General features: G+C 32.4%; 17 protein-coding genes and 1 pseudogene across 19 annotated transcripts; 8 read left to right on the top strand and 10 right to left on the bottom strand.

The window, feature by feature from the left end:
- Positions 1 to 203: 203 nt before the first annotated feature.
- Positions 204 to 3,083, bottom strand: LOC114383014 (cytochrome b-c1 complex subunit Rieske-4, mitochondrial-like). The gene is made up of 2 exons (XM_028342590.1): positions 2,786 to 3,083; positions 204 to 1,155 (listed from the first exon to the last, which is right to left on the bottom strand). The coding sequence occupies exons 1-2, from the start codon at positions 2,937 to 2,939 to the stop codon at positions 512 to 514; spliced, it is 798 nt and encodes a 265-aa protein (XP_028198391.1). The 5' UTR covers positions 2,940 to 3,083; the 3' UTR covers positions 204 to 511.
- Positions 3,084 to 20,367: 17,284 nt separating this feature from the next.
- LOC114383004 (ethylene-responsive transcription factor ERF113-like) lies at positions 20,368 to 22,520 on the bottom strand. The gene is made up of 2 exons (XM_028342578.1): positions 22,007 to 22,520; positions 20,368 to 21,111 (listed from the first exon to the last, which is right to left on the bottom strand). Exons 1-2 carry the CDS (start codon positions 22,107 to 22,109, stop codon positions 20,528 to 20,530), a joined length of 687 nt encoding a protein of 228 aa, XP_028198379.1. The 5' UTR covers positions 22,110 to 22,520; the 3' UTR covers positions 20,368 to 20,527.
- Positions 22,521 to 29,018: 6,498 nt separating this feature from the next.
- LOC114382989 (aspartokinase 2, chloroplastic-like) lies at positions 29,019 to 35,724 on the bottom strand. Of its 2 annotated transcripts, none has more exons than XM_028342559.1 (14): positions 35,590 to 35,724; positions 34,898 to 35,408; positions 34,705 to 34,787; positions 34,531 to 34,571; positions 33,249 to 33,403; positions 32,937 to 33,086; positions 32,719 to 32,814; positions 32,519 to 32,635; positions 30,976 to 31,095; positions 30,790 to 30,882; positions 30,589 to 30,711; positions 30,255 to 30,371; positions 29,862 to 29,924; positions 29,019 to 29,473 (listed from the first exon to the last, which is right to left on the bottom strand). In XM_028342559.1, the coding sequence occupies exons 2-14, from the start codon at positions 35,291 to 35,293 to the stop codon at positions 29,333 to 29,335; spliced, it is 1,695 nt and encodes a 564-aa protein (XP_028198360.1). In that variant the 5' UTR covers positions 35,294 to 35,408; positions 35,590 to 35,724; the 3' UTR covers positions 29,019 to 29,332. The 2 variants fall into 2 exon arrangements, with proteins under 2 accessions (XP_028198360.1, XP_028198368.1); XM_028342567.1 differs by having other exon boundaries at positions 30,595 to 30,711.
- Positions 35,725 to 44,891: 9,167 nt separating this feature from the next.
- LOC114382983 lies at positions 44,892 to 48,985 on the top strand. The gene is made up of 2 exons (XM_028342547.1): positions 44,892 to 45,747; positions 47,977 to 48,985. Exons 1-2 carry the CDS (start codon positions 45,193 to 45,195, stop codon positions 48,685 to 48,687), a joined length of 1,266 nt encoding a protein of 421 aa, XP_028198348.1. The 5' UTR covers positions 44,892 to 45,192; the 3' UTR covers positions 48,688 to 48,985.
- Positions 48,986 to 53,179: 4,194 nt separating this feature from the next.
- Positions 53,180 to 56,242, top strand: LOC114369827 (annotated as a pseudogene).
- A 1,880-nt stretch (positions 56,243 to 58,122) lies between these two features.
- Positions 58,123 to 69,509, top strand: LOC114382975 (DNA polymerase lambda). The gene is made up of 14 exons (XM_028342534.1): positions 58,123 to 58,336; positions 58,439 to 58,576; positions 59,781 to 60,128; positions 60,426 to 60,504; positions 60,603 to 60,733; positions 61,301 to 61,363; positions 61,863 to 62,042; positions 62,141 to 62,194; positions 62,685 to 62,773; positions 66,341 to 66,431; positions 67,615 to 67,695; positions 68,262 to 68,329; positions 69,040 to 69,124; positions 69,198 to 69,509. Exons 1-14 carry the CDS (start codon positions 58,238 to 58,240, stop codon positions 69,294 to 69,296), a joined length of 1,605 nt encoding a protein of 534 aa, XP_028198335.1. The 5' UTR covers positions 58,123 to 58,237; the 3' UTR covers positions 69,297 to 69,509.
- Positions 69,510 to 70,818: 1,309 nt separating this feature from the next.
- On the bottom strand, positions 70,819 to 75,268 carry LOC114382966 (V-type proton ATPase subunit C-like). The gene is made up of 11 exons (XM_028342522.1): positions 75,023 to 75,268; positions 74,859 to 74,927; positions 74,581 to 74,708; positions 74,381 to 74,480; positions 73,815 to 73,882; positions 73,585 to 73,726; positions 73,254 to 73,370; positions 72,931 to 73,056; positions 72,480 to 72,563; positions 72,310 to 72,389; positions 70,819 to 71,224 (listed from the first exon to the last, which is right to left on the bottom strand). The coding sequence occupies exons 1-11, from the start codon at positions 75,134 to 75,136 to the stop codon at positions 71,125 to 71,127; spliced, it is 1,128 nt and encodes a 375-aa protein (XP_028198323.1). The 5' UTR covers positions 75,137 to 75,268; the 3' UTR covers positions 70,819 to 71,124.
- Positions 75,269 to 76,700: 1,432 nt separating this feature from the next.
- Positions 76,701 to 82,479, bottom strand: LOC114382958 (long chain base biosynthesis protein 2a). The gene is made up of 12 exons (XM_028342510.1): positions 82,098 to 82,479; positions 81,954 to 82,019; positions 81,654 to 81,742; positions 81,203 to 81,348; positions 80,975 to 81,099; positions 80,801 to 80,894; positions 80,222 to 80,385; positions 79,494 to 79,655; positions 78,339 to 78,465; positions 78,044 to 78,210; positions 77,837 to 77,944; positions 76,701 to 77,336 (listed from the first exon to the last, which is right to left on the bottom strand). The coding sequence occupies exons 1-12, from the start codon at positions 82,221 to 82,223 to the stop codon at positions 77,241 to 77,243; spliced, it is 1,470 nt and encodes a 489-aa protein (XP_028198311.1). The 5' UTR covers positions 82,224 to 82,479; the 3' UTR covers positions 76,701 to 77,240.
- Positions 82,480 to 86,254: 3,775 nt separating this feature from the next.
- LOC114382949 (protein AUXIN SIGNALING F-BOX 2-like) lies at positions 86,255 to 88,743 on the top strand. Its single transcript, XM_028342498.1, has 3 exons — positions 86,255 to 86,706; positions 87,216 to 87,711; positions 87,796 to 88,743. The coding sequence occupies exons 1-3, from the start codon at positions 86,255 to 86,257 to the stop codon at positions 88,567 to 88,569; spliced, it is 1,722 nt and encodes a 573-aa protein (XP_028198299.1). The 3' UTR covers positions 88,570 to 88,743.
- Positions 88,744 to 90,903: 2,160 nt separating this feature from the next.
- Positions 90,904 to 93,167, bottom strand: LOC114382938 (cysteine-rich and transmembrane domain-containing protein WIH2-like). The gene is made up of 3 exons (XM_028342487.1): positions 93,011 to 93,167; positions 92,646 to 92,907; positions 90,904 to 91,256 (listed from the first exon to the last, which is right to left on the bottom strand). Exons 1-3 carry the CDS (start codon positions 93,054 to 93,056, stop codon positions 91,208 to 91,210), a joined length of 357 nt encoding a protein of 118 aa, XP_028198288.1. The 5' UTR covers positions 93,057 to 93,167; the 3' UTR covers positions 90,904 to 91,207.
- Positions 93,168 to 94,904: 1,737 nt separating this feature from the next.
- Positions 94,905 to 97,398, bottom strand: LOC114382924 (exocyst complex component EXO70B1). The gene has a single exon (XM_028342480.1). The coding sequence runs from the start codon at positions 97,297 to 97,299 to the stop codon at positions 95,170 to 95,172; it is 2,130 nt and encodes a 709-aa protein (XP_028198281.1). The 5' UTR covers positions 97,300 to 97,398; the 3' UTR covers positions 94,905 to 95,169.
- A 1,444-nt stretch (positions 97,399 to 98,842) lies between these two features.
- On the top strand, positions 98,843 to 103,239 carry LOC114382898. 2 transcript variants are annotated; one of them, XM_028342479.1, is made up of 7 exons: positions 98,843 to 99,281; positions 100,219 to 100,381; positions 100,601 to 100,801; positions 100,874 to 101,119; positions 101,458 to 101,539; positions 101,924 to 102,146; positions 102,817 to 103,239. In XM_028342479.1, the coding sequence occupies exons 1-7, from the start codon at positions 98,951 to 98,953 to the stop codon at positions 103,149 to 103,151; spliced, it is 1,581 nt and encodes a 526-aa protein (XP_028198280.1). In that variant the 5' UTR covers positions 98,843 to 98,950; the 3' UTR covers positions 103,152 to 103,239. The 2 variants fall into 2 exon arrangements, with proteins under 2 accessions (XP_028198280.1, XP_028198279.1); XM_028342478.1 differs by having other exon boundaries at positions 98,845 to 99,281; positions 101,458 to 101,614.
- A 1,081-nt stretch (positions 103,240 to 104,320) lies between these two features.
- LOC114382882 (signal recognition particle 19 kDa protein-like) lies at positions 104,321 to 107,331 on the top strand. Its single transcript, XM_028342477.1, has 3 exons — positions 104,321 to 104,603; positions 104,690 to 104,789; positions 106,860 to 107,331. The coding sequence occupies exons 1-3, from the start codon at positions 104,424 to 104,426 to the stop codon at positions 106,991 to 106,993; spliced, it is 414 nt and encodes a 137-aa protein (XP_028198278.1). The 5' UTR covers positions 104,321 to 104,423; the 3' UTR covers positions 106,994 to 107,331.
- A 1,479-nt stretch (positions 107,332 to 108,810) lies between these two features.
- Positions 108,811 to 115,161, top strand: LOC114382866 (probable protein S-acyltransferase 7). Its single transcript, XM_028342476.1, has 6 exons — positions 108,811 to 109,171; positions 110,090 to 110,272; positions 112,104 to 112,400; positions 113,319 to 113,552; positions 113,657 to 113,785; positions 114,414 to 115,161. The coding sequence occupies exons 1-6, from the start codon at positions 109,085 to 109,087 to the stop codon at positions 114,765 to 114,767; spliced, it is 1,284 nt and encodes a 427-aa protein (XP_028198277.1). The 5' UTR covers positions 108,811 to 109,084; the 3' UTR covers positions 114,768 to 115,161.
- A 1,723-nt stretch (positions 115,162 to 116,884) lies between these two features.
- LOC114382850 (chlorophyll a-b binding protein 6, chloroplastic-like) lies at positions 116,885 to 119,012 on the bottom strand. The gene is made up of 4 exons (XM_028342475.1): positions 118,741 to 119,012; positions 118,196 to 118,298; positions 117,452 to 117,740; positions 116,885 to 117,278 (listed from the first exon to the last, which is right to left on the bottom strand). The coding sequence occupies exons 1-4, from the start codon at positions 118,935 to 118,937 to the stop codon at positions 117,127 to 117,129; spliced, it is 741 nt and encodes a 246-aa protein (XP_028198276.1). The 5' UTR covers positions 118,938 to 119,012; the 3' UTR covers positions 116,885 to 117,126.
- Positions 119,013 to 120,943: 1,931 nt separating this feature from the next.
- LOC114382834 (F-box protein At4g22280-like) lies at positions 120,944 to 123,183 on the bottom strand. Its single transcript, XM_028342474.1, has 3 exons — positions 122,730 to 123,183; positions 121,478 to 122,410; positions 120,944 to 121,337 (listed from the first exon to the last, which is right to left on the bottom strand). The coding sequence occupies exons 1-3, from the start codon at positions 123,165 to 123,167 to the stop codon at positions 121,167 to 121,169; spliced, it is 1,542 nt and encodes a 513-aa protein (XP_028198275.1). The 5' UTR covers positions 123,168 to 123,183; the 3' UTR covers positions 120,944 to 121,166.
- Positions 123,184 to 123,552: 369 nt separating this feature from the next.
- Positions 123,553 to 129,413, top strand: LOC114382826 (rhomboid-like protein 19). Its single transcript, XM_028342468.1, has 8 exons — positions 123,553 to 123,730; positions 123,823 to 123,947; positions 126,752 to 126,812; positions 126,927 to 127,093; positions 127,465 to 127,570; positions 127,665 to 127,867; positions 127,969 to 128,106; positions 128,953 to 129,413. Exons 1-8 carry the CDS (start codon positions 123,707 to 123,709, stop codon positions 129,047 to 129,049), a joined length of 921 nt encoding a protein of 306 aa, XP_028198269.1. The 5' UTR covers positions 123,553 to 123,706; the 3' UTR covers positions 129,050 to 129,413.
- A 3,541-nt stretch (positions 129,414 to 132,954) lies between these two features.
- Positions 132,955 to 134,469, bottom strand: LOC114382818 (ribonuclease S-2-like). Its single transcript, XM_028342455.1, has 3 exons — positions 134,158 to 134,469; positions 133,594 to 133,789; positions 132,955 to 133,348 (listed from the first exon to the last, which is right to left on the bottom strand). The coding sequence occupies exons 1-3, from the start codon at positions 134,407 to 134,409 to the stop codon at positions 133,101 to 133,103; spliced, it is 696 nt and encodes a 231-aa protein (XP_028198256.1). The 5' UTR covers positions 134,410 to 134,469; the 3' UTR covers positions 132,955 to 133,100.
- Positions 134,470 to 139,876: the final 5,407 nt, after the last annotated feature.

The following is a 139,876-nucleotide window of genomic DNA, read 5'->3' as shown; positions in this document are numbered from 1 at the left end:
AAAAAGGAAATCAAAATTTTCATTCCACCAAATTCCCTGCAGCTGGATTTTTCACACATCCACTTAGTCATTGAAATGAAATTATGTGAAGATAGGACTAACTTATATCTCAATTTCAAAGTACACGCATTCAAAATCCGAGTCACGGATGTGTAAAAAATTCAACTACACTGATTCTGGCTCCCTTTGAAGAAGAATTCAAAGAATCCGTAAATGGCAACTCCAAGATACCAACTTGATAAGCAAAATTTGAAAATGTTTATACATGATGCACACTTCAATATTCTTGAAGCCGTCGCCAATATGCTGAGTAAACGTCAGGCGATTATTGGTATAAGCTCGACAAATGGTAACAGTTACAATTTCGAAGCTACATAAACCACCTGCTAAACATACCCAACAAGAACTTGCAGGCAAAAGACGTCCAAAAAGTGCATTGTAACATTATCCAAATAAATTTAAATGAAAAATTGTAAACTCATCCCGCTTGTATGCAGAACCATTTTTATTTTCAACCAATCATCAACTTGTTTTCTTCCAAGAAGGTGTACGTAGGAACCTCCAGATTGTATGGTGCTGGCCCCTTCCTAATTCTGCCAGAAATATCATAATGTGATCCATGGCATGGACAAAACCATCCCCCAAAGTCACCAGCATTTGGCAATGGAATGCAACCCAAATGTGTGCAAACCCCAATAACAATGAGCCATTCTGGGTCCTTGACTCTATCTGCATCCGGCTGGGGATCGCGAAGAGATCCAACATCAACACTATTTGCAAGCTTGATATCGTCCTCGGTTCGGCGCCTGATGAACACAGGCTTTCCACGCCATTTAACGGTCACCGTGGTGCCGGGCTCAATACTGGAGAGATCGACCTCAAGTGAAGCCAGAGCAAGAACATCCTTACTGGCAGACATGCTAAGTACAAACTTGAGGACAAGGAGACGAACCAGAGAGGCATAAGCAAACCTACCACCTGTAAGTACGAAGTAGGCAAATGCCCTCTTGCTTGGGTCACCTGGGGGAAATCTTTCATGGTTGTGATCATCATAGACAATCTTAGAAGTAGGGTTCTTAACAGCAGTAACAGTTGGCAGAATCTGGGGAATAATGCTGTTTTCTATTGGGTGGATCAGGGATTCAGTAGCAAAACCTAGACAAAATCAAGTTACATCAATTACTAGAGTTCCTTTGGTTGAAAAAATAATAATAAATTAATTACTAGAGAAAAAAGCATGCTTCAACCCAATTGAAGAAGCCATTTTCCAAAAGATAAGTGCTAGCAATACATTCTCTAACACACTTTGAACACATTCTCTAATATTAGTTAAAATTTATTGAAAGCTACAAAATTGTGAATTAAATAAATAAGTATTGGAACCAAGGTTTCAAAAATCAGTTTGCAACTGCAATTTTAGCCGCGACATCAAGGTTTTTGGTGTGTCTACGACTGCAATCATGATTGCATTGGCCACATCTGTTTGCAATTTTCTAAAATATCAAGGAATGTGACAAAACCGTGACTGTGATTGCAATTTAAACACATTTGCATGAGTTCCACTATATACAATTGGGTGATTTCCAATAAATTTCAAGAAAATAATAGAAAAGACAAAACTTAGGTGTAGTTCTTTACATGCTTTTGGTGAAGTTTTCCAATAAAAATTGGGGATTCATCTTACTATTTCAACACCAAATTTAAATGTTAACCTTTATTGGGGAAAACAAACTTCAATTTTGACACCTAAAGAAGTGCATCTAAATGGTCATAAGAAAAAAGAGTGTATTAAGGATTTAATATCACTTGCATTTCTCTTTTCCAAAGACTAATAGGCACAATTCAAAAGCTACAAAACTAAACAACAAGAAACTATTATCTCATACATTTTTGTTGTATTCTATAGACAAGTTGAATATCCGTACCAAAAACATGTAAGGAACTGCACCTAGGTATTATCTTAATAAAAGTGACTATAAAAAGCTCACTAAAGATTGTACAGTTAGCATTAATCTTTTACAAAGATTAGCCACAGGCACAATTAAAAACTACAAATGTAAAACCCTGAGAGTAAAATAACATGCAAATGCTATTTTATTATTTGTTGTTAGCATACTATAGATAACATAATTATTCATTCAACAAATGAAGTGTTTCTCCGTTGCTACTGACTAGTGACGAGAGGCAGCTTAAGATAGAAGCAGAAAAAGATATCATACATTAAGCTTTCCCAAATACTACTCATATTAAGCCCATTTAATACGTTTAGCCTTCCTCCAAATAAAATCATTAAATAATAAAAAAGAAACTTGATTCACTCACAGCTTATTAAAATCACAGCACCCATTGACATAATCAAGTAGTTCATTCATCATTCTGACTCGAAGTTGAACGAAACTGTTCCTTGCCATATATTTTTTTATTACATCTGCAAACTCTACATAATCAAAGCTTTTTGCTGCTCTTTTCTTTCATTTTTTTTTATTACACACAGAAACTAGAAACTGTATACACAACACGACACATAGCAGGAGTTATAAGGTTGGCTTGGTAATTTAAAGGAAGAGGTCATGGGTTCGAATCCTCCTAATAAGAAAAACTAACAAACTAACAACTAATTTAACTCCAGAGAAAGAAAAAAGAAAAAACAACAGAAGACAAGACATAGCATGAAAGCTCATGCCCCCCCCACCCCAGTCCACAACCGATCTACAATTTCTTATTTAAGCAGTCAAGCTACCAATAATTGGATTTAAAAGGAGAGGCAAATTGGTAAAAGTGTAACCTCGGAAGGGAAGAAGGGGATGGGAGGAAGGAACAGATCTGTGGTCATCGACGACGACGTCGTTTCGAGAGAGAAAAGCGGAAGCGGCGTGATTGGGCCGCAACGGAGAAGAAGAGGAGAGAGAAGAGAGCCTCCTAGCTGCAACCCTCAACATCTTTTTTCAGAGAAAAGGAAACTGAGAAGGAATTGAAAATGGGAGACCCTATCAAGAGGCGCTTGGAATTCGGAGATCTTAGGCCTCAGCGTGGCTCTTCTTCCGATTAAAAGGGAAATGGACAAGGAAAAGTTACTACCATAACCAGCTACTCACTCATCAACGTGGGCTTCTTATTTGCTTCTCTAATTTTGACACATGGGCCACCAAAATGGGTACTATATGATTCCTTTTTGGGCCTAAACCTGGGTGAAAAGTGACAAGGGAACATCAATTATATTTAATTAAATAAGACAATTATACGTATTTAACGGGTGTAGCTCACTTGATAACATTTGCTGAGTTTGTGAAAGAGAATTTGAGCTCAATGTATGCATAAAAGAAAATGTGAAACCAATCTAGAGATAGTGACCAATGCACATCCACGTGTATCAAAAGCTACACATGGTCCCTAAAACTCAATAGAAAAGGCATTATCAACTCATTCTCAATAATATTGCTTTGCATTAGTGCAAGAGGGGACAGGGCATGTAACCTCATGAGGTGCACAAGGAATCCCTTGGATGTGGATGAATTAGTGTAAGAGCCACTTATGAAGCAGTTGGACCTCTCTTTGATCATTGTAGGATGTCTAGATGACCTACTCTAGCTTTAGTGAAGTGCATCAAAGATCATCCTCGTGGGCCCAAGCATACCCGTTCCCCTTAGAGATTTCCATCTACAAGCACAAGGTTCTTGTCTCAATGTATGACGACATCGACTTGTGATCGATAATAGGAATGTGTTCGAAACTATGAAACTAACATCACTAAGGTGGTCATATAGAAAGCATAAGGCACCACACCTTATCCATATCGATTGCATCTCCCAAGATCCTGGAATAGTAGTTAGGTATAAGACAGGCTTACACTAAGAGCTTTTCTTAGCAAATATCGTATGGTCAAAAAAATGGAGATAAGCTCGAGCTACGAGCACTGCCTCACCTTTATCCACACTTCGGTGGTACAATTCTCACAACAAACTCAGATGAACATTTGTGCCCTCATCTTTAGCCAAAAATGCTTCCTTGGGATCGACTCTAAGAAACAACAACAACAACAACAGGGTCAATAAGAAGTTACTTATCATAATGTGGTTACTCGCTCCTTCATAGTTGTTGAAGTTTTCTACCTGCAAGTAGAATTGTTGGCGACACTTATTCAATGGCATGTGATAGACCCACGTCGTCCCCCTTAGTGGTAACTCATCCACATGATCTACCTATTGAGTGTGTGCTCTACTATTTAACAAAATAAAAAGTAAACAAAAAATTATTCAAAAAAAAAGTACATAGCAAAAACAAGTTTTTGTCGTGCACCTACAATCAGAAACATAAAAGGAAACAAGTTTTCATTGTGTACTCAAATGAAAAAAAAGGATATGATCTCACTTTGTCGATGTTGAAAGAGAGAAAGAGGAAGCTTAGTGGACCTTACAAAACTTGGGGATCTTCACGAAAAAGGAGAGGTTGGAAGGGAGAGGTTGGGAGGGAGAGGGTTGGGGGAAGAAATATGGGGTGGGTGAGTTTAAGAGGAGGGGAATAGGTAATGGGAAGGAAAAAAGGTGGGGGAAAGAGGTAATTTCCGAGTGTGGGGGTGTCAATAGCAATATTAAGAGTGCTAATAACAACCCTCTTTGTTAAAAGAAAAATAGACTAAGCATGTGTACCCTTTAGAAATATATCCCCTTAGAGCTAATTTAGCTCATACTTTTTTCCAAGATGATGCTTTTAGTCTCTTTAATAATATTCATTCAAAAAAAAGTACCCTTTAGAAATATATCCCTTTTTAAAATCTGTGCGGTACACGTACACCCGGTTACTTCCAAATTCAAATATAGTATTTTTTATTTAATTATTTCAATGCTTTTTTTAATAAATTTAATATTTTAACATGTGCATTATACAAAATAGATATTTTACTTTTTATATAATTAAAATTAATGATTGAAATTTATTTTTTAACTACGAAAATTATATTTTAGATTTATAATAAATGATTTAAATTATGATATATAAGGTTATTTTTAAATTGAAACGAATACACGATTAAGAAAATAACAAATATGGATGAAGACAAGAAAAATGCTAGTATACAAACACTTTAACACATTTCTTTAGACATATTTTTTTTATTAATTAAATTATAAGTAACGTTCATTAAATAAGAAGTAAGAGTAACAAAATTGTGATTTCTAATTCTTACAAGTCTCAACTAATAACTGAGAATGTGCTAAAGTGTGTTGCTAGTAGTTTGAAATGCTTGAAAGAGATTTTAGAATGTCTACTTGTGAGAGCGAAGAGAGTGATCAATGTGAGATTCTTAATTACTATTCAAGTTGATGGTTCTAATTTACATTAAGAAGAATTGATTCATCAAAATAATTGTTTTTAATTTATTCTAATAAATTTTGTAACCAAAGTCACGCCTTAGTGTCGCAGTCATCAACTTTGAGTTAGAAAGAATCATGTTCATTTGGACACACAAGCAATCATGACTCTATCCTTGTCTTTTTGGTACCAATGCTTGAGCTTCAAGGGTTCTGAAGGGGTTTTAGCTATCATACATACATCCCCATTTTCTGTATTTGCCATTTGGGTGTCCAATTATTGAGTTTCCTGGTTTGGTTGTTTTGTTTATGAGAAGGGTAGGCAACTGGTTCATGTGGGAGGGAATGTAAGTGAATCTTTGATTTTGTCCTTCAATGTGTCTTCAGTGAATGAACTAATGAAGCTCAGGCTTTCTCAGATCCTGCCTCATTAGATAGAGTCTGGAGATTTGGCAAAAAATGTTATGCATTTGTAATGCAAATTTGAAAATGTCATACATGACACAATATTCAATATTCGTCATCACCAATATGCTTAGTAAAATCCAGGCGATTACTGATCTAAGTCTTGCCGAAGGGTAACAGTTACAATTTCGAAGCTACATAAATCACTTGCTAAACATACCCAACAAGAACTTGAAGGCAGAATCTCAGGAATAATGTTGTTTTCTATTGGGTGGATCAGGGATTCAGTAGCAAAACCTAGACAAAATCAAGTTACATCAATTACTAGAGTTCCTTTAGTCGAACAAAAAGTAACAAATCAATTGCTAGAGAAAAATCATGCTTTAACCTAACTAAAAAACCCATTTCCCTAAGAAAATTACATTATCTATTGTATCAATTAAACTTTGTTGGCAACTACTCATTAAATAGAGGGACCTACACCATTGTGTGATTTCCAATAAATTTTAACTAATAATAAAGCAGACAAAACTTAAGGAGTAGAGATCCTCTTCATTTCTCATAGGAAATGAACATATCCATTTCTATGGTTTGAAGTATTATCAAGCCTAATTGTTTGAAGTAGCATATTTACTTTATACACACAACCCATGAAAATTGAGATGTCCATTTTTATGAGAAATGGAGAGGATCTCCACCCAAGTCCAAAACTTAGTGTGGTTCTTCAAGTGCTTTTGGTGTTGTTTTCTGATCAAAATTGGAGCTTCACCTTAGTATTAAATGCTGACTTAAAATTTTGACATTTATTGTGAGTTAGTGAGGTGAAATTCCAATATTAATTGGGAAATAAACTGTAATTTTGATTGGAGAACAGTGCCAATAACACCTAAGGAACTACATCTACATATTGTCTTAGTGTATCAGAGAGTGCATTGCTAGCATTTCTTTTTACAAAGACTAGGCATAGCCAACAACAGTTTTTTAATTAGCACACTATAGATAACAATATGTGTTGGATTGGAGTTATCCTAATTCAACAAATGAATTGTTTCACCATTGTTACTGATAGTAGCATTAAAAACCACACATTCAGCCGTCTCAAACACTACTCATATTGAGCCCCATCAAATAGAAAAAGGAAGAACAAGAACAACTTGATTCACAGCGTATTCAAGTCACAGAAAAAAGAACGTTATTCATCATTTTGATTCGAAGTTGAACGACGTCGTTCCTGGCCATGTTTTTTTTTTCTTTTTACATAATCACAGCTTTTTGCACCTCGTCTCTTTCATTATTTTTTATTTGTTTGACACAACACACAGAAACTGCATACACAACACAAGACATAGCCTGAAACCATATTTCATTAACTAGAAACTTCAACCCTAGACTAGTCCATAACCAATCTACAATTTCAGCAATCAAGCTACCAATAATGCGATTTCACAGGAAGGGCAAAATGGTTAAAGTGTAACCTCTGAAGGGAACAAGGGGGTGGGAGGAAGGAGCGGATCTGCGGTCCTCAACGACGGCGTTTCGAGAGACATAAGCCGAAGCCGCGTGGTTGTGCCACCACGGAGAGGAGAAGGAGAGAGAAGAGAGCCTTCTAGCTGCAACCCTCAACATCTTCTTCTTTCTTCCTCTTTTTCATTGCAGAGAGAAAAACGAAATGAGGTAAACAAACAGCGAATTATAAATGATGCGTCTTCTGGAGAGATAGAGAAGTGTTGTCTCTAATTTTCACAGGTTTGTTGCTGCATTGGCCACCAAAATGGGTATCATTGGTTTTTGGGCTTAAACCTGGGCATTATTGATTTCATATTCATTGTAGGCAGTTACTACTTCCACTCTCGCATCCTACTTGTACTCCTTTTCTCCCAAAACTACTCTCTTGAATACACTCCCCACATTTCCTACATGGCCACATTGGATGTTCATTGCGTCTCAACAACAGTGTTCCGTTAGCAGCAACACATGTTGGATCAGGCTGTAATCTAAAAGGGAGGGATTGAATAGATTCTTTCAAATTCTTTACAAGTTCGTTTTTACCATAGATTAAAAACACTCTTTTAAATCAATCAAAGTTTCTTTAAAAGATAATTACAAATCAGAAACTTCGGTGATTATAAATATTTAAAAAAATAGAATTTATTATGATGGCCCTTGAGATCAATTTCACTACCAAGATAAATTCAAGACTCAAGGTTAGAAAAAAAGAAAATCAAACAAGAGTTTATGCTGATTCAGTCCAATCCGTACCTACATGTAGTTGTTTTAAGTTCTCTTGGAACTTTCACTATATAAAGAAAACAAGTACAAACATTATGCACAGACACTTCTCTAATAGAAATCAAATTTTTCTCTTGAACCCTACAAGAAAAGATGTGGAATTGAAACTTTATCAATTCTCTAACATTCTTGGTAACTTTAACCAAGAAACACAATCTAAAAGAATGAAAAATAAAGGATTGAATACACCTAAAATGTGTAGATCTTTAATCTTCAATTTTCTTCACAAGATGATCAATTCATGATGGTAGAATGAATTATTCTCTCATCAACTTCAATCTTCAAATTAAAGGCAGAGTTATTCTTTTAGAAGTTTCTCTTGAAATGTTTTTCTTTTAGACTAAACATATCAAGGATCTTTTATAAAGAAAACACATAAGGATATTTATAAATTTTGACTACTAAAACATATTTAATCGATTATAAAACCAGACAATTGATTAATTAATAAAAATCTCCTTTGATATGCATTTCGAGACATTAGTTAATCGATTATCAAATAGAGTAATCGATTAATTCGTTTTAATCTTAGTATTTTAGTTTCTTCTGTGTTGTCAAAGAGCTTCTCTTTGTTTCCAACTGCTAGATAATTGATTATCAAATGGGATAATTGATTATTCGACAAATCCTTTCTTCTTCTGAAACTGGCTTAGGCGTTTGATTATCAGGTTAGGCAATCGGTTAATTTGATGCTTTTAGTCAAATTTCAAGTAGAAGTAAATTCTTAAATAAACTTAGAGAACTAGAATACTTCATATTTGATCAATCATTAAGCATGAAACAAACTTAGACTATATCACATGCATGCCTAGTTTAAAACATCCTATATAAATTCTTCATCTAGTAAACATGTTAGGCACTGCATAATTATCAAACCAAAACTAAAAACTAAAAGGACTTCCAGCCTTGATCTAACAACACACACCAACACAAACACTAACATAAACTCTCTACAGCCAATTTAAAACACGTTATTAATCTTATCAGTATCATCATATGAATCTTCTGCGTTGATCTGATTCGCACTACATTTGTCAACACACTGATACAATCTATCAGGAAAACTTCAAATCTTATGGTTCGTACAACAAAAATTCAAAAGGGTTTCCATCAATGAAAAGCCCCAATTTTGACCACGAGCATCTCCCAATCATCCTCGACTCAAAAAGCTCACCTCCACAACATGATGGTGAACAACTATGTTGTTAAGATAGACAGTGACGACATCCCCCCTTATGACATCTAGATTTGATGTGGAGTTTGTAACATCCCAATTTTTCGTAAATAAATTTAAAAAGCTTTTTAGTAAAATAAATAAATAAATATAGAGCAAATAATAGGCTGAGTACCCTAGGTATAAATAGTTATGTTAAGTCAGCTGCCTCCTTTTGGCCTCATTTTCGTTTTTCCCCTTCTCCTCTCAAAACCCTTTCTTTTTCCCGCAGCCCACCAAACCAGTCTCAGAAAAACGACGATCTCGAACCCGTTCACCGTTGGATCGTCGTAAAATTTGAGTATCATGTTCGCAACACAATTCCGAGCATTCTCACCGTTGGGAATTTCGATATCATGTCTGAACTGAGAGAAACACCCTTCGCATTGTAGCTTTTTTCTTTCCCACAGAAACCCAGAGCTGTCTTGGTAAAACTACGATCCCGGTTTCGTTAACCGTTGGATTATTGTGAAATTTGGATATGTTGTTGAAATTCAATTCCGCACGCTTCCACCGTTGGGATTTGCGAGATAATATTCGTGGAGGGAGAAAAAGAAATCGCATGAAGACAGTATAAGTGGAGGTTTCAATCTCTTCTCCGTCTCTCTGACGTTTGGGAATTCTATCGGAGCAGTCGGAGGAATAACTGAAAGAATTTCAGGGAACCGCTAGAGATGTTGCTATCCCTGGCTGAAGACACGTGAGTCCGCTCAGAGGTAAGGGATGAGTTATTCACAGTTGGGGATTAGTGAGAACATGTGTAGGGATCCTTAGAGGATTAAATTGGGGTTTTATTTTGAGATGTTTATTAAATTGCAATTTTTCCTTTATGATTATAAATAAAATATTGATGTCCTAATGAAAATTGCTTGATAAATTGTGCTCTTGATATTTGTATATTTCGACCTATGATTTTGATATAATTGTGTAATATTAGTTAAGGGGTTTTAGTCCTAATGTTGTGATAGTGTTTTATATAAATTGTTATATTGAGGATATGAAATGATGATTCAAATTGTGAGTATGTGATGAATTGTAGAAGAATATGTTGCTTTGAGATTATAATATTGTTATTAAGATTGAGTATAAGTGTAAAGTTGAACATGTGTTAATTTGTGAGATACGTGTAAACATGTGATAGTGGATTATCACACTATGAGAAGTGAAATTGTGAATGAGTTCTAGTTGTGGATAAGTGTGTAGTTAACACTTGATGTGAAATTACTTGTGTTGTAAGCTATGAATTGTACAATAACCCGACCAGTGTTATCTTGAGAAAAGCGTTGATGCGCAGTGTTAAAGAGAAAATGTAGGTTTCCTATTTAGGAGCCAGTGTTAAATCATAGTGCGATTGTGTTGAACGTGTTTAAAACACGAGTGTAAGGTCGTGGGTATTGTATAATTCATGAGCAGTGTCTGCATGCAAAAATTATTTTAGGGGTTGGACCTGAATCAGGAGGGAGAGGCCCTGACGGACTCTTCGGAGTGTAGGCCTTGGGGGTCACCGGGTTTGAGTGCTCCTTTAAGCCTATGCTGATCTTATATGGTTGGAGCATTCTCGCAAAACATCGTGACCCTGACTGGTCTCCCTATGATCTTACTTAGTGAGAGTGACCAGACAAACCCATTGTGTGGTGTGTCTTGTTATGTACTCCTAAGCGCCCCAGGGTGGTTTTTCACTGACATGGTACCACATTGCATATAGGATTGAGTCTTAGCATAACTATTGCATATGCTTGCTAATTGATGTGTTATTATATCTTGATCGAAGTGTGGGATTCTTGTGTAATGTGATTGATAATTGAAAAGTGAATTTTGAATGATGAAGTGGTGAAGTTACGTGAGCTATGTTTAAGCAAGTGGTATCTCATTTATATAATATGTATATTTAATTGTCTTGTTTCTCTATTAGCTAGGAATGTGATAACTCACTCCCTGTGTGTTGTTGTGTTTGGATCCTGTGATGATCTTGAACTTGTGTTCGGGGGAGCAGATGAATAGGTGGATGACTATGAAGAACCTCGTGCTAGAGGACACGGAAACACCACGCTCTGATAGGATGTGACATTAGGATATAGGTTCTATATTAATTGTATGAGACTTATATGATTTTCTTTGAGTCGAGATGACTTTATTATTTATTTGGACAAGTTTGAATATGATGTAGAAGAAAGTGAATGTGAGCCTTTTATCCATTTGAAAAGCTTGTATTTAAAAATGTTTTAAAAATACTTTTAATTAATATTTGAATTTTTATTCCTTTATTAATATATATGTGAGGGGTAGAGGGTGTCACAGAGTTCCAACTATTAATTTTGGCCTAATGACAGTGCATTAATTAGGGGGAGTGCGTTACACCTGATCGAAGGATCCATCGTTACACTTGATCTGAAGGTTCTTGCACAAGTAGAGGGGGAGTGCATTGTTTTTGGTAGTAAGGAAGGGGGGCAAAGGGGAAGTGTGTTTAAGAGGGTAGTTTAGGGAAAAAGAAGCACAGGGGAGTGTACAAGTAAAAAATGGGCATGAAAATAGCAATGTCTTAGTCCTGTATGGCGTAGTATCGTTTAAGGGCGAAAACCGACCGTAGATGATGAATAACTCGCACATAAACCATGCGATTTAGGTGGATGCTTTTTGTATTAATTATTGTAATTGTATCACCACAATTTTTTGAAATATTATTTTAAATTTATATTTAATTAAATAATATGACTATATTTTTTTTTCCTTTCAAAATTTTCATTGTGGAATGTATTAAGTACTTTTTTCGGAATTAAATTTCTGCAAGAGTGTTAATACATTTCAGTAATGAGTATCAAAAAATATATAGAGTTTTTAGCTTTTTTTAAGAAAAGAAGTTTATTACAATGTATTAAAGAATATTTTAGAATTAAAAATTTTAAATTATCTGTAAAGAGCTATCGATGTTAGAAAAAGGTACTTTTAAAATCTATACTATCTAAAAATAATTTTTATAATTAAATTGTGAAATAAAGTTGTGAAGTCATTTGTAATAATTAATTTTGTATTTAAAATATTTAATTGTTGAAAATGATATGAAAAAAATAGCTACAAACTTAATTATTAACTTGAATCATAAGCTTCAAACTTCTACTTATAATCAAAAGGTTATTTTTTATTAGGAAATTAGTCTAAGGTTATCTTCAAAATTTCCAAATTAAGAACCAATGAGGATTGAGTATGGTGAAAGGGATTAATTTCTGAAAATGTTGCGGACCAATGTTCAAATCCTTGCTATAAAAACATTCACATGTCCAATAGAATCTCAAATATATTGCTTCAGAACGAGGATGTCTGAAAAAAAAAACTTAAGAAAAAACAATAATCACAATGACTTTCTTGATTAAATAATTTTTTCCCCAGCACACGTAGTGGATATTGGTCTTTACATGATAAATTGGAACAATTATGAACTTATCGAATTGTGCTTAAGCCCAATGAAATCTACAAACAAGATTGGTGCATTCGAGTTATTCTTTCAATTTGGGGAAGCTGTGTCCTTTAGTTTCAAGCTTTGTACTAAATATTACTATTTTAAAAATTGGACCGATTATTCGATTATACTAGATTGATAAATTATTGCTTGAACTAGTGTGTTTGTAGTAACATGTTTAAAGTCATGTATATACAATATTTATGTCATAGTGTGAGTCCCAATTCATTTTAGGTTATATTTGTATTATAAATTTGATTTATATATTTTATATATACATGAGATATTTTAGTTATTATGTTATTTGTTGTATGATATAATAATATTCTTAGAATAAACAGAATTATTTGATTGATAATGTGAGATTTATTGAATAATAAAATGTGATTCTTAAAATATTTGTATTCATGTATTATTGTTATTTATGACAACAATAATATATTGAGATTATTGTGTGAGTAACATAATGATGACATCTAATAGATCATGGATATCATATGTTAATTTTTCATTAAAAGTAATAATTATATTAGACTGATCAATTATGAGAAAACTTTAAAATAATTATGTAGGTGTCATAAACATTTTTTATGACAACCAAAATGTGATAGGAATTCTTTGACTTAAGTTATTACAATTCCTATAATGTAAGAGTTGAAAACTTGCATTCGGCTAATTGAACGAAAACTTCTATTAGTAATTAAACTTATAAATAGATATGATATATAATTTAAAATAGCTTGTTTTACATAACACATACACACAAAGCAAGTACGGCCCCTAACACATGGAGCACCAAGTACATTGTTGAATACTACACATAGGTCTAAAATTGGAATATTACAAAGTGCATAGGGAGTAATAAAATGGACAAACAAACAAATAATTAACTATTAGGAGTACTCTACAAATAAACTTTGAAAAAATTCAATAACAAATAAACACATAATCAACAATTAGAAATACAATACACAAAGGATATATTAAACTCACTCTGCTTCAAGAAACTTCTTTTCAACTATTAATTATGGTTCAGTAGTCATTTCTTAACTATTAATTATTATTCTAAAAAAACTATTAATTATTATTATTATTATTATTACATTTATCTTAACAATTTTTTGCTGTTAATATATATTGCAAAACAATAAGAAAAAGTTCTACTATTAATTTTCACGTTTTTTCCTACAAATATTAAATAAAATAGAACAATTTTAAAAGAGGTATACTGAAAATAAACACTATAATACATTTTTTGTTTTTTTTTTCTTGCTTAAAAACAAAAGGTATTACTATTTCACCTATTTTATTCAAAACAAAATTTAACCTAGATATTATAGAGATTTTTCTCTAGGAACCATTATAATAGGTTTCTTTTTTATTTTCTTTTTATCCTAAAAAAAACTCACCTTTAATTTTGGATATCTATTATAATGGTTCTGACAATAGTTTTATAAGCACTATGAAAAGTATCCATACTTAGTCACACAACAGTTTGTCAAAGTAACCATTATAGTATGTTGATTATAAAAGGTCAATTTTAACGTGGTCACTCTTAACATTTTTTCCATGTTTGAAAAAAATGTGTTTAAAATATTAACTATGGAATCTTATTAATTTTAGGAGAGAGAGGAACTAATTAGTAATTAACTACGGAATATTAGAAAAGTACATAACATTTTTTACAAATTCAATATTATAAAATATTAATTATATTTCTTAATTTGTGTGAGATCAAAACCTTAAACATATAAAATGGAATACAGAAAATATCATGCTACAAAAGTCACCTCATTTTAATTAAATAAAAAATAGAACAGTACATAAATATAAAGCTGGTACATTTAACATCAACATTAATAAAAACTAAAAATATATATTGTGATAAATACTTTAAAAAAATTATCATTTATAATAATTTTATTCAATTTAAATAAAATTATATCTTATAAAAAATACATATGATTTAAATAAAAAAATAAATATATCTTTTATTAGATTAATTATTAATTTATTAACTTTTTGTTAATATAAAAGATTAAAAATATAATCCTTTTATCTTTTATTTTTAACTATTCAATCAATCTTATATCAAACAGTCTTATATCACGATTACATTTAACATGCAATAATGAAATGAAAAGAAGAAAAAAAAGGATAAATAACTAATTTTGTCCTGACAAATAAGTCCTTGAAGGGTCAAAATAAAAAATTCAGTTCTCGAAAATATAAAAAATGCAACAAATATATCAAAATATTAATAGTAGATTGTGACTAATTATTATAATTAAAAAAAATTTATAATAATAACATCAATTTTTTTTAACAAACTTGTAAATTAAACTAAGTCTAAAAGAAAAAAGAATACTCATTTTATAAAATATAAATAATTTTTTTACACTCTCATGCTTGATGAAAAATTCAAGTAAAAAAATGTTTATTGTATGTTGATGAAGCTTAAAAGTTATATATAACAGAAACAGACACTTACCGGTATGATATAGTTCTCTCAAAATTTTGTCACAATAATTATAAATTTTTTAAATTATAATAATTAGTCACAATCTATTATTAACTTCCATATATATTTGTCGTATCTTTTACACTTTCATGAACTAAATTTCGCATTTTCATTTCTTAGTAACGCAATTGTCAACGGAGTGAAAAAAGAAAAAGTCAAAAAAATATTATATAACAAATATGTCCTATGTTGACAATTAGAAATGACCACGTTGACAATCATTTAAATGACAAATTTATTCATCTGTATCGCATAGATTATTTTATTAATAATAACAAACAAAAGTTAATAATGAGATATATTTATCGTACTTTTTATATTTTTAGAAACAAAATTTTATATAAAGACATATTTATCAGTAAATTTCATAGAGAAAAATAACTATTTTAAAAAAAAATCGGTGGTACAACTTTATATTGGAGAAAAGGTGCATGAAACTAGACGAGACAGAGAGAGTAATAGGCGCAATGGTTGACGTATTGGATGACGCAGCCGAAAGCATATAATAATGATCATCTTCAACATTCAAGTGATTCACAATATATAGGCTATCGTGTTGTGTTATTTATTTATTTATGTATGACATCTCATGTCGCCTAATGGCATCTTATCCCAGGCACGCATATGGCAAGCTTCAAACTTTTTTCGGTGCTTCAACGTGCTACGAAGCTTCAATCTCCCCTTCAATCTCTCCTTGGTCGGCACCTATTTTTGTTTGTACTCACCTTAATTTCATTATTTCAAAACAAATTTGAATTCCTTCTCGTATTATGTTTTTATTTTATTTCATAACATGTATTTTTTTACTGAAAATAATCTTGCTCAAATATGTATTTTTTTCTCCAAATATTTAACACACAATTATATATATACTTTAAGACTTGAATTGAAAATCATTAATTAAATTAAAATAATTTTATACTAATTGATTCATATGTTCTGTGATCTTCTTTTATATATTTTCTCATAATTAAGAGTACAAAGAAAATGTTATACCATTAACCACTCTATTAGGTCGTTCTAGTCATCTAGTATATATATGAAAAAACTATTTGGAACCAACAATATAATTATGGCATTTATTAAAAGTTCATTACAAAAGTCATTAAGTGTGTACATAATAAGAAATTCAAACCATTAACAGTCACTATAGAGGAACCAGCAATATTATAATTATGATTTTTTTTTAAATGTACAGACAAAAGACTTTATCTTTGAAATTATAAATTTGTTTTATTATCTTTTTAATTATCTCAAAACTAAAGCGCAATTTTTTCATTCTGTATTTAACCGTAAACATTTTTTTTACCTCTTGTAACTAAAAAAAACGACAAAATCATAGTATATAGATAGATGTATTGATTAATATATATTGTTTTTGGAAAAGATAACTTGAAACTGAAAAGGATATAGAAAAAAGGGTTATTGTCATATTTTTTTTTTAATTTGTTTGGGTGAACGTCAATCTTGACTTTCAGTACATTTGACTATCAGAGTTTCTTCTCATTAATATATGATGTCGTTTTGTTTGCATAAATCTGGACCCAGTCATAAATTAGTCTTTAACGCAAATAAATATAAATATTATTAAAAAAGAGGAAGAATCGTGTAAGACTTTACACTATTCTATTATTTATAAATTTATATAATTTATAATTTTTAATAATTTAACTTTTAAATTATAATTACCTATTAGTTAAATATTTATGTTAAATATTATAAAAACATAATTGAATAATAAGAAAAGTATACTTCAATAATGAACATTTATTTATATTTCAAAGTATATGAAATATTTTTATTTTTTTGGGTATATGTAATCAAACTATTTAAAATCTTCTTAAATTTAAAATCCAGTATAATCAAAATATAACATTAACTCAAAATTAGTTTATTTTCTCTTTGAAACCCTAACTTTACATATTATACAAATTCATTCAAATATTAACAAAATTCTCTATCTGTGAACCTTTAAAATGTTTTTCTATCAAAATATATATTAAACTTCAATTGTTTGAATAGAAAATTAAGATATATGAAGGTTTTATGTAGACAAAAAGATATAGATATAGTTGATTGTAAGAAAATCAACTTAAAATACTAGGACACTAAATTAAAGTAAAATTCATTAAAAGGCTAAAATGGTAAATTTATCATAGTAAGGACCAATATATAATTAAATAAGTTTGTTAAATGTCTCGTGCCAATGTCAAGAGTGCATGTTTCATATAGCCAAAAAGAATGTTAATCTGGATTAATATTCAAATAATTAACTAAAGATAAGAGAGTTTAATTCAGAACAATATATATAATTTAATGTAAATTTTTTTAACCCAAATTCAATTCCTATGATTAAAAAAATGACTAAAAATATGTTGTTATTAATTTATCATATGATAGAAAGTATTAATAATTAAATTATTGACATTTGAGACAAAAGGTAACATTTTTTAGCTTGTCATAACTTTAACTAATTTTCAGTAAAAAAAATTAAATATTTTTTTATTTGGACAGACAATCTTAATATACATGATATTAAATGATAATGTAAGAACATTTATACTATTGTCAATGTATTTTCAATTAATTTTTTTGTAATTTACTTTTGATTAATTGACATAATGATATAGTGTCTCATATATATATATTATAAACACTACATGTCTCATGTATAATTGTATCAGTTTATCTTGAAAAGAAAATATAAGTGGTATTTGTGTATAGATAATTTCTTATATTTATTTTTAAACTTTTTTAATAATTAGTTTAAAGATATAAAGAAAGAAAAATTATATAAAATTAGATGAGTTATATAAAAAATATATTATAACAACGGAATAACTCTTGTGCATACCTAGTTGAAGATCCTTTTTATGCCATGCCAAAAAATACTTCATCGTGGAAAAAGATTTGTTAGGCGGTCATGTCCTCTCGATTATTGGTCTATGATAATTTGTTTGTTTAGCATACTAATATATTCTGCAATAATTAAACCCTAATTTCGGGAATGAAATTAAGCTTAAGACCTTGAGGGAGGCTCTAAGAGTAGTTATATTAACATATCAATAATTTTGATGCCTCTTTCTCGTTTTGAGTTTTTTTTTTTCTTTCTTTCTTAAAGTATAAGAGTAGGGATTACTATTGAAGGTTGGTCCACCTATTTTCTTTTCTTTTAATTTTTTAATCAGTAATTATTTGTGTAGGTTAAACCTTTGGTTGTTTATATTTGTTTCTTTAAATAAAAAATCTTGTATTTTTGTCGTCCCCTTTAAAAGGGAATTTTGATTTTCTTTTTTCAAGGATTGGTTGATATTATAATTTTTTACATAATTTTTTTATATTATTAGTACGATCTTTTTTCTCTAATTTTATATTAATGTTTGTTAAGACTTAAGAGACAACTTCTCTCTTTACCAATGTTGCTCGATCTATTCACATAAGTAGTAATCAAACTCCTATCATTCTTTCATACAAGTTAATTAAGGATTCTAACTACTAGTCACACGTTACAGGAGAGAATTTTTAATCTCTATTTTGAAAGATGACTTAATACACTCTTCAAATTACAACATTTTCCACGTTGATCTCTGTGTTAAAGACGTTTAGTCATTACAACTAATATTTCGTTACAATGAACACAACTTTAAATCTTAAAGAACTGTAAATAGTTTTTTTCCACCCTTTTTTTAAATGTTATATATGTACGTACTATCTTTTTTTACTTTATATGTGCAGACGAAATTTGTTAATAATGAATTTTCTCTCCATAAGAAAAACGATGACATTTTGGATGTGTAATGGCATGATATTTTGGGAATACATGAGGTTGCATGTGTTGTCGTATCGTTTGGTCTCAAACGTTAGGGTGAGCATGCTTTCAAAGATCACTTCATTAATTTACGTGTTTTCAGCCATTAATTCATACTCGAGCGATGCATCATGCCAATGTGGCAGGCTAGGCAATGATATTTTATTATATGAATGACGCCATTGCCTTAGGTCTCCTCCAAACTCTTAATTGATCAAGAATTTTTAAAAAGAATGAATTAAAAAAAATATTATATCAATTTTAAAAGTTTTAGTAAACATTAATTTGATATCAGTAGTCATAAATTATTTTGTGAAACAAATATAATCAAAGAAATATTAAAAAAATCAATTAATATTTTATTAGAAATATTAAATTATATTTTAAAAAACTAATTCATTTTACATGCCTGTAATATTTACATAGTATTATTAATAATACTAATAATTGTTGTCATTTTCTAAAACAAATAATTTTCTTAAAATTAACTTGAGATAAACTATATTAGAAAATATTGGATAAATGAATTCTTATTAAATGAAATATTTAAACTGCTTAATTATTAAATTTTAATTAACAATTTTTCAAATACAAAACTTTTCTAGAAACGACCCTGTAAACGAATTGACCAAAGAAAGACAACATCGAAAATCGTGTCTTTATTTCTCAGCTTCGTTTTTATTTTTACCTAATAAAAGCATATCACATTATTAAAAAGTAAATTTTCTTTCAATTATTATATTCATTGATTTTTATACCTGTCATCCACTTAGTAAAGAAAATTGTATAAATATATGTTCGCTAATTAAAGTTTATATACTTTTCATGTTGTTTTTCTAATTAAAATTATAGTTTAGTTAGCTCCAATTAATAATTAATCTAATCAAAGTCACACATTGAATATTGGTATAAAGATTAATTACTATATAGAAATTTTCACTTTAATTAGAAGATAATTAACTCTAAAATTACTTACAGTATTCCACCTAAATTTTATCCGAAAAATATTATACCTATTAATCTGTTCACTTAAAACTTCAGATCACATTAATTATATTCATTTTTTCAATTATATTCTTATATCACCTAATATCTCGATCTCAAGTAATAATGAATTACTATTACACCGTTAAAGAGAAATAAGAGTAAAATATATATAAAAAAAGTAGCATAACATAAAGCTTAAAAATAATTTTAAAAATATCAAATACATTTTCTAATCTATTTACTGCTAAATTAGTGGACAAGTAAAAACAAAATAGGATTGAGAAGAGAAACTCAACTAATTAAAAATAGTGAGTTAAATTTTTCGATAGATTGATAAAATTAATAAGCACTAACCAGTTTGCCTAAAAATATCAAAGAGTCAGATAAAAGAAGAAAGATGAGTATTATAGATTTTATACCTCAGGTGTTATTTTGTAATTGGAATAATAAAAACAAAAGAACATAAAAGAGATGAGAGATTTGAACTTCCTTAATTGTTGTGGAAGCAACCTGCATGCAGTGCTCAAAATTCAGAGACATAAAACTACGACCCCCTCTTGTTCCCTTCATCAAAACCAGTACTCCCTCCTTGGCCCAAAAAATCAGAATATGACGATGTCATTGCAGAAGAAGAAGAAGAAGAGGACACAAAAAACGGCACTGGTGGTGGTTGTGATGAACCACAAATAAAATCCTCATTATTGTGATGCTGGTAGAGCCCCAATGCAACACGTTGAAAATCATCATCATCGCTACAACTCAGCAACCTTGCATACTCCTCAAGATTTGGAAACCCTTCTGCTGAAAGAGAACTATTATTATGTAGAGATTGTGGTGGTGGAAGAGAAGAAGATGATTGTGTAGTAGGAGCTGATGAAGAAGTGGAATTATTGTTATTTGTTTGTGGTGGTATTGGCATAACAACACGTTCAGGAAAATTGAGTTTGGCTTTGTTTCCTTTGAACCTCAATGCAGCAGCATCATAAGCCATAGCTGCAGCCTCTGCCGTGTCAAAGGTGCCAAGCCACACTCTAGCTGCTTTCTTAGGGTCTCTTATTTCTGCTGCCCATTTGCCCCATGGTCTCTGCCTAACTCCTCTATAGTGCTTTTTCCTAATATCATCAATGCCTTCAATTTCAAAAACATATATTAATGTTAATTTCTATAGTTAGTGTAGAACATTTTTAATTAGTTAATTAGTCTAACTTAATTGTAAATACAAACAACAAAATTTAGATACAATTACTTACGGTATATAGGTATTTTTGGTGTACGTTGTTCTCTTATCAGAATTGAAATTTCATCTCAATAATATGTTGCATGCAAATATTTGTTATTGCGTGAATTACTAAGTTGAAATTTTAATTTTGACTGAAGAATAACATTAAAAGCACCTGAAGAACTGTATGTAAGACTTGTTGGTTTTCAAAACTAGTGTGTAGAGATACAAGGGAAGTGGAAAAATGCAATGTGAAATTGATTGCCAGACATTTATTGCTGTATATGTATAGTCAAAGGTAGACCAAAGAAAAAAACTGAGATATGGTACATGAGAGCCATTAATGATAATATTGAGGGTAGATAATGGAAATGTGTCAATTTCAACTCTCGGGTTATTGGCAGATCGAGAATTCGAGATGGTTGTACATATATGCACCAACAGGTGAAGATCTTTTTTTTTTTTTTAGGAAAACAACAAAGTATGGCAGAAACTAACTTTTTTGTTGCTTTTTTTTTCCTTTACTTTTGAGAGAGAAGAAGTATCACGTAAGTTGCACTCGGGTTATTGGTGTGATGAAAATATCTTTGAATATGTTAGAATTTAACACAGTGGGCTAACCTTTATCCCACCACCTCATAATAAGTAGACTATATTTGAATTTCTAAAATGAATAAAATTAAATTCAGGAGATGTGGATCCTGATTCATATAATTGAGAGGACCATATAATAGCATCGATGGCAATATATGAGCTATAAGAATAATATGATATATCATTAACCTGTAATAATATATAGTTTACCTTGATTTGTAGCCTGGGGCGGATTTTGGCTATTAACAAATTCAGAAGTGCTTATTTGGCCATGTGGGGTGGGGAAGAAGGTGTTGTTTTTGTTGTTACTCATGAGGAGTGAAAAGGGTGATGGTGAAGCTTGTTCCTTTCGATTTTGAGATGGTGTTGGATGAATAATAGGAAAGTTGAAAGCTTCTTTTTTCTCCTCATGAGGAGGGAGAGACCTCTTCCCTTGCCTTCGATCCACCTTGCTCACTAACTCTCCCTCTAATTGCTTCTTCTTCTTCTTCTACTCTTGTATTTATACACCGTCGTCTTTGCTTCTTCTTCTCCACCAAAACCTTGTGTTAAAAGCAGATCTAAGATTTCTATAAAAGGAGGACCAGTGATTTGATGATGAATATTGAAACCAAGATCAAAAGAGGGGATTCTGTTTGCTTGCTTCATCTTTTAAATAAGAAAGATAATTGCAAAAAAAAAAAAAACATAGTGGAGGAAAAGAACAAGATAACATGGGCTTGCTTGTAGGTTTTCCCATTGCTCCGTGATATAAAGTCATGTTTGTCCCTTGGAGATTTTTGGGGTGCCCCAAAAAAAAAGAACAGGAAATGAATTCTTTAATGTGAATTAAGTTTATAATATTTGGGCACAAGAGATGTAGCATATTTTAATAGGGGACAACACAGTTAGCGTATTTGTGCTGCGAGTAACTTGGTATTATATTTTGTTAGGATTGTATATTGTATAATTTACTTATTTCTTTTTTAGAGCGCAGAAAGAGGTGTGTGGGGTACAATATAACATATACATTGAATTTGGATCATTTAGTGTTTTCTGGATACTTCTACTTTTTGGCATCAATAGTTTTTGTTTCGTCCTTAGTTTGCATCTATTTATATATATTTAAAATATTTAATAATGTTTTAAATTGAATACTTAAATAACTTTTTAATTTAAAATATTTTGAAATAAATTTAATTAATAAAATATTATATTAAAAAAGATATGTAATTCATTATTCTTGATGTTGAGTGAAAATTTTGAATATTAATTATAACAAATGAAAAAATTAAAAATCCATTAATTTCATTTAATATTTAATCAAAGAAAAATAAATATTAATTAATTTAAAATAGAGGCTCATTATATATAATAATAAATATAAAAATCATTTTGTTTTCAAAAATAAAAAATTAAATCTATTATATAAAATAGAGTCACCAATTTAAGAATGTTTTTTAAGGTACTAATTCTTTAAGAATGTTATTTCTCCTCAAAATATCTTTTTAGAGGTTCAATTTTTTTAATAATGTTATTTCATTTCATTACAAAATGTGGCATAAATAGTAGATCACTTGTCTTGTCAATAATCTAAAACATGTGCCTCTGCCAAGAGAAAAAATGTGCAGACCACATATTCATTAAGAAATTGAATATCTTTTGTTTTAATACGTTCATTAATTATTTTTAATTTCAATGATTCATCACCCAATTAAGGCTTCAAAATAATAATTTGTGCATAAAGATACAACGTATTGTGCATATAAGTTACAGGTTATCATGATTTCCTCGATCGGAAGTGTTCAGCGTTTATTATAAATTATTAAAACCAACAATATACTATCTAAAACATAACTACAGAATAAAATTTCATAAGACCAAATATATTGCATACCAATTAATGACTAGAATAAATTTTATTCAAAGGATGGCAATGGTATACACGGCAAACATGGATAGTAGACCAACATGTTCATATGAGTGAAATATAATTGTGATTGATTGTATTTATTTTACGGATTAAAAGTTTATTTTCAGAAATATATATATATATATATATAAAAGTGTAAAAATGTAACATTTTCATCTTATAAGTTTAAAATTATTTATTGATATTATTAATTTCTGAAAATTTTATTAATTTTTTTATTTTATTTTCCATACTTTTAAAGAGTGATGAAAATGTGATATTTTTATGAAAATATGGAAAGTTATTTTTTAATATCCATGTAACTTTCATTTTTTTATTTAAGTTATTTTGAATTTTAAAAAATAACCCTAGAAATATTAAAATACCAATCACTTTTTATAATTTATCCAAGAATAACATTTCTAGTCATATATGATTCATCATAATATAATTTCTAAAAATACACTATTATTTCTAAGAATACACTCTTAAAATAAGATCTTTGATTCGAATCTTGTGAGTTAACAAAACATAGTTGAGATCTGAGATCCTATTAAAAGTGTTAGCCATGTTTTCAATCTTAGTGGATATTAGTTTTGTGCTAATATCATAATGATCCAAAAATATGAATAGTAGCTCTCACCACAGTCTAAAAATCTATTATATACTTTGTATAAGGTATGTGTTAAGCAATACTTAATTATAAATTTTATCAATACTTTTATGTACATGTAGATATATTTTTTTGGTTCAATCACCGTAATTAGAATATTTGACTCTTCCGTAGGATTTCGAGATATTCCTATAAACTTTTATTTGGGTTGATTATAAGACTAATTAATCATCTATTTAAGATTTATTTACATTTAAATCCCATTTCATTTCTCCCTAAGAATATATATATATTATAGGAAGATCAAAGTTAAGTCATTCTCTACAAATTTAATGTGTTATCAATTAAATTACACTCATTAGTTATATAAGTAGATATTTATACTTATTAAACAATAGAAATTTTTAAAAAATCAACAATTGTACTAATCAATAATTCATTCAGAATACATCAATTAACTAACACCAGCAAATCCACACGCTAATAAAAAAATTATTTTTTTGTGCTAATGAAATTATTATTTTGACATGGGCATATATAATAATCAAAAGAGATAATTCAAGGTTAAAGATGAAAAATCAAACCATCCATATGTATCAATATTATTCACTCCATTTTCTTCCAAAAGTTGAACTATATCCTTAGGAAATCATAACTTGCGACAATTCACAGGATCGTTTGATGATTTTTTACGAACAATTTCTTTACTCACGTCCTCTATCAAGTCATGTAGTGTCATCTTACCATCCAAATAAATCTTTATGAGAGACTTTTCAACCAGTACTCCAATATAGTGTTTCATGCAAATTGCCATGATGAGCGTGAATTATATCTTCTACCTCAGCCAATTCATATTCTTTGAAGCAACATGCAATATCAAGAAAAATACTTTGCTCATCTTCTTCTAAAGCATTATAGCTTATTTTAAGGATCTCTTGGACCTCTTTATTAGGAATTCCTTCATATCGATTTAAAGTTGATTCTCATTGTTTTATACTTTTTCCAAACAAATTGAAACCTATTAATTACTTCTAAAGCAAATGGAAGGCCCGAACATAAGTTTTATACTTTGATGATTTAATTGTCTGAAAGCCCTCTATGTGTTGGGTTTTTAAGAATTATTGTTTAATAATAATATTTTAAAAAATATATTTAACAGATATTTTTGGTTAATTTTTTTTTCTTTGAATCTATCTTTTTCATTGATGCACAATGAAAAAAAGATAGATTTAAAGAGGAAAAAAATTAACAAAAATTAATAATTAATAATATTTGTTGCACAATCCATCTTTTTCATCTTTGTTTTTAAGTTGAATTCAAATATTTTTTGAAAGAAAATATTAATAATTAAAAGTAAATTTATATAAAAATATAAATAACTTGTCATAATATTAAAATATAATTATATGTTCAAAATATTTGTTTGATAAGAATTTTAATTATAATATAATACTTTATATAATAATTTTTTTGTTATATAAAATAAGCATTTATTTTCTTCATGACACATGTTAATATATTATAAAATTAATAATTTCCAATTGTATATGTGTGCACGCGCGTGTGTTTGTATAAATTTAAGTTTTAGTGAGTATCAATTTGATATTAGAAGTATATACATATTTTTCTAAATTAAGTTAGTAAGAGAATTACTAACAAAATAAATTAGTGTCCTAATAAAAGTATTAAACTATGTTAAAAAAAATTGTGCATGTAGTGCTCAAAGAATATTATTTTTAATTCTTGTAATTATTGTGATTGATTGTTAAAAATATTGATTTTATTTGAGAAAAACTGTTATAAAATAGTGATTAAATAAGTTATTAAAGAATAAAATTTTAAAATTGATTCATTGTTAAACTTTAGTTAACAAATAAAATTCACAAAATAGAAAAATAAAATAAAAAATGATGAATTATATTAAAATGAAACTCGAATAAAAGACTCATAAGACATTAACAACTTGTACATTGGTAATATCACCATTCAAGGTATCTAGCATATTGGACTCTACAATGCTAATTGACATAGCCATGCTTTAGCAACGGGGTTGCCCACAATGTCATACCTCATGTCCCTGTTAACCTTAAGTTTTTGCAATAAACATGTCTCATATCTTTTGCTCAATGTATACCCTTGTTAATTATTATGATTATGATTACATCATGCAATCTGATTAATGTGGCTCCATGTAGACTTTGTAGGCCTTTGGGATCTTTTTTATCAATGAAGTTATTTGCTTCTTAAAGATCAATGACAGCAGAATGGAAAAGGAGGAAAAGTGATTGAAGACACCACTTCAAGAAGAAGATGAGTCAAGAACAAACTCACTACCATAGAAAGTCATGAATAAGAGTTTGAAGGTAGGAGAAGATGAGTGGAAGAAGAAAAATGTTTGAACTTTAAAGTCTAATTTATCAAATGATCAAAGTTGCCAAATGCACATACAAAACCTCTATTTATAGTCTAGGTGTCATACAAAATTGGAGGAAAATTTGAATTTTCACTTGAATTTGAATTTATGGAGCCAAATTTTCACTAATTATGATTAGTGAATTTTATCTATGGTTCAGCCCAATAATCCAATATTTTTCACTAAGTGTGCTTAGGTGTCATGAGACATGTAAAGTATAAAAAATATGCACAAGGTGTGACTATATGATGTGACAATGAGGTGTAACAAGCAAATGTTCACCTCCCCTTTAGGTTGGTTCGAAATTTAATTGGATTGGGTTTTTCCCAATTCAATTAAATTTCTCTCCCAACACACACCAAACAATACACCTAATGCATGTGAAACTACAAAACAACCCCTAATACAAAAATCTAGTTTAAGTGCCTTAAAATACAAAGACTAAAAAATCCTACATTAATAGGGTATCCTAAACTTGTGAGGGACCCTCCCTATACTAAGGAGCTCTAAATAAAAGGCCCAAAAAATAATGAAACTCTAATATAATACGTACAAAGATAAGTGAGTTCATACTTAGTTCCTGGACCCAGAATTTATCCCAAGACTCATGAGAATCTTAGGGTCTTCTCCTGCATCTCTGATTCAATTTTCCTTGAGTCTCCTAACCATGACTCTAGTGATGAGTCCTCTCCTTGGGAGGATTGCATCACCGATGGTGTAGACTCATCTGAGCTAGATGCAACTCTTGATGATGCCAATTTACAATAGTAACTTGATCGGACAGGTCATTAGCAATACATAGTGGGACTCCTAAGCCACCAGGAATTGCAATTAGCATGTATATTTATGGTCTCTGTATTGAAGACTTGAGATTTGATCTGTAAGAAAATAACTAGGTTTTTTTTTCTTAATTAAGTTTTTTATATATTGAATATAACTCTTTTCAAAAAAACTACCTAACATTTATTTTTTTCCCTTAGATACCTAGAAAATTTTTGCGTGCCTACTCACTAAACCTGTAACCTCAGGCAGGTCCATGTCACTAATTTTTGTTTTTTTAATTTAAGAAAAATGAAAGCCAAAAAAGGGAGTACCATCGTCCATGGTGGTGCGGGAAGAGGCGCCGCCAGCATTCATAATTTAGGAAAGGAAAAGTGGTTGTGGGCTGGTGGCCCCCCATCCATCAGACTGAAATTCAAAACCGAAAAGCCCATGTAATGAAGAAGTGAGTGAAGTAATTTGATTTTTGATTTCAATCGGAGAAGTGTCACTATTTCTGTTTCTTGGGTGTGGAGAAGAGAAGAATGGTTAGAGGTTCGTTAGCAGGGTTGTAAGAGCACCTTAAGTTAGCCCGTGACTCTCGCTCTTGAAGGCCTCTATGACACCTCCATCATCGTCTTCGATGTTGCACTTGCCCAGATCAACAAGTACCCTCTTCGACGGCGCACTTTCAGAAGAAACTGAAGTTGTAAATCAGCTAGATGCAAAGAGAAGGGCTTAAGACAACCCTATTAGAAGACACCCTTCTTCGCCTCTCATTTCGATCAAGTCATCATCGTCTTTCATTTTCCAGCCATTGGATGAGTACCCAACTTGATCCAGCTTCCTCATGAACGTCGGCGGTGCCTCCTACTGCACCACCACGGACGGTGTTGCCTCTCTTTTTTTACTTTCATTGTTTTAAAATTAAAAAAATAATAATAATGATAGGGACGCGCCTATGTATTCGTGTTCAGTGAGTACGCATGATGATGTGACATTTTATCCATCGCATCATTACTTAACCAATACAAACTAACAATAGATATTAAGATGCAATGCAAAAAAATTTCAGATATATAAGAAGAAAAAAATGAATATTAAATAATTTTTTAAAAACAAATTATATTCTAGGTATGAAAATTTTAATTAAGTCTTTTTTTTTTGTCAACATATTATTGATGCTAAATATTTGTTAATAACTTCCTCAAAAAATCTCACTGTCTACATGGACTTTGGTAGAGTTTCCTTCACTTACCTGAAACTTTTGGTAACCTGGTACTCCATCTCATTTTACATGTTGTTTTTTTAATGTTTTTGTCTCAATTTATTTGTCACTAAGAATATTAAAAAGGTATTTTTTTTTCAATATATCCATATTCGTCAGTATTTCAACCTGCACTACCTTAATCCCTTTTACTATCTACATAACAAATAGTGCTATAAATAAATAAGCGTATTTTAATCAAACACTATTTTATATTGGAAATTGATGTAATTACTTATTTTCTTAAGATGCATGCATTACCTTAAACGATAAAAAAAATGAGACAAGCATGATTTTCAATAATATAGTCAATAATAATTGATTTGCAGCTGGTTATTAACCTTTTGAAAGCAGCTACAAAAGAATACAAAGGTTTACTCACTACTCACTAGTAATACCAACTACCAAGACTAGTGATACACCAATGCTTTGCCATTCCTCCCAACCCAGCATATTTCTTCAAGTAAAATACATTGTTCTGGTACATCACAGTGACAAGGCTAGGAGAAATTCAAAAATGCTTGCTTGACATTAGCATATAAAATTGGGACACATACTCTTTAGGACAAAGAATTGACACACTCAAGTGTCCCCTAAGATAACTCATCAACAGAACCATTGCCATTTTTGTAATCCATCTCTAACTCTGAGAGCTCACTCTCAAAGAAGGCTGAGTGGAGAGCCCTCACACACTGCTCTGCTTCACTGTCATTTACAACCAATGAGATGTTCACCTGCCACAAAACAAAACAAAACAAGAATAGATAAATATGTGAAAATGAAACCACTTCAGGGTCTCAACTTGTACGCAAAATAAATGTCTCTACTTTAGAAAGCCACCTCAGGGATCATGGACGTTGATGAGCAAATTTTATGCTATGAAAATAATACAAAGCATGCTTCATCATCACCCCCTCCCTTTTTCCCAAAAAAGTTTGTTTTTAACATGCTTCTCATGAATATAATACTCAATATCATATATTCTTAAGTGCCTTTTTGAATGATTTAGCACATGCCAAGTGCACATAATAACAACCAATGTAAGCAACTGAGGATGAAAAAGGCTACTATTGTTTATAGCTAATATAATGAATGATAATATAAATTGGATTAGGAAGATACCTTAGATGCACCCTGGGAGATCATTTGCACAGTGACGCCAAGGGTTCGAAGAACACGGAAAGCCTGCAATAGAATCAATCAGTCATTTCCTTAAGCCACCAACAGTAAGAGCTAAACATAGACTAATTACAGAACATAATCCTGCAGGTTGACATGAATTAACTTGTGCCTAAATTTAAAAAATACATTATAAAACCAGTGGTTTTTTTTTCCAATATCAGAAATGCACCCCAAGGCTTCCCATAGAAAATAAAATGACATTCCCCAGTCCGGCAGGCCCCACACAGAGCAAAAGGGAGGGAGGAAAAGGCCCAGATAAATTGAGTAAATTTTTATACAAAAGTGAAACTTAGGATATCAACTAATTTAAATAAAGGGAGCATAATACTGAACCTTCTCCAATATTAGTGATGATCTCTGAACATTTCCAATGAGAGAGATGATGGATCTATTCTGTAGGAGATTCACCACAGCGATTTTCTCGAGTTCTTCTACAACATGGTCAAGTTCCTGCTCAAAGATAGAGGATGACAGCCAATTAGCACATTCTGACTTACAAATTCATTGAGCAAGCATTTGTTTATTTTTAAGTATGAAACTAGGTGATATCCAACCAGATAGAGGTCCACTAACAGGACCATCATTGACACTAGAAGAAAGGAAGTTAAAACACAACAAAAATATTATCAATCATTAGCAAACTAATCAAATGAACACAAATGCTTACACTTGCCTGCTGAATTAGCTCTCTGCTCCATAGCTTTGATGGATCCAGTGTCAAGGAAACACTGACTTCACTTGTAGCTACAACATCAACTGATATGCCTAACTCTTCAAAGATTGAAAACACCTGTATACATGTGGAAGTATGAAAACTGGAAGGGATTCAACCACTAGGAGAACACGTCTGATAGGCATTATCTCTCACCTTAGCAAGGAAACCATACTGACCAAGCATGCGAGTGCTTGCTATATCCAACATGGTCACATTACGTTTCAAAACAATGCTTGTTAATACTGCCTGCAGGTGGAAAAGGAAAACTTATAAGCATTGTCTGAGTCTTCCTTGAGATAATGGGATTTACTATTTAGTCCAACACTAAAATCTACAAACCTTGCTCATATCTCTTGCCTTGGTGATGAGAGTACCTGGAGCTTTAGGGTTGTAAGAATTTTTAACCCTAACAGGAATATCACTTTCTCTGGCAGGTCTCATAGACTGTGGATGTAGAACCTGAGAATCAGAGAAATGAAAGATTTAGACCCACCTTTGATGGGATTATTCTGATATCCCAAGGCACAAGTCTATCTTTGGATACACATTGTGCCCATCACAACAGTGGTAAGTAAGGTTATGAGCAATAACATCCTTTTGACTAGACTCGGTAATAACACAAGTACTGGTATATAAGCTTATTAATGGAACAAATCTGAAATTATTTGGAGAGCCTAGTTAATGCCCAAAAAATTGTCTTCTAGTTAACCATTCTATACAAAATAAGCAGTAAAGAATGTAAAAGCATCCAATTAGGAACAGAGATGTTAATTCAACAATTTTCTGGGATTGGGGCATCTATAATCCCTATCAGTTAGAACACTAAATCAGCCTACAGTAAAACATGAAAAAACAGTTTTAGAAGCTTGAATGGTCCCAAATTTTCTAAAGCATTTTTGTGGCACTCATTCAGATTAATTCAAATGACATGTTGCACATTTGCACATCCCCATAGCTATTTCTTCAATATGTGTGTTATGTGCAAGTGTAGCTTGAAAACCGTAACTGTTATTTTTACACTGTTGACAACTAATTTACTTTTGGAACAACTTGTTCAGTGAAAGTTGGGTGCCAACTTTCACCTTGGAGCAATCTCTTCCAATGCAACTTATGATTTTTGTAATAATAAGGATTCCTAGAATTTGTCCCCATATTATGTGGTTCTCTAGTGGGGTGAGCAGAAGGAATTATCTGCAAGGACTGTTCTGTTTTGGGAGATAGCATAATGTTCATGGCTTCTCTCCAATGTTCTCCACATGGTTTAACATTTTTTGAATTTTTTATTTATGTTGCATTTGTTTAGCCTCTTAGGCTCTGTTTAACTTTCTCTATTTTGATGGATGCTTTATTGGATTGCATAGTTGTACAATGATATTTCTTTTCTCTTTCTCTATAATATTTTTTTTCTTTCTGTCAAGAAAATCAATAAAACCACAACATTTATAAAGTAGTGATAAGGAAGCTTGATTCAAAACACAAGCATAAGTAAGAAAGCAAGCTAGAATTAGAATTGTTGGAATTATGGGATTTTAGGTATAAAGGGAGAGGATTAACGATAAAAGAATAATATTTACTTCTATATTGTGATGTATTACGATAAGATGTATTGGGATGATAAAATCCAAACCCAAATTACTCACTCCTATTTTATTTATACTAATAATGCTAACTATATAAGGAAAATAAACATAAAGTATTAGAAAACATGGAAACTAAGAAAATAAGGAAACTAATCCTAAGAGCTCATTTCTACATACTCACATTATATTGTTATTATGAGGTATTCCAGCAGGAATCTACAATTTTTTTCAAACCATAGAGAGAAAGCATATGGCATATTGTCAAAATAACTGGATTAGTGAATGAAATTATTTAATGGTACCTGAGCACCAAAGTAAGCTAGTTCTGCAGCCTCATCAAATGTCAAATAAGGAACAGGTTCTGCTTTTGGGTATATATTTGGATCACAGGTTAGGACACCATCAACATCCTTCCATACCTGTTTAAGAGATAGAAATTAATGGTTTTCTTGTCTCCATTTTGACATGCATAAATGTGTGTTTTATGTACAATTGTACAAACCTGGATCTCAGGCAACCCTAGTGCTTTCCCAATTGTTGTAGCCGTCAAATCACTGCCCCCTCTTCCCAGTGTTGTCACTGCACATGATTTCCGGGCCTTCAAGAAGAAAAACAAGTCAAAAGTTTTTCTAATTAGAGAATTCTCATTTTAGTAACACAAAATCCTGGAGAAGAAAAGAAATGAAAAGAAGCATTGAAAAAACATGACATCACAAATACCTTTCCAAGGAAGCCAGTAACAATTGCAATTGCAGGATCGGAGAGCCAATCACCATGCAATCTCTTTGCAACAGCTGGATAAGTTGCTTCCAAAATGTCCGCATTTGTGAAGTCGTCAGTTGTTATAAAACCAATCTCAAATGCATCATACTGTCAAACAATTAAATTAGCAATAAATCACTATGACCAGAGACAGAAAACAAATCAAAATCTGAAATCTTGCTCAGAGTTGGGCTATCATGGGAAAGCAATAAAAATGCTAAAAAACCTTTAGTCACAATATGTATTAAATAGGCAAATGATAGCGCTTACTTGGCGAGCCTTGACACCTATTTTATTAAGATATGCAGCAAAGATCCTTGTCGACATGCATTCTCCAAAGGAGACTAAATAGTCCTGAGTCCTTTTAGTCAATTCTTTCATCATAGCTATCCCCTTCAGAAGTTGCTCCAATTCTTCTAGATGCTCTGGAAATGATTCCACATGCAACATGAAGTCAGCCACAAAAATGAGTACAAACATATGAAAATTACCAAACAACCATACTGACAAGAAAGAAGGCATATAATAGAATATGTTTAGTTCATAAGGTGATAAAATGAAATGAAAAACTTGCAGCGACTATGAATTTCTAAAACAAAATTCATGGTTAATGTTACAATTATAATCAAAATCTATGCCAGACTCTTAGCTTTTTCTTGATTTGAGAGATATATAGTGACATTATTTTTCTCTGAATTGTTTGATAAGCTGACATTCAATCTTGAAAGTGCATGACATGACAAAGTCAAAGTATGAAATGCCATTTTTTTCCTGTGACAGCATATCAAAATCACAATTATAGTTTACAATTTCATCTCACTCATACAAGGTCTATTTCATCACAGACATTGATGCATATACAATGTAGCTGCTGCTTCAGGTTGTATATAAAATGATGCAGCACATGATAATTATTTTCTATTTTGCTGAGATAATTAATTTCCTACAATTAGTTTCTATCCTGTTTAGTTTCCTTTTCTAAGTTATTTTTCCTAGTTTCTTTTTTCTTATGCATTCTATTTGAAGCCTTTGATTTGTAATTGTTTGGCAGTAATGAGTAAAATTTCTCTGATTTATCATTAATTCTTCTTGATTTGCATGTGAAAATGTTTCATTCTTCCACTGCACCAAATAATTGTTAATTCTAACTCCTGAACAATAAACATCCAGATTGGATTGGCATATATAACATCAAGACAGTCATTAATCAATGATATAAGACCAGAGAAACTCACTCACAAGCTTCTTCAGGATATGTTTGTATAAAATAGACTTGAATGTTGAAATCACAATTCTCAACATAAGACAAGATTATTAAATTACGTAGTCAAACAGCAACAAATATGCAAAAAGGTATCATAAATAGAATGAATTAACCAAATGTATGTCCCCCCATACATAAGCCAATTGATGCTATTGCTACACACAAATGAATACACAGAACTAGTCTGGTGAAATGATCAGAGAAGAATTTTTTATCTAAACAAATAAATTAATGAATATTCAAATGCTTCTACTCCAACTTAACCATCATGAGAAAAAAGCAACTTACTTGAAATAACAGATCCGTCCACACCAAGCTGATCCACAGTCCTGAGATGCAGGTGAGAACATCCAATCAGAAAATAACATTCCTTCTGGGAAAGAAAAAAGTGATTTTTCTTTCTTCAAATATTATTATGCTACACTAGTGAAAGCAAAAAAAGAGAAAACTCATTGCTCTTGCCTTAGATGCAGGTCTTTTATAAAGCAAAGCTCCTCAATACTTGATACATTGATAACACCACAACTCACAGCTTTCTCTCCAGCCTAACAGAACCAGAAAGCAACCCTTTTCTTCAACAACAATCCTTAACCAGCACAAACCAAAGTAGTGCAAAAACCAACATGAAAAAAAAAAAGTGGAGCAAAAAAAATACCAGCAAAAGCTTGTTTGTTGTTTTTCCCATAGCAGAGAGAACAACAATAGGCCTCTCCTCAGGAAAACTCAATATAAGGGTAGCCACCTCTTTCATCCTATCAGCAGAAGCCACAGAGGAGCCACCAAACTTCATGACACAAGTGAAACTGGTTTCACCCTCACTACTCACCATCCCATTCTCAGTCGCATTCTTCTCAATCACATCACTTGTTGAGGCCTTGCAAGTAGTGACACTGAATGCCACCCTATTGCCCCAAACTCTCCTTGCACAAACAGGAGCACCAAATGCTGCAAACCCAATTTGAGACTTGCAATGATGCAAGCTCCTCCTCACACTCATACTCACAGCAAGTTTCCCTTGAACCCCTTGAAGCTGCTGCAACGCGCTTGCCATGGCTTATGCTTGTTCCAAGCAAGTTGTTATTATTTCGACAAATGAACACAACCCTTCAGGGATCTGAAAAAGGGTTTGTTACTCAAATGCTTCCTCAAGTTTTCCAAAGCTCGATCTGCAATAAAATGAAGACACCCTTTACTCCATTTCCTCACGGCATCGCAGTAAATGGTAAATTACACAAAACAATTGATTAAAAAAACAATTTTTATTGGTGTTCTTTTGTTTTCATGGAGTCAGGAAACATGAAAAGAATGAGTAAAAATAATTGTTAATGGAGAAAGAAAAAGAAAAACCTTTGAGAGAAAGAGCTTTGGAAGATGGAAATGCGAGGAATGAATGGAGGAGTTTTGGAAGTGAGAATGAGAAAATGGAAAATGGAAACAAAGGGAAGGTGTGTGGGCGCAACGGTGGCGGCACTCCACTTTTATTTATGTAACACATGAAAGGTCCAAATTGTGTTTTATATATGTGTTCCATATATGCGACAAAATCTATGTGCAAATTTTTAAGTGTTTGTTCTTTTTTAGCCTAAATAATTATTTTTGTTTCCGGAAAGATAAAAATTTAAATGTTAGTTTCTGAAATTAAAAAAAGTTATGCGACAAAATCTATGTGCAAATTTTTAAGTGTTTGTTTTTTTAGTCTAAATAATTATTTTTGTTTTCATAAAGATAAAAATTTAAATGTTAGTTTCTGAAATTAAAAAAAGTTATTTAACGGCTAACTTTTATATGTTATCATTAATAAAAAAGTTTCTTTATCACTTTCCATGATGAATTTTTTGAGCGTTCTATACATTGGGAAATGAAAATAATTATTTATACACAATATAAGTTCATTTTCATTTTTTTTAATCATTACAAGTATAACATTACAACAAACACTAAAAAATAAAAAAAACAAACATAATAATAAATATAATTTGTCTATTGTTATGAAAATTGTGAGATTATCTTATCCAAAATATGAGACTCAAATAAAAATGTTGATTAATAAGCACAATATGTTGTCATGTTTTGTTTGAGTCTCATATTTTGGATAAGATAATGTCACAAATCTCATATTAATAGACAGATTATGTTTATTATTATGTTTGTTCTAACTTATACATATTTTCTTTTTGTTTAATGATCTGTTGTAATGCTATTTTCGTCCTTAGACGTGTAGAGCTTAACAAATTCGTCATTGAATGTTCCACATATGCTCTTTCATGGACTGTGATGGACGAAAGTTTAGGGATTGATAGATTTGTCGCACTTTTTCACTTTCAATACTAAAATTTGAATGTTCATCTTTCGATAACGAATTTGTCAGTATTCTACATATACAAGGATGAAAATAACTATTTATCCTTTTTTTAATACACTATTTAAGTGCTTGTTTTAACACTAGTATTTTAGCTTTTGTATGCTACAGGTGTTTATTTTATATAATTAAAATTTAAATTAAGATTTATAATCTATAATAAAAAATACCTATAAAAATGAATAATTATTTTGATTCTTGAATTTGTAAAGGATAAATTAGTTTATTATACAATGAAAATTTTGATTTAATTATTGAATGAGTAAAAAGTACTATAATTATATTTGTTGAACAAGTTAATGTCAAAGTGTTATTTAATATTATAATTTAATAATAAAATAGTTTTATAAAACTTAATGGTAAGATCTATTTTTTGTATTATTTACATATTCATAATTAAATCAGAACTTTCATTTTTTAAAAGACTAAATTATCATTGATTTATCCATTAAATTAAATCTAAAATAGTCATTTACCTACTTTTAAATATATAAATTGTATTTAAAATTTGTGATAAATTATTTATGTTATGTACAAGATTTTTAACTATTCATAATTTTTTTTAAAAAGAAAATGTTACAAATAAATTTATTATTTTTATTTAGAGAATTTTTATTTATATTATGATACAATATTTTTAACTATTCATTATTTTTAACTTTAAAAATATAATAAAAAATTCTCTAAAAAATTGACACTCAAAAGAAACAAAAAAATACATTTTAAAAAAATTAACTAACAATTAAAAATATTAAAATAAATTTTAGTAATTTATTTTTTAATACAATTTATCATTACGCCCATTATTAAAATAAATTTCAATTCTTGATTAACTTTAAGTTTTCTTCTCTATATGTACTATTTTGGCAACTAGCACTTTTTTTTAAAATGTTCTTTTTGTGTTTAGTTTTGACCAAGGTTTTCATGGGACCAATGGTAGACAGTCAAAGTATTAATTGAGAAGTTTAATTATATTTTGTTTTGACCATTCACTGTCGAAATTGTTAGTCACTCGTTCACGGTCTATTTTCACTATTTTCTTATTCTCTCTCTCTCATTTTACTTTTATCTCTACAATTCATAAAATGGACGTATAATTTTATAATATTACTGTATTCTTATTAATATTTCTAATATTTTATAAACAATTTATCATGGATTTATAGATGTATGAAATAAAACTATTAACATTTTTAATACACAACAATAAATATTTTTAATAAAATTTTTATTTTTTTCTTATTATTGTGTATTTAAGAGAATAAGTCACAACCAATAAAGATTAGTATAGTTGATAAATAAGGAACTCATATCTAAAAAAGACATGAGTTTGATTTTTGTTGCTAATGTGAGAATTTTTTTAATAGGTAATTTATAAGTATTTTTTGAATCTTAAAGTTTGTTTTCATCTTAGTAAATCTTGAATCTAATTCACCTAAACAAAAGAGCATAAGTCAAGCATGATATAATAACATTTTTTATAAGGAGTTTTATTTTAAGAAATAAAAAATAGAAAATCTTGATTTAAAAATATTTATTATATAAAAATACAAAAAAAAAGTCAATACTTATTTTTTAAAATAAATTAAAGCATTTAATAGAATGGAAGTAATGTTTTCAAATTAAATATCTATATGTAACGGGTGGCTTCATAGTTTTTCCTCAACCGGAACCTCTTTATTCCTCAATAGTACTAACTTCTCGAGTGGGAAAAAGAAAATAAACTATGTATGACGACTTTGTATGTCGGAAACCATGACCTTTTTATATCATGTTAACTTAATAGGGTTTCTATTATCCCCTAACAAGTCAAGAGATATTACTTATTTAAGTTTATATCATCTAATTTAGTTGTGCAACATACTAACTTAATTTAATCACATAAAATAAAATCCACTAATAATAAAATAATTAATATAATTGTTTTATAATATTAACCCACATTAATTATTGAAATAGAAAATTTGAACAAAAACTATCAATTTAGAGGTGTAAAATATAAAATTTTATAATAAATATTTACAATTTTGTTAAAACAATGGATACATTTGTTTATCCTGGCATAAAAATAGGTGACAGGGTTCAAACATATAAAATTAAGGGTATAAAATATAAAATTTTAAGATAAATACATGTGACTTTATTAAAATGAGAAGGTATATTTACTCACTCTCATTAATGAATAGGTCTTCCATTAACTCATATCCTAGATCACAATACTATTATGCATGCCTATACCAAACACATGAAACATGATATTTTCTTTGTTTGGTAAAAGGCCCTCAGTCCTCTCTATGTTCCTGCTCCTGGTCAATTTGCAAGCATACTTATTGAAAGACTATTGATATAATAGAACAATTAATTATAAGTTGTTATAATTTAAATTCAACTTATAGATAAATTTAAATTCAAATTATAGATAATTTTGACTTTGTTATTCGTCTTTACTCTATATATATCTCTTGTACATTTACAATAGACTTACTCTATTAAGATCCAATCTTAATGTGGATGATATTAGAACAACTTTATTGTTAGAACCCATTTTTGGTTCTTTAGCACACTTTTTGTGGACTTTTTATTGTCACTTATTCAAGAACTCTGACCATTTTTTACTCCAATGATAAAATCAATATGAACTCTGCACTGCGTCTGAGAAAGAGAGGTTTTGCCATTGTGATGCCAAGAATCTTCAAAGTTCTTATACAAGAACGATTTTTTAAGGCTAGCAGGCATCTTATTAGAGAATTCAACAAAAACATGTTCTTACTACTTAGCGATAAAGTTGCTCTTATGGTCTCCACCCTCTCTTGAGTTTGCAAAAGGTATTGGGGGTATAAAAGTTAGTCGGTGGAGGTGTTACTTTAGAAAATTTTCTAGGCATTTTTTACCTAAATAGTTTTCGAGGAATAAAAGGTGTATAGGTTATGGAAAACATGTAGTTAAAGGAAATGACATAAAGCAGGATGGTTCAACACAAATAGAAAAAGTTACCGTGTCAATTTTATTGAAAGATATGATTCAAAGAATTGAAAAATAAAAGCGGTTGAAAAGAGTCCTTTAGGCTTTGTTCGGTTTAGCTGGCATAATTAATATTGGAAGAATATAAATAATTTTAGGGGTTTGTTGGAGGAAAAATAAGGTAAAAATAAATTTAAAAAAATGATAGAACTCACTTATATTATTTTTTTTCATGTATTTTCACTCTTCTCTTTATTTCTCTCTTCATTTCTTCTTTATTTTACTTCAACCTAACAATTTTACTTATTTCTCACTTTATTTTACTATCCTTTTCTTTATTTTCATCTACTCTATTCCTATCATCTTTTAACAAACACAACCTTAGAGAAGTTTGAAGTAAAACATGCTCGAAGGCTATAAAGACAGATGAAGATCACGTGAAAGGCTATGCTTTCTTTGCAAAAGGGTTTTAAGGCAATTGTTTGAAGATACATAAATCGAGGAAGGTGTATTAATCTTAAGTAGTCAATCTTAGGCTAGTATCTATGTGTGTGAACATCTTGTAATTCAACTGTTTGGCCAAAAACTTTATAAACAAAATATCGGACACCCATTTTTCTTTGTACGATCGAAACATTCACACAACTCCAGTACTTGAAAGAGGTGTTGACCTCAATCAAGCTTTTATAATTTGGATTAAGATAAATGCCATCAATGCATTTTTTAAACACATTTTTTAATATTATTGCTTAAAATTTACTTGTAATTTTGTAATTTTTAATAAATTTAACTAACATTATAAAGTGTGTTAAAATAAATACGAAAGACTAAGGTGCTGACACCTCTTTAGACTAATCCGGCACTTTGAAGTTTGAACTGAGGTTGACCATAGGACAGCATGAGCCTCAAGCTTAGGCTAAAATACTTTTCATTTTCAAGCACTAGACAATTTTTTCCAGCAACAACACAAACACGATTTGAAATACGAGAACTCTCATAAAATCAAATAAGGTTTTCAAATTTCTGCTTACAAAGCAATGAATAGCTTCGATTCACAATTCTCACTCTTTCACTCTCAGTGTGCCGCAGGTAAGTTCATGCACAAGATAGTGCTGACTGTTGAAACCAAAATCATGAAATACTACACCAGAGACATTTCCACTACATCTGCATATACACTATTCAGTTACCAACATAAATGCCAATTTACAATCAACGTGCTTCGTTGGGTTCATTATCTTGAACACGGTGTGAAGCTTTTGTATTTTATACTTTTTTTTAGTTTTATATTTTAAAAAATATTTACGAAGTAGTAGATATCCACAAATATTTTAGAAAATCATAGATATTCACTTAAGAAATACTTACTCCTTCTCTGTCTCGTTACCGTCCCTAATTTCAACTAATCAAAGAGATATACAGAAATAATGATTTTTTTTGTAAAATTATTTAAATTTACTAAATTCAGCAAAAATAATTGTAAAGTTACTTTTGCTGAAAATGTATTTAATTTAGTAAAGAATCTTAATCAAGCTTTAAATTTATAATGTCCACTTAAAATATTTGCCCCAGCTCCATTCACGTGAGACTCGAGCTACATTTACGTCCATAATAAAAGAGTTGCCTTAAATTATTCATGAGCTATTGTATATATCATAAAACATAATATATACTCTTTTGGCTACATTATGTACTTTAGATGCGTGGTGAAGTGGGCTACAACATGGGATATAAAGTTTGAAAGATGAAGAATTTGGACTCATTATTATTAGTGGGGTTCATTCCAACAAAGGCGGGGACCACTGCTTTTTCTGTTCGGACGGTGCGCCGAATCCCATTTCAGTGGGTTAATCAGGACAAGAGATATTCCATTTCCACCATTGATTCACTTGGATTCACCACCAACCATCATAAATGAGGTTTACCAACATCTTATTTTGAGATTTTAATAATTTTTTTTAGATCTTACAGTGTTATATTTTTTTAAGATTTCTTAAATTTTTTATTTCAATAATAGCTCTCATCTTAATACTTTAAATTATTTTTTTAGTCTCACAAGGAACTCACCTACTACTATTTATTTATAATTTAATTTGAAATAATTAAGGATAAATAGTTATTTTTGTTTCTAAATGTGTAAATTGTTGATAAATTCATCCCTAAAAGATGAAAATTCAATTTTTAGTTTTCGAAAGTGTAAAAAGTGCAACAAATTCATCTATCCGTTAACTTCTGTCCATTATCGTTAATGAGAAAGCCTACGTGACACAGAGAAACGAAAATGTCACAGAATTGATTGTCAACATGACTGCTGAATAAATTAAACAAAAATGTCAGTAAATTATCATCATTAGACTTAAATGTCATTAATTTTTTGTTGGATGAAAATATCCATAGTTTTTTTTCAACTAAAATGTCAGTATGTTTCCATAGGACCAAAATGTCAGTAAGTTATCATCATTGGACCAAAATTTCAGTAATTTTTCATTGTATCAAAATGTCAGTAATTTTTTATTGGACATAAATGTCAGCAATTTTTTGTTCAACCAAAATATCAATATATTTCTATTAGACTAATTTGTTAGACCTCAAATTTCATTTCATTTAAGGGTAAAATATATTTTTAGGGTAAATTTTTCTTTTTTTTTTATCGTTGCAAGCAAAACATTACAATAATCACTTAAAAAATATGGAATCAAATAAAATCTATTACAAACATAATAATAACCACGATATTGATTAACAATCATAATAGAAATTATCCAAAATAAATATTGTACCAGTGTACTAGAATAAATATTGTAATAATATACCAATCATTATAAATTTGTCCAAATTTAATGAGTGCCCACAATGAAGACATGCAAGGGCATTTTAGACAATAAATTTATTAAGAAACATGTGTTGAGCACATGCATGATCTGTGGGAGTTAATGGACCAACGATGTTAAGGGATTATGGGGAGCAAGTGTAACCAATGGCAAAAGGTTAGGGGGGGGGGGATTTGTAAAAGGAGAAGAAGAAGAAAAAAAGAAAAAGAAAAAATGATACATGTATAATTAGAGTAAACCTTAGGGGAAATTACTGCAATTTGCTCAAAAAAGAAACTTGAAGAGACAAATGTACATTAACTATGTGTGTACAATATTATCTGAGGGAGAAAGGATGAGAGCACACTAGTAGGAAAAAAAAAATATTTTACATCGTCTATATTATATCAATTATACAAAAATCAAAGTTAAAAATGTGTTGTGTCATTTTAAAAAATCAATATAAACTTTCTAAATCAATTCCATTTTTAACCTACGTAAAAAAGTTTACAAACACATTTATTTCTCTCATTTTCTCAAGCACTAATTCATTTCTCTCTCACAACCCATATAACCCTAGGGTTTCTTAAACACACCCTTCAACCTCTCTAAAGCTTGCCGAGATTTTCTTCGAGAACATGCTTCCTTACTTGCATTCCCTTTCTCTCTCAGCTCTCACAAATTCCTTTTCTCTTCTGAATCAAACTCAAACCCTCCCTACAGACTCTCCAAACTCAGTGTCGTAACCATTGCATGTGGCATCACTTTCCTTGTAATTTCTCTCTTTGTCGCCTCAACTTCCCCTTTGTGATGGCCTCTGTGTGATCGACGTCGATACAAGCAACAAAAGCTTCACATGACTGACCTTCGTGAAGATGGAGAGAACTCTATTGACGGTGAAGATGAAGAGCAAAAACAAGGTATGACAACATCAAATGGGATAGAAAAGTGCTAGGTGAAGGGAGAGAAAGATGGATCCGCCCATGGAGGTGAGGAAGAAGAAAGTGGATAAAGAGTGCATTTTCAAGACTTTCCAAAACACTTGACTTTGTTTTCCATTACACTTGCTACTTTTTTTTTCTCCCTTGATATTTTCTCAATTATTTTGTGTATTGTGTGTTGTTGCTTTTTTTTAATTTTAGTTAATTGTTGATTGTAAGGTTATTTTTTGAGTTACACATTGAAGTTTATTATACAAATTAGTTTGATACTTGCCTTGAAGAATGTTCTTCCTTCACTGGGGTGGTTTGTTGTTGATGAAGTTTCCATTGCTTTGATTTGGGTCTTTGGTGTGGGGATTTCTATGGTACGGGGAGAGAACACATATCTAAGTATTTTGGAATTTGATTTGTGCAAGTACTACATTGGTTCTATTTACAACCAATGTAAAAATTATTTACATCAATTCTAGCTAACATAATCGATTTATGTTGAGTCATAAGGTGAATCATGATCCTTAAATTGTTTTGATTTAATCCAAATAAATATTAAGTTTCAAAGTTGCATATGAAAATGCATAAAAAAATGTTGAGTTTTCCTATGATAGATCATACGATAGATAAAAGATAGACACCAAGTCTATAACATTAATGATCAAGTTAATATTATATTCTTTTGATCCTTTGTAGGGACATATTCCTTACTTTTCATAGGATTAGTCAAAGAATAAAGAAAAATTAGAAATTCAATGATAAAATTACACGTTCAATTGTCTATATATCTACAAGTTAACATAATTGATGCACATATATTGACTTCCCATCTTATATTTGATGTTGTTTAAGGATATAGGGATGCAATTTTTCGACCACCACCATTAATCACCTAATAGTTACAAGTAATATATTTATGGAGAATAAGAATATTTTAGTAGAATTATTTCAATAAATAACCTATTTATTGTTATTTTTATTCTGTATGAAAAAACTTTATAAATAAGTTGAGTATTTAATGTGTGTTCAAAGATAAATATTACAAATTTTTACAAATTTGCAATTAAATAACATAAAAAATTTACACTATCAATACTTAAATTATTTTTTAAAATGTATAAAATACTTAAAAATCAAATAAATAAAATTTTAACTAAAAGCATTTTTTGGGGAATAAATTAAAAACAATCTAACTAACGTTTTTCTTAGGCTGTTAAATGATACATAAATAAAAAAATCTTTGAAAATGAACATGTAAAGCAAATAAAGGCAGTTTATATTTGGGTATTTATTTTTTTGTTCAGGTTATTAACGTAAAATAGTTCAGCGTGTGGGGATATGTTTGAGAAAATATTTCAGTAAATAAATTTTTAATAGCTTAATAGTTTTTAATATTTTTTTTAGTTTCTAGATTTTATATTTATCTTTTGATATATTTATTTATTTGTTATTTTATAAAATAAATCATAATTAATTATTTTATATTTAGTATTATTTTAACAATTAATTTTGTCGAATATAATTATAGTATTATTTTTTTAGTAAAACAGAAAAAAAAAAAACTAACGAGGTAAGACGAGATTTAATGCGTAGTCCGTGACCGAAAGGTGGCTCCCTTCGTCTTCGTCTTCATGGTTTCACAGTTCACACCATATTTTTATACACAAACACAGAATGAATACGGTAGATTTTACATTTTAGCTCAGAAGAACGTTGAAATGAAGATCGAAAACGCCACATCGAGATCTATTTCTCTTCATTTTCACTCACCCACTTAACTCCCCCAACCCTATTCAGATCCCAAACCCAAACCCCGCCACGCGATGTGTTTCAAATCGGAGCGATAAACCCCTGCATCTCGCACGATCCCACGCCGTTTCGCGTAAAAATGGGTGCGAGCCAATCAGTGCAAAGTTTGGAAGACAGCGAAGAAGAGGAACAAGAGGAGGAAGAAGAAGATGACGAGAGGAACCTCAACGGGCCCTTGATGGGCCGGGCCCAATTGGGCAACCACATGGTGAAGAAGGTTCTGGAGCAGGAGCCCGAGATGCTGCCGTGCCATGCCTCCGCTTCTCCGCTCTCGCCGCAGCTCTCGTCGCTCGGGACGCCTCGGCTCGGCCCCTCGATCAAGGTCTGGGACCCCTACAACGTTCTCGGCCCGCCGCCGCCCGCACTGTCCCGGAGCTTTTCGGGGAACGGGATAGTCACCGTGCCGGACGACGAGGCGTTGACGGAGGTTTTCCTAATCAGCCACGGCGAGTGCGAGCTGAATCTGGCTCCGGACTTGGTCGGCGGCCGCTGCCCCGCCGCTGCGCTGACCGTCAACGGGAAGCGCCAGGCCAGGGCTCTGGCCGTGTTTCTCAAGTCGCAGGGGGTTCGGTTCAGCGCCGTGTATTCGTCGCCGCTGAATCGGGCGCGGTCCATGGCGGTGTCGGTGTGCAAGGTAGTTTCCTCAGTTTGAATGTGTTCAATTGTGTGCAAGGATCACTTACATTTTGAAACAGTAGTGTTTGTGTATGTGTGTTCTACATGTGTTATTGCCATGTGTTTTGAATGCTTCTAACTGCATTTTATGTTTTTAAAGCTTTTGTAGAAAGATAAATGAGAATATCTTAAAAATTAGACAATAGTGACTTATGTTTGCCTTTATATCGTTGATTGTTTCTCTTGATGAGATTTGTGTTTTATGTTAATTTTAAACTTATTATGTACATTGTATTGTAACCAATCCGACTGGCATGGTGTGATCGGTGTAGCTAACCTTACTTAGTGAGATAAGGCTTTATTGCTTGTTTGTACATTAGCTGAGTTGTGTACCATAATGTGTCGTGTTGTGTCTGATTTCTGGATTGTGTGTTTGTTATATATTTATTTTCTTAACGGCAAATGTTATTTGTTAGTATTGGTAGTTTTTTGTTAGCGGGAATTCAAACCCACAATCTCTCCCCCCTTTCCTTCTCCCTTCACCACTAGACCAACCTTATATCTCTGTGTGTGTGTGTTTGTTATATGCTTTGAATTTTTAGCAATTGAAGTCTGGGCTTTGATTGAGTAACTTTAATCAGGTTGTGCTTGGTCATGAGCTCTAAATGGTTGAGTTTAAAGTTGAAGATGGGGACATGGTGTTGGATTTATAAATATGAGAACATGAAATTGGAAATGGTTGATCTGATTCCTTGACTGATCATAAATGTGGATAGCAACAATGAGTGTGCTTGCTTGTTATTTTAATATAATAACATGTTTTACTTTCTTAGAACATCTTTCGTGTGTTGAATATACTGTGTTTTTGGATTGTTGTTAAGGCTAGTATGCTCTGTGGAACTCTGCTACTTTTAGGATTATGAGAAGCAGATGTATCCTCTTAAACAGCTTAGTTGGTTTTCTCCTCTAATATTTAGAGAATTGATATTGGCTTCAAATCATCTCCCTTGTAACATGAAATTTAGCATAAAACTCATGTCTGTTGCCATTTTGGATTTTCTGTAACTTAATTACACCTAGAACAGTAAACAAAACTAAAATTGGAAAAAGTTAAGAGAAGTTTGGCATTTTATTTTACTCAATTTCTTTCCAATTATCTTTGTTTACAAAGTTTGTTGATCTAATTTTTTGTTCAATTTGAAACTAGTGGATGACGTCATAGGTTAAACCTGAGTTAAAAACACATGGAAGAAAGTAGGGTAGCTAGCATATATTATCTTCCAGATGTTAGCTGACTGTATCGGTAATAATAATGATAGATGAGCATGTAATGCTTAAAGGAACAATTAGTTGCATATGATGCTAGATGCTTATGAAATTCACATATTGCCTTATTGATTGAGATAAAAAATACTAGCCAAACACCTTTTTATTAAAATCCAGCCGCCTCCTACTAAGATATAAGGCTTTTTAAAGATTACACACACCCTGTATCCCGCTAGTTCACTTTTAAATTAGTAAATATCTGTTTTGATCCTCTAAGGATATATGTGAGATCATATTGGTCCTCTATTCATACATACATCAAATAAGTCTTCCAAGGTATATGTCACATTGAATTGGTCCTGTAATGTCATTTTCTTGCCATCAAATTTGTCCTCAAAGAATAAAATTAGTGGCATTAATTATCATTGAGGGTGTTGATGATAAATGGAAGACCAACGTGATGTGTATAACTTTAAAGGACCAGAATGTGTTTTTACTCTATAAAATTCATGTTGAATATTTTCACTTGCAATTGGCTAAAAATGCGGTGGTTGTTCTAAAGATTGATTGATACTAGGTGGGTAAATGCAAGATTAAATAACATATCTATGAAATTGGATGCTGATTCGTATGAATAGAAGTAATAGATGTTAATTCTCCATTTGATCAATGCAAAATGGAAAAGGTGGAAATGGTAAAAACTCCAACGACCACTATGGTTTTGATGCTAGGCACTAAATAATCTTGTTCAGAAAGATGTGGTTGAGTGTATTCAATAGTTGGAAGGCATGAACAAAATAAACTCCAGAAATTAGTTTACATGAATCTGTAGTAGCAGCATGATTATTTTACAATGAACTTTGTGTCTTCAGCTATTTCACTTCTGATGGTTCATGGTTGCATAACTGCCAATGAGAAAAGGACTAACTACATTCTAGAATCTTGTGCTTGAAATCTTATTCTTTAAAGTTCCTATGGACAGGAAGTCAATTTTTCAGAGGAACAAATTCAATCCTCAGATGCTCTTGCAGAGATTAGTCAAGGGAATTGGGAAGGCTGCCTTCGATCAGAAATATATACTCCCGAAATTCAGGGCTTAATTGACAGGTTCCAGCCAGATTTTACTGCACCTTCTGGTGAATCACTTAGACAAGTAGAATTCCGGATGATTCACTTCTTAAATGGAACTATCCTTGCATTACATGAAAAATTGAGATTTGACTTATCATCACATCAAAATGACAGCCAGGCATTTGCACAGCACAACTCCCATGCTCTTCTCACTAACTCAATTCACGACCAAGATGGACCTTCTCTCCCTCCAAACCAATGGGATTTGCTCAACAGGCACCGGCCTGCATTCTCAAGGAAAAAGTCTGGTAAGAGCAGGCTACAATTTGTGACAACTACTGGTGATGAAATTGAAGACGAAATTTCTTCTGGCAACGTAAACCACCAAAGTTCTCTGCATAATTCTGGTTTCAACAGCTTTTCACCAACTGTGTCTTGTATAGGACTATTTACTCATTCTGTGCCAATAAAGTGTCTCCTGACTGGCCTTCTTGGATGTAGTCCTCTGATGTCACATAAGTTTTGCATAGAAGACTCTTCAGTGACTGTGTTGCAGCATTCTCTGAGAACTGGTTGGCAGATTAAAAGGCTGAATGATACGGCACACCTTAGGCTTCTCTAGTTAGAGAAGTTGTACTTAATAATCTGAATTTTTGGCATTGGTTTGTATACAAATTTAGTTGGTTGTTGATATTCACCGATTCACAAAATTCGTGGCCTTTTATTGTAACCTTTATTTATTTCTGCACTGGTCTATTCCAAAAGAGGAATGATGCAGGAGTTGGATTGTTGTATTAATTCTTTTTGGTTTGTAGCATTACTGAAGTTGTTATACATCTACATGCCATGTATTTCCATGTACTTAAAAAGATACAATTGTTTTGGAATTCAATAGCTTTGAAGATAGTATTTTATCTTAATCTTAGTGATATGACAGTTAAATTTTGTTCTAGAATTATACTTGAACTTTTGTTATGTACGAATTGGACCACTGTCTATAGGTGAGGGATTCTTGTTAGTCAGAGTGGGGTCACCAGCAAAAGATCTCTCATTTTATTCCGTACTCTGATCTTTAATTTGTCACCATTACTGTAGCATGCTGCAGGGACCATGCTACTACTCTTCTGTCATGTGAGTCACACATGGTAAGTAATGGTATTTTTTCATGCTTCAAGGATCTGGGAGCTAACTAGTGCAGCAACTTCAACCGTGACCAGTATCCCTTTATTTTACATTTTGGTTTCAGTGAATTAAAGGGTGTTGCTAGGTGCACCCAGCATTATTGCTGGTGCACCCATTACTTAATGTGAAAAGATAAAATTACCCTTGTGTATTTTTAAAAATATTTTTGTGCACCCAGCTCATTCAGGTTGATCCGCATATGCAATGAGTTGATCTGCATAGATTTTTGTTGATCCGCAGTTGATATAGATGATCCGCAAGTTGAATTTTAAGACTTACGGATCAAGTTGATCTGTAAGTCTTTTATGGATCAAGTTGATCCACAAGTTGATTTTTAAGACTTACGGATCAAGTTGATCTGTAAGTCTTTTACGGATCAAGTTGATCCGTAAATGGAGAAAGAAGGCAGGGGTAATTTGACCATTTTTAAAGAATGTTGGGTGCACTAGCAATAATGCTGGGTGCACCTAACAACATTCTGAATTAAATCCTTTGAAAAAATTTGGTATGCTGAATTTTAAATTTGTTTCACTTTTTTTTAGGTATATACCAATCATACCATTATTATCTAAAAGCTACTTTGAATTTCAACTAATCAAAGTTGGATCAGGTACTCATTTAAAGAGGTAAACTTTTGCTTCTATTATCCTTTTTTCCCCTTTGTTCCCAAGTTCAAACACAAGACTTTGTGATGTTAAGCCTGTTGAACCAAGTACAAGATATGATTCCAAGATATATGAAAACTTCTAGACCCATTTTATTTGGCATGGTATTATACTGTAGAACTTACTTAAGTTTTGAATAAATAATACATGTAATGACATTGTAAACTGTTTTACATTGTCATCATCAAAAACCGACATGTTAAATTTATTAATTTGTATAATAATTACTTTAAAAGTTATACTGATTATAATTTTTTATTGATTAAAAACTTTTACATTATCATTAAATGCCTATTATTCTGTTAAATTTTTGTATGTCTATCTTTAACTTGAGTATACTTAATTTACTCACCGAAAATTTTCACAACTAGCCATTGATTGGCCTTATCATGGCTGGTGGACTTATGCAAGCCAGGTCACATGGGGTAGGGAAAGCAGCAGCAAAAGCGTGGAATAAAAGGGACCAGTGTATTCAAAACTCCAAAAACTTCATCATGTGAAAGAACCTATCATTAGTTGCTGTAGTACATGTTGTGCACAAGTGCATTGTCTCCTGCACTGGTTCAATTCCTTCTCATCCCTTAGGAAAATGGAATCTTTTCTGTACTGATGACAACAAACAAAATAAAGAGAAACCAAAGACATTCATAAATACATGTGCAAAGAGACAACAGAAGTTAGAAACCAATTTGGTTTGGTTTTTTTATCAAACTAGTTTTTGCACACCCCTAATTGCATTTCCTCTGCCTTTCCCGTATGACGTATTACCAAATTCAAGTATACATTGTCACACACACATTGGTAAAGTTCACCAAAATTCCCTTACTACATCACTATTTGCATCCTTCTGTTTAGCCGAAGTTCTCAGAATTTCATGGCCACTAGCTCCAAGTTATCTTCCTTTGTCTTTCTGTTTGTCTTGTTAGCCGATTCACTAGCTCTCAGATCAAGTACCGAGCCAACAATTTCAGCTTCTCCAAAACCTTATGTGGTAGCACCTGGTATTATCTCTTTTTTTTCCCACTCCAAGTGCTGATAGACCTATGAATTGGGCAGCTCCTCCTGAGGAAGAGGCATCCTTGCCACCACTGGCGCCAAGTTCCAGCGAGTTTGTTGGGAAGAAGTCTTCCAGTTCATCTAGGTTGGATTATGCAGCTGCCATTGTTGGTATCCTGCTCTTCAGTTTCTTGATATCTATAGCATATTTGTTTGAGCATTTACCAATTACCATAGATGATATTTTTCTTTAGATGTCATTTTCTACCACCAAATTAAGTGTTTTTCATTCTATTTCTCTCCTCCATATTTCAATTACTAGCCTGTTAACATGGAAAAATTTTATGCCATACCTTTAAGAATTGTCTTTTGTATTCGCAGTCTCAATTGTGATAATTTTTGTTCCACATTTCTTTCAATTTGAACCTTTAAAAGTAACATCTTGAGCCAAATCTGATTAATAATATTACTTGAAGATGTTTTTTTGGGTGTTGAACGGGAGGCTCATAGCAAACCTTACAAGAAAAAGAGAATAAGAGAATAGGAAAGAGATGGAGCACATTGCGAGCATTTGAACTTGGCACTCACAATTCACGTCCTTCAACCTTAATTAAGGGGGAATTTTTAATTTTAAAATATTAAGAATAGAATGCAATCTAACTTAATTAATGATAAATGACTACGGTTATATATGTACTTTAGAAGTGGCTTATCTGTTTGATATACATCACGTGTATCTTTTCAGGGAGATAATCTTTATATTAGTTAGTTTAGTCGATATGATAAATAAAGGGTGTCATAAACAACCTATACTATTAAGATATCATTGAAAAATAAAACATTAACTTTACCACAATTTCTTTATATTTGTGCAACCCAACCTTCAAGGAAAGTACTTTGATTTTTGACAAGATTTTCATTCTCATAATTCTCTGTACGTCTTGACCAAAATAAATCATACAATTATCAACATAACAATTAATTTTCTTAGCATTAACAATAACAACACATTTTTATGCAAATAAATAATTTCCACTAAGCAACATTTTACAAGTGTAACATCTGGAAGCAATCTTTTTACATAGAAATGTGTTTTTCTTTTCAATCATGGCAGTTTTTTTACTATCACAATTGATAAATTAGATCAAACTGAAATTATTTAAAAAAGTCTAATATTTATCCATTTTTTACTTCTTTTTATTTCATTTTCTCTATTTTTTCTCAAATGAAACGAAGCATTAAGATGAATAAAAAAACGGAATAATTGACTTTGATAATTTAACCCATAAATAAAAAAAATTGAATCATTCATATTGGAGCCAAATCCAAATCCAAAAAAAGTGAAACAAAATTTGTAACAATACTAGGAAAAAACGTTCCGAAAATTGAACCTGGAAGAAAAAGTGCATGTTTAGTTTGCGGTTAAAATTAATGTGATTTGTGTTCCAATGTAGATTCAATATATAAAAACAAAAATAAGAGTCTAGATCCTTTAGCAAAAAAAGTATTTTTGCTTTAAAAAGTAATTTTCACCTAATTTTAATTAGAGTAGCATTTTTTTTTTTTTTTTACCTTTCCACACAAGCAAAACAAAAGTCAAACTGAAGAAACCGAAGGGAAGGGGGCGTTTATTGATCTTTCGTAGATACGACCAAGTAGTCAGTTTACTGCAGCCTGATTGGTGTACTTTCCAAACCGTATGGAACTAGAAATACTCTCAGCAATTGACACCTCTTTGGCTTAATGATATCACATCACATATTCATCCACCCGAAATTTTTTTTACCAAATTCTTTTTTTCTTGGCCTGCAAGAGTAATTTAACCTGTGACAAATTTGAAATTTCAGCCATCTTCAGTGAAATAAGGCACTGTAACATAGAAGAAGTGATCAACTCCTTATGAAATTACTTCAATATTGTATCCATAAAAGTAAATTCCATGTGTATATTATTAGAAACTGCAACTTGGTAGATCTTTCTTTCCTCCATGTTGTAGAAGTCGTCAAAAGGTTCAAACTGCCACGAAGATTCGCGCGAAGACATTTTTGTCTGGTTCATGTTCGGGATATAAAACCCGCCAGAGATGAAAACTGTTTCCTTCTAAAAACAGAACAACTAACACACCACAATACCTTCTAAATTTTTCCATTTCTCTCTTTACTTGTTTTCTTTGAACAAATTAAACTCTTTTTCACCGAAACAGTGTGTGCGTGCGTGAGTTCCTAGTACCTGACTTTGATTCAAAACATTAAACAGTGTCATTGATCTCTATCATTGTTCCATTCCTTTTGATGGCTCCCTCGAATTCAGACACCCTGGGTCGCCATTCTCTGATTCCGAGCTATCTCTATTCCTCTCCCTCGTCGCAGGAGAAGAAGATGGAGGCTTCGAGTTTCGCCATTCATTCTCCAAGTGAGAATCAAAATATAGAGATGTTTTCGCCGTCGTTCTATGCTGCTTGCACCTTTGGTGGAAGCCTCAGCTGTGGCCTCACTCACACTGGCATCACGCCTCTTGACGTTGTCAAGTGTAACAAACAGGTCTCACTCTATCCATAACCCCTTTTTTGCCCGCCAATGCATTCATTCCCTCACATTCAATTTTCATGCCTCATTTTTATCAAAACTGAAAACAGAAAATATTTTCTCCAAACAAATGTAGATAGTTTTGATGTATCCTTAATTGTATATTTGTATTGCCACTGCAATTCTAGCTACTTTTCATTTTCATTAATTGCAACCAGGATCATTGCCGCAGTTTAAAACCATGTGTTTATCCAATTAATCTTTAGAAAACACTTACGCATTTTTTGTCACAAAAAGGTAATAGCTAACTTTTATGTGATTTGGTGCTTGGTTTGTCTCTTAACATTTAGTTATCAATTTCGGATTGACCCTGTGATGTACAAGAACACCAGCACTGGATTTGGAGTCATGTTTAAGGAGCAGGGACTGAGGGGCTTTTTCCGCGGGTGGGCACCTACCCTTGTTGGTTACAGTGCACAGGGTGCCTTCAAATATGGATTCTATGAGTTCTTCAAGAAGTACTATTCTGACATAGCTGGTCCAGAGTATGCAACCAAGTACAAGACATTGATCTACCTAGCCGGTTCCGCATCTGCTGAGTTGATTGCAGGTGTTGCTCTTTGTCCATTTGAGGCAGTGAAGGTCAGAGTTCAAACTCAGCCTGGCTTTGCTAGAGGCCTGGTCGATGGCCTACCAAAGTTGGTCAGAACTGAAGTAGTCTCAGGGTATGATTATGAATTTTATAAATGTTGCTGATTAACTCTTTCCATTGTTTTGGTAGTAGAAGTTGGTGCGAAGGGATCTAGAATCCCTGCAATTGCTTTTCCATGCATTCACACAGTTAGCAGCTCAAAACTGCCAAATGAAGATCAAACAGTTCATATTTTATCTCAATAAATTGAACATGCTTTTGAAGTTGAATTATTTGTTCTATATTACAATGCGTTGGAGTATAAGTATGAGATGAAGTCCCACATCGTGTAGGCAAGACTCATAAACCTAAGCCTTAAGGTTTTGAGTTGAGGGGTAGTATCAGGTTCACTTATATGTTCATGATCCATTGGTGTAAATCTCTTCAATGTTTGCTCCTCTCAATTCCCCAACACAATGCATTGACACATGAATGTGTGAAAAAATTGACTACACCTAATCCATTTCTATGAAGGTGTATATGTTATTCATGATTCATACACTTGCTAGGATAAGCTTACAATGAAATGTCATATGCCTTTCAGGTTGTACAAGGGAATTATGCCTCTATGGGGAAGACAAGTTCCACATGTAAGTTCCCCCCATCTTATATTCTGTAGTTTGCACGATAAAGTCCTTTTTTTTTTTTTTTGCTTAATTGGCTGCTCATGTATTGCTTAGTTTAGTTTATTAATTCATTTTCTTTTTTTACATATAATTCCAAAAAAAATTATTTTGTTACCTGTTGTCTGTGATATATGTTGCAGATTAAGTCCCAATTTGACCACTAAGTAGCCTGCTAACATACTATTTTTTTTTTTTCTGGGGGATACCGGTTGGTATTTTGCTTTCTTATGTGTTATTAAAATTCGGTAGGATTTTTATAGTAGTATTTTAGTCATTATCCTATTTAGTTAGTGAAACAATATGGTAGACAGTGAAATTTAATAAATTCTTATAAGGACTAATCTGAAAACTTGTCATTATACAAAATCTTATCAATGATTCCTTTTGTGTGTTTTTTTCCCTCTTTATAGCAATTCCCTTGGAAAATTGCTTATCTGTTGTCATTTATTGATGATTTTGGATGCATCTACCCTATATCATTACTTAAGAGTGTAAATAATTTTCTTTCTTGCAGATACAATGATGAAATTTGCTTCATATGAGAACATAGTTGAGATGATTTATAAGCATGCCATCCCCAAACCAAAACACGAATGCAGCAATTCCCTGCAACTAGGTGTGAGCATTGTCGGTGGATACATGGCTGGTATATTGTGTGCCATTATCTCTCATCCTGCTGATAACCTTGTCTCTTTCCTGAACAATTCCAAAGGGGCAACGGTTGGTGATGTAAGTGCCTAATTTGATGTACAATCAATGTTGTTGTTTTTGGTGTTTTGTCTGCATAACTGCGTGTGACACATTATGTGATCAACCTATCTAATGGAAAAAAATATATAAAATAATGGAAAAAAGGTTGTCTAACTTACCGGATAGAAGATGATTGATGCAATTAATTATGTATTTCAAGATGGTTGGTACAATTTTCTTAATTGCATCAATTATCTTCTTTGAACAACCCCATTTTTATTTGGAGTAAGTTAGAGAACCCCGGGACAAATCTAAATAGGATACGCATCTAAACGATCACCTATTGACTTTTATAATAATTACCTTTAAAGTCATAAAAGATGATTTTGTGTAAAATAATTCACTGCAGAAAAATTAAACTATAAAAACATATACTTGTAAGGTTTTATAGTTTTAATGGAAAAGAACACATATTCCTCGAGTAATGAATTTTTTCCTTCCAAATGCAGGCTGTGAAGAAGCTTGGATTATGGGGTCTGTTTACCCGTGGTCTTCCTCTTTGTATTCTTATGGTTGGAACTCTCTCACTGGAGCACAATGGGGAATATATGATTCATTCAAATTTTTGTGGGGCTGTAAGTTTTTTGCACAATTTGCTAGCTGGTTCTGATATATAGTTTTAGTTTGGTTTATTTCATGGTATTCGTTTGGATAATATAATGAAATTCTTGTTTTTCTTATCAGGCCAACGACTGGCGGTGTTGCTCCTGCTGCTGTTCCTACTCCTGCTTCTGCTGCTTAGCTTGCAAAGGTGTAAAATGTCCAATGGATTAGCATGATAAAACTTAATTAGATAGTTTTGTTTCAGAAACACATGAAAACCAGCGAATGTAGGGACCATAAATAATCAAAGAAACTGCTGAAACTAGATAGGAAACTTTATATGTGAAAGAGAATACTAAGAAGTGTTTTTTAGGCATTAGTTAAGAATAAATTTTTGTATAAAAAAGTGTCTTCGTATAAAATTCTAAACCTTTATATATATATATATATATATATATATATATTATTTCTTAATCAATATTTGTTGCTATGGTTTGTAAAATTTTTGAACAGCTGTGTATTGAAAGTCTGCTTCACAGCAGTACATATCGTTAATTATCATTGCAATGATTAATTGGAAGTCAGTAGTCACACTTTCATTTATTACTTCTTCCCGCTTCTTTCCCCACAACAAAATCTTTTTTTTTTTTGTATCCATGAAATTGATTTAACTAATTATTTTAGATTTTTAATTATTTTTAGGTGATTTAAATTAACTAAAAAATAATTAAAAAATTCAATATTATAGTGTTGCTTGAGTGATTTAGCATCAATTTTTTTTATCAACAGTCAACCCCTAAAATGAACCGATGAACTAAAATTCTTAATTTTGAAACAATAGAGACTAAATATTTCTATTTTTCTAAAAAACTAAAAATTACAGATTAAATAAAATAAAAAATTATTTCTTTATTTAAATAATTATTGAAAAACTTATGAAAATAAAATAAATCTCATCATTCTTCTACACTTTATCTATAGCTCATACAATGCCACAAGTTTTACTTGTCCAAAAATTATATGTTCGGATAGAAATCAAATAAAGAAAATACATATAAGGATGTATTTTTTTTTATTTAATCTGGGATTGAAGTTGAAAAATAGAGAGAGAAATTAACCATTGAAAACAAATTTTCAAAATTTTCTCTTTTTCAATTTAAATTTTAAATTTTTGGTTTAAATTCACTTTTAATCTCTATTGTTTAATGATGGTATAATTTTGACCTCTTAAATTTTTTTTACTGTATATTTGATATTCTACTTTTTCAAACTTTAGTAATTTTGGTCCGTGTATAATCTATCATCAATTTTTTTAACACAAACTGATAAAATAACATGAAAATGATAACAAGATATTATATTACGCTAATATGCTGACAATATCTCATGACAATCTCACATGTACATTAACATGATATTAATTGTCTAACTTTTAATCTTATTATCACATATTAACATAAGTCACGTCATTACTAAAATGTTAAATCAACATTTTTTTTTAAAAAAGTTATAATAAATCAATAATGATTCAAATTATTAAATTTTAAACGCATAAATATTAAATATACAGTAAAAAACAAAATTATACAATCATAAAATCATAATATATTACAATTAGAAATAAATTTTTAAAGTAACTTCACTCATTTTTACTCGAAAAAAAAACAAATTAAATAATTTTTATTTTCTGCATACCTTCTATTAGTATATGTTAATATTTATACTCTCACTTTCTAATCTTATTTAATTGTTTTAAGATAAAATTCTAATTTTATCTAATTGTTTAAAATAAAATTCTAATCATAACTTCCTAATCTTAACTAATTTTTTAATCCTAACTTCCTAATCTTATCTAATAAAATATTAATCATAACTAACTAACAATCTTATCTAATTAGTAATTGATCCTTTATTTTTGAGTTATACCAATCTTATCTAATTAGTAATTGATCCTTTATTTTTGAGTTATTACATAGTACCAAAAGTGAAATCGAACCTAAAATTTTGTCTCATCTTTCAATTTTCTCTTCACAGTTGACAGTCTCAAACAACAAAGAGCTGTTTATTTATATTTACATACGCGTCCAACATCCCCGTAAGTTTTAAACTGATGGATTGCACGCACTCAAGCTGCATAGCGACTAACAGTCACTGTAGAAGCCATTAATTAACGAAGAAAGTAAAACGCCGTGAAATGGCGCCAAAGAAGAAACCCGAGTCTGATCCTCATGGAATGTTCAGTGGCATGGTCGTGTTTTTGGTCCCCAAAGGAGTTCAATCCCGTCGATTCCAGGTACAAGTATCATTGTGCATTCAGAACCCACTTTTTTATTTCCATTTGAACTTCCAAAGTTTGCATCTTTTTTCAAGTTTCTTCACTTTCAATTCGTGTCAGATTTGGAAGGAAAGGTTGGTGCAAATGGGGGCTGTGATAGAGGAGCGCTTCTCCAAACGGGTCACTCATGTTTTTGCTATGCACTCAGATGCCCTTCTTCAGCAACTGGATAGGGAGCGTTTGTCACGTTTTAAAGGGGTTAGCTTTTTTTAAGTTGGTGTATTTTATGTTTGCTTAAGTGTAATTATGTTTCCATGGGGATGAAAAGATGATGATAGTATCCATAAAACACCCATTTTGGCCTTCCATTCATCAACAATATTGATAGTTGGTACAATCCGGTTATAGATGGAAGGGTCAAATGATGCTATTGTAACCTTGCTGATGTGTGTGTGTTATTATGTACATGTTTGGTTTGCAGTTGAAATTGTTGTGATGCGCGCTCCAATGAAGATCAAACTGATAAAAGCAAAATGAAAGTAAAAGCAATGATTCCGATCCTTTTGCAATAGTACTTTTGTCTCACAAGTCATTTTCCACCTGATTTCCAAAGATTTCATGCATAGTCTTTTCGGCTTTTGTTTGGGGCGCCTTTGTCTTTGTCTTTGATTTTTCATTTTCTTTTTTTAGGGGCTTAGCTGAATCTGTAACACTTTTATTTTTGTCTCCGGATTCCAAACTCTGGCACATCTTGTGCTTTGTTTGGTCTACAATTAATAATGTATAATTTTGCTTACCAAAACAAAATAGCGGTTTCTTAAGGACCTTATATACCTTTAGAGGGCTAAAGAGATGCATTTATTGATATAGGGTCAATATTATATCAGGTCCTGTATATCTTACAGGGACCAAAGTAGATGTCTACCACAAGCATCTTCAACATCGGTTCTTGTGAGGTTCTTAAGTTTAAGATGCGCTTCTTATTTAAAATTACCATTGGAGGACACCGACAAGGCTTTCAGCTGTAAGAACGGTTTCTTATGTAAGCAACTCGTTCTTACAATTAAAAAACCATTTTGTGAGATGATATGTGAGACCCATTTTAAGTTCTTAGATGATTGCACCATTGAAGTAGAAAGTTGTTAAAAGTTCTTAAATCTTACATGGTATGATATGACCTACTAAAAAGGAGTTAAAAACCTTCACTTTAAGTACACCATTGGAGATGCTCTAATGGTATTTGAAGGGTCTTGATCATGTTTTGAGCTGCTTTTTTTTTTTTTTAAAAAAAAGACTCGTTATGTTGTACTTTGACTTATGTGAGGACTGAATTTGGTACTTGATTATTTTGTTTGTTAGGCAATCACCTTTGAAGTGCATAATGTGGGTTTTTGTTTGTGTTTGGAATGTGATTTACATGCCTTTTGTTTAATTATTTTTGGGTTAACGGTGCATTGTGCAGAGAGTTCTCCTTTATCAATGGTTGGAGGACTGCTTGAAATCAGGGGAGATACTATCAGAGGATATGTATTTACTGAAGTTGGATTCTCAAGGTGAACATATACCTGAGAAGTCTTTGGACCCTGGACTGACTAATCAAAGGACTTCAAGCGATCTTCAACAATTGCTTAATAAAAAGAGCAAATTATCTACTGAGGATACAAAAATTGTAAAAAATGAAAGCCATGATGATGATGGAAAAGAAAAAGCGGTATTTTCATCAACAAGCACAATAAGCAGTCATGGTGAAGTTGACAGTTTAAGTTATGGAAACACAAGACAACAACACCTTGATGCTGAAAATGAGGCCGTATGTACTAAGATCTATGTGCCAACAGCTGAACATTATTTTGCTTTTGTGACTATTTTTCTTTCAAAACAAGCACTTTCCTCTGGCACCTCTATTAAGATTTAATAATAAGCTTCTGCAGAAATAAATTTAATATTTTTCTTATCTTCCAGTCCATATAACCATGTCTAGTTTTCATTCATGCATTCACACACACACGCATGCTTATCAGTTATCACTCGTATATATGCCTATTACTCAGGTTTGTTCCTTCTCGTTGAAAGTTGAAACATCACTAACATGTGGTGCACTTTGCAGTCATCCTTATCATACCATCCACCTGATCTAAACAAGAACATAACAGAGATATTTGGGAAACTTGTGAACATATATAGAGGTAAGACACTTATAACTCCTAGTCTCCTACATATTGTAGTCTTTTTATGGTTCTGTTACTCTGTTGCTTTTAATTATTGGGCTAATGCTTTTTGAAAGCATTGGGTGATGATCGGAGGTCCTTTAGCTATCACAAAGCTATTGCCGTGATTGAAAAGTTGCCATTCAAAATTGAAAGTACCGACCAGATAAACAATCTGCCATCTATTGGCAAATCAATGAAAGATCATGTAAGTGAACTATGTCACTAGACATTCTATCTTGAGCTTCTATCCTGCACTACACTTTGTTTAGTTTGATTGACAATATATATATTTAGTTTCTTAATATTAGTTGCTAATAGCTCTATTGCTCTTCTTCCCTATTAGATTTTTCTCTTCTAAAATTTCAGCTGTCTTCTATGATACCCTCCTAGTTGTATTTTATTACTGGGAATAAAGGTGCATTGTGTTGTCTGTCTAGTTATATTGGGGATCCATCTAAGAGGACAATTGAGTTTTAGTGTGTTGATATTTCTGAACTATGATTCTTTAAGAAAGTTTGTTATTGGGCCATCAAATTATGATTGTTATTATAACATAGTTGTTTGCCTCTAATATTTGGTGATGCTTCCTATTTACCTTTTTTGGCCTTCTGAAGTTTTATTTTATTCATTTTAAAGGCAATGAATCTACATTTATGGCACAGCAATATGAATTTGGATCTTAAGAAGACATTGCTGCCATTTCTTATGTAATGATTTACACTTTAGCCTTTGGTCAAATAACAAGACAAGCAACTGCTTTTACTATTTGCAGGTTCAGGAGATAATGACTACTGGGAAGTTATCCAAATTGGAACACTTTGAAACTGATGAGAAGGTATTACAAGTATTAACCCTGCTTAGTTTGAGATCCATGAAAAAAATTGTATGAATAATTTAATTTTTTAGCTTTAATGATTCATATTTTATTTTTATCCACGAATGATCCTTATGTGATCACAATCTGTAATACTTTTGCATTTAGATTACATGAAAACGCTCATAAGAACCCATGTAATATAGTGCTTGATAACTTACTGTCTTAGTGTCGGAGCTAGTAATTATGTTTTGTCGTAATTTCTTGAGAGTGATGTTTGAACTCAATTTTTAAGGTTGGCTTAATGTGTACTCTATTATTTGCATGGATAGTTAATGGTTGGTCTACTAGTCTATATGCAAAAATTACCTCTGAATTAGTATTTTTTATCATTTATTGTTTAGTTGATCAATGTGTAATAGGAAATGCTAAGTTTTCTGTAGGATATTAACAGCTTGTATATTGTCGACATTTATTGCAATCTTGCTGCCTTCTCTTTTTCCCCCTTATTTAACTATAGGTGCGGACAATATCGTTATTTGGAGAAGTATGGGGCATAGGCCCATCCACAGCACTGAAATTGTATGAGAAGGGACATCGTTCGTTAGATGATCTTAGGAATGATGACTCACTTACAAATGCACAGAAGTTAGGGTTAAAATACTTTGATGATATCGGGCAACGGATTCCACGCCACGAGGTCTGTGGTACTATTGTTAAAAAGATGATATCAACCACCCCCCCCGGACAAAAAAAAACATTTTGCTAAAAACACCGATGCCCTTTTTTATTTGATAGGCTCAGGAGATGGAACACATTTTACAGAAAGTTGGGGAGGATGTTTTGCCTGGGGTAAGCTCTACAAATCCTTGCTCAACTGAGATTAATATGAGCTTTCTATCTTGTCAAAAATGTTTCGTAAGAATCTGTCACATGAAATATCTCTCTTTGTTTGTCTGTTCTTGTGTGTATTTCAAAATAGATATTTCTTTTAGCTGCTCAAGATGAAACAGAGCATCACTGTTTTTTTTTTTGCCAATGGCCAACCTAGGCTTTTGTTTATTCAATCTCAAGGCCTTTTTTTTTTATCTTTTTCTTATGGATCGGTCCAAATTATTACCTCATATTTTACAAAATTGTTGCAATTTACTTCATATAACACTTAGGGACCCCTTGTTTCTCAAACCTTTACCCCCTTGTATTTCAATTCATGCTTTCACTTAGAGATTGCACAGATAATTCTTAATATTATCGACATAACCAACATATAATTTTTTGTTGCTCCCATAGTTTGATTTGAAACATGATATTGAAATTTCGGTTATGGTGTTGTGTCATTTAGGTTGTTATCATTTGTGGGGGATCATATCGACGTGGGAAAGCTACTTGCGGAGACATTGATATCATTATAACACATCCTGATGGAAAAAGGTACTGCTTGATTCCTTATAACCTTTATTCATTGGTGTTTAAATAGGAGAAAACAAAGGGATAATTGAATGAAGACCGTGTGTTTGAATACACAGCGAATGCGTGTTTATATAGGTTGATTACATTAATTATACATTAATAGAGGATATCATGTTTCCTCTAAATCAAAGATTATGTGCCTATAAACCAACATTATTAATAGAATCAGAATATTATATTCTGATTTTCAACACTCCCCCTCAATCTAAAGCTTACTAAGCTCTCAACTTGTTACAAGAAAATAATTTATTCCTAACAAAGTGGAAAACAAAAAAATTGAACTCCACCAAAAAAACAATAGTTTGAGAAGCAACTCAGGGTTGCTGGAGAAGCCAGAGAGAATTGCTACAAAAAATATCTTTGCCAAATCGCTGGAATGACCATCTGCGAAAGAAAATTCATGCTAAGCAAAGCAAGGTCCGTTCTTCTTGAAACCACATTCGGAATCTTCAAACAAATAATATAGGAGATCCAAATTATTTAAACTTGAAACTAAGTCTACTGCTTCTGGAGTAGAAACGAGACCAATGCATCTGGGACATAGTCGGGAACTATTGCACCTGGGACATAGATAGGGTCAGTGCATTTGGAACAAAGACAGGGGCGCTAATGTATCTTGGAAAAAGATGGGGCTAGTGCAATTGGGACAAAGATAGGGCTAATGGAAGCCAATGTCATGAGAGAAAATGAAGGCAAACAGTGACAAAAAATCACTAGATATCAGCAACAGAAATCAGATCTGGATAACGAGTACCAGCAAACGTGCATGGGTTGAGACGAGACTCTGGGGATAGGTGCACTGAGATGGGCAACCACCACGCCAGAAGCGTGGCTTGAACATCAATCTCAAACACCAGGAACACATCCTGCATGAAGCTGTTTGGCATGCCTAGGAAATCGTTTTGGGGTTCTGTAGATAGGCTCAAGAGAGCCAAAAAAGGTGGATGGTCACTAGGAAAATCACTTAAGTTGCGGCGATGACCGGTTAAGAAGCCAAAAAATTTGCTGGAATGCAAAAACAGGTCACCAGAAGAAGAGTGATGAGCAGAAGGGTCCATCAGGGATAGTAGGTCCCTAGTGAGGCACAATTTTCGTGATAGTTCTGTCTGGCTCTAGATAACATGTTAAAATAGGAGGAAACAAAGGGATAATTGAGTGAAAAACGTGTGTTTGAATACACAGCGAATGTGTGTTTATATAGGTTGATTACATTAGTTGTATATAAATAGAGGATATTTTTTTTCTCTAAATCAAAGATTATGTGCCTATAAACTATTATTATTATTAATAGAATCAGAAATTCAGAATATTATGTTCTGATTTTCAACAGTTTAAGAAAATTTGCATTTAAACACATTGAGACTTTTCTAAATCATTGTAGTTGTTGGAAAGCCGCCTTGATTGCGGTCACTCCTAGCCCACCTTAGTTGCGGCCTCTTTGGGGGCTGCCTTAATTGCAACCTCAAGGGTAGTAGTTTAGTCTCGCATTGACTAAATATTTGGTTAAAATAAAGCTTATAAGCTTGGGCAGTCCTCACCTTAAAATCTGGTTTCATGGTGTTAAGCTACGCATAAACCCAAATTCTAAGATGGTTTTCTTAAGTGAGGAATTAAAGTTAATAAAAATTTTGTAATCCCCTCTGTTCAATCGGTGGCAAGTTCCATGCAGTGTTTAATGCCACTCTACAGCCCCAACTAAATGCATTGATGGATAAATTAACCGCCACCAACTCATAATAAGTAACTAAAATTAAACGCATTGACGCAGGAGAAGAAAAAAACAAAGCACATTGTTTAAGCTTCATAACGTTCACTGAGTAATTAAGAAGTTTCTTCCCTCTTAATTAAGCGGTGAACGTTATGAAGCTTAAACAACGCGCCTTGTTTTTTCTACTCCCATATCAATGCATTTAATTCATGAGTTATTTATTATGAGTTGGTGGTGGTTTATTTATCGATCAATGCGTTTAGTTGGGGTCTGTAGAGTGGTAATAAACACCTCTTGGAACTTACCACCGTTTGAATTGAGGGAATTACAAGATTTTTATAGACTTTAATTCCTCGCTTCAGAAAGATTTTGTTGTCAGATTTTGAATGTCCACACTGGTGAGAGGAACAATGAAGTACAGTTTGCTGGTGAAATTCAACTGCATGGTTGTTGTTACTCTCTGGAGATCCCATCAGGAGAACAGAAGATGCTAAATCGACAAGGTGATATAATCAGAATCTGCTACCATTAAGATACCTGAACTAGATTTTGAGATTCCATCAGAGGCTCAGTGGTAGTCTGTCAATGGTGGGAAGGGATACTTATGAGAGTGTCTGATGAACTTGAGGCCCTTAAAGAGGAACACAAAACGTGGCTCTAGAGACAGCTGTGTCAATGCATTTAGTTTGAGTTATTTATGAGTCGGTGGTGTGTTTAATTCATCCATCAATGTGTTGTTTAATTTATTCTCCTCGTAGCTGAACTATTCAATACATGACTTTTTTTATCTTTTGGTGGGAAGGGATACTTATGAGAGCGTCTGATGAACTTGAGGCCCTTAAAGAGGAATGCATAATTTGGCTATAGAGACAGCTGCGCCAATGCATTTAATTTGAGTTATTTATGAGTCGGTGGTGTGTTTAATTCTACCATCAATGTGTTGTTTAATTTATCCTCCTCGTAACTGAACTATTTAATACACGACTTTTTAGTCTTTCTTTTTCTTCCTACTTAAATTAATCTATCTGCATTATGAAGTTTAAACAATATGCCTTGTTTTTTTCTTCTCCTGCATTAACGTTTAATTTATCCTTCACTGTGTTTAGTTGGTGGGATGTAGAGTGGTACTAAACACCACTTGGAACTTACCATCATACAAACTATGAGGGGATTACAAAATTTTGTTGACTTTAATTCCTCAATTCAGAAAGATTTTGTTGTCAGTTTTTGAATGTCCACAATGTGGTATCAATTGCAGATTGCGGAAAATGGCGGAAAGCCAATAATCCGCTATACACATATGGTAAATAGTATTTGATATATAATATAAAAATAGAGCTGCATGCAACTAAAATAAAATACATAAAAATTGGCAACTAAATTTCCCTTTGTACATGGTATATGTCTAAGTCTTAATGTGGGTTTGGGCCTAACTCAACCCCAAAAACTAGCTTTTGGAGTTTCGTTAGGCGCAAACCCACATTCTAAGACGGTATAAGAGTCAAGTCTCACATCGGCTAGAGATAAGGCCAAGATAGAGTATATAAGTGGGGAACAATCCTCACCCTATGAGCTAGCTTTTGAGGTGAGTTAGGCTCAAATCCATATTCTTATAAATATTAATAGAATAACAAATAGTATTATTTTACTGGTACCATGTATCAAAATTTTCCCTTGGTAAAACAAAATTCTTAAAACATTCTTTTAGAATCATGATTTTAGTTTGGGAATGCAAGCCCTGGTGCAGTGGTAAAGTTGCGCCTTGTGGAAACTTCTTTTTTCATGTTCAGAGGTTCAATATATTTGTTTATTGCTTGCAGCCACAAAGGATTTTTGCCAAAGTTCGTAAAGCATTTAAAGGATATGAATTTCCTGAGGGAGGACTTAATTTTCAGTAGTCACAGTGAAGAGGTAATTTAGCATTTTCTTGTTGTCTACAAATGATATTTTTATTTGACTTATTAAGCTTTCCTGTAAAAGATAGATAATATTTTTCCTACAGAGCATAATTTCATCTGTATGCTGATATCATCACAAATAAGAGTGTATGTGTGCTTGCATATGAAGATGCAAAGCGTAAAGAGTTTGTTGTGTTGTAAATAGCAGTTTAAGTTCAGCTCCACCACACTGTTGGGTTCGTTTGCAAACACTTCTCTGTGTTATACAGTTCATATGGTTAAAATTCTAGATTTTAATTGCTTGAAGGATTGAATATGCTACCTTGAGTTTTTTTGAACTGCAAATATAATTTATATTAATGATAGAAGTACCAGAGGTACTAGAAGATACAGATTAGGATTGACTGTTGCAGAGAACTAAGCATACAACCAGAAGTACTTAAAACACAGCCCTGCCCTTCTTAGAAACATTAAATAAAAACTAAAGACATTGCTGAAGCCCACTGGAAAAAAGGGACATTAAAGTCCCTTTCCCACCCCTTCAGCCAGGTCCACATAAGAAAAAGAATACTATCTGCCAGTTTAGAGATATCGAAGGATTGACTATGGAAAATGATATCATTTCCAAGCTTCCAGATTTCATTTGTAGCTGCCAACCACCAAAGTTTCCATCTTCTAGCAGTAGCCGATGATCCTGCAGTAGGTGAGTGCTGGAGAAAATCCATGGGTCTACAGTGGATGGTTCTGACTTCCTTCACCCAGGATAGGAACTCCCACCACAATATGCTACCTTGAGTAGTGCATGAATTTTGAAATGACCAGCATTCTGGAGAAAATGAGGAAGGTGGACCATGTTTTCTAACTTTTATGTTTTTGGATTATTTGGAACTTTGATTGGGATCCTACAGGAATGTGTTAGCATCTTAAAACTTGCTAATCTTATAACCAGGAGCTAATAATTATATCTTATTTTATCATACACTAGGAATTTCAATTAAACCATCATCCTATTCTATAAGGAGCTCAGGATTTCATTCTCTGTTTCGGATATCTTTATCTTTCTATAATTTGTATATAATTATATTTAGATATACTGTTTGGTGAATCAATCTCTACATGATATTTTTGTATATCTATCTGCTAGATGTTTCTGCAATATTTCTATTTTCTTTGTTAATTTTTCTCTGTCTAGACAGGCTACTGATTCTGGTGTTGACACTTATTTTGGTTTTTGCACCTATCCTGGACGGGAGTTGCGGCATCGTATTGATTTAAAGGTGACAAATGATTTTTTTTAAATAGAATATCTTATGAAGGTTCTTGGGAGTTAACAAATTAAGGTTTTCCCTTTTTCTTTCTTCAGACATGTTGCAGGGCACACATTTTCACGTAGTTGTATTGCCATGTTTTTTTTTTTTCTGTATGAAAGTGCCGGGATTGCCAATCATTTACACAATTAGCACTTAGCCATAGGATACTGGTAAAAATGTAAATGCAATCCCCTCTCCTTCGTTTGCTAATTGTACTTTGTTGCTTAGCTGATAGAGTATATAGACTACATATAGTTTTATGGTTTTTTTCCTTTCTGTTCTGTACAATACATTGTAATTGTATTAGCTGTTGCCAGCTCAGTAGTGCTAGTCACTGCTAGCTGTAGCTTGTGTTACAAGCTTTTGTATATTCTGTTGTATGTCACTGTGCCGTATAAACACTGATCTCTGAGTTTAGAGAATCAAAACTTAATAGCAAAATCACAGTTTATCAAATTTATCTCTCAAATTTCTGAATCGTAGATTTCTTCATTAGCCAACTTATAACATGGTTGACTTTAATTTTTTGGCAGGTGTACCCAAGAGACATATATGCTTTTGGACTTGTAGCTTGGACTGGAAACGATGTCTTGAATAGAAGGTATACTTGCTTCTCTATGGACTGAACTTTCTGTTTTCAGAGTTTTGGCCATTGAGCTCTAGTCGGGAAGTTCAAATTGTATCTCCGAGATTTTTCTTTTGATAGAGTATGGGAATATTAGATTAATTTACTTTCTTACATTTATATACACGTTACTTTAGTGAATGCTTGCAGAAAAGGAGAGAGATAGAATGTGGGAACCAAGATTCCTCAGATACCTTTTGAAATGCTGAACTAATGGATCTAAGAAATTGGTTTTCAACATTAAGCTAGGTGGCATCTTAATTTATGTCAGTGTTGTGGCCAACACAGGATTATCTTTTCAAAACTTTATGAATCTTGCATTTTGAGCAAGTTTGAATCCAATTTCTCCCATAAGTTGAAATTAATTTATGCAACTCAACTTTTTGAGAAGCACTTTCATTTAACTCATTCATAAACAGAGGTACATAAGATAATTTCAACTTAGGAGAGAAGTTTCACTCACTGTATCTCCTTATTTTTTTTTCATTTTCTTACAAGTGCTTATTGAAAAACTTCTCCAAACTAACTCTTTATTGTTTTCATGTGTAAAGAGTGGATATTTTCATAACCATACTTTATTATCAATGATGGGACTTGGTCAGTGTCTTAATTATCTATGTTGTCATTTCTGGGCCATTCGTAGTTATAGAGTTGTGGTTTTTCTTTTTTCGGGTGCTTGGGCACAGGTTGAGGCTGCAAGCAGAATCTAAAGGATTCCGGCTTGACGATACAGGGCTATTTCCAGCTACTCAGGGTTCTGGCGGCAAACGGGTATGGCTTAAAAGAATGTTAACGGTTTCGTCCTGATTTGGTTGAATTCTCACTTATACTTTTGCCACTGCAGGGTGCAAAAGGTAGTGCAAGTTTGAAATTTAATACTGAAAAGGAGATATTTGATTTCCTAGACTTCCCTTGTCTTGAACCACATGAAAGAAATCTCTAAGTATAGAGATGGTTAGTAAGAAATCTCTTGCTAGCTCTCAGCATTCAACCTTGTAGAATATGTTGATGTATTTAGCAAATGGCTTTTTGGTTAGTAAGAAATCTCTTGCTGCTTTGTAAATAAATATACTCGCAGGATACAATTCACGTATCTGACTTAGTATATATTTTTGTACAAAAAATGGTTCTATAAGATGAGAACAGTTTTGACGTAGGATTTGTTTAAAATGCATTATAAGTTACCTTAAACTTGTATGCAAGTGAAATTAGCGGTATATATATATATATATATATATATATATATATATATATATATATATATATAGGTTGAGAAAACAATAAAAGATGCATAATTCAGTGGCTAAATATTTTTTAAATTCAATGACATAATTATTCATGGTTTAAGCAGGAGCAAAATGAAACATAAATAGCAGCTAATAAGTGTCAACAACGATTCTTAGAACAGAGCAAAATTAATTATGTTGGGATATATATATTTTAAACCAGTGTAATTGAGATATGTGCCTTATTTATTTGAATAATTTTTATGTTGAAATTATGTTTTTATTGGACAGTGCAAAAATTGATTTTCCAGTTTACAAACAAATAGGGGAAAAAAACTAGTACCGGTCAACTCTTAAAATACCTTCTTGACTAAAAGTTCTATAATTTTTAAAAAAATCGCAATTATCTAAATGTGTATTTGGCAAGTCATCTTATCTAACTTACAGTTTATTTAACTAATTTATAAACTTTTTTTTTTATTAAAATAGAAATATCAAGCACATAGATTATTTTACAAACTTGTAATATTTTTTATTTTATTAGAAATATTTGAACTTATGACTTAAATTCTACTATTATTACTTCATTTTATCCTTAATATTTTAATAAATCTCATTTATTGTCTCGTTTGATATTACATAATTTATTTTAGTAAAATTTCTCCTTTAATATCTTTAAACCAAAAACGTTTTAACAAAAAATTGGCAAGTTAAAAATCGACTAAAGCCCAAAATAATAATTACCAAAACAAATTATCTATAAAATAAAAAAATATATAAATAAATAATACAAAAATATCTTTGCTCTAATCAAATAGTTAATCGCTAATTTTACCAAATTATTCTAATACAGTAAGTTAATAGTTTTCAACAACTTTCAGCTAAAAGCAAACTTTTCTACTTTGAGCTAATTTTTAAACTTTTAGTTATATTATTATTTTTACCAAACATTCCTTAAGTATTTTAACATACATAAATACCTATTAATAATAATTGCTGGTCAAATAAAGTGATGTTGGAAGTTCAAATCTCATATAGTCATAAATATTTAGTTCCACTAAATGAAAAAAAAATATTCAAAAGATAGGGTAAATCCCATTAATTATATTTAATTGCAAAATTTCGTACAAAATATATAAACTATAATTTAGTTACTTATAAAAATTATTTAAATCATAATCTACATCCAATATTAAAATTTCGTACATCGCATGAGTAGAAAAACAAAAAAACTAAAGATACAACTAAAATATTATATAATATATCGTAGATATTTAACAGGAAAATACAACGATTCTAACTCCTCGAGTCGCATAATCACAAACGATCAAACAATGAAACTCATCATACAAGTGGCTAATGATCAAAACTTGGCACCACAAAACTACACTTCAATTCACCAGATCCTTCTGGAAACTTGAATACGCTCAAATTATATAATTATATATATAAAAATAAAAATAAAAAGAATTGAACATGACCCTAATGTACAAAGGAATCCTTCGCTGACCCTGAATGGAGAGGGATTGTTTCTGGGTGCTGCACTCAAACAAGATTGATAGTGAAGGAGACATAAGGGTGGGCATCAGCATCACCTGCTAGGCCAGCCATCCCAACTCCTTCGTCCTCGGTCTTCCAGTAAGCACTGCAGCGAAAATATGAAAGGAACAATAACAATATGAGCACATGTGGCATTAAAGAGAATTATGAAAAAAGTTGAGAAGAAAAAAAAAAAATAATAATAAAAAAAAAATAAAATATATATATATATATATATATATATATATATATATATATATATATATATATATATATATATATATATATATATATATAATAGATAAATAATAGAACTATAAATATGGCCTGTGTGCATCAAAATATTAGGGGGAATCAAGTTCTGCTGAAATGTGTCATAGGAATTGCTGATTGAGTTTCTGAGCATGTTATTCCATAATACCGCCATCATATTACAGGGGTAGGATTAAAGTAGAGTTAAAATCAATTCATCTGGGCATATGAGTAGAGCAAACGATAGCAACGGTAATAGTAAAAGCAAAGACAAAGTGAAAAAATTGAGTTTTGGGGTTTACCAATAATAATGGGTTGGCAATGCCTAAAAAATTTGAAGGCTTCCTTGAAAAATTAAGATAGAATATGTAGCAGTGTAGTGTAACAACGTGGACAGTGTTTTAGATTGATGCTTCCTTGAAAAAGGAGCATTAAATTTTTGGAGAGAAATCACAAGAATTTGACAAGCAGCATTGTTGGCAATGCATGCACAATGTGACAGAAGTACCGATTAACCAAAGTGGCAACAAATTTCTTTTGTTTACTTTCTCTCTTTTCATCTGGTGATTAGTCAAGGATTGTGATGATTGATTAAGAAATCACCAAATATGGTACTGGTAATACTACTCTCTTTGGTGTAAAAAACATGACATGACACCTCTTGCGTTTCTAATGCATTTACCAAATTTTATGAAGATGCATGAAACTGTAAAATAAGACACTGCCCAACAACACATCCAGTGACAAACATAAACAATAGAAGTAGAAGTTTTCTAAAAAGTCAAAAGCATTGTTTTTTTTTATATATCTAAAAGAAGTAAGAAGAGAAAAAAAGAGAAGGATCTTGACACCAATCCTGTCTGTGCCTTTCCGGGTATAAAAATTACTTAAGTATATATATTTTAAGTCATACACCATAAACAGCAACAAGGCACTCACCTGTTTGAGCTACCACTCAACCCTTCAAGGATAGAGCGTACTTTCTTCTCTGCTTTGACTGATGGGGCTAAAACACATGCCTGGAATGACCACAAGAATCAAGGGTCAGAGATAAAATATTTGAAGGAAAAAATGAAGGTGAAAGCTATTGTACAGATGGGTATATCTACCAAGAAAGATGGTGGAAGACCATATCTCAGAATGCTCTCAGTAAATACACGCACTGCACAAAAGTGCATCCAGGAGCTGAAAACCTTCAGGAAAAAAAAAGAAGTAAAAATAACAAATCAGAAGAGTCACAGCATTTATGATAACAGGGCAAGCAGAAGAGATCACAGAACTTGTTAACATTTTATGATAGTGAAAACAACAAAATTTTCAAGTCGACGAACACTAGAAATTTAAATTGAAAAACTAAGGGCTGCTAAAAAATGCCAGCAGTGGTTAGTCACGGAAAACAAAACATATAAGAAATCCAGGATGCAGATAGTCAAGTAATTGACCATAATTCTTTTTTTCATCATCTGCTTGGTTTCTTCCTGCTATCTGTAAATTCTGTATTGTAATATTCTGGGCATATATTCTACAAATTAAATGAAGTGATAAATAAATGAATAATACCTCTCCATAACTTGCATAACACCACTGCAATAGAGAACTCCTCAAACTTTCCTGATCTTCCACCAATTTCTCCAACTCTTGCTTCCTACTGTCGTATGATTCGTGACTGTATTCGAAATCACGAATCTGAGCATGTGATATAAAATTCAATTAAAATACTTCTCATCAACTCATGAATTGATATTGCACACTCGGCATAACATGCCTCGTGCTTTCCCACATATTTCCATAAACAAGTTACTGGATGTAAATCTGTAAAAGGATGAGTTATGCAAATCCTAACAAATTGAAGACAGTATATGCAACTTAAGAAAAGCACTTACTTGGAACCCTTTTTCCCGTGCACTAGTTCTAAAATTGTCTGCAACACGACTGAAGAGTGTTACAGTATAAAGAACATATTCGTTATCCTCATACAATTTCTTGGAAGACCTGGGAACCTAAAATACTTATCTTAATCAGAATAAAAAATAAATCAAGAAAAACGGTCATTTTCAGAAATATTTCAGTTAGAAACATGATTGTACTATTTATAAATTACAAAGACTGTTTTTATTAATCAAGAGAAAACTATTGTGAATCCCCCCATTTATAATAATCTTTGGGAAGTAGCAGCAGATATTTGAGTATATGAGCAAAGAAGGTAACTCTTACCACATAATTTGTCAATGTTTCATAGCTAGATAGCCAATCCTTCTGTGAATACTTGGGAACAATTGCAAGAAGGGTGGTTAAATTTTCTGAAGTTATAATATCCTCAGGTTTTACCAAGTTGGAAAGATCACGGACAGCTAAGCTAAAACAGGCAAATAGGTCATTAAAGTCAGCTAAGAAATACTTATTATATTAAAAAGTCATGATTGTTCAATAAATAACATTCACACCTTCCAGTTTGCTTTCGGTTGATGGCATTAAGCTGACTGCGGATATTGTTATACTCAGAAACACGAACCTGACATAAAACACAAAGATTTAAGGGAAAAATAGAAAATTCAATTTACATTGTGCAAAATGGGGATTCTGTATTTTCCTTTGTTCATCAGTAAAGAACAATGTCATTCATTTTCATGATAGGCATTAGCAACAACTCTGTTGAATTTATGCAAGTTTAGAATAGGCACTACTACCATGAAAGTAACTGTTATTTAATCTTTGTCATTATAAGCTACATGGTCAGAGTGCTAAAGCCATAAGAAAAGCAAACCTATCAAAGCTTCACCTACACTGTTCATTTTCAACAAAATTAAAGTATTATCAATCCGTTACCTTTGGGTATCAATCAAGAAGAAAAGAAAAATCAAAATGCCCATAAAAAAGAAAGAACTTAACATTCCTCAATTGTAAGCAAGACCATTAAATCACCACAGCATATACATCTCTGTAAAGAAATAGCTTACGCATTTGGCACTCACAAAAGCTAATCAAATTATGTCTAAGAAACATGAATAACCTTGAGATCATCCTCAATCTTTGCCACCTGACCATGAATTCCATCGATGATCTCCTTCAACGGCGACATAGTGGGGTACCTAGCTTCATCCCAAACAAACCTGCATCCACCACAAAAGCACACAAAATCTTCATCACACAACACAACAACAAGATCACCAGAAAGAAACAGATCACAGATTCGATTGCGATCGAACAAACCGCGTCAAGTAGGAATCAACGGGGACTCCATCCACCGTCAAACCACTGCTCACCACGCCGGACACTCTCTCCAGCTCCTCAATCTGCCGCCTGATCTTGTGCGACACTCCCTCCACGAAACTGTTCGACTGCACGAACACACACACACAGAAAACAGATCAAGCATAATGAAATTGCAGCCACATTTATCTGTAATTTTCCACAATATCAAGGATCGCAACGGAACCGCAACCGTAAATAGTCGCGAATGTTTTGGTGTGATTGGGAATTTGACGTACCTTGACGGTATCGTCGCTGAGGGAGAGGAGGGAGTCTAGGGTTCCGACGCGGAGATTGGGGATGTTGAACTGCGAATTTGGAGGGAAAATGAGAGGAAAAGTAAGAGGCGCGGTGGTCGTTGGTTATAAAAAAAAAGTGATGTGTAGAGAGAGAGAGTACTTACTCTGTAGAGAGGAGTGTCGAAGGAGTGTTTGGAGATTTGTTCCTGCAGTTTGTTCCAGAGAGTGGATGCGGAATTTTGAACGGGGAGAGACACCACCCAGTACCTCGTCGCCATAACTAACACCTGTGACTCTGAATAATCGATCACGCGGGGAATTACAAATGTACAAGACAGATAGACACTTGTCTGTGATGGAATTTGGAAATGGATCCTGCTTTTTTGTCATGTGTCTGGAGCAGAAATAGGATCTAATACAAGTAGAAAAAGTAGAAAGGAAGTAAAAAGGAAATTATTTTATGAAAAAAAAATCTTATGATTCTGATGATATCAATTTCCTTTAATAAAGACAAAAAAAATAAACATAATTTTATAACAACTAAAAAAAATTACTTAGAACAAAAATAAAAAAATACATGGACAAAAAAGTTATTTAAGTCTATTACTTATACGTTTTGAATTTTTAAGAATAAATTAATTTAATTTAAAAATCGGTATTCATTTATTACTTTAAAATTAAGATAGAAATATATTAAATTCAAATGCAGGTGAATAATAAAATATAAAGTGTCGGTCAAAACAAAAATAATATAAAGTGTGTATAGACTGTGAAATCTATATCCATATCCATCCATATAAGAAGCATTTGAGTTATTAGATTAGAATAAGAAGTTAAAAATTACTTGACATGACTTTAAAAAATTGTGAAAAAATATGTATAATATAAATTTATACAATTAAATGCCGTCACTTGTTTTTGGATAATAATCTTGAACAAATATTCATTGTCCTCTTCTTTTTATATACACTATATTTATTGTCTATGCCAGTCGAGTAAGATCGTATTTCGTATTTAAAAGTTTTAAATTTCCCTTAATTTTAGTCATCCCCCTCCCCTGATTTTTAAATTTTTTTAAGAGTGTGTTTGAATGGGAAAATTTTAAATTCTAAGAATTTCAAATACTTTAATTAAAATTCTTTTATTTTCAAAATTTTGTGTTTGGATAAAAAAAATTAAAGTTAATTTTCAACATTTTAAGAATTTCGGGAACTTTCAGGTAGAAGAGATGATAAAAGTTAATAAGGGAACACGCAAAGGTTTTACAAGATTCTTTTATAAAAAAAGAATTTCAATTTCTCACATTTTAGAAGGAAATTGAAATTCCACATTTTTAGTTGTTTAAAATTCTGTTTTAAAATTCTAAAAATTTAAATTCTTCAAAAAAAATATCCAAACAATGAATTCTAGATTACAGAAATTCAAATTCTCAAATAAATTACTTTCTTCAGTTAAAATTCTCTATCCAAACAAATTGAAAGAAAATCACAACATGCCAAATCCTTTCCAGGCTCATCTTAGTGAAATGTATAAGGACATAGGATCAAGTTGGCTGGGGATAATTAACCTAGCATTTCCTAGGTGCAATCCAATGCATCGGGGAAGCATCAATTCAGGGTTTGTCCATTACCGAAGAATCCCATCATACGCATTTCATGGATAAATACTATTCATCATTCCTTCAAACTACACTTTCAAAACCTATTGCTCTTCATTTCCTCTCTTGGACAGAATCAAGGCATTTTTTTCAAGTTATTAGCTCTCCAAATTTTTGTAATAGGCTTTTGTGAACACAAAAAGAATAATAATACACAATTGAAAAATGTATGTAAGTAAAAAATCAGCAACGCCAGACTCATCGTATTATATTTTTTTTTTATCAAATTGGCAAATGAAATATCATGAACAAGATGTGGGTCGGAAAATTGGATTTTGACCGTCAGCTTTTGAAGAAACTAGAAACCCATGTCCACATGATGACAATTCAAGCAGACAACCAATTGCTTTGAATGTAAAAAACATAGCAAAAGTGGCCTATACACTTTCCAAAGGAGCAGTCCAATGTATCATCAATTTTACTTGTTTAAGCAAAAGTAAGTTTCAAATGCATAACCAAACTGCACCTATACATATTTATCTAATGACTGGGCAAAATAAGAACAGACTTCCCTCCAAGAGACGTTCACTTGAATCTGAGAACAATTATATGGATCAGCTGCTCCGGGCAAAATCCACACTTCCGAAGATGGCAACGAATTCATATACAGAACAACACCAGCCAGTTTGAAACCAATCCCTTGTTTAAACAAATTGCTTTCTTATCACTACAGCTCTATCTTCAGCAGTCTCTAATCCCCTTTCTGCTTAAAGAAAGCTTCTCTCTCAATCAAACTTCACAGATTTACCCCCTTGTTGCTGCTTTGTTGGTTCAGCAGGGAAATATTTTATGCCAACAAGATCACCCACTCTGCTAATAACCTAACAAAGAAGAACAATCATAGCAAATTACCACACAAAACCTATCATGGAAGTAGCAAATTTAAACAAAACCCTGTAAGAAGCATATCAAAACAAACAAAATGATTAGACATACAGATTGGTCCTTGTTATCTGATACAAGCAGGGGAGAGAGAGAGGGATTTATTGAGTTGCAGGTAGGATATAAAATATTCATTTTCTTAACAAAGGAAAAAAAAAATAGCGCAATAATGTTGCATAAAACCTTATCAGCTACCTTTCTCACAAAATTGACACATTATAAAAAGGGCGCCCTAGTGCCTAGTGGAGTTTGGGAAGGATGGATTTATTCTGCCTTGCCCCCACAAGCAGAGGCAGCTTTTGGGATTCAAAGTTTTAAACCCATGCCTCCAGGTCACAAGGCAGTAACCTCACTGTTGAACCAAGAGTTGCCCTCAAAATTAAGAACCACTTGAGTATTTTTTTAAAGATAACCATTTAATGAAATTCAACATACATACCTGCAAGGCTTTGATAAGGTCTTCCCTTGAATGAGCTGCAGATATGCATATGCGTGCTCTAGCCAGTAGCAGTGGGGTTGCAGGAAATGCCACTGTCACAACAGCAACCTGAAATAAAAAATTGTAAACATTAATTAACAAATTCATTCTTATATGATGTAGGGTATCAACAAGGAGCATAGATAGTTGGATATTTGATGTTCTCACATTCTGCTTGAGGCACTCTCTTGAAAAGGCAGGGATTTTGGCCGGGTTGTAAAGCATGATTGGCATTACTGGAGAATCATTATCCCCAAGAACCTCAAATCCCATCTTCTGCAGTTCTGACCTAAAAAAGTTGCTATTCTCTCGAATTTGTGCAAGTTTCTGGGCACCTATATAGAAAAAACTTACTTCAATGCACGGTAAACAAAGTAGACGAATATTATTTGGATTGATGCACATAAAAAATCATCAAACAATACAAATGCAAAGCAAAGAGCAGAACTAGTGCCAGCCAAACCTCTATTGGAGCCATCCTCTCCAAGAATAACTCTTATGGATGATATTATTTGTTGTGCAGCTGGTGGTGAAATTGAAGTTGCATAAAGATGAGCAGGGCAAGCATACTTCAAGTGTTGGATAAGGTCCTGACAGTAGATACAAAATTTCAGCGTAAGAATTCAAAATATTCTAATAGTGAGATACAGAATATCCATGATTCGAACCTGTAGAAACAATATGAAACACAAATCAGAAAAGGTCAATTTTCACATGTAAAACAAAAGTATTCCAAGAGTAGCTCCAACAGCACATGAATACAGCAATATTACATAACTTCAACTGTACTCGTATGAAGCTGATAGGCCTCCAATTAAGGTTTATGTTAAGAAAGTAAAGCCCAGTCTGCAGATTTAAGAAAGACAACATAGAAGGGGCAATAAGGGAATTTCACCAAAGGAAGATACAAATACAAGTCAGCGGATTGCAAGATTGAGATTCTTTTAGGGGGAGGTAATTGGTGAGGAGACTTTTTGAGTACCATACATGTATCAGTATTGAACAAATACAAATGTAAATGTATCTGATAGCAAAGCAGCCCATGAGGACAGACCCATAAGGATACGCAACAAACCAGCGCACCTCAAGGATTACGTATGAAGAGGATACGGAAGCAGTAGAATACAAATTGCTGAAGAATCTTCCCAGATATTCTGTCAGCAATTTGTTATAACCAATTAGGATTTATTTACCAGAATTCTGTTAGCACTTGTGCGGCTGGACCATGATTGGTTGCAGCATTGTCGCTCGTATCTATATATACTACATAATGGCATAAATAAAAGGCAGACCAGAATTACCTTCATTTCCTTCTTCTTGCTTCCTTAGTTTAGTTTAGCCAAAACGGTATCATACAACTACACAAGCATTAGTTTTAGATACAAATACTCCAGTCATATTGAAGTGCCATGTGCATCCATTTATTCCATCCCTTTTATTCTATAGGTCCTTTCATTTTATTCTTCATATACAGTAAACTATTTAACCTATTCCTATAACATGGTTGATTTCAAATATTCAATAGGAAAGAAAATCTGAACACCTACTCTGACAGATTTTAGCAACATACTGCCTCAGTTAAACACTAAATTTGGAGTCTAAAATTTAACAAAAGTACCTTCGATCCTGCAATGTAACCTCCACAGGATCCAAAAGATTTGGTGAATGTTCCCATCATAATGTCAACATCAGCAGTATCCACACCCAAGAGCTCACAAACACCTCTTCCTGACTTGCCCACAGCTCCAATGCTGTGTGCTTCGTCCAAATATGTATAAGCCTATAAAGCAATGGAAAAAATACACAAAGTAACAATGAACCAAAGTAAAATGGAAAATAAAACTTCATAATAAAAAGTTTATCAAAAATCCCCCTTAATGTCTGCTAAGGAAAGGAGTGTTACATGAAGGAAAGCCTCCAATACTGTGGCCCACTTTTTCCCCTTCTCTGAACTAGACTTTTAAAGAAAAAGTAGCAGCATGAAAAGTTGTCATGAGACTATCCAAAACTATTCCAACCAAAAAAAAAAAAAAAACTTTTACAGGGAAGTAGGATCTTATTTCTTGTTCATGCCATGCCCTTTATTTTTGTCAATAGCTAAAATTTATCTTAAATGGAATACAGTCTTCCAGGACATAAACCATTTAGAACAGTCCATTAAAAAATTTAGCAGGTATCCTCATTTGTGTAGACTTTCATAAACTGGATTTTAAACTCAAGATTAAATACCACCCCCCATAAAAAGTAAAAAAAAAAAATGCACAAGGGAAACGGGTATAAATAAAAGAATTGCAATTTGTACATTATAATAATAATAATAACAATAGAGCTACCATAATTACCAACCTTGTATTTTTTACATACAGCTATGACCTCTGGAAGTTTGCAAAGCTCTCCTTCCATGCTGTATATCCCCTCCACAACAACCATTATCTTCTTCCAAGGCCTATGTGTCCTAGGTTGTCCCTCAGCAATTTGTTCTCTCAACACTTCTTCTAGATGAGATGGCTCTGTAGGTAAATAGCCAAGAAGAAAGTGAATAAATAATACTGCAACCTCTGTGAGCAACATCATATTAACACAAATAGAAACAAATTGAAAAAAATGCAACCCAACAGGTAACCAAGTGATCAAAGGACAATAACATACAAACATAACTAATCAAAAGCCAGTTCAGTTACACTTTCTGTTAAATTCTGTCAGCAGATATGAAGTCACCATGTAAAATTTAACTATCCTATACACAGTTAGCATGAAAATAATGGTATGTTGCAAAAACAGCAGCTACCACAATCTCAAACCCATGAACTAAAATGAAGACCTTTCTTTTCAATTTTCATAACAATATGTGGAAATTGAAAAGCTGGCCACTCAATGACTAACTCATAATACTTATTCTAGTACACAGCAAATAAAGATACCCACCGTTATGTTGAAAAACGCGAATTGTTGCTCCTGATCCTCGTGCACCATTAACAATGGAGTTGTGGTTCAATGAATCACTAATAATCAAACTTCCCTGCAAAAGAAAGTTACATCAACGCATAATCATGCAATCATTAGTGTCTCAACAAGGTAAAACCACTAAATTTCACAAACCTTCCCCATCAAGACTGGAAGAATAGCAGAGTTTGTCACATAGCCCATACCAAAAACTATAGCAGCTGGCTTCCCAACAAAGTTTGCAACACACTCCTCCAATTCAAGGTGAAGCACAGTTGTTCCTATTGGAAAAGCCACATTCAAGGAAACATGATAAGACACATGCAAATGTAAACAAACAAAATTCACATTTTAATGGCTGAAATACAAACTAATAGTACCTACCCCCATCCACACGTGTACTGCAAGTGCTTGGAGAATACTTCTTCAACGTATCAACTACTCGAGGCGTGCAGTATTCATCTGCTGCCGCAAAACCAAGATAGTTGTATGATCCCAAATTAAGGCATCTACTTATTTTATCAGTCCGTCTGCATTGGGAGGAGAAATAGTATGAAAAATAGGCATCAGATATATTTCTCATGCTGAAGCTCTAAATTAAAATTTACAACAAATATATATATATTTCAATCCACTAGGGTCGGTTCAATGGTTGAGGGATTTGAATAGTTTGCATGAAATCATAAATATAATTTAAACATCATTGCCATCACCGTATACTAATAAAAAATTGATATCTCAGAAAACAAATCGTCCCAGCCACCTATCTCAGAGAAAAAAATAAAAAAATAATAAAACATAATTATAGGTCTGAAAAATAAACAGAGGATTATACTTCAGTGTCTTGTTGTTATCATTCGAGTGGCGTTCGACTACATCAAACCATGCATCAGGAGCACTCGCAATTGGTCTCCCAAAACAGTCCTGCGAAAAACCAAACAGAAAAAATTTATTAAAAACTTTATAAGTCACAATCAAATATCTGCATTGCTAACTACATTAGAATGCGATTCGTTAGTCACACAAAAATGTTCAAAATGTCCTACACTGCAAAACTGAACGAGCCAATGAACGTTTAATGTTCGAATTTTGTTTTTATTTTTACTACAAAGGAAGCGAAAAGTGAAATAGAAACCTGAATTCGGAGGTACAAGCGGCGAATATAGAAATCTTCGAGCCCTAAGCAGATCGGCGCGTAACCCTGAAGAAACAAATCAACGCGTTGTTATTATTATAAATATAATATCATAATATGCAAAATGTAAAATCTTGTTGGAACCTGAAGATTGTTGGCGCTGCACCAGTCAAAGATTTTGCGGAAGAAATCCCTGAACTGGCCGAAGGCGAAGAGCAAGCCGTAGCTGAAGTAGGTGGTTAAGGCAGTTAAATACGGAATCGCAATCATGTTTGTTTGTGGAAGTAGGGATCTGGATTCTGAGTTTGGAAGCTCGTTCCGCGGTGCGGCGGTGGTCGGAGATCCGAACCCGAGAGAGAGAAAAGCGGTGGTGGTGGTGGTGGTGGTGGGTGTTTGAAAATGGAAAGTGTTGTGTTGAGGGAATGTGTTGTGTTGTGTATGAAAAGGGGACCATACAATGCGATGGAATGGAAGAAAGAGAGAAAGGTCCACCTGGCGGCTAAACCAGGGTTCCCTCCCTCCGGTTATGACTAGTTTTTAATCTTTTGGTTTCGGACTCATCATTGGAATATTTCTTTGCTAGAAATATTTTATTTCAAGTTTTGAAAATAAAATGGATCTGACGAAAACAAATTATTTTTTTAATTATGTATATTTTCATCAAAAGTTAATAATTAATCTCACAAAATATTTCAATTTATTTAATAAATAAATTTCTTTCAGCAGATATTTTTTTTCATATTCATAAATCAATAATTAAATACATGATTAAGGGACAAGATTAAGTTGTTTGGTTTAACAGAAATATTAAAAAAAAGAATATAAATAATATTATAAAGTATTTTAAAATATTGAAATAACCATGTCCTTAACTACATCTTCCAATTCTTTCTCCATTGAGTTAGAAGATAAATCAGAATCCTCAATAATTTTAATCATATGCAAACAATTACAAGGTTTAAAAATTACACCTTATATATCAAACAGATAAATGCATTGTATTTGTGTTTGTAATATCAGACAGAAACAGGTGATATCTTTATGTAAATGATATTTGAATATCCTCTTAGGATCTATCAATGGATAATAAAATAAGAGAACAATCCAAATATCAACCTCTCAATAGGCGCGTTACTTGATGTGAACAAACATGTTTTATACAAAAGTTATTTGATTGTTGGTGGAGGATGGTTAAAGGAAGATAAATATCGTGGTGTATCAAGATGGACTAAACATGGAAAAGAATCTAACTTTGGTCTCAGTAATATCCTAATTTTTTTCATTTGTAATTTTCATAAATTCAAGAGATCAAAAATTAAAAAAATGCAAATTTATAAATACTAAAAAATGAACAAAATATCTTATAAGAACTAAAATTAAAAAGACACAAACTTACAAAGATGAAATTAAAAAAAATGAAATTTCAGATATCAAAAGTAATAAAATGCTAATTTATAAAAAAAACATACTTAATCCATAATTATCTTAAAATGGACATTGTTGATAAATTTTATAATATAAAATATTTTTATTATAGATAGTAATCATTATTTCAATATTTCTGTAAATAATATTATGTTTTAAACAAATTTCTATTACAATGTGTTGTTAGATTTGAACTATATTTGAATTTTATTTTTTTTATATAATTTTATGCAATTTTTATATAATTTGACGGTAAAAATTGTAACATGCTAACTTAGGTTTATTGAGAATTTAAATAATTTAGAACATAAAATTCATAGTTGTAAAAACTTTATCTATTTAGAAGTTTATTTACTAATTTAAGAATTTAAAAATAATTACAAATGCATTTTTTAAATTTTGAAAATATTATAAATGCTTTTAAAATTGATAGTAGTTGGGACTGAATGATTAGATTCATATTTGCTAACGTTAGTTATTTGTAAAAATTTGTAAATGACTTTTTAAAATTTTAAAATTCTAATAATATTATAAATACCTTTTTTAAAATAAGAATAGTTGGAGTTAAATTAGTAATTATAAATGCATGATTCATATATCAAATGCTGAGCAGCTTGAGATGCTGTCTGGTGCATTTGCTGGAGAAAGTGACATGGAGTTTATTGAGAACCAATTCAAGATTACCATATAACTTTGAATGAATCACCATTTTGGTCCTTGAAATTGTAAGAATCCATCAACTTTATGAGGAGCAGGAATATATATGCTATATCATTGAACTTGAATTGCATTGGTGAGACCAAGTCTCAATAACTTACTCTGATGGAAGCTTAAATTCTCAGTTGCCTCTTGTTTTAGAAAAGCCATCCAAGTGGCTGTTCTGTTAGTTATGATGCAGTATAGATGAAGATGATAGTTTGAAATTCAACGATTGGCAGGCTTAATCTGAAGTTTTTCGGGTTATTACAGAAACCTCAAAATTAGGAATTTCATAAGATGGATATAAAAGAGATTAGGGACGAATTAATTAGAATATCATAAGAACCTATATTCACCTCCAATTACAGGCAAATTAGGGTCATTTTTGTCAATTTCTTTATTAATTAGTTAAGTATACTTTTGTTAATTTAATCTATTTCCACTTCAAATAAATTTTAAACTATTAAAATAATTATAGTTTATTTACAAAGAGAATCTAGCTTATTTGATTCAACGGTTTGAGTGTACTAAATTCTTTAGTATTATCTTCAATTTTTATAGATAAACAAATTAAAGATTTATTTTATAGTTTAAAATATTTTTTTCTTATAATTCTTAGGTATTTTTTTTCTTTATAAATATTGATTTTTAAGGACGTCTTAGTTATTTTTTTATATCCCCAACCCCAATCTAGAAAAATCAAATGGTTAAAATCATAATTCATTAGTTTTAATCATTTTGAGAACAAATATGTGTTCCAAAAATTTCCGAATTCCTGTCTGAACTCAAATAAATTAAGGGGAAAATTGAAAAGAAAGCAAGCAAAGAGTGTTACATGACAGTACCCTGCCGTTGTTTGCTAGGCGATAAATTAGTGATAAAAAAAGTGAATGGAAATAATTTGATGCGTTTGGTGGAGAAATAATTTGATAGAAATAATTTTGAAAGTAGTGGGACTAATTATATTATTAGTTTTTATTCATTTTTCTATCATTTATTTATCTTTTTTTTCATTTTTTTTAACAAATACTTTTAATTTTTTTTTCATTCATCCTATTTTTCTCGTATCTATCAAACATGATTATGTTTATATCAATGCTCCAAGTCGCATTAGCATCTTACTATCATGTTAACATTTTTATTAATAAGTATGTATAGTTTGTGAAGAATTTTGTACATGGTTGATTAATTAAAAATTATAATTAATATAATTTTTTAAGTAATTATTATAAATTTTTTATTATATATAATGATTTATAATCAAATGATAACGTAAACGTGTTATTATTATACCATCAATACTAAGAAAGAATCTAAATCACATAATTAAAATAGTAGAAAATTAAATTCACTAAGTGAGATACTAAGAAGAGCCAATTAAATTAATTCAGAAAATAAAGAAATATTTGATATAATAATTTCGTCAAACCCATATACAGACTTTATCCCATCGTGAAAACCGATGCCAGCCGTTTGATTCGATGTTCTCCGATTTCTCTGGCACGAATCAAGGTGGTTTGGCGGTAACCATGGTTGTGTTCAGCCACATCCCCAACCAATGGAGTTTCACCATGCTAACTCTATTCTATGTTTCTACCTTTAACCATCTAAGCTCTTGTTACTGTTAGTGTTAGGTCTACCATGTAAAATTACAATTACTGTTTCCAGATTCTCGTATCTGTGGACTTTTCTATCATTCTTTCCCTTTAAACTTTTTTTTTTAATCTTATGTTATCATCATCGTTTGATTTGTATATCATAATTTGCGGTTTGTTTTCTTCCCCATCACTTTTTCTTTGTTTTCCTGAGAAAGTTTCTGCCTTTTTTTACCTCCTTCCTCTGATCCTTGCTGGGACTTGTCTTCTGTTTTTTTTATAAAAAAAAATTGTAAATACCATTTTCCTTGTCTGAGTCGCTACTTTTTCGATTTGAAGTTTTTTTTTTTTAGTTTGAGTCTTGTTTAGGGCAGGACCCCCTTTTTTTGTTAGGTTTTCTGTGGAAACTGGAAAGAATCTCACTGGTTAGATCATGGTTATGTATTGAAAATTGAAACTTCAAATTTGCGACCAGTGAAATTTTCTGCAAGTTTTTTCCCTGTTACCCTTTTGTAATTAGAGGGTGACGATTTTCCGGTAAAGTTGGGGGAAATTTGATAGCCTAGCCTTAGAGAGAGAGAGATGAATTTTTTTCCAGATGAGGTAATTGAGCACATATTTGACTATGTGACTTCACAAAGGGACAGGAATGACTTGTCTCTGGTGTGCAAGAACTGGCACAGGTTAGAGAGATGCAGTAGGAAGAGTTTGTTCATAGGGAACTGTTACTCCATAAGTCCTGAGAGAGTGATAGAGAGGTTCCCTGAGCTAAAGTCCTTAACTTTAAAGGGTAAGCCTCATTTTGCAGATTTTAATTTGGTTCCTCATGGTTGGGGTGGTTTTGTGTCTCCTTGGATTGAAGCAATGGTGAAGAGCAGGGTTGATTTGGAGGAGCTGAGGCTGAAGAGGATGGTGGTCACGGATAAGAGCCTGGAGCTACTTTCGCGTTCTTTCATGAATTTCAAGTCTTTGGTTCTTGTTAGTTGTGAAGGGTTCACCACCGATGGACTTGCAGCTATAGCTGCAAATTGTAGGTGAGATGAGTAAATGTGTGTTTATTGGAGTTTGACTTGTCAACTTGCTGATCGTTCAGGTCTGTTTGGGTTTTGGAAGAGCACTAATTGAAGGAATCTAACAACCACTACTAGTTGCTGATTTTGATGTTTTGTCCGTCAAGTTTGGATTTGTTAGTTAATTATCCTCTTGCTTTGTATGTAACTAGTGATTGGAGGAAAGGAGTTCAATTGCTTGAGTATAGCACGTTATCAGTTTTGACTTTTATTTTCAATCCAATATAAGATTATTGATTTGTGTTTATGCATAGCTGATGACTTACCAACATGCCATGATGGTTTGCTAACAAGTTGGTGTTTAAGACTATCTTGAGTTTTATTGTACTATGCATACTCGAGTTCATTAAATTGTCAATTTGTGAATTGTTTGAGATAAATTTCAGAAATGTTCAGAAATATATTCTTTGGATTGACCTACAGGTTGTTAGACTTGTTGTCTTGACTTCTCAGTTCACTGTTATAAAATGTAGGTTCCTTAAGGAGCTGGATTTGCAGGAAAATGAAGTTGATGACCACAGAGGCCAGTGGCTAAGCTGCTTTCCTGATTGCTGTACATCACTTGTTTCTCTTAATTTTGCTTGCCTTAAAGGACAGATTAATCTGGGGGCTCTTGAGAGACTTGTGGCGAGATCTCCTAACCTTAAAAGCTTAAGGTTAAATCATACCGTGCCCCTCAATGCACTCCAAAGGATATTGAGGCGAGCACCTCAAATAGTGGACTTGGGTATTGGGTCATTTATCCCTGATCCAAATTCAAATGTCTTCATTAAGCTAATGAACACCATTATAGAGTGCAAGTCAATAACCAGTTTGTCAGGGTTTTTTGAGGTTACTCCTCGATGCCTTCCAGCTATATATCCTGTTTGTATGAACTTGACAGCTATGAACCTTAGCTATGCAGCAGGGATTCAGAGCAGAGAGCTAATAAAACTAATTTGCCGCTGTGGGAAACTTCAGCGATTATGGGTAAATATATCAGCCTAAGTCTTTTCTTTTCATCTATGTATGCTCTTATGTTGTTGAATATCAATAATTTCTATACTGGTGCAGATAATGGATTGCATTGGAGACTTTGGACTACATGTTGTGGCTTCCACATGTAAAGATTTGCAAGAACTAAGGGTTTTTCCGTCTGTTCGTGTTGGTAGAAATGACCCTGCAGGAGTCACAGAGAAAGGACTTGTTGCAATCTCTATGGGTTGCCCTAAGCTTCACTCATTGCTCTACTTCTGCCAGCAGATGACAAATGCCGCCCTCATAACTGTGGCTAAAAACTGCCCAAATTTTATCCGCTTTAGGTTGTGTATCCTTGACCCAACAAAACCTGACCCTGATACAGTGCAGCCACTCGACGAAGGTTTTGGCGCAATTGTGCAGTCTTGCAAGCAACTTCGGCGGTTGTCACTCTCCGGCCAGCTGACTGATCAAGTTTTCCTTTACATTGGGGTGTATGCTGAGCAGCTTGAGATGCTGTCTATTGCATTTGCTGGAGAAAGTGACAAGGCTATGCTCTATGTGCTGAATGGATGCAAGAAACTTCGCAAACTTGAGATAAGAGATAGCCCTTTTGGTGACTCCGCGCTTCTCATGGACGTAGGGAAGTATGAAACGATGCGATCCCTTTGGATGTCATCCTGCGATGTCACCATTGGAGCCTGCAAGGCACTTGCCAAGAAGATGCCAGGACTAAATGTGGAGATCTTTAATGGAAACGAAAAGGTAGATCGTGATGTGGACGATGGCCAGAAAGTAGAGAAGACGTATTTGTATAGAACACTGGTTGGGAGAAGGAAAGACGCACCAGAACATGTATGGACTCTGTAGGTGTGCATTTTGGCTATTTAAGTTCTTGTTATTAAGCTGTTTCACTAGACTGGTCTTACTTACTGATTAATGGAACTTTGGTCAAGGTCAGTGATAAACCAATCAACTCAACAAACATCTGTTCAAATTTAATCTGGTATACAGTTAATGTGTGGTTTGGCTACCAATTTCTCAGTTAACTGTGACGCCAATAGATTAGTGGCAGGCACAAGAAAGTATCATGAATTGCCATTCTCCGCAGCATTATATTTGAGACCCTAAATCAATGGTGTGAAAATATAACTTACAGGGAAGCAACCTTTAGTACTCAGGACTTTTTTAACTAGCTAAAAGTTCTCTATTTTTGTCTCGGAAGTTTTATCACCAGAAATCTTTTCAACATTGTACACATGCTTCATCTTGGAGCTTGAAAGTATTATAATTAAGAAGATACAAAACAATTGCAAATGTCAAGACTGTCATTGCAACGATGGACAAAAAGAATTTTTAAAAAACAATTAAATTAGTCTATGAAATGCATAAGATTTGTGCTAATGAAATAAAACTTGGGTTGAATTGACCCGCATAGGTTGAATCTCTGCGTAAATATCTCATTGACTAATTTGTGCTTTGAACACCCTCTGGAGTATCAATTTGATGTCTGCACCTCTAGTTAGGTGTCTATGATTAGTTTTTCTTAACTACAATTAAACAGAAGACTCAATTTTTTAAAAAAAATCAAGAACCTAATTATTTTTTAAAAAAAAAAGATAAAAGTTTAGGAATCTAATTAAATTTTTTTATTAGTATGAGGATCCATAAAGTAATTAAACATTTTTGTGCAGTTTTTTTATTAGAAATAATACTATCGTTTAAGGTATATATTTTTTCTTTCCTTATACTTTTTACATAAACAGACAAGACGAATGGAATTTTTTACCTTTTTTTTCATTTTCTCCCGTACCAAATAAATTACAAATAATTCACTTTTTATTTTTCAATACTTTCTTTCTTTTTACTTTCTCTTCTAAATCTAGCATACCTTGGTCTGTTCTTATTTTTTATTTTGTTATAATAGAGCATAACATGTATTTTTCAAGAAGTAATTATTATTTTTCTTTCTATTTACAAACTTGGGAATCTGCAATAACCAAAAAAACACATTATTCAACTTCATCCAAATACTTGGTAACGCCAATCTTTATAGAACATACTCTCTCTTTTTTTTTTTTTATAAACTACGTAACATACTTCTATTACCACTTTATTAAGACCATTTAGATAATTTAGTTTCTAACTTTCTATTGAAAATAACAAAAGATGAAAAATTATTCAATTTTGTCAGCTACAGCCACAGCAAAACCAAAGTTTCATACAACAATGATTTTTCACAAAATCGAGATAAGTACCTTCTATGAGCCAGCATTAAACTCTGAGAAGCTATACAATAAAAAATGTATATCCCTGGCATATTAGAATTTGTATATGAGAAGCTATGAGAAAGCATGTTTGAGAAAAAGACAAAACAGTACAGGTTACAAATTGTAATGTATAAACAGACACTTCAACACTAACACTAAAGTCTATCCTTAGCGTATTAAAATGGTTCGAATTATCAAATCATTAATTCATTCCCGAGCATATATATGAACGTCAAGTTGAAAAACGAAAGGAGGAGGAAATTGCTTAGATAAAAAAACGTTTACACTAGTCCTGCACTCTACTTAACAACTCTACTATAACCTACTAACTTTGTACTAGCAAGTATTTTGCTTAAGATGTTTGATAAGCTATATAAAGTGTGTAAATACACTTGAGTAATTTCAATACTCATTATATTTCAACTTTCAAACATTAAACACTTTTTTTAATCACAATGTCAATTGTTAATTTATTAGTTTTTATTAGCAAGAGAAATTAAATCCACAATTTTTTCTTCATTTTTTTCTTTCTTAATTACCCAAAAAACCTTATATCTTCCCAAACATTAAGAATTTGATTTACGTGTAAAGTAAGATAGAGTTACGCGTTGGTCGCCTGTTAAAGACTTGTAACAAAAAGAATAATTTGTAGCTTGCAGCTTGCAAAGACTCAAAGTTGAAAGAATAATCAAATTAAATTAAAGAAAAATCTTAATAGGCTATTGCGAACAAGATATTAGTAGGTGACCTGTTAATGGATATAGGATATGCAAAAGGCACCAGCAAAAAGTACCCATTCTCCCTTTTATTCTCTGTTCTAATTCCATTGTCCTTCCCGGTCCTCTAATAGAAGAGGCCTTCACAATTACTTGAAATTCTCATGCTAAGTATAAAAGAAAATGATACTGATGTGTAATGAAGAAGAAAATGATACTGATGTGTACTGAAGACGAGTAATATGAAACAATTTTAACCATATCATTGTCTGTTACACCTTATAAGAAACGGTTTACACTTTCCAATATAGTGTTCGTACAAAGTAATTCATATATGATATAGACCACATCACAGAAGCTATGCACAGACCAGGATTTAGGGTAGAGGGGAAAGACCAAAGAGTTACAAGAATGACCAAGACTTACCACCTCTCACTTATTATCTAGAATTGTAGCCACATTTCTCTATAGAGCCATAACCAAGTGCAGCAAACTGAAGAAACAACTTTTACGATGTGATTATCAGAAGCAACACTCCTCTAGCACACAACAACAGCAAAGCGCTGCGATGCTGCAAATGTAAATGAAAGATTCTTACTATTAATACCACCATAAAAAAGGAGACAAATTAGAGTACAGAAAGAAAATATTTCATGCAATTCTTTTGTTTTAATGAAAAGAAGTTGATGTCTCAAGCTGAAATAAAACAATTCTATAGCACTTCATTTATGATGCATCAGCAAAGCTAATTGAAGAATTCTGCATACTAAGGATTAAGGGCATGAAACATCTCTGCCTATACTCTGGGTTGAGAATTTATAACAGGAAAAACCTCAATTCAGGAATAACTTCAACTAAATAATCAACTAATAATGCCTTGGGGTCATCAGTGAAAATGTAGAAAGATAGTAAGTAATTAGCAGTTTAACACATATAACAATATTAATATGTATGATTCTATAGCTGTGTGTTGGACATTTCAAAAAGTAATATCTACCTTATAATAATGTTTTACATTCAAAGTTAGTGGTTATAGTTTTAGGCATGACACTGCAACTGAGGTTAAACTTGATGCATCATCAGAGTTGTGAAATGTTAGCTTGAGCTGTCTAAGCCCAAGGCAACATAAACCATAATAAATCAAGCCTTAGCCTCCCACTTCTCAACTCAACTCTTCTCACTTGCATATAATAGAATAAGCAAATCCTTCCACATTGTTTAACCTCAAATTCTTATTCACTCTTCCATTTGAATGTTTAGTCAACCATCAAATCCGCCATAAATCAACACAAACTTTTAAAGGTTAAAACCCTCACAAACTATTTAAAACGAAAATGCTCACAAGCAAAAATATAATTGCCACTCTACCAGGAGAAGTAGATCTAAAGTGAAATAACAAAGCCACAAGGATAGAATAGCACACTCTAAACAAAAAGCTAGGCTGCAAAAATAATAAATAAATACAAAAGGCAAGATATGTTTTGGATTGCTCAATTTTTGTTAATCCCTATACTTTTTTTAGTCACTATGATGTCAGGACAAAATATCCACTAGCTTAAATGATCAGTAATTTGGGCCGAAAAACCTGACCGACCTGCCTTTCCTTCCGACCACATTTTATCAATTCACAAATGATTCAAATCCAATTCAACTAGAACTAACAATTATTTTAAAAACTTTCATATTTATTTATAATTAGATTTTTTTTATCGGTAAATGCTATTTTGTTGGAATGTTAGATTTTATTAGCAGAGGAGATTGAACTCGTGACCTTTCCCCCTTTTCCTTCTCCCTTAGCCATCCAACCCCCCCTTATGTTTCATTTTTTCTTTATAATTAGATAATTTAACCCTCACCTAGTATCATAAATTCTAAAAAAAACAAGAGGACTAAAAAAATTAATTTTAAAATATAGGTACAAAGATTGATCCTAATAAATAAATGAAAAAAACAAACGTACCAGCCTCGGAGGAACGAAAAGCACCCAGGCTCCTCATGGTGGTGATGGTGATCCACGTGCTGGTAGTGGTAGTGCGGCGGCGGAGGCGGCGGTGGATGCCCGTTATCGAAGTAACCCTGATAGGAGTCGTACGGCGGACGCTGCGGCGGCTGCGGCGGAGGGTACCCACCGTATCCGTGAGGCGGCGGCGGCGGAGGGTACCCTTCATGAGGCGGTGCGGATGGGTAACCCGGTTGGGGTGGAGGGTAAGGAGATCCGTACCCTATTAAAAAAAAAATTATTAATTGGTGAATCTGGTGGAAAGGATGAAAAAATTAGAATAATTGAAATTGAAAAGAAAGAATGATATAGGTTAGTGAGAGTACCTGGGGGAGGGTGGGATTCGTGTGATATTCTCTGGAAATTGCTCATTGGACTTGTTTTCTGAGTTTGTGAGAGGGAAGAGCTCAAATAGTAATCATTCGCCACACCGGACCCTTACCGTCTGCTATCCACTTTCCATACATCTTAACTTATATAAATAGATAATATGACGTAGGAAAAATTAAATATATTAATGGATTATTTAAAATCATGGGATTTCCAATAATTTGGACTCAATAAATTATATATATAAAAAAATTCTTTTGTGTTCTTGAATGACAAAGGTGTCTAGATGGATACTAATCATAAATAAATTTGCATGACAAAAAATAAATCTAGCTGTATTTTCAAAATTTGATAACTTACTACCGTTGAAACTAGCAAGGACTAAAATGAAGAAGAAATTACAATTTTAGGATTTTTTTTTTAAATCTTGTCAATTTTAAAGATTAAAATGATAATGAATGACAATTTCAGGGAGCAACTTCACTACTCACTCGTAAAAAGATATTAAACACCCTGTGAACACATATCTTTTTCTATCATTGCGTCCGAACGACTTATTTCATTTATACTTTCCCAACTTCCCTTTCCCTTGCTTTCCATGAGTCCGAGACACATATTTGAAGGGTGTATATATATATATATATATATATTCCAGTTTACTTTGCATTAGTTTTCAAGTTTATATTATTTTTCTAATCAAATATATTTATAATTTAAAAACAACATGTAATCTTTTAAATGCCCATCCTCCTTCCTGTTTAGGGATGGTTATACTCCACCTTGATTGGTAGCGAGGATCAACGTAAAAAATCAACTTTGTTAGGGATGAAAGATGGGGATGAGATTAGTGTTAGGGAGCATAGGGACCAATAATGTTATACTCATATTGACCCTACTACCTTGTTATCATGCCTTGTAGAAATAGGATAAGTCATACTTAACTTTACTAAGCATAATTTTGATATTGATTTAAAAAACATATCATACTAAGTACTTGTTTATCTATAAAAGATTTTTTTTAAAATATTTAATTTGACCCGCATAAATAGTTTGATTTCACCCGAAAGTTTATTTAAAAGCCTACTTTACAATAATTTATCACTACTAAGATAAAGATATAAACAGGTACATTAAATTTTATAGCAATTAAGTCTAATTAATTTGTTTATATCACTTAAACATATTTTGTAATAAGACTTCTATATACCACATAAATTTATCTTTTTCATAAAGTTATAAGCCTAAGTTAAACACTCCATGTAACATTTAAAAAGATAATAACAACATCAAAAACAAAAAGAAAAAAATATTTATATGTTTATTTAAATACATAATATATTAGACTTAAAAGCTTCATGAATGATCAATAATTTATCCTTTTTTAATTAAATAAGCTTTAATATAGAAAAGCTTTAACATAAATTATTTTCTAAAAAAGTCTAACTTAACCTAGATTTGATATAATTAGTTATAAATTCTTATGAACCACTTAACCTATTTTCACCCATACATTTACCTGTATGCTCCTCAGACAATTATAATAATTCATCTACTTTCTTTTCCATCTTATTTCCACTTATTTTTTCTGCATTTGTCTTTTCTTTAGTTAACATTTTCTCGAAATCTTTCCTTCCTATAATTTTCCTTTATCCATCGACTCCATTTCGTGGGGGGGATAACCGTTGCCCATTCTCCTCTCATGCTTATGAAAGAACAAGTCTTGTATCAACAGAATATTAAACTAATAAAAAGAATTTAAGACAGTATTCAAACAAATTTTGATAGCACTCTAATTTGTTATTTTTTTTATTATTTCAATATATACCTTTAATTTTCTATAATAATTTCGTGCAAGAATATTATAGTTTATGACGGACAAAACTCTAATCACATTCACATAACAGTTAATTAAACTGGGCCAAATTAACAAGCAAGACCAAACATCCAAAGAGGGAAAGTTAATCATCAATTACATTAAAACGACCCAATTCGCCCCAGTGGTGTGGAAACCAATCAAATCAAGGAAGAAGCTTCAACACGCACGTGCCAATCTTTCTCAATTCACTCCCTCTGGTTCATCTTATTTTCTTCATCAAATCCACGTGTGTGCATGTGTTTGACATGGAGGTAATTGGTGATTTTTTATTTTTTTTTTCTAGCGACGCCCATGAGGGTTCCCATCAAACAACTCATCAATGCAAGTCTCAACATCTTCAGCTTGATACTTAATATATTTTACAGTTTGCCTTCCGGGATCTAAGTATTGCGAAAACCTTCCCAAGAAGGACCTGTACGCCGGAATCACGAGCGCGGAAATAGAAACCCTAAGCTCCGACTGAAGCTGTTCGTCGTACACCACCCACGCGCTCTGCGTCTTGTGAATCTCCTCAAACGCCGCGTTGAAGCTCTTGAAGCGCTCCTTCAGCACCGGCTTGTGCACCTTCCCGTTCTCGTTCAAACCTTTAGGGCTAAGAGAACTCAGAATCTTGCTCCACGTTTCAACCTGGTAGTTCTTGTGGTAAGTTCTCAGCTCCGTCGATCTCTTGCGACACCACGTTTCTCCCATCACTTCGTAGATCTCCGTAGAGCCTTTTATCTTCTGAACTATGTACCTTCCGTTGTTCATCATGAATATGCAGCTCAGTGGTACTTCTTTGTACAGCTTCGCTTTTCCTTCGAGATTTGTGTCCAGAAGCTCCATCACCCTCATTAACTGCGCCGCGAAAGGTGACACGTTTTCTTTCTGTTTGTTGTTGTTGTTTGGTTTGGTATCTTCGTATTGTGGCCTGCTTGTTGAATCTGCCCGCTCCATTTTGGAGTGTTCTTTGAACACTTCTTCTAAAGTGTCTTTGTATTCACACGCTAGCCTTAAGTAGTTCATGATGTAGCGCGTGAGGGGATGCACCGCGCCGCCGGCTACCGGAGTTTTTCCGGTTTCCGATTTGATAGAGTTCTCGAGGTCACAGAATATCAGCACCGCCGCCTCGCCGAGGCGGCACTTGGCCGAGGTCGTCTCGGCCTTGATCTCCCCGTCGTCGGCGGGGAAGAGGCTCTCCATGTCGGGAATAACGTCCCTCAAGGTCTCGTACATGTCGAGGAACTTGAAGAGCTTCTCGCTGGCGCGCTTCGTCATGGCGACACTCTCCGCGAAATTGAGAAGCTGGATCATGATTCCGCGGGAGAGGTTAGCAAAGAGGCTCGCCGCGATATTGTTCGTCGATAGGGAAGAATCTTGCTCCTTCTCTTCGCCGAACACTGACTCCGCGAGCCTCCACTCGCCAGGGAACCACACGGAGGTGCATTCCTTCCACGTGTTGATCCACAGTGGGATCTCGCGCTCCAGTGGCTCCCACTGCATTTTCTGAACTTCATCGATGCTGAGCTTCTCGTAACCTAGTAGCTTGTGCATTCCGTCTTCGAACGCGTGCCTTCGCGAAAGCGCGTAGACATGGCAGCACTCTTTTCCGTAACCGCCTGTGATCATTTCTTTAGCTATTTTGCTCAGTTTCGTAACCGTTTCCTCCGGTAAACCCGGGAAATCCGTAACCATTTCTGCAGGTGACTCGGGCTCAGAAGATTCCGCCACTTGTTGTTGTTTCCCCTTCTGGTTCTGGTTTTGCTCTGCGGGTTTGGCTTGGTTTCTAGATTCTTCCATTAGAGACCGAAACTCGTCCTCCAAAAACGACATCGCACGCTGCTGAAGCGCGCCGAGGCCGTTGATTATCAAGTCTGTTTTTCCCTTGACCTTGTCCTTGTTTTCTTCTTGATCTTCCTCTTGATGAGATTGAGCGTACTCCGAGAAATGTTTCATCAGCTTTGAGATGCGATTCACGCATTCCAGAAACGACGATTTCTCTTCCGCATTCTCACCCAATTTTGCCTCATTTGTTTCGTACCTCTTCATTTTCTCTTCCACTAGTTGCAAGAAAATGGGGATGAAATTAGGCGTATCGAATGTGGTGACTTCTTTCTTGTTAGCATCTGCATTGTGTTGCTGAGTGGCGAGCAATTTGTCAATGTCTTCTGAAACCTTCTCGAGGTTTGGAGGGGGAGAATCCGGTGGAGCCTCCGCGGTTTCTTCTTCTTCTTCTTCCTTCTTCTCTTCCTCTTTGGGATCTTGGTCTCCCTCGGCGTGATCTGAATCCGCGGCTTTTTCTCCTTCGCCGTCCGTTTTGGCGTCGAGTTTATTATCTTCGGGCTCCGGCGCTGCCGGCGAATTGGTAGTGTTGTCGCCGGTGTTCATGTCTTCGGCTTTGCCAGAATTCTCGGCAAGGTTCTTCTCCATTGTATTGTGATTGATGCGATGAAGATTTGGATTCCCTCAGTGAAAGAAAAACAAAATAAGGTGTTTCAGAATGATAAATGCCAATACAACATTGGAGAATTACCCACTTTGTGTTTTTCTTTTTTCTGTTTTTAATTTTTATTTTCCTTAATTACTTCTTTTTTGGTTTTGATGGATATTGACCTGTTATTGTTTTGGCTTCTTTTTTTTTTTTTTTCTTTCTAAAAAATTTCGGGGGTTGAGAGTTGAAGTGGTCATGCCCTCATGGCTGATCGTGTGAGAAAGAAGAAAACGAATGGATAGAAAGCTCCGAGACAAAAAATTACACATAAATGTGGCAAATTTGTGCGGTTGACCGTTGAGTCCCATTTACCTTTTTTATTTTTTGTTTTTTAACCAATATCAAAAGTAAATTTTGTATCTATTTTTATAATAATTGGTAATCTAGAGCTGGAAGATAGTGCAATTGTTTCGTGGCATTTTCATACGAGTGACTCTAGTATCAAGATTTTAACCCTTATTGTGAATTAATTTTTTTAAATTTAAATAATTTGGTCAATGATATTGAATGTTAAATTAATTGATTCACTACCAGATATGAAATAAAACAAGTCTTAATATTAAATATAATTTTTTATCATGTGAAACTTACTTTAAAGGATTTATTTGGGTGGTGACAGTGGTGATAAGGGGTTTTTTTTTTATATAATTATTTAAATGTTTAACTTGTGATAAATAATAATTTTTAAAAATTACTACTTTTACTCATGAAATTGAAATTAATTTTTATATTAAATGATAATAATAACAAAAAGCATAACTAATTTTACATTAGTTAGCATTTTAATCATTACAATAACATAAAAAAAACAACTAATTTTACACAATTAAACTTTAACCATTATTATAATAATAATAATATACAAAATTAATTTTATATAATTTTATACTAATTATCTTAAAAATATATATGTATACAGATAAAAAAATTCCAAAAGAAGTCTCACAAAATTATATCTCTTATATTTTACTTTAATTCAAATATTTTTATTTTCTCTATGCAAACACAGTACATGGGGTGATTGCCCCCGGAGAGTTTGAACAGTGTTATTGGCCGATGCCTTGGGGGATCATGTTTCCCCGAGTTTAAATAGTCTTTATGTGTTTCTTCAACAAATTAGTTATCAACAAAATATATATTTACTTTGCTTGCATTAGGGTGAATTTGGTACTTTAGTTGGATAGAAGAAAAAAAGAATAATTTAAAGTAATATGATAAAGATGCAAGATTCATACTATTTTTAAAAGAAATCTGAGCGATATTTTCTTGACAACCACACCAGGCTTAATGTTACGAAAGAGAATGAATCTTGTCAAGTGAGATTTTGACTTGGGAGAGATTTAGTGGTCAGAAATGTGATAGGAAGAATCCAAACACAATAGAAAACACGTGTTATTTATGAACACTGCCAGGTTTTCTTTATGGACTTCATAATTTATTGATCTTAGAGTCTAGACAGTTGTCTTCGATGGGAACGACAAAAAGCTTCGGGTTCTGACCCGAACCCGAAAAGGATGGCTATATCATCACTCATGGGCAAAATGAAAGGTTGCTTTTGCTTTGCTTTGTTCGCATCCTTTTCGGGGGAAAATGAGGTACGGTGGAGGAAAGAGGAGGAGCTTGTCACTGAAACCATTATTTGTTTTGTGTGTAGTGGTGACTGGTTTGGGACTGTTGGTGCTTTCGCTGAGGCCCTTGGATGCTCCCGCTAGTAGCACCGTGCCTCTCTCGAGAGCTTCTTCTTCGGAGTTCAACACTTTTTCCAACAATGGCTCGCGCGTGGAAAGCATCTTGGCGGTTCGGCACGTGGGAGAGAGGCCATGCAAGACGGTGGAAGAAATGGGGGAGGATTTCGGAGGTGGTGTGGGCAAGGAGTCCCTCAGAGTGAGAAGGATTATTCAGAATCATTTTCTTGCCAACGGTACTTTCGCCTTTCTTGCTACCTTGGGTTTCTACTTTCTACTATGTTAGATAAATGCTATATTAATATTGGCACAAGAGAGGAAGAATAACTCAAGTTTTTTTTTTTTTTTGGTTGATTTTCTAGCTAATCTTAATAATTAAATTGGAAGAAAATAAATGATGAGATAAAAAAAATAGCTCTAATGATTCTCATACTATTATTATTAGGCTAAAATATATTGTTGTACTCTCATTATTTTATTTGTTTTATCTGGGTCCCTTACATATTAGACTAAATTAATCTTACTAAATACTGGTTGACATATTATCAGACCAAATTAGTTTTTTTTCCCAACAATTTATCATACAAACGGTGTTAATTTTGCTAATGTCATCAAGTTTGAATGAATTAATATAATCAAGGGCGTCAGACTCCTCGGTTGGTTGAATAATGTGTACAAGTAAGTTGTTATAAACTTCTTGATTAAAAAAAGTTTGAATGAATATTATAATATCACTGAATACTAACATGATGTTGATAAAGGTCTAAAATTAAAGTGAAACCTTTTAAATTTAGAAACAACCAACAGAATTTACACAAACTGAAAAAATAATACAAGAGAAAACTATTTCTCTATTCTTAGTGCAAGTTTTAACCAGGAGATATAAGGCTTGTTGGGTTGATAACAAAGAAGGGAAGGAGGGAAAGGTCGCAAATTTGATCCCTGTTAACAAAAATTAACGATTAACATTTGCCAATAAAATAAATCTGCAAGTTTTAATCTTCTGAAAACACGTAATAAATATCTAAAGTTGTAGTTGTGTCCTCTGAGTTTAATTAGATATACGAAACTATGATATATATATATATATATATATACACACACACACTCCTCGTGCTTCTGTGGAGAACAGTGTTATAGATTAGAAGATGACTTTTTTCTTTTTTGTTTCAGGTGCTTCAAGAGTCAGGGATTTGCCCCCGGAGCAGTTCTGTAGACATGGCTTTGTTCTGGGGAAGGCAAGTGAGGCAGGTTTTGGGAATGAAATGTACAAGGTCTTAACTGCTGCAGCACTTAGTATAATGCTAAACCGCTCCTTGATCATCAGTCAAACCAGGCATATTGGTTCTTTCTCAAGCCAGACTTAGTTTGTTTTTCACTTTTAAGAGCTTCTACATTCTCTCTCAACTGAAATTTAGAGTGTATATCGATGTTTATTGGTCCTTATATGAATGTCTTTGGTAGCTTTAAAGCATAACTTGTGCCAGATCTTTTTTGCGCTCTTCTGTTGTGTGGTCTTGTCTTCCATTATTAATACCTTGTTGCTAAATTGCAGAGGAAAATATCCTTTTGGAGACTACATTTCTTATTCCAACTTTACTTTTACGGTTAAAGAAATCAAGCATTTGTGGAGACACAAAGGTTGTGAAAGCAAATATGGGAGGAAACTGGTTATAAGGATTGATGATTTTATGAAACCAGTAGAAACAAATGTTATCTGTAGCAATTGGAAGAAATGGAAGCAACCTATCATATGGTAAGGTGAGAATAGTCTTGTTAATTATTAGTCTCACAAGCAACATAAATGAGCATAAACTTTATGTTTTAGGTTTCATGGAACAGTAGATTCTGTGGCGGCACAGTTTTTCTTAAAGAATATACACTCTCAGATGAGAACTGCTGCTCTCAATTTGTTTAGTGACCCGCAAGTTCTAGGTATACGGCCTAATGTTTTTGGGGAGCTCATGAGGGTTCTCATATTTCCTTCAGAAGATGTTGAGGCAGCTGTCAATTGGGTTATTGGTGGTGGGGAGAATCCTGACATCTCATTGCATATGCGGATGCTTATGAATAGGTAATGGAACTATGGAAGTATGCGTTAATTTCTTTGAGTGGAAATCATCATGCTTGATTGATGAATTAACTGAAGAGATTTCTGATAAAATGGTTTTACTTTTACTACTTTTGAAAAGTTAATTTAATATATCTTAGACAGAACTCTTTGAGGAGCCAAAGAGTGTTTTTATGCCTTTTCTCTTATGAGCATTGTTGATGCAAAATATCCATGTAGTTTGTAGGCAAAAAAAAAATGCATGTAGCATCAAAACTTTTTTTTTGGGGTAGCAATGGTCAACCTTCGTATAAGATATGGGTTTAAATGACTAATTCTGTTTTCGGCATCCCCTTTTTCAGGTCTGGAAGAGCTGTGCAGGCAATGTTGCGTTGCCTGAAAAAAGTCATACGAAGTCAACATCTAATGTCATCAAGACCAAAGGTGGTTGTGGTGTCAGATACACCTGTTGTTGTTAAAAGTATAATGTATATGTCTAACATAAGTAAATTTGCAGAGGTAAATCATTCAGCTCTTGATTGCTAAACTGCATGCAAATTTATACATGTGTAGATGAAAACATATATCAGTTTTAATACTTAATACCAAAAAAATATTATTAGTTAACAATGAAATTATTACCTGATATCAAGAACTGGCAAATGCTATTCTCAATATTGGCAATCTTCTGTATTAAATGCTTCATTGCTTCATTATCCAATCTGTTTTTCAATTTACGGTCCAAGCAATGATGCATGATGCAACTAACCTATATATGCTATAAAATTTGTGGGTCTTTGATTCTTTTTCATATCTTCTTGCTCCCAGGTTCTTCATTTTGATTATGACAAATTCAGAGGAAGTATGTTTAAAGGTTTGCGCATTACAGATTCTAGAAGGAGGGATTGGGGTACGGCGCCTAGATGGGTTGCTTTCGTCGATTTTTTTCTTGCTTCTCGTGCAAAATATGCCGCCATTTCTGGAGCTCACCACCGTGTCGGGACTACATATGCTCAATTAATCGCTGCACTGGCTGCAGCATACAATCTGGGTATTTCTGTTATTCACTCTACTTATTCTTGTAAGTGCATGTTGGATTTTCTAAGATCACGTTTGTAAGTTAACGTGATTTGAGGTAAATATTCACATATTTAGTTACATGTCAAGGAATTGATTCCAGGGGTCCAAAATTGATTCCAAGTTTAAATAACTTTAAATAGCTTTTGCGTTGAATACAAAAAAATCATGGTGAGATTTGTTATTAACTGCTTTTAGAATAAAAAATGTCACATCAATTCAAAATCAATTTTGTAAAATTAATTTCATTTCAAAATCAATTTTGTCAATGCTTATTCAACACACACTAAGTGATCTTGTTTGGTTTTACGTTGAATTTTCCTAGATCAGGTTGAAATATCAGGCCTAGATACATGTTTACATGTTTGTTTTCATGTTGATGAATTGATTATGAATACAGAATTGATTCAACTTTAAATAGGTTTTTCATTGAATTAAAAATTTATATTGAGGTTTGCTATTAAGTAACTTTTTGAATGAAAATATCCAAACATAAATAATATTTTTTTTTTTACATAGACATAAATCACATTACTTTAAATCAATTTTGCAAAATAGTTTCCTTCAAAATTCAATTTTGGCAACATTCATCCAATCATGGTAGCACAAATTTACCTGAAACATGAAATATTTTTACTCTTCAGGGGACAAGTCTAGTTCAAGGTTTACATTCCTTAGCAGTTTCCAGAGTAATTTGTTGATTGATGGCCTAAAGAATCAGGGTGGTTGGGGCCATGTGTGGAACAGATATGCTGGTCCATTGAGTTGTCGCAACCAGGGCAATCAATGTGCCTTCACACCAGTTCTCCCTTCTGCTTGGTGGGACGGTCTTTGGCAGTCTCCAATTCCAAGGGATATTAATCGTCTGGCTTCCTATGGCATCAAATTATCTGCTCTTGGCACTGTTGATGAAAATTCCCTTAAAAAACACTGTAAGAAAAAGAAAAATGTTGTACGAACCTTTACATTCAAATTGTAGTGTTTGGAAGTCATATTTCTCTGTATTCTTAGTTGTATAACCATAACAATTAGTAAGATTAATTATGTTTAATTCATATATTAATTTATGTGCGACTTGGGTCGCTTGTTCTACTTGTTTGGATTTAGCTTTCATCATCTTTTAATTGTTAAAATGAAGTTTTTCACCCCAAAATATTAAAATGCAAAATATAACAGTTTTTTTTTTTTTTTAATGTTGGGTCAGAGACCATGTATATTTTCCAATTCATAGGGTCAAAGGCTACTTTTGCTAGCAGTGTGTGACTTACATTAATCTAAGAGAATTTTGCATATAATAGAAATTGAAAGGTGTTTAGAATTGAACTAAATCGAGCCTAAAATCAAAAAGCCTAAAAAAAACTAAAAATCGTAGAAAAACTGATGGTTAATGGTTTGATTTTTTTTCAAACCACACAATTTGATTTGTGGTTTGACATGCCAAAATTAAATCAAATCAAATTGTGAACATCCCTAGAAATTATTGTTGTAATTAGTGTTTTATTGTTGAATTTTATAAATAATTTAAACTAAATCAAATTATACTAGACTTAATTTTTTTTGTTTGGTTCGGACTAATTTAAGGTTAACACTGCACTGCAAACACTCCTACGAATTCTTCTGTTAAATAAATTGTTCACATTCATATAAATGCAACTAAGACATTACATCACTGCATCTATTCTTTGGCTTGAAATATAACAAGGATGTGAATGTGACAAAACTTTTATCAAGTTACTTCAAGTGTAATTTTAAGAGTTAATTAATTTAAAATAGTGATGGCTAAAATAGTTTATATTTAAAAATTTGAAACATTGATGAAACACTAATGCTCTTAACAAAAAACAAAACAAAAGATCCAAATGAAACTTTTAAAAACATAAAAGACTAAAATAAAAATTTTAAACCATAATGTATCAAAATTAAAGTTTCATAAACACAAAGAATTAAAATTAAAATGAAGCTTTTAAAATATAAGATGCCGAAAGTGACATTTAGTGTTTATGAAAAGGAGGGTGTATTAGTATTGTGGGGTATGCAAATAGCAATAGTGGATCTAGATTTTATTATTCGTTTATTTTGGGCCGTGCTCTAGATGGAGCATGGGTGGGTTGACTGGGCCGACCAGTATCGAAGACCGTCTTCTTCTTCATTCCTCCTTCTTTCCGTTTCGGTGTGTGCCATCGTAGAACTGAAGATTCAGTTCGGGATTTTTGCGCTTCGTCCTCAATTTGCAGCGCGTGAGTGAGGGAACATGGACGGTGCCGAATTGTCCAACATAAAGAAATGGATTGTGATGTATCCTGTTTACATAAACTCCAAAAAAACGATGGCCGAAGGAAGACGCATTGGCCTCGCCAAAGCCTGCGAAAACCCTACTTGCGCTGAAATCGGTGATTGCTGCAGCTATCTGAAGCTTCCTTTTGCAATTGAGGTTGGTTTCTTTGTTGATGTTGTGTTAATTTTGGTTTTGTTTTCATTTCTACTGCGAAATTTGATTATTGATGGATAACTTTACAGATAGACAAGGCGTACCCTCGTGATTTCATGCAGAGAGGGCGCGTGAGGGTGTTGCTGAAGAAGGAGGATGGAACTCTCTTTAATTCAACCATCTCATCCAGTAAGATTTAATCTTTCTACCCTTTTTATGTTTTTTTTTTTAATATATGAATATGAATCTGAATCAATATGTTGCTTTTGGCTATTATTTTCATTCATCCAATGGCTGAACTACATACTGTATTTATGTGTGTCTTGCTAAGGATAGAATTGCTTTTAAACATTGTCAAAGGCCTAGCTAGAAGGTTTGTGTAATGTACAATTGTCAGTGTCATGGTTACAAAATTTTGATGTCTTTTCCCAACTGTGATGTTGGGACTCACTTGGCAATTGGATTGGCCCTTATAGCTTATGGTTACTTTTAATGCGACAAGACACTCTGGCTTCAAGTGAAAATACTTTGTATCAGTCATTTGGATCATCAAGTCTGGCTGTCTGTCTATATGTATGGCACATGGTGTCGAGTTGAGCAAGCCTCTCTTCCAGCAGTCTTATTGTATTCCACTTGTATGACTCAAGAGACACTAGATTGGGACTGGTCACTATGAAGTGTGGCTTGGACTTAGAGTACTATTGGTATTATGAAATTAGATTTGGGAATGCAAGATTGATAAAAAAAAGTCATGTACTCATATGTAGAGCTAATAGTTAAATTGATAAATTTAAAAATATGTGCTTTTCTTGTAGAAATAAAATTTTGAATGACAAGTGGGTACTCTTGACTTGAACCCAAGGAATGAAAGATATTAGCATGCTCTGTATCTATAACTTGATCGACGACGTCTTGTTCTGCCTTCTCATATTTGTGAACTTTTTAAGGTAGTGCCAGTGCTATTAAGAACATAATATGATTATGGCAAAAGTGATTTCTTTTTCAGTTGAAGTAGTTTGTTTCTGGAATGCTGTCAAGAATAAAAAGAAGAAAAAAAAGGAATCAAGGATTTATGTGGAATTGTGGGTAAAATCACAAGAGTAGGAGAGAATGAAAATGTTTCATATGCGTAGCACCACAATCAAATGCACTGGTTTAGAAGGTTGGAAGATTAAATTGATACTAAGAAACTGTGTTAATATGCACTGGTTTATATATGAATGATTTAGTTGTAACAGTTACAATGTTATATATATATATATATATTATTTTTAATTTTGTAGCTTCTTTAGATTTAATAGCTGTTAGATATCCTTTCAGTTTTTAAAGTTGAAAACTTAATTAAGATGTACAGTGTAGTGTACAGTTTAGAAATGGAGGCATGAATACTTGTCTACAGTATCTAGGTCTAATAAGAGTATAGTGGACTGGATTACTGCTTTTACTTAAAGTTGACAATTTTTACATGTTCTTTGACAAATTTTGCTGTAGTCCCGCCCCCTCCTCCCCCTACACTTGTAGATAAAATTCTAATTTATCCGTTACTTGATTACCTTGCTTGACTCTCTTTTTAAATCCTTCAAAGACAGTAGTGTATTTTATAAATCTATTAAAATTCAGTTTAATGCTTTTTTTAACTGTTAGCAAACCAATCCTTCTACTTCAAAGTCTTATTTTTGTTAGCTGCAGATCAGGATGGATTGGATTGCTACCTGGACCATTCAACCCTCCCCAAAAGGAAAAACTTAGATTGTCTTTATTTGGTTTAGTTAATATGAAATTCATGGAAATTTACATGCAAACAGAGAGATAAAACTTATTATAAATAGGCCAGGGTTTGTCTTGTTTAATTGAATTTAAATTGATTGTAGATGTTATTAATAGGAAGATACCTTTTCAGTACATATTTATTAATTAATTTACGAGATGAAGGTTTGAAACTAGCACCGTAGTTAATACTGATAAAGATTTGCTGTGATATAGAATACAAGAGATGAAAGTAATTAGTCCTATTATAATAAATAATCACAAATTGGTATTATATAGATTTGATGTGATATAAAATACAAAGCACTCAAAAGTTGAACCAAATACAGCCTTAATGTCTCTCTGGCAATATAAAAGCAATTTCTCTGTTTACTTTTTTCATTGTAAATATCACTTATCAAAATCGATGAGAAAATTATCCTCTTGTAACTGCGTAGATACAAAGAATCTGAAATATCTAATGCTTTCATTTTTGCGGTGATTGTTTTGCAGGAAAGCAACTAATGGTAAAGGTTGCAGAGATGGTACCTAGGCATCATGGAAGGACCAAGAAGCAGGAGACTTCATCAACATCAACTGCTGGACCTTCCACCAAATCTGGGAAGGGTGGAAAAAAGAGGAGATAATTATGTGTTTGAACATTGTCTTACATGTTGACTTCAAGTGTCATGCTGGATATATTATTTATTATAATTACAATAGGACTAATGACTACAACTGAGTTAAAATTTTCCCACCCCCAATGTGTGTTTTGTTTACTTTAGCAGTGTAAACAGTCTTGCACATGAGTTTCTACATTATGCTTACTGGACATTTTTTTTTCATGGTTTTTTTGTTTTTGGGGGAGGGTGGGAGACCTTCTTGAAGTTGCAAGGGGTGGGTTGAGTTAAATGTATTTGTTTTGATTTGATCTGAAATTTGATGTCATTTATGTATTTGAATATGAATCTGATCCATTAATATAGGACAAGATTGGAATAGTTAAATTATAGAATAAAAGTATATAATTTAATATATATTATAAAAAAATAATTTTATGTATATACAATATTATTTATTAAATCAGAAGTTATTATTAACACAATTATTTTAAAAAATTATATATTTTTTTAAAATATATAAGATATTAAATCTATGACTTACAACAAAATTCAGCAAAAAAAAAAAAAAACTATGACTTGAAATATAATTTTAACTCATCTTCAAAATATATGTGGTTTATTGTTTAAAACTTGGTTGTTGTTTTTTTTATGAAGTAAAACTTATACCTATCACTATCAAAATGAACATCCCGAATCTCGTCATGAGCCAAGACCGCTGAGAACATGCCACCATTTGTGACTTTCAATTCAAGGCACTTGTGGTCAATTGTCATTGCTACGTAAGGGATTTAATCTTGCTACACACGTGCACCTGGTTTGAAATGCTATTGGGCAAGGCTTCCTGTTCTAGGTCTTAATTCCCATGCATGTTTACAAACTACAAACTAGTTACTCACCTATGTAATGCACGGGAAAAGTTAAATCTCATTTATTGTTCATTTAATTTGCATTATATATCGATGTTATTGATATTTTTATTATATCAAATAAAATAATCTAAAACACAAGCAAACAATTATGATACTTATACACATTATAGCATATAAATTTATTTATTTATTACACAAGATGAAACAACAAGGAGGGCATACATCTTACATAAATAAATGTTGTTTCATCTTTACAAAGATGTATGCTATTATAGGTCTTAAACACAAGATTTACATAAGGTCTTAAACATCTGGCAATATATAAAACAAAAAGTAATCGATATTATAATTTTGTGTTAAATTGGCACCTAAATTCTTTTAATTTGGTTTATCTTACATAAAAAATAAAAAAGAGTAAGCATTTGAATGGAATAACACACCTGTCTGTTTAACACATTTGAATTGACATTGTTATTAAGACTGTAACGACAAGAATTAACTTATTTAATGAAATTAAAATTCAAGAATTTATTTACTACTTATTTAAATTAAAAAAACTACCATAACAACATTTCACAAATCCAAAAAACAAAACAAACATTTACTCATCTAAAAACTCAAAAAACTTCTAACAATAACCTAAACATGGGAAACACTATTCGGTAATGGATCTAACACGTCCCTCAACAAAACCAAATCATATAACACAACATATTCAGCAGAAGGATTAAGCATAAATAATCCTAAAGCAGTAAAGTGCAAGCCCTGATCATACATACCAAGGTATCGTTATGCAACTGTAAAAAAAAAGTATCATTAGGTAAAATGAAAAGGAATAAAAAAATTTAAATTAAGTGGAATGTAAAAATATGAGTTACATCCTATCCTATCTTACTGTTAATTGTTTTTCTTTTCTGTTATATTTCCTAGCCACGTCACGCTATATACACTCTGTAAAGCACAGACAAATATACTGTGACAGTAGTCAAATGTAAAGCGAATCCCTTGTTGCTTCTCTAAGCCAACACAAGAAAAATAAAGAAACCCTCACTTTAGTTTACTTCCATTGCATCCACATTCACATTCTTCAGCTCGCCGGTGACACATCCATTATTTCCGCCATGTCCTCCAATTCCGAGCAACCTTAGATTGTCGTCAACCTCTCTCACCTTTTTCCCTTATTTCAACAGAAAAAGAGAGAGAGTGATTTTTTTTTATTTTTTTTTATATAAAAAAACGATACGATATGTACGTTGTGCCTCCACCCCAGCGTCTGGATCCGGGTTCGGGATCCGGTGATTTGCGGGTCTACCAAGCGTGGAAGGGGAGCAATGTGAGTTTTCCTTCCCCAATTTTATTTATTTACTTTTAATTTCGTTTATTTTAAAATTATTATTTTCACCCACCCGCCATTCTGTTATTGCTTATTTTCTATTATTATTATTTTTTTAAATTTTCAGTTTTTTTTTTTTTTACTGTGATCGTTTAGTGTTTTTTCTTTTAGTGGAAATCGGTTTTTGTGTTGAGGAGAAAAGTTACTAACATGGGAGAATGAATCTGGCCCAAGGAGGCTTTGGTGTTTGAATCTAAGAACCTGTTTGGAAAAACTTGACTATAAGCACTTATAGGTGAAGAAACTAAGATGGTAAAATGTGTTGAGCTTTTTCATGAGCTAAATCAACTTATGCACCTTAACTTTTGTTAAAAGATGTTAAATGCAAAGAGCTTTTATAAAAGTTAAGTGCATTAGTTGATTTTAGTTCATTTGGAAAGCTCAATTTATTACCTTTTTATTATTATTTTTTCTCCGACAAGTGTTTATAGAGAGGTTTATCCAAATAGAGCCCTAGACATTTTGGGTAAGTTGAATAGTGAAGTGAGGTTAAGACAAGAATAGTGGGTTGATTGGCCATACATTTTTGTGATGTGAAGTAGATAGTAGTTGCTGGTTATTTTCGAAGATCATAGATATATTGAATTTAGGTAGAACCCTTGTCACTGAATTTGGACAGTACTGAGTACTGACTAATATGTACATTATTTTTATGACAAATTATCTATATTGTGATGTTGAAGTATTAGTAGTTTATATCTTGTATTTGCTTGTCCTAAATTGTCTTTTCCACAGAACTTAAAAAGAATATTATTATGTTAGTGGCTGATGCTGCAAATTTATTTGAAATGTGCTATTGTTCTAGTGGTTTTGTTACTGTGAAAATACTTATTCACTGTTTTCACCCATTTCCTGCAGAAATTTTTTCTTCAGGGCAGGTTCATATTTGGACCAGATGCAAGATCATTGGCCCTGACAATTTTTCTTATTGCTGCTCCTGTTGCAGTTTTCTGTGTCTATGTTGCCAGAAAACTAATAGATGATTTTTCTGATCACTTGGGGATAACCATAATGGCCATTGCTGTTATATTCACAATTTATGTGAGACTCTTTCTCTCTCTTTCATATACGTACAAACACACACCATGCATTCAATTTCGTTCTTTGAGCCTACATTGTTCAACTGTATTGATTGGGAATTTTGTTTATAATCGTGACTTGAGAAACATTTCTCTATGTTACGACTCAGACACACTTGTTTTAAGTAAGCTAGAAGCTGGGATTTAGTTAACTTCTGATTTCTGAATGAAATACAACTTGGCTAATGCCCCTTTTTCCGTCTGCTTATTTGAATGATAACTACAACAAAACTAGCCAAGGCTATAATGAAACTAATATGATCAAACTAGTGCAACTAACATAATTTTGCTCCTGACAAAGAAATGGAATCCATGGCCAAGCCAAGTATTGTGCATTGTGTCATTTTGTTTAAATTAAAGATGATATTTTATTGGAAGGGGAAACAAAGATTGCAAAGAGAAGTTTGAGCAGACATCCTCCTCCTTAAACCAATAATCCAAATAAAATTGCAAGCCTACTGCAAGCACTTTACTGCATAAAAAGCAATCTGAAAACTGGGCGTGGTGAATACAATTTATTCCATTATCAATTATTGTGATTTCCCATTAAGTATCCAAGTGTTTAGTTCTAACTACAGACACCAAATGTCAGCATAAATAGCACTCTGCTATAGAACAGTATTGTCCTTGTTTTTGTGAAAGCCTTTTAACTTAATTGAGATTAATTGCTCCCAAGCAATGGGGTTCTGAAAGATCTCCTGTAAGTAAGGTGTATTCTACAAGGAAGGGGTTGGGAAGTGCATGATGATTACGTGTGGGTGAGGAGGGAAGAATAGGAAACTGAGGAATATTCTTGTTGATAATCTGGGACATAACTGCATGTTGAGCTGGCACTGAATAGTGGGAGAAGGGAATTTGATTGTGAGAAATAAAATATAGGAGGAAAGGGTGAAAGTGAGTTTGGAAGAAATTGAGTGGAAAAGTGTGGAGGGTCTGCAGGTCCTGTGAAGCACTTGCTGTATCTTTTCTTGGGTTCAAACTTAAAAGAATGCGTGACATGAGTAAACATTGTTAATACCATCTTTTTCCTGGACTGATATAATCTAAACATCAATTCCAGTAAAAAATTCTGTGTGGAAATTCAAGAAGGCAGTACTTTAGTTATCCATCAGGTTCCATGCTCACCAAACACAAAATCCTTCTCCATATGATCTACTATGCATTGTAAATTTGCTGTTGTTTCTGAATTAGAAGTTAGAACAGCACATCACACATCCTGTCACCCGTTAGGAGACAACTTTCTTAGAGGGAGAGAGAGAGCGAGAACACTGTAATTTCTGAAGTATTCCATAACTGTAATTGTCTGAACCATCTAAGATTATGGTACATCTATTAGTTAAAACTTCAAAGCTGAGATAAGATTTAGTTCAGTGATAATCTAATAAGTACTAACATTTTCCCCTTGAATTCAGGGTGGTCATGTCAATACAAATTGATTAACCACTTGTGAGTTTGCCTTGTAATTCACAAAATCAATATCTGGACAAGGCCTTGGTGAGTATGCCTGCAGACTAAACTAATAATACATCTCTTACAAATTAGTTTGAAAGGAGAATTTTTTTCTTTACATGTAAATTCTTTCTTTTGGTGCATGTATTACTAGCCACAAACATGGTAGGGGTTTGTCACAACCATTGACTTTTATGTGCTGGTTAATTATCATTTGGGATATTTTGTGATAAGGTGGAAGTACTGGCACATCAATTTTTTTGGATGGCATTGCACATTAGCTGTACTATGAGCAATGAAGTATATTATTTCCTACTGTATGCTGATGCTATAATCTTTTTTAGGTGTTAGTTCTTCTCTTGTTAACATCTGGCCGAGACCCTGGCATAATTCCACGCAATGCACATCCTCCAGAACCAGAAGGTTTTGAAGGTAGTCTAGATGTTGGGGCTGGTCAAACTCCTCAATTGCGGTTGCCTCGAATTAAGGAAGTTGAGGTCAATGGAATTACTGTTAAGGTCAAGTATTGTGATACTTGCATGCTCTACAGGCCTCCTCGATGTTCTCACTGCTCAATTTGTAATAACTGTGTGGAACGGTTTGATCACCATTGTCCCTGGGTTGGGCAGTGCATTGGGCTGGTAAGTTAGACCTTTTGTTTGACAAAATTGATTTTTAATTGTGAATCTGCTCTGCAGAATTTCCAATGCTAGGCAGAAAGACTGACACGGTATCTGGGGTCAGTAGAATCTAATAGTTGTGAAATTTAAAGAGATGGGTGATCTTTTGTTATCTTGGAACTTATTGAGAATAGTTCATATTTTGTACATCGGCTTTGCTGGAAAGTCTAGCATGTTCTAGTAATTTGTTAATTATCAACACTTGTATTTCCAAAATTTAGTTTAGGCTCCTTGAGTCAAAATTTAAACGTAAAATTCATCATTAGAAGATTATATGGTTATATTAATATGATATTACTTTCCAGTTTATTATATTTGGCAATACATAATAATAATGTGAAGTTGTAGAACAGGGGAGTTCATAAATTGAGACATAATGGCTGATGGGGTATATATTGTCCTTAAGGTGAATTTTGTTATGGAGATTTTCCTTTCAGATGTATCCCTTAGAGTTTCTGTGCTTTCATACATAATACGATAATGCTTTTAGTTAATTTAGGAGCATTGAGTTTCAGATTGGAAATCTAGGTTCAATTCTTGTTGGGTGGCTTTCATTTATTAATGATGGTAAAGAGAAATGCTCCTTCCAGTTATTCTTAGCTTCCACTCTCAAAATGCTTTGTACTGGAACTCTTTACTTTTATGGGAAAATTTTAGGTTGGGTTGAATTTAGAGTTAGTATAAGAGATGTCTGTCTTAATATACAGTTGAACTGAACTGAACTATTTTTTTTATTTTTTCCATTTTAGGATTCTTAATGAGCTTTTTATCCTCCTTTCAATTGTATATATATTTCTGGTTTGGTGACTTTTCAGTTATTATTTTATACATGTCATTCTTGAATGTTATGTATCTGAATTGTGCACAATTGTTATGCAGCGTAATTATCGCTTCTTCTTCATGTTTGTCTTCTCAACTACACTACTTTGTATATATGTTTTCGCATTTTGTTGGGTCTATATTAGAAGAATTATGGAGGCAGAGGAGACAACAATTTGGAAGGCAATGATCAAAACCCCAGCCTCCATAGGGTTAATAATATACACCTTCGTATCAATGTGGTTTGTTGGTGGCCTGACTGCCTTTCATTTATATCTTATAAGTACAAATCAGGTAATCATTCCTTTTTAAAATCTTTATATAGTAGTATAATTTAAAGTTAAGCTATCTATCCTACAGGACTTGCAACTTTATATTTGTGTTCATTACTGTTACAGACTACATATGAGAACTTCAGATACCGATATGATCGACGGGCCAACCCGTATAACAAGGGAGTGTTCAATAATTTCTTAGAGATATTCTGCACCAGCATTCCCCAATCAAAGAACAATTTCAGGGCAAAGGTACTGTTAGAATTTATGCAAATATCTTATCATAGAATATCTTAGGTTATCCTCTAAATTTAGTTTCCTTATATCTTAGGATTGGTTACCATATTTTCTTTCAATTTGTATCTCTACTTTATTGGGATTATGATTAGTATAAATAAAGTTTTTAAGTTGTGATAACATTAATTCATTGTAATATATTTCAGTTAATATCAGTTCAGTGTTTCATCTTTTATCTATCTTCCTTGCTCTGTCTAAAATCTCCATAAATTTCAAACATGGTATTAGAGCAATACCATACTCCGTGACTATTCCACTATTTCAAGACCCTCTCTCTGCTGCCCCCCCACCCCACACAAATAGAGTTCCAGTTTGTCCACTTATTTTTTCCAATAAAGAATGCCTATAAAGGATAATTTTCTCGGGTTTAGTTTCCTTGTTACTCATTATCTTTCCGATTGATTACCATATTTTCTAATCTTTTCATGTTTGCTTATGCTTATCTAATTAGTTAGGGTTATGATTAGTATTAGTGTCATAGGTTTTATGGCAACATCAGTGCTACATTTCAGTTAATGTTAATTCAGTGTTACATTCTGTCTCCTTTCTTCCCTTTATACCTAAAATCCTATAATTTCAACAGGTGCCGATGGAACCAGTATTACCTGCTCGATCAGTGGGTGGAGGCTTTATGAGCCCGAGTATGGGAAAAGCTGTTGATGACATAGAGATGGGTAGGAAAACTGTCTGGGCCGACATGGGTAGTACTGCTCTTGATCCTTCTGAAGGTCAATTAAATGAGCGCGTGGCAGTAAAGGATGGGGAATTCGGTGAGTTGTCTCCAGAAATTAGGACAACAGTGGACGAAACGAGTGACCGTGCCGGAATACATCCCAGGAGATCCAGCTGGGGAAGAAAAAGTGGAAGCTGGGAAATGTCCCCTGAAGTTCTTGCTTTGGCAGCCAGGGTTGGGGAATCAAATCGAATAGCAGTTTGACCACTGAGAACAGGCATACATAGCCACTAAAAGTGAAATTAATAGTCTTGCAAAGGGTTTTATTTGTTGTAATTAAAAGATGTTACATTTCTGATGCAGTAAATTATCAGGAAAATTATTTGTATTTGCAATATTGTGGGGGATGAAGGCTTTGGAGGGTGTTTGTTAGTGTCGTTTTAGCCATTGTGCTTCTAGGTTGGAATTGTTGTGTTGTGAGTGAGCTTTTTCCTTTGCCTTGTGTTGTATCACGCTTACCAATTAACTATTTGTCTTACCAATTAACTCTGTCTTTGGTACAGGTAGTCTATGTTGGAGGACAAATAATGGGAAATTGGGAATTATTCTTGCCACTCAGCTTTGAAGCTTGAAATCAAAGTAGTATGAATTGTGAAACCCATGAAAAGAATTCTCAAGCAATCTCATCCCATACAGAATAATTAATTCTCAAAATATATTATGGTTAAAATTTTTAATTGATTCACTTTTTTCTTCACGGGCATCCAAAGATGAAATCCAAGCCAAGTGAGATGAATCGGACTGTGGTATGGGCTGGTTTATAATTTTTAAGGTAAGCTTTTTAAGTTAATAAATCAATGTTGTCAATTGTGGGGTTTACTTGTAGGATTGCTCGGTCGTATATGCTACTGTCATTTTAGGGTTTTTTAATATCCAAAATGAAAAAGAAATTTAAGTTCTTAAAATTAGAAATTAGAAATCATTGGTCATTTATAATTGCGTAGTGTCTGATATGGCGCATCGAGTGCCAACTTGGATATAATGCATACAAATTATATTAAATTAGTTAAAATCTACCTTAAACATTACAATTCATTCACTGCTACGGACACTTAAACACATCAGGCATGAGAACTCGGAATCATATAATCTATTTAAGTCCCTTTTTCAAAGGGTGATAGTTTATATTTTTATTTGCTTATTTACACTATTTTTTTTTTGTCTAGGTCAGAAACTCTGGGTGTCTCTAACACAATAAATCAGAGATTAATTTTGTTTGTGATGCGTGACTATCATTGATTCAAAGAATTTTTGCACATGCTGGGAATCAAATATAAGTTTTTCCGTTAGATAGATCGTTCTTACTTATGTGAATGTAACTTGATCTTATATTTGCACACCAAACCTTTAGATTATTTACACTATTTATCTAAATTATTCTTTTAAATAAAAGTTTAAAATAATTTAATTTCCTTTATATATTGCATTGGCCAAGCTCATAACTAGGTCATCGCAACCTCATAGATCCATTCTTAGCATCTAACCGTGTATTTGCTTAGACGAGGGGAGTGTTGCGCGTCCACTTGGTGCAAATATTACTAGCTTATGCATCAACTGAACGTGAAAAAAATACTGATAGGTGTGTTGCGGAAGCATTTCCAAACACACACTTAAGTATGCGAGAGTACATTCCTAACCAAGGTCATGCTCGAGCACAATTGATGCAGGTGTTATTAATAGAAACTAACCACCACATTCGGGATGCCAGAAAGAAATCACATAGTGCGAATGGATACTGGTGAGATTCATAACAACTAAATCTCCTAAAAAGGTAGAAGTGTGATCAATCATTAATCTGAAACCGATAACTTCCATTAATAATATTGCACACTATATAAAAGAGTACAGTGCACAGCTAAACCTAATTTTGAGTAAAAGGAAAATACATGTTAGACTTCTCCTGACTTTAGTGTCGAACTGTTTTTGAAGCAACAATGCAGCTACTGCACTTGGCAGTCCAAAGCCTGATACTCTAATTTTCACCTCTTGACTAATGACTCCCTTTCATTGACTGGAATGAATATGCATTTCTTAGTGCTGATTTTTTTTTTCCTTTTTTTTTTGACTTGTAGGAATCAAACACAGGTACCAAGGGGTTTAAAAACTCATGCACCCTACTCAAGTTAGACTCCCTTAGTTCTGAATGCTGAATTTGAGACATGTATATAAGTTTAGCTGACTTATTATTTTGCAGGAAAATCAGTTTTAACAAAACCAAATGTTGTTGAAAAGTCGTTAGCTGACATAATATTTGCTGGAATACACCGGATGCCTAATACTTTAGGAAGCATTCAAGGAAATTGGCACTTTGCAGGCTGCAGTTGGTCCAAAACATGTTTTATTCATCATTAGATATGGATGTAATCATGTAATGCAAGTTTTAAACTTGGACTTGGAAGTTTGTTTCAAGCTTTTCTGTCATACCAACGAGTTGCCAGAGTATGAGTTTGAATTCGAAGTTTAATTACAACACAGAGATACCAACGTAGCAACCCGATTCGTTACAAAATGTTACATGGAATTATACAGGTAGCTATTGAAACAAATATTTGATTTTTTTTTTTCAAGGCAAAATCGATTGTGGAATAATGATGTTTCCAATGTTGTTGTGCCATGGGTCAGCCAAGTGAGCAGCCAAGTTCTCCAAAGGTCCAGTGCCGGGATAAGCTGATTGTTGAACACAGAATCCCACAAAAGCCAACAAAGCAAGACGTCCTAAACATCGAACAAATAAAATGTTGTCAATTTTCTATACAACAAACAAATGTAAAATGTTAGTAGTACATCGGTTTTTTAGTTTAATTGATTTAGCAGCGTGAATTGCTGTAAATCCCCCGGTACCTGTGATCGATTTCTACAAATAAAAGAAATAGATATCTTATTCTTACCATTCTTAAGTTCTTTGACTTTGTATTCATGGAATGTTTTAGGGTCCTTAGAGTATCCCAAAGGATCAAAAGCACCACCAGGGTATTTCTTCTTCTCTGGGTCCTTCTCCATGCTCCTTTGGTGCTCCACAAAGGAAATAGCAAGGAATTCAATGGCCAGAATGGTGGGTAGGGTGCCCCATGGAACTGGATTGCCTAGGTAGGTTGCTTGGCCCCCAGGAACTGCTGCCCATTCCTGAGCCTTTACCCAGTTGCCTAAGCCCAATGCCTCTGGAACCAAAATCCCTGGCTGCAAAATATAAGAAATTTCAGCATATTAAAGTTTTTTTTAATATCGGGGACAATGTCTGATACCACGTACTTTTTCAAGTGAAATAAAATTGGATCTCAATATATGACGTTGGCTAGTGTGTTATTTAACAAATCGAGGTTCATGCATACGTATGCAGTATTAGTGTCAAAAAATTCATATTGTCAATCAATCATATCATAAAACATCCTTCATATTACTTGTGTAAGATAGTAATAATAAGAGTGAACAAACTTTTTCTATAATAAGAGTGAACAAACTTTTTTTTTGAGTAAAAAGAGAGAACAAACTTATTATATATAATACTGTGATTAAATGAAAGTATTCATGAAATGTTTACTATCCTAAATGCATGTTTCTGCTAGCATCTTAACAATTTTACAAAGACTAAACAAAACCGCTGTTTTTTTTTTTTTTTTACAAAAGACACTTACAACAGCAAGCATGGCCCATCTGCAGTGAATGAGTTCTGACTCTTTGAACCTCTCAAGATTCTCTGGTACTTCACCAAGACGAAGAGGGTCGAATCCAAAGTCACTGAAGCATAAGAACAAAACGTGCATGCACAAATCAACATCACAACAAAACCCAGCAAACCATTCAAAATCACTTAAATATGCCACAACAAAGTGATTTCTTTTCAGTTCCAATCTCTATTTATTTATATTTTTTACTTTCATTTTTACATTTAATAAAAAACAATGTACTTTTAGTTTGTATAGTTTAGATTAGTCATTTTCCCACTAAATATGTTCAAGACAAGTTTTCCAACAGAGATTAATTCATCAAACTGTAATATTTCACACCAATAATATGATTGCCTAAAAAAATGAGGGTATGAAAACATAAGTTCCTTTCAATGTACACTACATGCTAAGTTCTTTTTCTAGAAAAATAAACAAATCATAATTTCAAGAACTGAAAACATGTTGAAACATTATTGTACTAAACAAATAAAAAAAGGGAAATTGAAGCATACCCAGGTGCTGAACCATCAAGGTAAGGAGGTCTAGGCTGGCCTGGCATCCAGTCAGCACTCATAGAAAAGCGAGAAGAAGAGGCATTGGTGACACCAAAGCTAGAAAGAGGAACTGCGGTGGCAAATCTGGATTTTGAGGAAGAAAGGAGAGATGGGAAGGCTGAGATAGCAGTACTCATCAATGTGTTGGCAGCCATTCTTTCTCAGAGTTTGAAAGTTGTTTTGTGAGAATGGTGTGAAGGGAATGGCACTGGCAATGTTTTAGAATCTCAACACAAGAATATAGGAGAGTGGTGTGGATATAGGCAAATCCAAAAGTGGATTGCCATTGGGTGATGATGTTAGCTTGTGACTTGTTATTGGTCCACGTTGATATTTGTCCATCCAATTTTGATTGATGAAGTGGAACCACTTGTGGATATAAGGGAGGTTTGTGTGTGGTGGAGGTTACATGTCAGATCTTCAAAAAAATCAATAAGATTGTCCTGTTGGTAGAATTGTGTTTTGTGAATGGTGGATAGGTGATTTAAAGTCAAATATTTAAGAGTAAATGGTAATCCCTCATTTTGGGTGAATTGGTTGGGGTGAATAAAAGAGAGAGACAAAGAGAAAAAGAAAAAAAGAAAGATAAGTGATGAGATGAAAATATAAAAATAATAGAATTTAAGTGACTGATTATGATGAATATTATTATTCAATAATAATGTGTTTAGGATATTGATTAAAGTTCATAAAAAAATTAATTAAGGAATTAATAAATGAATAAAAAATTATCATTAGAATTCCATTAAAAATTACATAGCAGTGCAGTATTACATTTTTTTTTTAATTTTTTCAATAAAAAATTTCCCAATAAATAAAACTTAAGTGCGTGTAAAAAAATGACATCTTTATATTTTTTTAAATTTTTGTTACACTTATTTATTTATTTAAGATATAGAAAGAAATTGCATCGAAATAGGTAATTTCTTATTTGATTAAAGTTGAAAAAAATGTAAGAATGATAGTGTAATAAAATTTTATTTCTTCTGTAACAATGAACTCTCTTTCTATGGACTTTAAAAGTAAAGATAGTAGAGTAATTATTGAAAGAAAGCTCTCAAAAATTAATTAAAATCATATAGCATGTTAAGAGTTTTTTTTTTTTTTTCACTTTCTTTGAATTTCTTTACAAGCTAAAGTTTTGCTTTCACCATCAAAAATTCAAAATCAACTTCGCGTTTAGATAGGATCAGTGAGTTGCCAGACATTATTTTTATTTCCAAATTTCTAAGATCACCAATGTTTGCCCATTGCAAACCCGTTCTTGAGTTGGCCAAAGTCTCGAGTAGTTTTCTCAATCTTAGATTGTGTATTAAATTATTAATCAGAAAAAGTGGCTCCCCTCCGAATCCTGTGAGCAAAATTCTCACTTTGAAGTATTATTCCGAACACTTAGACAATCTCCATGGCCGAAAACCAATAAATTATGAGTCTTCACTGGTGGTGAACTTCAGGAGCCAAGCGCACACACATAAATCTTTTTGAGATGGTTTTAAATAGTTCTAATAATTTGGTTATCACTCTAAGAATGAGAACCAGAAAGGTAGGGAGAAAAATTGATTGATGCCTGCTTTTTGACTTGTATACAACTCTTGTCAAAGGGCTGGTAGTGTCATTTTGGTTATGCTAGTTTGAAGCAACTAGTGGGGATTTGAACAATCAATTTTGATACTCGATAGTGGCCATTCTTCTTCAGCAAATGACAGTTATTAATTCTGCCAACTGATAAATACCATGGGTAAGTATCAGTAGATGAATGTGTGTGGAAATACATGGTAAATTTGACTTTTTACTAATGTATTAAGTTAAGGAGTGTTATATTGGAACAACCCAACTTTCAGTTGTACTTGGATTGCAGGTGTTAAAGAGAGAAAGTGGTGTCACAGACAAAGCACCTTTCTTTCTCTTTTAATGCGACATAATGAAATCACTCTTGGAATCTAGTCTTGTGTAAAATAGTAATATGCTTCAACTTGATGGTTTAATCATTTGCACTGCTATGTAGGATCTTCGTTTCCTAATATCAATAAATGCTATATAAATTGTTACATCAATAAATGCTTCGTAATGCAGGCTCAATTCTAGTGTAAACAGAATATTTTGCTGACTATCCTTCTCCAACACCAAAAGAATAAAAGGTCTGTATGTTTCAAAGACATAGTTATCAAAGAGGCACTATCTTAAATTTAATATTTTTCGTTTGTTAATGCCAAGTAAAAAGAAAATCTGTAACAGGCCTTATAAACAAGACACTTACAATATATCAACCTATAGCTTGCTGTAAGATTGGAGCTTCTAGGACTGGGAGTAATATGGGAAGCATAAAATAAGCGAAAGCTATATATAATATGTAAAAATCTAATGAGTTATGGATGGATATCACTTTAAGCACTTATGATATCAACTCTAGCCTTTGGAGAGTTTTGAAGCAAGTACTCCACCACATTGTTTATTTCTCCATCAGATCGTTGGCATGATTCTTTTTCCACATGCAACGACTCCAATCTAACAAAGCAAGGGGGTTGAGGCATTGTTGAATTGGAATTTGAGAGATCCTACACAAAATTAGAATACATATTTAAATGAAGATTTTGAAATGAAAGACTGACTATTGACAAAAATTTTGACATATGAATGCATACATGTTATGAGCATTAAAAAAATGAAGAGGCAAAAACATGCTAATGTAACTTACATATAGTATCATTTGAAGCGTTTCCCAACTTAGCTTCAATATCTTAACATTGGCTAGCACTTGCAGGCATCTTATGAAGGTTGAACTTGAGACAAACCACACACCAATATACACTGATCCAAGAAAAGCAAGATTGCACGAGGAAGAGAGTTGGTGAGGAGCAAAACCAATGATAGTGAAAGAACTAAGATTTGGTGTAGAAAGTGCAATTTGGAAAGCTTGTGTTGTAAGAAAACTTATGTAACTGGTTATTTTCAAATGGGAAAGGGTAGAATTAGATATACGGAGAACTTTTGCATTGTCATGCATTTCACAATTCCATAGGAATAAAGTATTTAACAAGTGACAGTTTGAAAAGGGTTCAGCACAGTCATTGTCAATTGCTGTAAAATTGACACATTGAAGATGAAGACTTGTCAATGCAGGCAAGTGCAGAGATTTAGGAAGTACTATTCTAGAAGAGGGATCATGCATAAGGCAAAGCTTAAGGGAAGTCAAAGACTTGCTGCAAAAGACCAAAGGGAGGGAATCCAAATTGGGTCTGCTGCTTAAACCTATATACATTGTCAACTTCTGGACATTGTGAAACATAACATATTTGATGACCCTATCTAACTCTTCAGTCTCAATACAGCTGTTGTTAATATCAACATTAAGTAGGGAACAAGAGTCATTTCGACTAGACAAAACCCAAGACACAAATTTCCTAAAATACTTCTTGCATTTGCATCTAAACGGGGAGCGGAATGTGAGATCAGTGAGACATTTGCAGAGGTCTTTCCATCGTTTAGACAAAATACAAGTTTGAACAGCATCTTTTGTGTCCAAGAAACTCATTATATGCATCAGAATGCAGTCTGGCAACTCACTGATTCTGTCCCTCTCGTCTCGCCTCCGTTTCTTCCCCTCTGTTTCTTTACCACTTACCGATACCTGAATCAAGAAAATTACACCAACATACTAGCTTTAGATCATGCAGATATTATTATATCAATAAAATATTCAACAAATAATTTTTTTTTTATCCGAGTAGGAATCAAAGACAGGTATCTGATGAGACCTGCCCCGATCCTGTTGAGTCCTGAAATCAAACTCCCCTAAACTTTTTCATAATAACAATAAAAAAAGACAGATATCCAAGAGTTTACAACAACCTACTCAACTAAGTGAGCTACACCCCCTTGATTATCTTCTAAAATTGATTACTATCGTTTACAAAAGAAAAAAAAAAACTTAGCATATGAAATAGTACCTTGTGATCTGTAGTTGGGAAAACCCAATTGTGATTGATCCACTTGCAGTGTGTCCTGAGCTGCTTCTTGGAAAAGACCATGTTCTCCTCCGTGTCCCTGAAATACACACGAAACCTTCCATTCCCTAATTTTCCCGTGATGTGACCCTCCCACCAGCCGTCGTTGTGAAATGCGTCCACCTTATCGCCGGACTTGAAGTCCCGATGTTTTTCCGGCGGGGGCAGTGGCCGGAGCTGGTGGAGACAGACAACTTCTTGCAGCGGCGTGTGACTTAGTTCATTCTCAACGAGGTTATGGTACTTGACCAAAAACCTGTCGATGGCCCAGCTGCTGACAATGGTGGCGGAAAACCATGACCCGCTGAAGCCATCGTCGTCGATGCTCACTTCCACGGCGGAACCTGGTTTCGTGTAGGCTAAGTCATGTTTAGGCGCCATCGCTTTCTGTGTTAGGGTATCGTGGATTTTTTTATTTATATATAATATATAAAAGGATGTTTTATTTTGGTAAGTCACTTTTAAATTCGGGCTAAATCATTGTTTTACTCTAGTTTTTTTAATACATAAACTAAATCATGAAATTTTGTTTTACATTTTTTTTATCAGCTAGAATTTGTTTTACACTATATATTTCATTAAATTTATTTTATAATAACACTTTTAAACTTTTAAAATAAATTCTAATTTAAAATATTTCACATCTTTAATTACTTTAAATTTAGTTTTATCATACAACATTCATACAGATATGCTACAAATAAAATAATTTAATTTCTTAAAAAAATACAGTACTATATAACAAAATAGTAACGTGTTAGTATTTTATTTGCATCATCACTGTTTGTGTAAATCTCAAGATCAGATCCTCATCTACCACCATTCCAGGTGTAGCCATCAAAACAACGTTTGTTTAACAAAACCCATTATCAGATCAGATCCGATCAGATCCTCTTCAGATTCGGATCACCGCCGAGTCCATGAGCACGCCAGCGCTTTCAGGGGTAACTCTTCATTCCGATTCTACAAATTTCTCCAAATTTCGAAGCTTCCTCATTTCAATTTTTTTTTTGTTCTTTTTTTATTGTGGTGGCAGGGCACGGGCCTCTTCTCTGGATTCACGCGTTTATGCAAGGGCCTTGCGGTGGTGCTTGTTTGCGGTCACATTGCGGTTCAGTTTATCCCTTCAGCTGTTAACTATCTTGCTCTTATTCCCGCCAGGTACCCTGCCCTAACATAGTGAATTGCATGTTACACTATGCATAATTAAAATGTGTATATATGGTTTTAAATTGCACCGCAACATCAAGGTATTTTGACTCTCCGCAACCGCATTGATGCATTTTCCCGCAATTGCCCATAATATAAAGGTTTTTTTTTGGCTCATCGCAATCTAAACCCATCATATGATTTATTATTTATTTACTTTACTAATCATCTCTGATTCCAATAGTCCATAGTTTCTAGTTGTATGGTGGAGGATCGAGAGGGGAGACACTTAAAACTGCGTGATTGTAATTTGTAATGATTATTGTGAGATCCTACCTAAATTCCAGATTTGTATACGCATGTAAAATGACATTGATTAGGAGAATAGTATTTAAATTGCGAGTAACGTGTAATTAAACTTAAATTGAAACCGCTAAGATATGGTTGCATATAATTGGCCAATCATAACGTAAGCTGAAGTTACAAGTTAATGACTCCTAATACAAATTGCATAAGTTTTTGAGGACAGATTAAACTGAAACATTAAAAGAAGGTAGTGGCTGACATTTTCGCAATGGCAACACAGCGGAAAGGATGAGTTGAACTCAAATCACTCACCATGTCACCCAGCAGAGATCAAACTTAACCTCTCATCTGTCAATGGAAGTATGTTGTATCTTGTATGTGACAATTGAACGTATTAGGCAAGGTTTGAAAAATTGGTTTGTGACTGAAGTTTCGGCCACAATGTCAGGTTTTTGGACTCTTTGCAACTGCTTCCTGACTGCTATTGCAGTTACATTTGTCTGCAGTTTCCCTCAATGTCAAGCATTGCGATGTAATTGTTACCATTACCGCAATTTACAACCTTGGTATTAGGTATTAAAGGTATATGTTGCATTACTTGTGCCAAGATTTAGGTGCACCAAATCAAATTCCTTAAATCATGGCTGCTTTACTTGTCGTAAATGATAACAAGTACATAACCTTTTCTAGGATAAATTTTGGTAGGAGTTATTATGTAACGTAATTACATAACAAGTCTAATGACAGTACTGTGGTGGATTTTGCTTGTGATTTCATGTCTATAGATATAATGAAAGTGTCCAGCCAAGTCACCATGCTGTTAACTTTTTTTCCCTCCAAAATGGCTTGTTGGTGGTGATGGGCATTTTTGAATTGATGTCCAGCGAACTCTCAATTGCATGGGTACTGAATACTGACTCTAGTGTCTCTATAAATCTCCTTAGGAAGGATCCTCGGGGTAAGCTGGGCTTGATGAGGACATTGAGCATTTCAGTGGAGGGTTAAGGATAAATAAAATGCAGATAGGATATTTATGTAGCTTGGGCTTAAGTTTTGTGAGCCCGTGGTTGAGCCTGTTTAAGTTGTTTGAACAATAGGTATGGCTTAAAGCATAAGATATTAGAGCACAACAACCACAAATACATAATATAGTTGAGAAGAGTTATCTGATACAGGATGTAGTTGAGAAGATTTTCTGATCACCTCTTATCAACTTTGCCAAATATAATGAACAGATAGAACAAACTGAAAACTTTCATTCGGTGTGTTTAGAAATACTTTTTGAGATTTATAATTTTGAACGTGTAGAAGCTAAAGTTTTGAAAACTTAGTTTTAGAAGTTAGTCTTGATAAGAACTTTCATTTCCCCTTTTGATAATAGGTTGGACAGATTAAAGAAAAAAACAGAAAAATACATATAAGAGAAATGTGACAACAACAACTACAACAGCCTTATCTCTCTAAGTGAGGTTTGCTATATGGATCACATGATATCATTGGGCTTGATTAAAAACCAAATTCTCAAGGATATTATTCACCATGAGATCCCCCTTTACAGTTTCTTCCAGTGTCCTTCGTGGTTTCCCTCTATATCCCTTTTAATGAGGTTAAAAATAATTTTATCTACTCCCCTTAGGGGTTCTATTTGTTAAAAATCATTTTATCTACTCTCTTCAAGATATCAAAAAATCATTGGTGCATTCTCTCTGGTTAAAGATTGGTTTTGGGGGAGAGATCCCAAGCTATTGAAATCTTTAGGTGAGCAACTTGTATTCATTCTTTCTCTTCCTAACTTGGCTTCACTGATCTAGTGCTAAGGGAGATCTCATGAATAAAATCCTATCATATCTTTCTCTCTCTCTCTCTCTAATTTTTGGACTAGTATCAAAGCTCCTGATCTGGGGAGTCTTTCATGGTGCATGCAAGAAAGGAGTCCAGATTCAAATTCTTGGTGAAGGGGGTTTGATCTTGGGAGAAGAAAATGGAAGAAAAGAGGCAGCATGCAAGGAGTGGAGTGACAAGGAGCTGTGTGTGGATGAAGAAGAGGCTAGAAGAAATTCTGGAAGGGTTATGCCTAAGTCTTGTGTTCTGATGCGTCACCAATTGTGTTGACCAATCTTAACTTAGCTTTCATCTTTCGAAGCTCAAGAAGTATCATCTTGATTAATGCCAAGAACTTTATTTCTTTTTCCATACTTTAGTTACTTGGGGGAGGTTTTTCACGAATATAAGATAGAAGTAAAGTTTTAAAACTTATAATATCTACCTGCTAACACGATTTCCTAGTTTTTATGAAAAGAGTTGTTTTGCAGACCACAAAGACATCAAATTCAGGTATTGCTAGATTAAGTATTTATGTTAGTTTATATATAACTGAATCAACACAAAGCTAATTCTTTTTACTACTGTGGTTGTTGGGTTCTCCATATAAGTGTGATTATGTAGGTTACTATACCATCAATATTTCAATTTGTTTTAGAACTTATTTTCCTGTTCTGTTCATTTTGCAGGACAATCCCATTTGCCTGGAATCTCATTACAGCTGGATATGTTGAACAATCTATATATGGGGTATGCACATGCTGCCTTTTGAACTCACTATTCATATTTCATTGTATTACCAGAGTTGTAAATCTTGCTTACAAGAAAAACTTCACAATTAACATGGTTTGTACAATTTTATAGGTAGTGGTCAGCACATTAAGTCTCCTGTTTATTGGGAAGCTGCTTGAACCAATATGGGGCTCCAGGGAATTCTTTAAATTTATCTTTGTGGTTAATCTTCTAACTTCAGTATGTTTATTCATCACTGCTATTGCCTTATACTACATTACAAGGCTGGAGACTTACCTGTAAGTATATAAAATCCATTACAATCTGAGAGGATATTTTCTTTCTGCTGCTCATGATGATTTGTCATATTTTTCTTTCAGAGTATTATATTTCTCCCTTTCCCACACCTTGTGCTACATTTTGGCTCTCCATTTTTAAAATTTTAAAATTAAAATCTAAATGGAGGACCATTTGAAGTTTTATTATTTGTGCTCTTTTGGCTTTGACATTTAGAAAACATTGGAACAGAAGTTCTGTTTTGGTGGTCCCCCAGACTTCCAAGTTACTTATTTTCTAGGCTATCTGTTAAATCTGAAGAGACATTCAGTTTTCTATATCCACCTTGAACAAATATTCTTTTTGATCTTAATACTCTTGTGGAATGTTCTAGTTACATGCCACTTTCTGGATTTCATGGAGTTGTATCTGGTTTCTTGGTTGGCATTAAGCAAATTATACCAGATCAAGAGCTTCCTTTCATTAAGATAAAAACAAAGGTTTGATACTCTTATCCTCTTCTAATTTGTCACTTATCAGCGAAAATAGGTTTATGCAAATGCCCTAAATTTGTTGCCACTTACACCTCTTCAGTGGTTGCCATCTATCACTGTATTGCTTTCCATTGCTATTAGCTTCTGGACACTAGAGGCTACAGCATATCTTCCAACCATTATATCTGGCACGTATATAAGCTGGATTTATCTTAGATACTGGCAGAGGAAACCAGAAACTAAACATAGAGGTGATCTGAGTGAAGATTTTGCTTTCTCCACATTTTTCCCAGAATTTTTAAGGTAATTTCAGCTTTTAGTTTGCAGCAAAAATAAGTGATTAGTTGTAGTATTGTCTGTCTAGATTTTAAGAAACTCTTTTTTATGTTTTTGCTGCCTTGTAGACCAGTCATAGACCCTATCGCTTCAATATTTCATCGAATGCTCTGTGGAAGATATGATGCTTCTAATGATGGTCAAGGCAACAGTCTGGAAAGTGAGCCTTTACCAGGTTCGGACTCAATTGAGGCATCCAGGAGACGGTAATTCTACATAGCTGTTGTTAACTTTAATTGGGTCACTTATTATTGTCAAGTAGAAATTGCTTCTGTGGAGCATGTCGTGCAGGAAAATCAAATAAATAAACAATAGACAGGTGCAAGTGTCGAATCAATTTTTTTGCATATTTGGTTGCTTTATTGGCTTTCTTTTAGATAAATTATTCAGCTCAAACAAAACAGATAAGTTGTTCATAAATGTTCTGAGTGCATATTTTTTCTTGCCTTTCTTTTTCTTGTTTTATTTTATCTAAAAGTAAAATTGCTTTTTATTCTCAAATTTCTAGTTGTCATGTTATCTTTCTGCTATCCATAAAAAAGCAAATAATCTTATAGAAGGAAAGGAATTAGAATCAAAAGCCTGGCTTCTGTCTATTAATACTTTAACTCCTTATCATAGTGGCTAAACACAGACCTTTTCTTTTGGTTTGAAAAACTAGTGAGATCAAAGTTGTACTTGAATCTGGATATGTAATTGATTTTGTTAGGTGTTCAACTCAAGAAGCATGCTATGAACTTTTCCATGTGCTATTACAACACTAACTAAAGCAATCATATTTAACTAATAGTGGAGCATTATTTCAGACAAAGAGTGGAGCATTATTCCATTGAGATATTTATTATTTTGATAAAATATCATAATACTATTCCAAATGGCAGAACTTTATTTTGGAAGAGGGATAGAGGGGGTGACTCTTTTAAAATTCCTTGTCTTCATTTTTTAGCATTATTTTCAGATTTTATTGACTGCAATAACAACTGTTGCATCATTCTTGTAATTATTGTACTGCATATAATAACTTGCCATGCCAACTGGTGCTGTTCATGCAGAGAAAGAGGTGCTCGAGCACTGGAAGAACGATTGGCTGCAGAGAGGTTGGCTGTTGCACGACGTGAGTTGCAAAGAGAGGCTGAGGAAAATGTATAATTCCCCAGCGTTTGTAAATTTTGGATCAGTTCAGGCAATATGCACCTATTAGGAGTGATATTTTCAGAGGTCGTACAGTAATTAGAAATTTTTTGTTTAGGTCAAGGAAAATTTTAATGTGGTTTTGCCATGGACTATGATCTTTACAAAACCGAAGGTTTCTCTTTCTTTTGTCAGATAAATATATTTGACTTTCTTGTGTACTTTACACAAATACATAGAATCTAAAGAGTTTTTCAGTTGTTGTCTCCCATATAAAGACAAACTTTATAATGCAACTGCATGGATGAGGGAATTAGAATGTCATTAGATGTCCATGCAAGTTCTTGAGCTTGAAGAGATAGCAGCCCCAACGTTTTGAATATTGACAGCTTTGGGTTATGCAAGAAGTGGAATCATACACATCTGCCCCTGAAGTGTATTGCAGGGTGCAAGATTTTTCTACCTATTTTAATGTTATGGCTTTAGTTTCATTTCACTACGGCCTACCGTATCCTTGCATAATCGGATATTTGCTGCACAATACATTTTGTGCTCCCAAATGATGATAGTGAAGATTTTTACTACCCGCCATCTGGATTATAATACGACAAAACAACCAACCTCTTGTGGAATCCATGGTTCAGTGGTAAAAGAAAGTTAATAATGATAGTGGAAACTAGCGTATGTCATATTTGGTTATCGTGATAAAATGATGAAAATGCGTTGATGACAAATTTGAGCAAATCTTATTAAACTATTGTGGTAGACGACCTAGTGTTTCCACTTGTAGCCACTCGTGAATATGCAAGCAATTTCTTTGGTTGTGGCATTGGTGGCCTTTTGTGTTAGTTCCTCAAATTAGGGGGCTTGTTTTTAGTCCCTTGTGAACATCCCTAATCCATTTTTTATTAGCTTATTTGAAAAAAAAAATGTTTTGCAAATTATTAGACCGTGAAATTAGGCTAAGAACGGATTGAGTTAACCCGCCAAAATTTAACTGAATCAGCTTAATTATGTTTAATTACTCCAATTAGGGTTTTTTTTAATCCTCAAATAAAAATTTGCAGTTTCTATTCTTAAAATAAAAAAATGTTCTTTTTAGTTCCTTTGCAAGTATGAGGGACTAAAAAAATACAGATTTTTATTTGAGAGAAGGAAAAAAAGAATGTTTTTTGAATTTCAGAGACATTTTTATTTGGGAGACCGAAAAAAATAGACATCCTTATGTATGTGAGTAAAAATATAATTAAGTGGATTTGAATCAATTAAAGTTAATTGGGTTGGTTTGATTTAGGTTTAGATTTTTTTTGGTTTAATCTAAACTAAATCAATTCGATTAAGACTGATTTGATTTGAGTTATTGGTTACAATAAAAAAATAAGTTATCATACTTTTAAGCTTTTGTCTCTGATTGTTATCTATTTTATATAAATTTTTAATTTCATACTAATGCAAAATAATAATACTTATTACTCTTTAATGATTAAATATTTTTTTATTTAAATTTATTTTTTTCTCTAGTTATCACTTTATATATCTCATTAATTTTTTTATTTAAAATATGATAAAAAAAACTCAAATCAATCGGTTTATTTTTAGATGGTTGGGTTCATATAATCAATCTAATTCGATGAACTTCACATGTTAAGTTACCAAATAAATAAAATAAAAAATAAATATAAATAATCTAAATATAATGTCAAAATCACAAGAATATTATCCTAGTAATAAATTGACTTGGCATAAATGCTTCATATAAGTTATCATCATGAGTTAAACAAATGTTATGCAAATTAATAAAATAACATGAAATCCATAATATTCTAGAAAACATTATGTCTAATAAAGTAATATTTAATCATTCAATTCATAAAAACATCCTAAAGGAAAATTCCAACTCGACAGATCGACCTAATCCCTCCCGCCTCTAAATCCATTGGATGCAAAATATGTAAATCGAATTATATAATCTAACAAAACTCATTTTAGCCTGTTAAATAAGTTAACCAGTCTGGTTTAATCTATTTTGACATCCCTAATTATAGGAATACACGATTGCCCTCTTGGACTCGGCTTACACCTCATTTAGTCTAGTTACATGACACACAAAGTCACGTAAGCATGAATATAAGAATACTGTTGACCAGCCATCCCCTGAGAACTTTAATAGAATACTTAAAAATGTTCAAAAACATCTTCCACTTATTTTTTGTTTTTTGTTTTTTTGGGTTTTTAAAACAATTATTTTGAAAATATATAATTTTCAAAATTTAATAGATTTTAGATGAGAAATTGTATTAAATAATATACATTTGTTTTAGAAAACAATTTTCAAAGAATCAAATAGGCTATTAGTTATGTATCTATCAATTAACTATATTATATCTTATTAGTTAATTTTAGGAAATAATCAAAAAATATTTTTATTTATTTACTTTTAAATCTTGGATGTAATTTTGTAGGTAGGGCTTGCGTATGCCTTCCAACGATCTAAATCCTAGGCAAAGCCACAATCACAAATGGCATGACAAGTACAGATGCAGGATTGGAACATCTCATCTTAACTATTTCTTTTTTTTACAAATTAAAATAATAGATATCCAACATGGAGCCAAATGTGAATGAATGAAGTGTATAATACTTAAAAAAATTATGTTGATGAAAACAAAGAAATTAAAAATTATGAATAATCTAACAATGTGTTTCATGTATAATTATATATATTTAAAATATTTTGCTTAGAACTATTTCTAGAAAAATCACCTTGAAAGACAATTATTTTTTCCGAAAGAAATCCTAATCATCCAAAGCTGTGAGATTTTTTTATTTTTTTTAACAAAGTGTCCAATATATGGCTTTACATGAAAAGCGTACAAATATCTGACTTTTGTGTTTTTTCTAAAAAAACCGTTCAATATTTTTTTTTTCACAAAATGCTTCTAAATCGCCTTTTAGACAATGCCCCTATTTAATTGGATCTTTATTTACACACTATACAAGAATGTGCTTTGATAAGTCTTTCGACTAAAAAGTTTTTTAACTACCTTGGTCCTTGGATGAAGTGTTTTTAAGATTTTGGCTAAGTGTTTCTAACCTGTTTTAACTAAATTGCCAAATTTCTTGTAAAATGTAGGTCAACGCATAAGTTGCATATAGTCTCTATGTTGCATGATAAAGAGGAAAAAATAGAAAGAACTTTTACTCAGTCAGATTAGATAAACTGTCAGTTCAATAGTGCAATAACTTTTTCTCTCATTTGAGTCTTTTCTATAAAAAGACAAGCCTTCTCTACATTAACTTAAAAAACTCTTCATGTATTTAATGAACAATCAAAATAGGAAGCCCTCCTTCAACAAATACTTCTCCTTTGATTATAAAAGCATGTCTTAAACGAATATGAGATAGAGAATTGAACGCTTTCTGAACTAATTTCATTAGAAAATACTCTAATTCTTTCATATACATTTGTTATAAAAGATTTGTATCTTGAACTTAAGTTTCAAATCCATACCTATATTGAGTTACCTTATCATCATGTAAACATTTTCAAAGATGAAAAAGACTTGTAAAAAAGAATACTTAATACTTGTAACCTCGTGTCAAGGTTACATATTACTGTTACTTTCAAAATATACTTGTTGTAAGTTGTTATTGTTAGTGAAGATCCTTTAATTAGGTGAAAGGACTTAACGTAACTCTTAAGTTGTAGAGTGAACTAATATAAATTGTTGTGGGTGAAATTGTCTTCCTTTCTCCTTCAGGTATCTTAGTTTCCATATTACAAACTAATTAACTTTTAAACTTATATTTGTTTATTCAAGCTTTCACTAATACGTTTTTAAGAATCGAATAATTCAACTCCCATATTGTGTGTACCCTTTTTTTTTATATCAAACGTGGTAAAAAAAAAATTGTTTTGCACATTTTTGGGCAAATCTTTTCTGAATTTTATTCAAATATTTTATTAATTATTTCCTTAGCATACACTTAAAACCCCTTATTTTGAATACATAGTTGTTATAGGGGTAATACAATAAGGAGATTTTGCATGATTGCATGGTGTTATTACTTAATTGGGATCTTTATCCGGTTGGAATCCCATGTAGGGAAAGATGGGGTCATCATCACATCCTCTTGCCTTATTGTCACAGTCTATAGATGTTGTTCCAGCAGCATCAACACATTGATGGACCTCTGCAAGATAAACATTTCCACTTCTATCTGGCTCACAAACTATGTCAACATTCACACCTAAAGCTTTCCTGAAAGCTTGTAGTATCCTACGTGTTGGATATGGATTTCCACTTGCAACAATACCTAACAATGATATTAAAATCAGATACCTTTATTTAGGATCATTATATTAATGTTCCTTAAATTAGGAGTGAAAATTTCAAGAAAGAACATTATATTAACATAGTAACTCATTCCTAACTGTCAAGGGGATACCAAAAACTCTAGCAATTATAAGATAAATAATGCAACCTCAAAACAACATCACGTTTTATTTTTTTTCCCCTAACTTTTTGTGTGTGAAACATGAACTTGAATTACTTATTTACCTGCATTTGTCAAGATTTTCTTGAGGTCATTTCTCTTTCTACTGTTGAGTGCATAAACAATATAGTCATCTGGCATCATACTATAGCATGAACCAAACATTCTCCATTGGTCCCTCCATAATGACTTGCTCTCAATAAAATTATCAGTTCTCAGATCAGGCCAGTATTTGAGTAGGTCATTCTTGTTTGTCTCCATCTGCATGTATACAATTTATTGAATTCTTCAGCTACACAAACTAATTTGAAGAGTCATGTTTAGATAAACTTCTTGATATATATATATATATATATATGAAAAGAAAATAAAAATATAAAATGAATTAAATTTCTTTCGTTAAGTCAACACACTGAGCTTTTACTAAAAACTCTTTCATTTAACGAGTTTATAATAAATTTATTTAACTTATGAAATAAATTTAATTTATTTTACTTTATTATTTTTTCTTAGGGGAAAATTGAACCACCAAATAAAATCTTAGTCTAATCAGATTTCAAGGACAATCTCCGTGAAGGAAACTTGAAAACAAAACACAAAAAATGTATGGGAATGCAAGAGATACTAACAGTGCTATTTGGCATATTAAATGGTGAGGGGCAATTTCGCAGATCAGGGCCTCCTCTTCTCATGGGATGAAGGTAGCTAATAGTGAAATATTGTGGTACTATTTCCCTGCAACCACCTTCATGTGTCAAGCAATAGGAATTAGGCCACCTTAAGGCTAGTTGTAAATAGTCGTATGGGTTGGCATTGAAATATTGTGCTTCACAGTTAAGAATTCCCAAGAATAGGAAAACAAAAAGGAACTTGCTCTTCATCTTGTATTTTTGTTTTTTGCCTTTGGGAATTTCAGTAGTTTTTGGGTTGTGGTTGAAGACCAAATATCCAATCTTTATATAGAAATTTTCAGCTCACCCTTCCCTTTAATTACTTGTTGATTATATTCAAACATTTAAATTATAGTGACCAACGTCATAGACACATAAAATTGATGGAACCTACACAAATAATGGGCTTTACTTTTTATTGCAATTAATTTGTGGCTTTGTGACTCATAGCATGACATTATCATAGTACTGATTATTTTTCAGGAGAGAATCTAAATCCTATTGTTATGTGACTTTATTGAATGGATTTTATGTGAGATTCATTAAAGTGAACCTGAATTTGGTGTTCAGTAGCAAAAGAAAGAAAAACCTTCGAGGTAAAAGACATTTTTGGTTTTTGGAGTTCAGTAGTACTAGGTAAGAAGGAGAGGAAACTAACGAGGTTAACATCATTAATATTCAAAACACTAACCAATATTGATTGGACTAAGAGATGACAACTATAGATGGAACATGTCACAACAATGGAAAACATACAGTTTTTGAGAAATTGTAATTAGCTAAAGCAAAATTTTCATAGACCGTATAAAATAAAATACACATTTTAACACAGACACACATGTACAGCACACAATTAATCGTGTATTAAAACATTGTAAATGTAGTATTTCTAATACACTATCGTAAAATATTTTCATTTAACTTAATTTGTTTATGTTGTTGCATCCTCTACAAAATTTAGGGATTTCAACCATTTATAATTAATATGAAGCTAATTTTTAAAATGATACAGTTATATCCAGCATTTGATTATAATAACGTTAAAAGATATTGCAGTTTTAAACCAAAATTTAATTCATAAATATATTAATAAACTAAAAATAAAAAATCAATACAATTAGAAGAATTAGGTCTCTTAAATATGTTGATTAGAATTGTTTTCTAATTGTGTGTGTATGAAAAAGGCTCTATGAGTTTGTTTTGGCAAGTCACAAGTCACTCTAGTACTGTGAAAAAGACTGTGATTATAAGTTGGTTTCATAAAAATAAATTTGTTTACTACATGAGCTTATTTAACTTGCTTATATATATTTTTATAAGTTACTTCTATTAGCTTATACCTTATAAGTTATTAACTTTTTTTTTTTCATTTTTTTTATCCTTACTAATTGACTTGTTTTTTTTTACTCTTTTTTATATTTTACATTAATGTCATTTTATATTTATTAACTAATTTATTATCTAATTTCACTAAACACTTCCATTCTATAAGTTAGTTTTTAGAAATTCTCAGCTTTTCCGTTTTTAACTTATAGATCATAAACTTCAACAACCTTATAAATTACTTTACAGAATCACAAAATGCACATTCATGATTTTTATGTCTAAAAAATAATTAGTATATAATTGTCAATTGAAAGATACTTTTTATATAAAAAAATACATTAACAAAATATCTTTCGACCAAGCTAATAATTTCTCCAAAGAAATATTAAACCCACTAGAACGTGATGCATATGCCCATCTCTTCTAGGTAGCCAGCCTATACATACGCAATCTTAATCAATCTAGAATGTAAACAAAGGATTAGATGCAACTTGCATTAAGGAACTACTACAAAAATGAACTTTCTTAGCCATTTTACATATATTAACTTTAGTGCTTTAGCCTCTTATATCCAAATTGTAGAATAAGTGCACCACAACTCTCAAAAAGTTCAAATATAATATTTTAATGTGTCACAAAGTTTAATTATATATTCAGAATGGTTTTTAAATTACAACTATCCAAGTGAGGTACAAATACAACTAAAACAAGAATCCAAATTATGTGTCACTAAACACAAATAGAAAAAAAAGCACTACAAATTAAAACAACTATCTCAAGCACACAAATTAAAATATCTATATTAAAGCACTAACAAATATATCTCTATAAAACTACAAAAATACGGTTCTTCAAATAATTGAGAGACCATAAAAGGATCCTACAAATCCATATGCTCCATCTTGAAATATAGTAAGCTCAAATGCCAATAGATAAAGTGGGCAAAAATTAGCTACCATTCCATTAATGGAGAAGAAGCAAAAAATAACAAGAAAAAACGTGAGAAGAAGGTATTGTGTTGAAAAAACTGCAAAATAAGAAGAAGAAGAAATGAAAGAGGAGGGAGGGAGAAAAAAGAAGAACAGAAAAAGCTATTGTGAGGAGAAAATAATAAATGGCAAAAAAGGTTGATGAGTATGAAAAAAAATGACTTTGTGACTGCAATTAGTGGTAGCTAGCTATGTTTTGCGATTATGAGGCTTGGAATTAAGAATTCTCACTTTCGTATTTCTAAAAGTACTAAAATATTTCGTGAAATAAATGTCTTCTAAAACCTTTTTTTTTTTATCAACTGAGAATATTACAGCTCGATAATTCATTATAAATGTGCTCATGACGAAATGAAAGGACATTACACCTCAATAATTTATGATAAGTGTGCTTATGACAAAACTGTAGAATGCATATTGTTATGAAGAATATTTATATGATAGATCTTTACTCGTAATTTTAGTTAAACTTTATTTGAAAACTTGTTTATAGGTAATGAAGTTATTAAAATCCGTTTGTTATTAAATATTATAGTAAAAGTGTTGTTAGCAATGTTTTGCAAGTCAAATCTAGTAGCTCGTTCTTCAGCAATGTTATGCTAGTCCACATCCTTTTTTTTTTTGAAAGGCAAAGTTCACATCCTTTTTATAGTGTTCCTGATTATATCAATATTGTTATTATATATTAATGAAATGATATAATCCTCTTACATTAAAAAAAACAATGTTTTGTTAAAAAAAAAGTGTTGTGAGCAATATCTAATTAAAATAATTAAGTTAGGACAAATAAAAAGAATATACATTAATATAAAAAATTCAAGAAAAATATGAAAGCGTTGCTTCTTAAGTCATTATAAAATTTCGGTTATTAAATAAAAAGTATTGTACTTTATTACAAATTAATTTTTAATTTTTAATTTTTAATTTTTAATAATGCAAAAGCCTAACACATGATTATGACACTTTATTGGGAAAATTATTATCCATTAAACAAATTGTTAGATATTTTTCACTTTATGCTTTTATAATTCCCCCGCTCCCCCTCACTCCAATAGCGTCCATTACGAGTACAAACTTGCAAGTCTGCCACTTCCTAATTAAGTGGTAATTAACCAGAGCCAAATAATCAATACTCCAAGGTGGGGGAACCTAACCTTTATTTTGGAGAAAGTGGTATTCATTGGTTGAATGTTTTATATCTGAGTAAGAGTTCAACAATCAATTCATTGTAATCAAGTGTTGCTCGGTTCAACACAAAAAAGTTATAAATACATAATCTTCAAACATAATACACTCTTCATCCTAAAATAAATATCTTATTAGATTATGTTATACAAATAAACTAATAAATAAATTATAAAACAACTTAGAATGATTATTATTTTAGAACGGAAGAAATAGAAACCTTATAAAGCCAACCTTAACATTAATATTACATTAACAAACTAAAATAATACTTATTTGAGATCTTCGTAAAAAAATAATTAGTATTACATCAAAAAAATCACATGATACTTATTTTAAGATATATATTTTTTAAATGTGATACTTATATTCAGACAGAAAGAATACATCATACTTTGCTTAAAAAAGAAAGAAATAGTTGTTTTTTTTATATAGTTGGTGTTCTAAATTATAATTTAACAAGTACTAAATTTTATTAAAATATTTTAAAAAAATATATTCTTTCTAAACACTGTGTAGTTATTATTTTCTTATAATATCTTTTATATTCATTATATATATTAGGTACTTTTAATTTTATATGACAATTTCTATTTTTTATTATGAGATAACAATTTCTATTAGTTACGGTGTTTTTGAGAGCTAGCATTTGTATGCAACATTTTTTTATTCTTTTTTATGCGGGACATTTTATTATTTACATTTACCTTTGCAGTAGGATTCCAAATAGTTATTAATTCTTACATTTGATAGTTCCTCACTGATAGTGACGCCGCTGTGATGGATAATAGATTTTTGTGACAAACGCTTATTTGTTACTTTGAGACGAAATTAGTGAAGGAAATTTTCCTTCTCTAAAATTTTTGTCACAAGTCCGTTACTAAAATAGATTTCTTTTTAAGGGATTTTGTGGTGGACTTTTGTCCCTCTTAACATTGTTCGTCACAAAATCGGTCAAAGTAAATATGGAAATATGGATTTGGAGGGGATTTTGTGATGAATTTGTTCCTCTCAAGGTGTCGCGGTCACAAAAACCATCCCAATGAAATTCGTGACAATTTAATCTCGCTCTCAATGTTTATGTCACAAATTGTAATTATACAATTGTCAAGTGACATATTCCATCACAAATGATATTTTTAAAAATTATTTCATTTAAATATATATATATATATATATATATATATTTGAATTATTTTTATATTTAAAATTTATAGAGTTTATGATATATTATTTTTCTTCCCAATTTTTTTATCAACTTAGTAAATATTATTTAATAATATTATAATTCAATTTCATTATTTTAATTAAATATTTACGAGAACATATATAGAATTATATAACTTTTAGAAAGAAGAAAATGAAAAAAAATTGAATATAAAATATAATTTTAATTAATTGAAGGTATTGTTTATAAGAATAAAAAAGTTCAAACACGAAAAAAGTGAAACTTAAAAAAGACATTAATATTTTTTTTTTATTTTTATCATTATCATCTGTAGTGCAATGAGATTTCAAAGTCAACTAATTTTTTATATAATAAGCAAGAATTAATTTTTTATATATGTAGAAATCAAAGACAAGTATTACGAGATTTTTTTATGTTTAGTACTAAGAAATTTATAACTCATATATTCTTTTCAACCAATTGAGTTGAACTCCCTTGATATAATAAATATATAAATTGATTAAGTTTTAGTGTTGAATAATAATAAGGTTTTTCCCATAAAGAGTATGTTAGCGTTACCCATGTAGTGTAACCCCACTATAAAAAGAGTATTAACATGAATTGTAGATATGTTGCCACACCATTCTCTTTACCTTTCTTGAACAACACTTTAGCAAAAGTTAACATGCTTTAGCTTATAACAGTTTATTCACAAAAAGTGTCATACGACGCGTTTTTTAAGATGAAGAGAAATGTTATCCTTTAAGTTTTTGATTATTTTATCATTTCTTTGGCCTTTGATAGATCTTAGAAAAAATGTTTCAAGGACATTTTCTGTAAAATAAATCTCAAATACAAAGTATTAAATGAACTCTTAAATATTTTTCCAGAATTCAACGTATGTTTGCTTTTGTGTGATCTTTGAGACGCAAATACAATACATATGTCAGATGACATATAAGACATAACTTTTAAATATTATAATTTTTTGTATCTAATTAAAATTATT

This window comes from Glycine soja, chromosome 2 (genome assembly GCF_004193775.1).
Source record: "Glycine soja cultivar W05 chromosome 2, ASM419377v2, whole genome shotgun sequence".
NCBI classification, from domain to species: domain Eukaryota; kingdom Viridiplantae; phylum Streptophyta; class Magnoliopsida; order Fabales; family Fabaceae; genus Glycine; species Glycine soja.
Note: the sequence above shows the minus strand (reverse complement) of the source record. Positions and strands in the feature narration are given on the sequence as shown.

What these genes read in the sequence shown, in the direction of transcription:
- LOC114383014 (XM_028342590.1), bottom strand. Translation starts at nt 2,939, where the DNA reads ATGTTGAGGGTTGCAGCTAGGAGGCTCTCTTCTCTCTCCTCTTCTTCT. An exon ending in TCCCCTTCTTCCCTTCCGAG is followed by an intron (nt 1,156 to 2,785) that starts GTTACACTTTTA and finishes GATTTTGTCTAG; the next exon opens with GTTTTGCTACTGAATCCCTG.
- LOC114383004 (XM_028342578.1), bottom strand. Translation starts at nt 22,109, where the DNA reads ATGAGTAACAACAAAAACAACACCTTCTTCCCCACCCCACATGGCCAA. An exon ending in GCCCCAGGCTACAAATCAAG is followed by an intron (nt 21,112 to 22,006) that starts GTAAACTATATA and finishes TTGAAATTGAAG; the next exon opens with GCATTGATGATATTAGGAAA.
- LOC114382989 (XM_028342559.1), bottom strand. Translation starts at nt 35,293, where the DNA reads ATGGCAAGCGCGTTGCAGCAGCTTCAAGGGGTTCAAGGGAAACTTGCT. An exon ending in TAGGGTTGCCTGAGATCCAG is followed by an intron (nt 32,636 to 32,718) that starts GTTTGTACAATT and finishes TCTCTTAAACAG; the next exon opens with GTATGGAAGGATGTTGATGG. An exon ending in CATCACTAATATTGGAGAAG is followed by an intron (nt 29,925 to 30,254) that starts GTTCAGTATTAT and finishes ATTCTATTGCAG; the next exon opens with GCTTTCCGTGTTCTTCGAAC.
- LOC114382983 (XM_028342547.1), top strand. Translation starts at nt 45,193, where the DNA reads ATGGGTGCGAGCCAATCAGTGCAAAGTTTGGAAGACAGCGAAGAAGAG. An exon ending in TGGCGGTGTCGGTGTGCAAG is followed by an intron (nt 45,748 to 47,976) that starts GTAGTTTCCTCA and finishes TCCTATGGACAG; the next exon opens with GAAGTCAATTTTTCAGAGGA.
- LOC114382975 (XM_028342534.1), top strand. Translation starts at nt 58,238, where the DNA reads ATGGCGCCAAAGAAGAAACCCGAGTCTGATCCTCATGGAATGTTCAGT. An exon ending in TTGATGCTGAAAATGAGGCC is followed by an intron (nt 60,129 to 60,425) that starts GTATGTACTAAG and finishes TGCACTTTGCAG; the next exon opens with TCATCCTTATCATACCATCC. An exon ending in AACGGATTCCACGCCACGAG is followed by an intron (nt 62,043 to 62,140) that starts GTCTGTGGTACT and finishes TTTATTTGATAG; the next exon opens with GCTCAGGAGATGGAACACAT.
- LOC114382966 (XM_028342522.1), bottom strand. Translation starts at nt 75,136, where the DNA reads ATGGCGACGAGGTACTGGGTGGTGTCTCTCCCCGTTCAAAATTCCGCA. An exon ending in TCAGCGACGATACCGTCAAG is followed by an intron (nt 74,709 to 74,858) that starts GTACGTCAAATT and finishes GTGTTCGTGCAG; the next exon opens with TCGAACAGTTTCGTGGAGGG. An exon ending in AACCGAAAGCAAACTGGAAG is followed by an intron (nt 73,727 to 73,814) that starts GTGTGAATGTTA and finishes TGCCTGTTTTAG; the next exon opens with CTTAGCTGTCCGTGATCTTT.
- LOC114382958 (XM_028342510.1), bottom strand. Translation starts at nt 82,223, where the DNA reads ATGATTGCGATTCCGTATTTAACTGCCTTAACCACCTACTTCAGCTAC. An exon ending in CAGTACACGTGTGGATGGGG is followed by an intron (nt 81,100 to 81,202) that starts GTAGGTACTATT and finishes CTTTTCCAATAG; the next exon opens with GAACAACTGTGCTTCACCTT. An exon ending in AGAGGATGGCTCCAATAGAG is followed by an intron (nt 78,211 to 78,338) that starts GTTTGGCTGGCA and finishes TTTTCTATATAG; the next exon opens with GTGCCCAGAAACTTGCACAA.
- LOC114382949 (XM_028342498.1), top strand. Translation starts at nt 86,255, where the DNA reads ATGAATTTTTTTCCAGATGAGGTAATTGAGCACATATTTGACTATGTG. An exon ending in GCTATAGCTGCAAATTGTAG is followed by an intron (nt 86,707 to 87,215) that starts GTGAGATGAGTA and finishes TATAAAATGTAG; the next exon opens with GTTCCTTAAGGAGCTGGATT. An exon ending in GGAAACTTCAGCGATTATGG is followed by an intron (nt 87,712 to 87,795) that starts GTAAATATATCA and finishes ATACTGGTGCAG; the next exon opens with ATAATGGATTGCATTGGAGA.
- LOC114382938 (XM_028342487.1), bottom strand. Translation starts at nt 93,056, where the DNA reads ATGAGCAATTTCCAGAGAATATCACACGAATCCCACCCTCCCCCAG. An exon ending in CGAATCCCACCCTCCCCCAG is followed by an intron (nt 92,908 to 93,010) that starts GTACTCTCACTA and finishes TTTTTTTAATAG; the next exon opens with GGTACGGATCTCCTTACCCT. An exon ending in TTTTCGTTCCTCCGAGGCTG is followed by an intron (nt 91,257 to 92,645) that starts GTACGTTTGTTT and finishes TTACATTTGCAG; the next exon opens with CATCGCAGCGCTTTGCTGTT.
- LOC114382924 (XM_028342480.1), bottom strand. Translation starts at nt 97,299, where the DNA reads ATGGAGAAGAACCTTGCCGAGAATTCTGGCAAAGCCGAAGACATGAAC.
- LOC114382898 (XM_028342478.1), top strand. Translation starts at nt 98,951, where the DNA reads ATGAGGTACGGTGGAGGAAAGAGGAGGAGCTTGTCACTGAAACCATTA. An exon ending in TGGAAGCAACCTATCATATG is followed by an intron (nt 100,802 to 100,873) that starts GTAAGGTGAGAA and finishes TTTATGTTTTAG; the next exon opens with GTTTCATGGAACAGTAGATT. An exon ending in ATGCGGATGCTTATGAATAG is followed by an intron (nt 101,120 to 101,457) that starts GTAATGGAACTA and finishes CCCCTTTTTCAG; the next exon opens with GTCTGGAAGAGCTGTGCAGG.
- LOC114382882 (XM_028342477.1), top strand. Translation starts at nt 104,424, where the DNA reads ATGGACGGTGCCGAATTGTCCAACATAAAGAAATGGATTGTGATGTAT. An exon ending in AGCTTCCTTTTGCAATTGAG is followed by an intron (nt 104,604 to 104,689) that starts GTTGGTTTCTTT and finishes ATAACTTTACAG; the next exon opens with ATAGACAAGGCGTACCCTCG. An exon ending in TAATTCAACCATCTCATCCA is followed by an intron (nt 104,790 to 106,859) that starts GTAAGATTTAAT and finishes ATTGTTTTGCAG; the next exon opens with GAAAGCAACTAATGGTAAAG.
- LOC114382866 (XM_028342476.1), top strand. Translation starts at nt 109,085, where the DNA reads ATGTACGTTGTGCCTCCACCCCAGCGTCTGGATCCGGGTTCGGGATCC. An exon ending in CTGTTATATTCACAATTTAT is followed by an intron (nt 110,273 to 112,103) that starts GTGAGACTCTTT and finishes AATCTTTTTTAG; the next exon opens with GTGTTAGTTCTTCTCTTGTT. An exon ending in ATCTTATAAGTACAAATCAG is followed by an intron (nt 113,553 to 113,656) that starts GTAATCATTCCT and finishes TTACTGTTACAG; the next exon opens with ACTACATATGAGAACTTCAG.
- LOC114382850 (XM_028342475.1), bottom strand. Translation starts at nt 118,937, where the DNA reads ATGGCTGCCAACACATTGATGAGTACTGCTATCTCAGCCTTCCCATCT. An exon ending in CTTGATGGTTCAGCACCTGG is followed by an intron (nt 118,299 to 118,740) that starts GTATGCTTCAAT and finishes CTTATGCTTCAG; the next exon opens with TGACTTTGGATTCGACCCTC. An exon ending in GATGGGCCATGCTTGCTGTT is followed by an intron (nt 117,741 to 118,195) that starts GTAAGTGTCTTT and finishes TATATTTTGCAG; the next exon opens with CCAGGGATTTTGGTTCCAGA.
- LOC114382834 (XM_028342474.1), bottom strand. Translation starts at nt 123,167, where the DNA reads ATGGCGCCTAAACATGACTTAGCCTACACGAAACCAGGTTCCGCCGTG. An exon ending in TCCCAACTACAGATCACAAG is followed by an intron (nt 122,411 to 122,729) that starts GTACTATTTCAT and finishes TTCTTGATTCAG; the next exon opens with GTATCGGTAAGTGGTAAAGA. An exon ending in CGCTTCAAATGATACTATAT is followed by an intron (nt 121,338 to 121,477) that starts GTAAGTTACATT and finishes AATTTTGTGTAG; the next exon opens with GATCTCTCAAATTCCAATTC.
- LOC114382826 (XM_028342468.1), top strand. Translation starts at nt 123,707, where the DNA reads ATGAGCACGCCAGCGCTTTCAGGG. An exon ending in GCACGCCAGCGCTTTCAGGG is followed by an intron (nt 123,731 to 123,822) that starts GTAACTCTTCAT and finishes TTGTGGTGGCAG; the next exon opens with GGCACGGGCCTCTTCTCTGG. An exon ending in TTTTTCCCAGAATTTTTAAG is followed by an intron (nt 127,868 to 127,968) that starts GTAATTTCAGCT and finishes GCTGCCTTGTAG; the next exon opens with ACCAGTCATAGACCCTATCG.
- LOC114382818 (XM_028342455.1), bottom strand. Translation starts at nt 134,409, where the DNA reads ATGAAGAGCAAGTTCCTTTTTGTTTTCCTATTCTTGGGAATTCTTAAC. An exon ending in TTAATATGCCAAATAGCACT is followed by an intron (nt 133,790 to 134,157) that starts GTTAGTATCTCT and finishes GTATACATGCAG; the next exon opens with ATGGAGACAAACAAGAATGA. An exon ending in GAAAATCTTGACAAATGCAG is followed by an intron (nt 133,349 to 133,593) that starts GTAAATAAGTAA and finishes TATCATTGTTAG; the next exon opens with GTATTGTTGCAAGTGGAAAT.